Consider the following 119,146-nt stretch of genomic DNA (forward strand, 5'->3'; position numbering starts at 1 on the left):
GTTCTTGTTATTGCTTTATAATGAACACCCACAGCTCGACGATTCTAAAGACATGTTTTTTTTTTATTATTTCACTACAGTTCCAAATCAAAGCACTTCATTCACTACGAGCTCGCGGCTTCAATCTTTATTCTATACATTTACGTGCGGTTTGCACCAAACTGAAAGTGTGGGAATCGCCCTAAGGTGTCACGTCGGTGGGCGCAATGAAGCAAAAAAATGAGCTAAAATAGCAACACTTGAAGATAAATGAGTCGGGGCATGACAGTGCCGCGTCTGATGAATTGGTGAGTGGTGTCATTAGCGAATATATTGTGTTTACAGCATTCTTCACAAGGGTGTGTAAATTGCTGACAAAAAATAGGACATGGCTCGAGGTGGCATGTTCCGTATTTAATATATTCTCAATTACTGTAGAACACCGCAGACAATAAGACATTTGTGTTCACACTTTAGAGAGAAAACTGAGATGTGAAGGTAGAAAGAAATCCACACCATAAACATTATTTGCTCAAAAATGTAATCTACAGAGAACAAGGAATTTGATACTTTTTATATCACAAACGCTGGAGGAAAACATCATTTCACCAATGCGATAAAAGGACTACCTCCAGACATCTAGCGGACAATGAAGAATCATTACAGTACAATAGTTATTCTAATCATTATCTTAGTGGGAGTTTTGATGTCTCTATACAATCAAGTTTGTCGTATGAGTTATACGTTAATAACTAAGACTGCTTTGAAAATATTAATCGTATATTTAAAACAAATATCATGCTCATTGCATGTGTTAGGCATTCATGAGGAAAAGACAACACGACAATTTCGTATCGTACAATCATCTTATGCGCGATCCAATCAATTAGTTGATAATAACGACGGAAGTTCGCAATACTAAGAACCCAAGACTGTTATTCCGGGAGAATGCAAACAAGCATCGCTGAAAGTTCTGGGAGTAATCACCGCAGAGTCTTATATGATCTTGTGTGCAGAGGCTGATCATTTTTATTACATGTAGAGTGATCTGACAAGTTAATCGGGACGGCACAAAGAGCATGTCTGACGTGAAATAGCATGAACATCGCTGCGACATTCGCTTCGATAAAAGTGGTTAAAGTACGCAGCGACGTTCTATATATAAAATATAAATTGTCAATTATCGCATTTAATGATATGAGTAGTGGAATGGCCTGTCGATATATAATGGGATTGTATGTATGAGGTGGCGTAATTGATTTGAGTGTAATTGAACTTCATTGCTTCCTGTCCGTTTCTAAATCGAGATGTCCTAATCCCTGTTTCCGGTTATGTACCATTTTAACATTCATATTAACGTATTTCATGTGATTAAGTAAGATGAATACTTTGACAATTGGATGTTATTGTAATGACTTTGTTTTTGCGTGTTAGCCATCGTTTTGTCTCTTGGTATTTTAAAAAAAATAATTTATTCTGAAGTTGCTAAGTCTTTTATACAAATCTACATTTTCCCCACTGCTGATTCCAAGAACGTGGGTAATATCAGTCGTCTCCGTCAGTTGTGACTATCGTTCAACTATTGAAAATTTACACAACCGAAACATATAAAAAACTTATCACTGTAGCACATTGGCAGTAAAATCGTATTTATAATCGGCAAATATCATGATGAGTGCATCGCCGACTCCTTGGGAGGTCAAAGTTGTGGCCCGGATCCATTCACTGACATATGCAACTTTGGTTTCGGAGAAGAGGAGGGGGGTTTCGGTCTACAAGTGCTTGCATTCGACTTGCCCTAATTTCTGTGGTAATATTCAATACATATAACTTTAAAACATTTATTTATCATCACAACTATCTTTCAACCAATCGTCGTCTGTTTCTAATAAATTAAGACAAATATGCAGTGACAGTAAGACATAACATATCCACGACCATCTTTATGTTTAGATTATTTTGATCTCCGCTACTTTGTGTTGCAATTGTAGACGTCACGGAAATGAAGTTTAAGATGCCTATTTGCAGATTCGGAAACAAGTAGAGGATTTCTTTCAATCAAAATGCAACTAACAAATCCAGATTTTCAAGCTTAAAGATAATGCATTTTCTTCAAGCTTGGAAATCTAGATTTGTTAGACATGTCATGTCAAAGAGAGAAATGCGGTGCTCTGAAGAATGCAAAGCAATATAACATTCGACATTTCCATTCCGATCAGCAGTTCAGAGATTTGCCACGACTTTGATTTTTTTTTTCAAATTTGTGCGTTTATTATTCTCAATCAATCAACCTTGGGCGCATCCAAGTCTAGTCACCGTACTAATTGCAATCGTCTGACAAAAAAGACGTGACCTTTAAATGCTTCCCAATCCGCCGGGACACGGTCCAAATCAAGGCCCCACTCATAATCACAAGACGGTTTGTTAAACAAATCATACCCTGGATATTGCGTGTGTAAGCCGTCAACATTAGGCAGATGAAACGCGACAAACAACGTGGTTAGAAAATGTGTATTGGTTAACTCAATGTATATGCCTGCAATTTGTTCACTGTTGTAGCTTTTACACTTCGTTTAAGATTGCGAAGAATTTCTATAGCGAGTCGACATGACTAATACTAATATGTTACAATCGATGTGATTAACTCATCGATCGTTAGGCCTCCAGTAGCATGTCAAACGACATATGCTTGAGATTTCAAGAGAAATACACCCGTTACATACACCCCAATGATTATCTTCGATCGGTACGGTTCAAAGATGCTAATTTCGTTCGTTTGTCAGTGCTTTCGAATTACCTTCATGCCCTTCTGCGCATGAAGCACTAACATGGCTATCATTTTCCCTCGAGCCTGTGAAATGAAACCAATATTTGCACAACTGCTGCTTAGGGTTACTCTGTGGTTTTACTGAAAGAAACACTTGATATCGTATTCATCATAAGTAAATGCTCGAAGCAATAATTGTAAATAAATTAAAGGAAGGTTTCATCTTGTCTAAATGAACAGTATACATTCAATACCGGTGATATGGGAAAACAACTGCCACTGACGTAGAGAGAGGGGTGTGTGTAACATAACTGAGCCGCCATTAGATTGTCACATACAAATGGCCACGAATTTGGGCAGCTGCTTTTATCCAAAGATGGTTTAGATAGGAAATCGACAAATAAAGTACATGATTGACAGGGCAATTATCTTTTCCCCATTATTATCGACAAGCTTCCATGTGTCGATATTTGCATAATTCTCCCTTCGTCACGTACAACGAAATGAAAGCATCGAGTCACATAGACTCCTATTGCATACCGAATAAAGTTGTGTAATTCTAGAAGAGATGTATCAGTTCAAACATTGGGCTTCCATCTACTTTTGAATTTGGCAAAGAGAATTGAATATAGGTTAATCGATATGCGTGCATGCAATGGTAACTGGAAAAAATCTTCTTCTATGACATTACATTGCAAACTGTTTCACCGATTAATATTCAGAAATTGTATTATTTTTTAAATGATTGAAATGTGCATTTTGAGAGAATTATAGTTGCACTTGTTTATAGTGGTTGAATAACCATTTTTTTTTTATATATCTTTTTTTTTCGATAAGCAAGCTCTCAAAATAATGAAACAAACCCTAAACAAAGAGCAGCAGTGGCAGCTACATCACGCAACAACAAAAATCAGATTCGATTTGCCATCTTTACTTCCGATGTTTTTCTGCTTGACCTGGCGTGATTTGTTCTGGCTTCTGAAATCAAACGAAAATTGTAATGATGGAGAGACAATTATTTGCACTGTTAACTACCCTTTTATGATTATTGCCCATCACAATGGCGACATTCAATTCAGAAGCCATTCGACAGTAATTGTGCACTCATCAATGACGACTGGTGAAATTGATCAGTATCGGATCCAAAAGCATTTCAGTATATTAGTTCACATGACTAACGGATGAAACTGATCGTCACTGGCGCCCTTTTTCTGTCTGATTGGGGTTATTTTCCAGCCATGGCTCATTCACGCCTCTGTGCACATGATTTGACCATTATTGGGGTCAGCGTTTGATGACCAAATTAATCCCTTCACCGTCAATGTCACCTTCAACAAAATAATTTGTTCAAAATCTGTTAATTTAGCAAATATTAACATTTCAAAACCATTGATTATATACTAGTATTAAGTATAAAATATCACACATCATTTTAGTTCAATACAGTCATTGATTTCAGTGAATATTACAGAAATGGTTCTGTACCCAATGATCCCTAAATAAGCTAAGACTACTTTAACAAATGATTACAATTGATATGTCGTAGCTAATCGTACAATTCAATGTTAATACTGATGTCTGTATGACCACTGAAGCGCATGTAAATTGCTGCCACTGTGCGTAGAATAATAGCACATATATTATAATTATATTCGAGAATAACAAATATCGATCTACATAGAAACGTGCTTGGTAATTCTATCACCAGTGTCATTTATACACGCCATAGTTATTGTTCGGTAAATACATACATGATGACAGTTATCTTACTTAGTTGAAACAGTTCACTATACCTACAAGAGCTACTCCTTGAATGAAGATGAAATGAAATTCCAAAACACAATTATTAGTAATCAATTGAGAAAGAACTCTTCAGCATGTTCTTAATTATTATACATCTGTCACCATAACGCCATAAGTTACAGCGTGGCGTGATTTTGCGGTATTTTACGGGGTATTTTCATCCTACCATGTATGAGAATGGAATGATTACGCGCGTCGCGTCGGTCGATAATCCCGCTGTACTGTCTACTGCATAATTTGATGTATCCTCGTAATAACCACATATTATTGCCTCTTGTCACAGATAAAATATTCAACAACCTATATACATAAATATATACACACCTAAAAATGATATTCAACACAGTAAATAGAACTGGTTGTTTTCATATATTGTTTGAGTAATAATCATACAATATAGAAAATGATGCGAATCCATATCCGAGGTAATCAACAAGTTTTTATTTGTGTTTATACACGCAGGCCTCGCCACAGCAAGTTATATGGGTTATTGGATAACAGTAAAGAGATCACGTTATCATTGATATTGCAATCATTACTGATCTGAAGTTCACTCCATCTGACTGCAATCCATATTGTATTTGGGAAATTTGTATTTCATATACACACAGGAATGCGTAACGAAATATGAATATTTTAGTATTCCTAATGGACACTGTGGGATCCAGATTTATGCACGAAATTGAAAGATAAACAAATCATAGTGTGGTATTTTGTGGGTATTCCCGCGATTAATATATTGTGCTATATAAATCTTATGATGCAATATCCCTCATCTGAAAGATTTTGATATTGAACTATAAATAAAACAAGTTCGAGATCAAAATCAAATCATTTGATGTTTTGGCGACAGACGTTCGATCAGCGCTTTTCATGCGTTACGTGAACAGTAAATCTCCAATCGTCCTGAGGTCGATTTATCACTTCATGGACCATTCATCCTTAATTTATGTTTCAAATCATAAAATATTCCATATGTAAGCAGACAATGAGTGGATTTGTACACAATGGAACAAAGCCAGTCATATTTTGTTAATAAAGTCGCTTCTTCTGTCAATTCCAATTCTATTAAAAATGTGAGGTGTATTCTAGTACTAACTCACGACTACATGCTGGTCCTAAGTGCATCACCTGCCTACAGCAAGACTCCCTTAGTTACTGAGTACGTAGTGATCGTATGCAAAATAGTTCTATCCAAATAGCATATAATACTAGTAGTTGTAGCTGATGGTGGTGGTTGTAAATCATGAGTCTATTATACCGGAGAATGGACACATGGAAAAGGAGGAACCAACACAATGTAAGACACGCGACACATTAAAGATAATTGGGAAAAGTTACCGTATTTATCCATTAATGAATATGACTTTATTAATAAGAAGTAAGAATCAATGGCTGAAACATCCTTGCTCAAAGACGAACGACTTTCGACGCTTTAAGAAGAACGATAATGATTGCCTATTGTCAGTTTCAGATCTGAGAGTTCCACCCACAAGTGAAACATTTGAGTTGGAAACAAAATCACTAAATGGTCACCAAACAATTTCTGAATATGAATCTGTACACACTGAGTTTTCACTGATGCCATTTTCCGGGTGAATAATATGCGACTACGAATTTGTGAAAAAAATGACGAAACCACAAAATGAAATAGCATTAATTAAAACAATCCACGTGAAGAAAGAATTCTGATAATACAGATTAAAAAGTTATTACAAATTGTCTTCTAATGAGAGATAGAATAAAACGTGGTGTATAAATAGATGCGTATCTAATTACTTATATAGCCGCCAAGCAGACGCTTTCGGTGGAACAATTTCTGCTCTCTGTATAGAATTTCAAGCATTTACAGCTAATTAGTAAAGACATGCTTATCTACGAACCTAAAAACTACACTAATGGTTAAGTCGAAATATCTGTTTCAGTCTGACTGCTAATGAAGATAATTGTTCTCTTCGTCGACTCGTTGTGATGACAGTCACATTATATATGGATATATATCATGTACCTTAATTATTCAAAGACGAAATGAACACTGACAATTTGTATGTAACTAATATTCTATCAGTTTAATTAACTTTGGTTAGTTGTTCATTTCAAAGATGTCATTTGTTGAGGATGCATATGTATACAATTTGAAACAGTATTGAAACAATTTACAATGGCATGGTTGATTGGCACTTGTACTGATACAATTTTTTCAGCATTGTGTCCCATTGTATGCATGGCGCCTCAAAATTAAAAAAAGCTTCGTCGACCTTTGTATACTAGATTCAAATATGGTCAACTGCTTCACAATTCTCCTATGTATTCATCAAATTGTGTGGTTTCTTTCAAACAACAATAAAACGGCATCCAGGGTATCATAGGAATTTACGACTCTGGGCAATAAGGTAAATTATTTTCACAGTTGTGTTCAATGCGCTGTGATTGCATTCCGGTCATCTGAAGTTAGTTAGCAAAGCATGGGCATATAGACAAGAACGAAATGAAGTTTCAGTATATGCAAAACACTTCCCACCGACGCGATCACTATGCAAAAATATCAGTTGGTTTGACAACAAAACCCAGAAACACTGCAGCATTGTTATTGGTAGTTTAGTAAACAGTGTTAAATCTCCCAAAGACACTTTACTTTACTTTACAAAATTTCAAAATTGCTAAGATCAATAATTATTTAGTGTTCAGTCTAGAATCATTAATGTACTAGGTACGGTTTATTATGTGCAACTTCTAGAAAACCTATCTTTTTATGATTTATGCAAAAATAACAAAAATACGTTAGTTTGTTAAAATCTTAAACAACACATAAAGATAAATTGACAATATCTTGAGTTCAAATAACAAGGTTTTTTTTCAATATCTCCATTTGATTCATCATAAAGAACCCAACAGACAGCATGGATTCAGCTTCATATACTTTGATCTCTTCCTCTAAATTTAACCTAAAGTTTTACACATTAAGCTTTATGATAAGTGGGATGATTACAATTTTGAAATTACCAATTTTCCGTAAAATTTTCTCACCTTCTACTTAACGTGTATACATGTCTCAACTTCTAAGAGCGTGTAGGTCATATGACGATTTTCGAGTTTCACATGGCTCACTAACTGCAAAACAAGTTAAGCAAGGTTACTCGAGGAGACATAAACAGATAATTACTAAATTACGACTCTATGTAGATTACTTATGACTTGTAATGAACAGATATTTGCTACTCGACATGTGTTATGACGTGAGACAAATCATGATGAGTGTGATTAGTCAGCAAGGTATACTCGTTGATAATGGTCATCAGTTTTCTATTTTGTTAACAGGGAATTACGTCTCGTGTGTTGCTTTGTGAGGTATCAAACACCCCTCCCTCCCGTGAGAGAAACTGTTATTTATATACACATAATACATCTTTATGTTTAAAATAAAAATGATGAAATAGTTATAATGAATGAAATTATAATGAAGATGCCTAGTTAATAGATATTAGTATCATTTAAATTCGTTGCACATACATGTTGAATACTCATATTACTCGTTTTGTATACTACCTAATCAGTGAGTCACATCCTGGGGTTAACTAGCTGGTGTAGTATGAATAACTACCTAAACTGACAGCCGAGAAAATACGGCACGCTCCTCCTTCATATGGAGTGTGTATATATTATATCATTAAAACGAATCCGAATTCGCTGACTTTCAAGAATATTTATTTGATTCCTAATCGACACTCAATCGACACGGGGGCATTACTCGACATGAGTATATCACCATATGATATATGACGGGCTTATGGATGTACCCCGCATGAATTGATTGTCGATCATCATTAATTCATAAAACAATGCCACATTTACATACGATGTACACTAAGATTTATATACATGCAATCCCATACAAAATAAAACTTATATTAGATAATTCAAGAGGAACGCATCATAATATTTCCAAAAATATAAATAACGTCAACAAGCTTTGAGTTTGTTGAAACATAATTATTCTGAAAGGTTTATTGTAAAGTGAAAACCAGACACAGTGGTAACTATAATGTGAGAAGTATGTAAGTATGCAAAAGCCTGTTCATCAGTAACAACTATATTATTCCCACACGTTACGATGATATGGAAACCGTGTTACTCATAGTGCTCTCGTGAGACTTGATCGTCACGCAATAGCTGATCATCGACGCGAGACTTGTATCATGTTTCGAAGCACATGCACATTACATATAATACTTGTTATGTGTGATGCAACATCATGAAGTGAAAATCATAAATGAACGTGACAAATGAGTATAGTGAAAAAAATGAAATAATAGGATATTTATCCCTGGCACAAATTAGCCAGGTTAGGTACATGTGATTCTAGTTTATATTTCCGTGTTCGCGTATCCCAGGATGATGAGATATTTATTTAAATTTGATGACGTTGAGTGATTTAAAAATCGAAGTCAACAATGTTTTGATATATGATTTAAAGATTTAACTAAATGAATTCATGAAATCAACAAAATATCAAGTATGTAAATCGTAGCACCTTACTCAATCAATTATCAAATGCATGTCAAAGAATACAAAAACCGATGTTCAAGTGAGTGAGTGAGTGAGTGAGTGAGTGAGTGAGTGAGCGAGTGAGCGAGTGAGCGAGTGAGCGAGTGAGTGAGTGAAATGATACATACAGCCAATAAATGATGTCAAGTGTTTGGTAAACTAATGATATCGGGACATAATATAACAATTATAATATGACACGGAAGATAGAAGCTAACTAAATATGAAATGTAAACAAAGCAATTCGTTAATGTTATAAAACTGAATAAACCAACTCTAAAACTACCAAGGAGGATTCCATGCTTAAAAAATAGTTGTTTCGATTAATAACTATAAATTGAAGTCAGTTTTATTAATTAAGTTTTCGGTTTTCTCTCAAGAAAAAGTTTTCGTGTGAATATCTGTTGTTAGTTGTAGTGCCGACACGTTTAAAACCTCAAACCTGACAGCACAGATAATTTTGTAGCTACAAAAGAACAAATCAATACACAATCAGACACAACGTGTATTCAATATCGCAAAGTTGAGAGTGGAATGAAACGTAATGGAACATGAAAAGCAATGAGAATGAGATAGAAAATTGTTGTTTTAATGTCTATGTTGGAATCCGAACATTACTAATATAATTCAAGATTCCAATTTTACCATCCACAAAAATGCAATTGCATTTCAAGCAATTCCCATTACTCGCGGGCATGAAAACGTAATATCTCCCACGTGGCGAGTATATTCACGGCAATAAATCCGTCTCGATTACGCCGATACCTTCCGCGATGTTTGGGCTAGTTCTCGTAAAATTGTAATCCCCTCTCGTAAAAAATAATCTCGATTTGTTTTGGGATTTATATGCACATATATCTGATTCTCCTCTGAGACTTTTTATCTCAAACTGGAGAATTATCACCCAGAGTTGAGCAAAAGTCATAGTTCATTTCCATTGCTCATCGAGCTACCAATTCATCCGAAGAATTCGGTGGTTTCACAACAGGAATTTCACATTCAAACATTATCACGTACAATGCGGGTGATTAGGGCCATAGTATCGACGTGATTCAAAGGCCCAGAAAGCCAGGAGTGTCTGCATTTTATAATGAGCGTACTGATGGAAACCAGGTGTCTCACACTATAAGTAGCGTCCAAATCCCCCAACAATCACCAAATTACGTAAGTAAATTATTAATTAAGGCAGCAACAAGAGAAACTTACTAGTAACTGAGGTTCTGGAAACTTTTAAAATCTAGTGAGTTATCATAATCAAGTACGTATATTTGTGCGTGTATCGCCATTATGAATGACATGCACACAGCATAATGGTGAGCATGGGATCTACGTCCCGGGAGACAATTACCGACCACTGCCCAGAATTATCAAGAGAACGGAAACAGACAGTGATCGTGAGTGCTCAGTTGATAAGAACTTGGTCTGTGGGGACAAGTGTCTGGGGATCGTTTTGTACTTTATAATCTTAAGAAAAAATTGCCAGTGCCCTGACAGTATTGTGCAATATTGCTCTGGCTACTTAAACAGATTTATCACTTTTTTTTTAGCAAACGTGGAAATAATCAATGCCCTGACAATATTACTCTGGCTGCTTAAAAACATGTCATCTTTTATTTTATTTTATTAAATGTAGGATTGGTCAGTGTTGTGGGGCATATTACCCCGGGTACTGAGTAATCTCTATTATGCTTTATATTACAAATATAAATCAAAGACAAAAGTCTGAAGAATAATTAGTGTTATGTCACTATTACTACTCACACAAATATATAACTCTTGTTGACAACTGTATGAAAAGTGTTCTTAAAGTGTTTTTGTAACATTACCCTGGGTAACCATACAGATAATTTATGCTTGTAATATTGTCCTGGTTACTTACAAAGACGGATTGCTTGTGTTTTGCCAATGTGTTATGGTGGTACACCGTGGCTGCTCATACACAGGTGAATTGCCATGTTAAAATATTGTATGCATGGTCAGTGTATTAGTGAAATTTCTATGACTGTTTACACGGATAACTTGTGTTAAACAACATAATGAATGTCAGTTTTCTTGTTTTACAAATCGGATATATAAATAATTGTGGGTTATGTGTTTTACAATCACGTGTTTTCAGAGATAAATACATACAAACTACACGAAAACAGTATGAATGCTTAAGAACTAAACGGTGAGCAGAATGTTGTAATTTTGAGGTAAGACTTAGCAAACAAATACATATTTCCACTATCTTTTGAACGACGAGGGTGGCTACCATGGCAGCCAATTGTAAATTCTAAAAAAAAAGTAGCTTCAATAACGTATTTATCCCCATGATGCATTGCGCTAACATACACGAGTACTGTGTACTCGCGTTATTCCGACTCGGTAGCAGGATACTCAATTCGGAGCCTTGCTTGCGGGATGGCAAGTGGGCGTGATGAAATACCTGCACGACGACCTTTTTAGTGGTTGGGGCTGAAGGAATAATATAATCGCTTTACTGAGTTGTCATTACTTATAAAGAAACGAAATTTGGAAAACCACTACAGTATATAATCAAGCAGATTACCAGATGCTATGATCTTCGTTTTAAGGCAGTACACTACTGATTAATGCAGGGTTAAAATCAAACTAGCCATTTCTGATATTAAGGAGTATCGGGTCGAATTGAAGATTATATGTTATTTTCCCGTGCTTTCGGTAATATGGGTTCATGCCATTCGGATATAACACATTTAAAACAAATTGTGGTCTCCGGAAAGTCATGAAGAATTGACATAATTTGCTTTTTTGCACTAATTTCTATAGTGAGCTGAAAAGCCATATATTATTATTGTTTATCAATCCCAATATTGTTGAAACATTTCAAAAACAATTATATTCAATTGAGTGAGCTTTCAGTGTGATGACATGTTTTCATTATAGGGAGTGAAAAGTTCTCTCCCATAATGCATTGTACAAATGCATAGTAACATGCTCCGTAGTAAAAGTTTGAGTTCGGCTAATAACTTCACTCATATTTTCAATGGAAACAGAGACTTTGACGAACATTTCTCATTGCAAAAAAATAGATAATTACGACACCCTAATTAAAAATCTTCTTCATTCCCGATATTCCATCTGACATAGAGGAAAGTACTCAAAGATTATTTGTAAGATTGATATATGACCCCGTAAAGGTCCTACATCCTGGTACTGCCTAGAGTTAGAGTTAACAAATTTATCAATCATTCTAAAAATGCAAGCAATTGTCATTGAAGTTTAAATACAGTTTAGAATGGCAAAAATTGATAATATAAGAATAATAGTGGAAGATGTTGTTATTATAGCACAAATGTGCCCAGTCTGTATCGTGCGTTTTCAGGTCTTCGTTGACCATGACATTGTAACGTGTGTATATCGCATAATAGTACTTATGATTCGTAGAACACCGATGTGTTTTCAACCCTTCTACGCGCACGGATATTAATTACACGAGTAAATATATTGAATTGTAGTTTTAGTATGTTTGCTCTTCTTTTTGCACATTTATTTCATTAGTCTCAACGGGAATGTTCGTAGTTATGCATTTAATGATTTCACCTTTAATGAGTTTGACATTATGCCAATATTTTATTTTTATTTTCAAGCCGTACCAGGCGACACCGTGCGATTCGGCGTCGTTATTTTGAGTGAAAAAAGACATACTGAGCACTGAAACGTAAGCGTATGCACATTAGTAATCCGCCACGTATGTAAATTAGTTATTCGCCATGTATGCAAATTAGTATTTTGCGGTGTATGCAAATTACTTATCCGCCGTATATGTTAATTGGTTTGTTTATAAGCATTTGGCTACGACGATCAAAGATAGCATGCGTGACACAATAAACACAACTTTTTTTCAAAGCTTGACATCAGAAGTGCATTATTATGACTTAAAATGTCTCTCCTCTCGTGGAATCCACATACATGTGAACACATCACAGCGGCATACGCGTCCGGAATCGCCGAGGGACGCACTATACCTAGACGCGATGATATCGTTTACATGACTTCCTACATGTACCCACGGAAATAACACAGTCGTTCGGGGAATTACGGAGATACGGTCCATGGATTTGCGTCGAGGCCAAGAAAATCAGACAGTCAGTGGCCACGAACAATGTATGCCGTCACTGTGAATCGCATCTGGCTTTTGTTGGTTAATGAACTGATTGTCATGCTTATACAGCATTAATGGGCCAAAGAACAGCAGCGGTTACTTTTACCGATTCCTCTTCCCCTTTCAATTATCCGCAGTATACAAAATCCCATGAGACGACGCCCTCAGGTGGGTAAAGAAGGACGACATGATTTAAATTTCAATGCAGTTGAACGATAAAAAGAACTGTATTAAATTAAGCCGGAAGTTACACTTAAAAAAATGTCTTCTGTTGTTTGATTTCTGAATCACGTTATATTTTGCACTTGAAAGTTTGTTTCTAAATAATTGTTTTCATTTTCAAAACACGCCGGATCAAAAGTGATAACTTAGATTTCAGAAACACTCTGACATATATTCCTAAAAGTTCCTCGCGCAGTTTGGAAAAATAGCAGGCACGTAATTTATTTTTTAATTAATGAGTTGGCCTCAAATCGAAAAAATCGCTGCTATTGCTATTGCTATTGCTATAACAATAGCAGCGATTTTTTTTTATTTTTAGCGGGGAAAAGGTGACTGAAACAGCCATTGGGTAAAAAGGAACTGAGTGGAAATTAAATCAAAAGATAATATTTCCCGCGGTAATGATTTAAAATAGGAAAAACAAATCTAACCTTACTCACCTCGCATCCCCGCAGTTCCCAAACTAGCTTCTTCGGGAATTCTCCTGTGTCAAACTACAGATAATACAAAAAAAATATGACAGGTACAATAATCAGGACGGAATCAAATTTTCCTGTTCGTGAACTAAATTTGTAACTGCATGCTAGAGGTTAAGTTAGATGAGATTGTTATAGCGAGCGAACAACTCAGCCGGCGGGATAACTGCCAGATATTAATAAAGGAGAAGAGGTCACGACAATCATCGGTGCAACGCAGAGCATCATGGGAGTAATTAACTGGAGAAACGACTCAGCGCACACACAATCAGTGATAACGAGTCACAATTTAGTCGCAAGCTGCTGACCCTATTAAATAGAAGTGTTGAACGAATTCCCAGCTACTCGACGTCTGTCAATTTGTTGAAATACGTAATAATTACAAGATTTATTTTATTATTTTTTTTTGCGCAGGAATTGTGGTGACGACTTGTCAAACACTGCAGCTGTAGCTTTGTTTATCATTAAAGTACGGTGGTCGTCGCACCGCGTCCTGTTCGATATGGGACTCATAGCGACGTGCACAACGCGTGTAAAATACATTGTTTATTTACATGGAATTCGAACACGCGCTGCGCGACGACCACCGCGCTTTAATATTTATACAATGTCTTTAATTGTGAATCCAAAATATTAACATATAACAGCATGCATGACTGCTACATTACACGGGGGTTTCCGGCCATTTTAAACACTGCAATTTGTGTGTGTTTTCTAAATTGCGTAAGACCGTTATCATGTCCACGCCACGTGATTCACTCTCCGTGGGGCACTTGCCTGGTCGAGGGGTGTGCATGTGCGTTCTGAATTTCGTCCGGTGGAGAAAGAGATTTAGTGTTTAAAATTCTCATGTCCGCGAAAGAAACAAAAAATAAGTTATTTTTAAAAAACTGACATCAAATTATAAGCCAAGTAGAAGAACAAGAAAACAAGAATGTGTTTGGGCAGTAGAGGTCTTTTCGTCTGAACAGAACGAGAAGACAGCATATCTTCTTGGTTCTTCTCTAAAAATAAAGGTCTTTTGTTTTTCCAAAACGTCGTCATTTTATTTAAAAATCAAAGGAAAAGTTTTTTTTTTATTATTTTGCAGAACACTTATATTGTCCTATGCCAGTCCAGTGCCCCCCCCCCCCCATCCTTCCCGGAATTCGGAGAACCGAATCATGACGCTAGGTGAACATTTCCTGGGTTTACCGTTGAGGGAAAAACACATATACAATTATGTAAACATGTACTACTTTTTACTCCGATACTTCTTTCTGATTTGCAAATCTCGCGGTTTCGTCTTAAATCTAGTGTCCACAATTTAATAAAAACGACCACGAATCAATCAGACAGTGAACATGCTGTGATTCTGGTAACCCTCTCCTGTATTAATCCATGAGGGCGGTAAATTAACACAAATCATTGCCCTCGGCGATGACAACTGAACAGACGCTGAAAGACTAGTGGTTGGTAATAGAAAAAAAATGTTTGCCGTAGTTCTAAGACGAGGTGCTGGTCACGCTATTGATCAGAATAATGTAGATCGAATGATGTGTCTGGATGTGTCAATACGCACGCGTCGTTTTTACTATTTTATCAAAATCAAAACAAATACTGCTATGTTTTCCCGCCTAAACATCGTTTCAATTAAACTATAAATTATACTCTATTGTTCCTATCGAGATATCAAATTATTTAAACATGCTCAAAATGCTCAAAGTTATACCGTGGCAAATAACAAATATATTGTCATCTGATTACGTCATGTCCGGGAGTGTTACGTGGTGCGGGGTGGTAAATCCGTGGTGGCGACGTGTCTGCCCTCTAAATGCAATACATTGATCTTACTGTGTCGGGGATTTATTATTGCATGCTTCGAAATCAGCCTCAAAACTCAAAATTGTCAACAAAGATTGGCCTAACGACTTCAAGGCAATTTTCTCCGTCAATTTTGAAATTGTCAAACATTGAGCCAAAAATATGTCTCGTGATTTTTCAAGTGTTCGTCAAAAAGTAGGAAGATTATTTGAACGTGTTGTATTTTCGCTGATTTATTTATACATGAAAAGTATTCGATGCGGGACACAAATAACCCAGTGTTATTGGGGAACCAGAATTGTAATTGCATATTACAGAGTATGACATGGTAGGAGAGTGTACAACTATTTTGCTGAGCAGTCGCTGGGTTGGTGTGGCTTGTTAGCTTGTGTATATTTCTGGTAGCGTCGCTTATGTATGGGCGTCGAATACAAACACAACGTTCAGCACCATCAATGAGGTTTGATTGACAAACCACATTGACGGTGCTGAACGTCACTTACATAAAACTTAAAGTGAGATTGACCTCACTGTGATCTCACTGCGTACACAGTATGCTAATAACCTTCAACGAGGTTATGACAAAGACATATCTCATGAATATTATTTGAAAGTGCAATTACTTATAGAAAGCATTAATTATGAAACGCCGGAATCACGTATATACGGTCTTGACCCCTCCTCCCCCCCCCCCCTGTCAATTGTGGTAATTTGAAAACTGTACACGCTTTTTATCATACTAAACTGGTCACCAAACTCAACAACTGTTTCTGGCCTTTACACTGTAGTCTACATTAGCGTGGGCAAGCCTAAATAGGTTTCGATTGTATACAGCGCAACCAGTGGCTGTTGCCAGCTACTAGTACATGCGTCTAGCCCGCCCAGGCCAGCACGACTCTGCAGCAAATTAATATGTTAGCCCGCATCTAATCTGGTTCCTGCTCAAATTCACACATACTGGGACGCATTTTTGGATAAAAACCAGGCAAGAATCTGTACATCCCCACACTAAATGAACAACTCGTGCAATCGGTACACTCACTAAAACAGAAACTGAATTCTGGGCACACTGAGAACAGGAAGTGAACACTCGGAGCACTGAGAAATGAAACGGAGAACTATGTACATCGAGAACAAGAACAGAACAGTGAGAACATGAACGGAACACTCGGTACACTGAGAACAGGAACTGAACACTCGGTACACTGAGAACAGGAACTGAATATTCGGTACATTGAGAACATGAACTGAACACTCGGTACATTGAGAAAATGAACGGAACACTCGGTACACTGAGAACAGGAACTGAACACTCGGTACATTGAGAACAGGAACTGAACACTCGGTACACTGAGAACTGGAACTGAACACTCGGTACATTGAGAACATGAACTGAACACTCGGTACACTGAGAACAGGAACTGAACACTCGGTACATTGAGAACATGAACTGAACACTCGGTACACTGAGAACATGAACTGAACACTCGGTACATTGAGAACATGAACTGAACACTCGGTACACTGAGAACATGAACTGAACACTCGGTACATTGAGAACATGAACTAAACACTCGGTACACTGAGAACAGAAACTGAACAATCGGTACATTGAGAACATGAACTAAACACTCGGAACAGTTGGACGAGAATGGCAAATTCAGAATACTGAAAACATGAAACGTCAAAAAAATGAAACGGAACGCCCAGAACACAGGGGAACAGTGACGGCATACTCAAGACACTTAAGAACTGCACATTTAACCGGCTATTGCCATCCTTCTCATCCAACATAGCATTATTCTTCACAGGTTAATTGGTATTGTTGTTTGGACAGCAGTATTATAGTACCTACCATAACAAGCAACAAGGTGCATTGATTCGCAATAATCTTTATCGGTAACCTGAAACCACCATCTGTAATTCTATCAAGGCTTTGTAAACAACTATAATTGCATTATATTTAATTGGAAACCAAACTTTGTGCTAACCATGATATATCTTGACATCTAGTGGGCCTTTAAAATACTTCATGTTAACGTCAATATCCACAATCTTGTAGTCAGGTTTACCTTGACAACAACATGAAAAGATCATGTCCCCATAGCAACGGATATTAGAACAACACAAATCTCTCCCCATTCCTCCCCGTTTCCTGACTTATCAGCTTTGCGTCATTGAGTGTCTCTTTACGCGCACAAAAGTGACATGGATGAGAGATTTGTCAAACAAATTGTGATTCAATCTCGCTCTTCTTTGCAAATATAATGTCTTACAGTAATTAATATTTTTGCACAGCAAGATTTATTTTTAAAAATACTAAACTAAATGAATAGTGTTAAATATCAGCCTTTTTGTCTCCAAAAACCTGGATAGATAGTGAGTCCACGTTCGGGCGGTGAGCCCCCTCAGTCGACTGATTACAAGGCAGTGCATGCAGTACTGTATTGCAGTACATTTTCTGGGGACGTGTCTTCTGTTTATGTTCAACAACCCATACATTCTTGTCGTGAACTGTGGCGTATTGTCGTTGTTTTCTTTCATGTACAATTCTTGTAACAAGACTGGGGCATTTATTCTGTGTCTGTTGAACTCGGTAGCAATTCAATACATAAAACATGGGAAACACTTGTTTCAGGCCAACAGTTGGACTTCGTCACTAATTGTGCAAACTGGGACTAATACATGGAAAGTCAAAACCACGTCTTATATCAAATACCTACCAACCATATATTTCTCTATATTTACAATTATAGCGTACTATCATTTATTTTCAAAAATTGTTTAGTTTTGTATTGTTATGTTAGGCTTTATTTGTTAATTATGTACTTGACAAATTAATCGTTATATAATTTATCTTATGCTGTCCAAGTGGTCTGAACCAGTGGATCGCTTGTTAATTGTCATTGATTGGTAATAACGTTCTCTTATAAATTAAGACGACCATCATCTTTCCCTCGTTGAGCCCCCATTTCTAACTTTAAATAGACTGTTTTAAAACGTGACTCATGTGTAAAACTACGTACGAAGTAAAGTGTAACCAATACAAATCCGTCAGGTGTATTGTTGCCATGACACCGCGATATCAACTACTACCTCAAATACTGAATGCCGCACTGGGAGTAATTTGTCTTTGATTTTCACCTTTTCGGGTCACGTGACGGTTGTAAACTTCATTTCTACTCCCAATTTGAATAGTGATGTCTATATTTAGTTTCAGAGCCAATTATTCCATGTATGATATTATTATGGGATAGTAAGACGCCAAGGTGCCCATTCCAAGCTAAAAATTGCCACACTTATCTGCGTATCCATAGCTGCGATTCTCGATATTATTTTTGCAAAAGTTCGCATTTCGTATCAATTTTCAGTGATTGCATTTGTTAGTGGGGAAAAATCAAATTGTTATTTCAGATTTAAATAATCTAGATGTCAAATTATCCGGCCTCGACACATGCCCTCCGGGGAAAAGCTGCTTATGGTATCAGACTACTCGTATTTTTTGAGGAAATTAGTAAAAATCTCATGGCAATTTAATTTATTAAATAAATAAACTGTGAGCGCACTTATATTATATATATATATATATATATATATATATATATATATATATTGTGTACTGCGGTGTTTCGATTGAATAAAATGATGCTACAGCATTGGGTTTTTTAAATATCCAAAATAAAAATAAAATAAAATAAAGATTCAATTCCAGTCGCGAAATATAATGTGTTTATCCTATTGTTTCCACATGATGATTACAAGGACTGTTGTTACCATGGAAACCAATGATGAAAACCGCGAGGTCATAAAATTGATAAAATTAGGTTGAATTTATAAAGCAAGTTTTTCTTGTTAAGTATCATGGTGACCAAGGCCCTGTTTGACGTCATCATATACTCGTACTACTTATATGAATATTTTGATACATTCTGCGAATTTTCATTCTTGGTAGATAAATACCGGGAATTGAGTCCCAGGCGACTATAACAACGCACGCTATAAACGCAAAGGCTCATGGGTAGACGCTATGGTCGTCTGTCGCTTGCGTATGTAACGACTCCCCCGCTTTGATAAAAATATAGTATATTGCATGAAAGTAACGTGTAGCGTTTAACCATGGTGTGGTACTCTCAGTGCCTGCATGAGATAAAAAAAAACGTTGTTGCTATTACACACTGTGACATTATTGATGTGATTTTCATATTTCATTATTCCCGACCTCCGACTGATTCACACCAGCTGGCACTAGGCGGGGAGGGGTCTATGATGGTGGGCGATGTGCGTGCCGGTATAAAGCAATATGTGTGGTCTGCGTGGCTAATTGACTTTACTCTGCGCTTGTATTAACTTTGTATATTAAAGGAAACTACAATCCATACAAGCTAATGACCCCTAAAGAAAAAGCTTCACAAATGTAGGAGAATGCAATTTACAGTTTTTTATATCAGTTTTCATTTTCTAGATATTCAACTTTTCATTAGTATTATGTAGTTAGCCATTTGATTTTCAAGCAAAGGATTATGAGTAAAAGATGACATCATATAATCTGTTGTCAGAAATTGAGAAAATGATTTCATCTATAACTTCAAAAGTTGAACTTCCAATTGGCTGAAAGTTTAGAAATTGGTAGCATACATGTACTGTTACCATTCATGTTTATAAAATAGTTGTCATGGAAACAGAACTGACAATATTTATTTTTATGTTTTTCTACCAAATGCTCAAATTTCCTTATATTATATTGTATAAAATTTACAAATGTGAGTAGGTTATATAGGTGATATATTATGATATATTATGTTGGCCACAAAAAGGGGACAAAAAAGTGTCATTCCATATTTCACGACCAAAATATCCATTTTTATTTTTTTAACGTTTTTAGCAATATCTTGTGTATTTGTAATATTCTAATTTTCATTACTACAATTATATACACGAGTAATATGCACAACGAAAATTTGAACTAATTTGCATCAGTATTTCTCATGTTATAGATGAAATAATGTTTTCATTTTCTGACAACAGATTGAGAATCAAGATGGCTGACTACATAATACTGATATAAAGTTGAATATCTAGAGAATGAAAAGTGATATAAAAAAAACTCTAAATTGCATTCTCCTGCATTTGTGGAGCTTTTTCTTTTTCTTTATGTTGTTTGGATTGATGTTTCCTTCAAAGCGGAGGAGTCGTCACCTGCGCATGCGTCAGATGGCCATAGCGTGTCATTGTTTACAAGCGTCTACCCATGAGCCTTTTGGAACAGAGACAGAAATATTTGTTGGGATCTGAAATAAACATGATTTAGGTGAGAATGTCGTCATATTTCGTTGTTTAGTACCCGGATGTCTCCCGAACTATTTAGTTCACACTACATCATACTCCATATTGTTACCCAGCATGCATTATCAATTAACAATTCAACCTATATCGTATTCTTAATAATAAGAAATAACTTACGAAATCGAAATTTATTCTATATTACGGGGTGCTTTAGCACTAAAAATCAAAATAGTATAAATTTTTATTTATACATGTATTCGTTTTACGTTTAATATTGAACAGAAAAGGCGATAGTAATACAAGAATAACTAATCATAGTGTTGGTTTGAATTAATTAATAATTGATAATTCTGTTGTACATGAAAAATACACATAGCCATTCTACTTACAAAAACTACAAAATTGAATAATCCACTCGGACGCGCGGCGTAAAGAAATACTAGTATGGATAAAAAAAAGCGGTGAAAAAAAGGACTGGTATATCTACCCTTATAATTTCACCTATTCTATTTTCTACTGGTGTTATATTCAAATCGATCAGAAAACGATCGAAACCACTCATATTTTGACGATATTTCAGAAAATTACTAAAAAAAGAACAACGAACTGACATTTGATACGAGAAACCATTACAGTTCATTAATGACCCGCACCGACAGTGTACGTAGTAAAGCAAACATTCGTATGAAATGGTACACACGGAAAAGGTCAAAACGTTTAGACGAGTGCATTTCTGTACAATTCACAACAAATCTATTCCGTGTCGTCAAGAAAACGTGTATCTTGTGTGGTGCATGTACGCAATGTCACCGGCCAACGAGGCCAATCAGAACGGCGGTCTGTAATGGTGCTCTGTCATTCTTATCTGACCTTGACACGAAGAAAGATGAAATAAAAACGCAAATCAATGTTTATTTTCTATATTCCGAAAGTGTGCAACATTGATAGAAAAATGCACAAATACGTCACTTAATTTTCACATTCAGTTGATTCCAGGCCGAAAAGGGAAGAGCATATAAAACGTCACGATGTGTCAAGGACTTATCAAAAAAAGGAAAAAAAAATCACATAATTTGGTTACGCCAGAATCTTGATCAACTTTATGTTCAGTAAATTTATGCTCGCGTACCTGAGTCTTTCCACCGCATGTGTACGTGTATATGTATGTGCCGCTAGACTATACACTGTGTACCATTACGAATAAACAGCGACAAGCAAATCAACCATGCTAAATCCCCTAGGAGAAATATATATATTCAAAATTTCGTAAAAATTGATATTTATAAGTGTTAAAATATGTACCAAAATGTAGGGTCAAGCCTGGGGTTAATTTTAAGCCACCTACGAAACACACAGGTTGGCCAGATATCGACTGTGTACACTAAAACTAAGTGCGTCGCACAGATCATGAATGACCTACTTGACTTAGAAGTACCTGGGACATATGTGCGCAAATGTGTTGCCTCCTGCGGCAATGATATGTTCACAGACTAATTGGTTAAGCCTGGCGTCTCATTCTAATTATATTATATAATAGCGCCGTAATGTTATTTCTTGGAATGTGATTTTCTAGTTTTGCTATGTGTCACTCACAAGTTTTTGTGCTTAACAAAATGAAAATAGATAAGTAAATAAGTAAATATGTTTTTTTTCAAGCGAAATCAGCTGAAAATAAAGCCGTCGAACATCACTTTCTATTCACCCAAATTAATGGGAGCAAATTCGGCCTTTTATAATATTAAAAACGATAAATCATTTTTTTAATTTGGTGTGAGACAGGAGAAGAGCTTACTCTGTTTAAGAAAGCACCACAGACGGCGCGCAGCGAGTGTTCGCATTTCATATAAATGATATCGATGTGTTTTACACACGACGCACCGAGACGATCGTGGCGCTACGAACGTCTAGAAACAGGAATCGATTTTTTAACGTGATTCAAAGGGGGATTTATTCACTTCAACCATTTGAAAATGTGTTTTTACTTCGAAGTCATGAAATGTACTTGCGTGTTACTCTAGTGGCAAAGAAAACCTAAATTGGAGTAGCGTTTATCATAAATTTCTGGTATATTACAAAACACTGTTACAGCTAAGTAGAAGCAAAATCACTTCAAATCGTCGCGTTAATGATAACTTGTACTGCGTGGTATCTCCAATGAGGGCAACCGCTCGGGGTGTTCTAGTACAGAAGCAGTTCATTTGCATATTGAGAGTAAAAAAAAAAGATAACATTATTACGCGGCGGTCGATATGTAAATAAAGACAAAATGATTCATTTCTGTTTGCCTGAGGACTACGTATTCTAATGATCCAGATGTCGTACAACGAACAATTAAACAACGAATTGTCAATGATAATAACATTTCCAAATAATGTAAACAAATATTCGCGTCCCTCTTCTAAAATGTCTATACATATCGGTACCGCAGACTAAATACTTAATCCAATTTCACCCGTATGTTTCGCTGCGCTTTTTGTCGCGAAGTTGAAAAGTGAGACGTCAGTCTTCGGAAAGGAATCGAACAGCACTGCCCTCTTGCGGTAAGTTACTAACTTAAAAATACGTCGTAAGAGGGCAGTATATACCTAGGATTCGGTATACAGCTTTAGGGATTTTACATGACGTAATTGCTATCGAGGAGGCAAACGGTACCAGGATGTGTGACCATTAGGCGGTTCAGTGGGGTACTCGCATTTATTTGGGGTTAGAGTGCTCAGCAGCCAGTTGAAAACCGGACCCAAAGTAATCGATGCTCAAAAATTGCCCTAAGACGGGTCAAATAGATCGGGAGTGCTTTAAAAATAAGAGCCAATACCACAGCAAATACATACACACTTTTCAATGAGATATGTATACATACATGATGTATATGTGATATAGATAAACAACAACTCCAGAATGCAAAACAATGTAACTTTTAACTTTAATAGTTTCGCTGATAAGTAAAATCTGTTAAATTAAATCTACGTGAACATGGAAAATAACAATAAAACTCATGGTTTTCTTGACAAATTCGTGCTCAATACATCAAAATGGTGAAATTAAATGTTAGTAAAAATAATTGGTTTTTACAGTATGTCTACGTGTTTACAATTCCAAATTGACTAGGTGCGCTAGTATTTTTTTGTATAAATCAAAAATTAATTCATGTAAATAAAAAAAAAAAAGAATCTCGCACTTTGAAGGGGTACCTACAAATTTCATGTGTGGCCACTCACCAACACAATTCCATGTGTTCAGGGGTGCTAAAATAGTGGGTTCAGTGCAAGCACAATTATTAACTGTACCTAAATACAGCATACTAGTATTTTATAACATTGTACTTTCAGGTAATATTTATTTTTTTGACTATTGCATGATTGTACTATTATTATTGCACCCTGAATGATTTTCAGTTTAATGTACTCAATATTCAATGAATTTTTGGAAGGTTTTTGTGCATATGACTTTCGAAAAACACCCCCCAATTTTTTCCGGTCCCTAAGACCTGTGAAGAGAAACGGGATTGAAATCAAGTGAGAGCGTCTAAACTTCTGAGTGTGTACCAGTCTACAAGCTTAATGACGTAATTTTCTTGCAATTGCACATACGTGATAATTAAACTGTTTTGTTATTATTTAATTTTTGGACAACGTTATGACTGCTTAGTCGATACCAACTGAGGCTGTAATACAAAAACGCATCGATCTCAATGACCCAATGACCCCTGGATCTATTTATAGAGAACTGACTTGGAACCCACAATCCTTTGCGGAGGAACGTCGAAAGAAGGATCTAAAATGGCGTCAATGCAGGTGAGTGCTATTTGTTTTCGTTTTCATTTATTTCCGTATTCAACTCATTCGATGTATTTCTGGTGTTTTCGCCTAGCGAATACGTGTGCATAATTACCCTGGCTGTACTCTCCGTTTAATTGTCTGTGTCGGTCACTGTCCCTTCGAGATACCCGTCTTTCCTGGTCCGTTGCCTGGCCGGCTGTAGAGCCAGACAGCCACAGACTGACGACCAGCTGTTCGCGGAGGGGAATCGCGTCAACCAAAACTACTTTCCTGCCTCCAATATTTGGAGAGGGATCCACGTCTCCGAGCAATAATAAGTGCTATTTGAGATTCAGATACGCCAAATTCACTCCAAATCGGTACTTTCTCCGTTATTGGGTAGAGTCCGAGACTCGGAGTCTTTTCTCGGTGATGTAATGCTAACGCAATCATTTGACCTTGGGATGCTTATAGAGTTACAGTTGTTTTTAAATCGATATCTGTATTGACTCCAAACCTAATTACAGTTTTATTAACACACTTTGTTCACAGACTTTTGTGCACAATATAATGAGTTTTGTTTTGGATTTTTTTTATACTGTACCCAGGGGGGAGGGTGCCATGCAATGCCATGCGATCTGAATGGAACTTTTCGAAGTCAGTCTTACCGCATCGTCAAAAGAACAACGTCTCTTTTACGAACATATGAAATAATTTCAGCAAATTCTTTACAGGATAATCCTCAACAAAACTTATAAACATTTCATAGAAAAATGCAGGTGCTAAAATTATGTCTGTTGCAATACAATTTAAATGACAGCCAGTTTGATGTCGCAGTATTTTGCTGGAGCTCGAGTGATACATGTCATTTTATTGCATTCAAAATTGTTCCATTTCAAACTGCGCATGCCCACACACTGTGGTTTCTCGAAATGCATACTAATTAGGTAACTTGTCACTGTCAAAAGTCGCTGAAAACATTTTGAGCAATAGTACTAGCCTAGTGAAATATAAATGTGCCTCTGCATTCTCCATAAATTTCGTAACTTGCTATGATCATGGTAAAGAAAAAACCTGTGCTTACTTTCAACAGTTTGCTGCTGGAGTCTGATCAAAATTGTCTCTGAAAAAATATCTTTACATCAGTTTTTCGTTTATTATTTCAGCTCGTAACGATAGAATCAGTCAATTAAAACTATCATGTATTATGTATGCTATCGGAAAGCTTTTTGGCACAATTTTACTGAAAAGTTTTTCATTGCTCATGAATATTAATCAAGTCTATATATATGTAAAAATACAAGTACAAGGGGCTAGCACATGCCAAGTATTACCACAAAATTAAAAGGTTAATTAAAAATCAATATTTTTTGCATTGCTCAAATGTAGGAATGCATAAATATTTGAAAATTATTTGAACGTGGACTGAAACTAATTCCCATGTTACACTATGGTATGGTATTAAACTTGTATAATATTTGTCTAGGAATATTATTACCTACTGAAAGCAACTATATTATAAAATTAATATGTAAATTGGATAATACCGTAAGTATTTTGATATTGGCATCTAAAATAAGCATTATTTATTACATAATAACTACCAAGTTTGGATGAATTTTCTAAATTTCATGTATATTCATTCTGTGTTTATTATGTATGATTCAAGGTGTTTTATTAATTGCAACTATTTAATTACACTTTGAACACAGAAACGACTGCAGAAGGAGTTGATGCAGCTATTAAAAGACCCACCTCCTGGCATCAAGATAGATCCTGACAGTGCATCATCAACTCTCAATCAGTAAGTGTTGTCTGTATGTAAAGGTCAAGATCAATAACAAAAATAGCTCTGAAAACAATGGAAATTACAGCGTTCTGTAAAAAGCCATATTTTCCCTTATTCTAACGTTAAAATCTTTCCCTTATATGGGATGAACTATGTCACGATTATTGAGTACATTCTAGGTTATTTACTTTACAATTGAACACTTTCGAATGTTTACATTACAGAAGCGCTTCATTGAGTGAATGAAATCATAAAATATAAATCTCATCACTCTATGCAAGCACTGCAAAACATTTATTTGTAATTTTTGCATTTCTTAAATTATTACTACAAACAAAAAAAAGATGCATAATATTACACACTGGTCAATGTGTTCCTGTACTGCCTGAGTTAAAGCGCGGTAGTCGTCGCGCAGCACGTGTTTGAATTTCATGTAAATAAACAATGTACTTTACACGCGTTGTATATGTCGCTACGAGTTCCATGTCAAACAGGACGCGACACGACGACTGTCGCCCTTTAATGATAACCTTATTATTATACATACATTTAGTGACATATAACTGCCCGAAATTCCAGCGTAAATCATTTTACGAGTTTCGTTATATTCTGTGATTCTATTTCCATCATGTTCTACGTTACTGCGTCTGATGTAACCGAAGAAAATTTTTTGAATATGCTACTAACTCTGTCTTGTACTGACTGTTATTTTAGGTGGTTAATTGACTTAGAAGGAGCTCCAGGGTCATTGTATGAAGGCGAAAAATACCAGTTACGATTCAAATTTGGTTCAAGATATCCATTTGATTCGCCGGAGGTAAGTTTATGCGAAGGGCACTTAATTTTGTTTAGACAAAGCTGTGAGAAATCCTTGCGTGTGATAGGAATACAACCATGGACACTGAAGCATTAATGTTGTTGGTATGTGGTGATTGACAAATCAATCATGGGAGAAGGGACACACAGTGACAACAACAAGAGCAGTGCAATCTAATTCTAAAAGTATGTCACTTCACTAGATACTTGCCTGTCACCACTGTACTGTTACATGTTGATACATTGGTCAGTGCATTAAAGTGCATTAATTTACCACTATGTTTGAAAATTAATACCTGTACAACAAGACATTGAGGTCCACCATGTCCGACACTTCTGATGTAACAAATCTGCATACCAAATAAGAGGAAGCTTTTGGTCGGCCTAAATAATGATGTTTTGACTGTGTGAAGTAAACCAAATTTTATTCTTGTTTGAACAGGCCTTAGACATGAATGTCTTCAAACATCCAAGGTTTGGCAGATATTTTAAGTCTATTATGGTATATTTACTTCTTCTACACCTTGATACTGAGAAATTCAAGATAACAGAAAGTAATTCTTTAAAATGGAATTCTTATTTAATAAATGGTGTTATTTTGCATTCTTGCATTCCCTGGTATGTATAGGTATGAGCAGATCCAGACTTACCGCATGATCTAAATGATGAGTCAGTTTGTGTTTAATCACAATCAATTAACTTTTGTCTGGTCAAGTCTACATGTATGTAAAAATACAAGTACAAGGGGCTAGCAGGATAAGGGTTATTCACATACCAAGTATTACCACAAAATTAAGAGGTTAATTTGAAATCAATATTTATTGCATTGCTCAAATGTAGAAATGCATAAATATTTGAAAATTATTTGAATGTGGACTGAAACTATTTCCCATGTTGCACTATGGTATTAAACTTGTATAATATTTGTCTGGGAATATTATTACCTACTGAAAGCAACTAAATTGTAATTCTGGGTAGTGAGAGTAGTATCTAGTTAGGCAACTCATGTCAGAAATTATGTTATCACTGCGCATCATTTAGCGACTTTTGTTTTATTAGTCCCTGTTTCAGGCGCAGACTATTAATTCTTATTTCAATTTTTCGTCTGTGATGTCTGTAACATTTTCTCAGAAATTCAGCAGTAGATATTGATGAAACTTGGCAGGTTGATGAACAACTTAATTATGCACGTAATTTTTTTTTCCAGATCTGAAAATCCTAAGTGGGTCTTTTTCATGATTTTCATACAAAACTATCTATCCCAACACCACTGAGAGAGCAACTGAGCATGCTCAGAATAAATAATTAGCTTAGATTGTAATGCTAGGGTTTTTAGTGATGTCATGACCTGGTCATGATCTGAATCAGTGACATACCATTACCAATCTCTGTGGAAACTATAGAGGGATGTCAGGGCTAAAGTTTGATGGGAATTATAGTGGTGATACTGAAACAAACCCAGTCCTGGTACCGGTAATATACAAATACCTGAATTAACAAAGAAGTCAAGTTGTTATTAAAGGTACATCAAGGTTTACTCAGATTTATAAAAGTAGTTTCTTGAGCATATATAAGACATAGTTTTGTTGCACTTGTGTACTCTTAGATTTTGGAGACGGGTCAATGAAAGTTTTCAATTATCAGATTAATGGAAATCACTTTATAACGAGTTGTACCCACATAGAGTACATATTAATTCAATTGTTTGCAGATGTTCCATGTATTATTTTAACATGAGTATTTTATAATTAAATAATGGGTACTGTGACATTCATATTCTGTCTGTCTTTAATACTGAAGTGTGTGTAATCAAGTAGAGTATGGTCCTGAATTGTTCCATGAATTTTATCTGTGTATATTTTTCAATGTGCTGATTACGTGCCAGTGTTTAATTTGGGATTGTTGATGAAAGTATGGAGGAATTGACTATTTATTCTGTGTGTTTTCATATTGATGAGACGTGATTGTGCAGGCCATTGATCTAAGAGAAGCAACGTTTGGTACAAGATGACTATGAAACCAGTTCTTGAATAAAAATTGCATCATCCATGCATTCCCTAAAGACATGTAAACTACTGGTAAATTGTCCGCGTTGACGTGATGAAAGCAGCAAGGTTTCAAACTTCTGCCGATGATGCATTGCAGTGATGCGTTGTTTATTTTGTTTGTGTTCGGTGGATTGTTCACCATTGCTTGTGACTTTGACGGCAGCATCTTCCAAAATAAACCAGCTTTGTCGCAATTGTAAACTTGTTCATTTGAATAAACCACCTTCATGGATAGTTTCTCTCATTTTTTTCGAGAAAAGTTCGCAGCATCCATGTCCTGAGTTTTACATTGAATCAAGACTTTGTATGTAGCATGTATTGTTTGCCAAGGCCAGATTCACCCTGTACTGCCCTCATATTTAAAGTAGTCACCTCTGAGTTGCTTGGCGAGGATGCATGCTTTGCATTGGATGGTGGGACCAGAGAGCGGAATTCCTGCAGACCGTTCTTGAAGATTCATTACGACTAATAGTGAGGGGTCATTGAGTTTGTCCATTCGAAAGAAGGTTATTCAAAGTCAGAGGCACTATCGTCTGAAGCATTTGATTTGTTGTTGTTGTTGTTGATTCACAGGCAAGGTTCACGCTCAAATTGGCGGCTGCTGAGCTCTTAACTTCCCGTTGCAATTTGATGCATGTGTATAGGTTGTATTTACTGCCATATAACACACTGGTTATTTCGCTTACTTTCAAAGATTTTTTCACCATGTCTGTTTTGTCCTGGTTGTCGTTTTTGAGAAACTGATGTGACGGCTCGATGTGATGTTTTGGCTTGAAGTAGGGCAGTTGCATCTTTGTGTAAATGACCACAGAATAAATCAAACACCAAAAGTGACTCAACTCGTTCTTTCCTAGTGCTTCCAATATGGTTGTTAGCAGCAAACCAAAATATATTGTTGTCTCGTCCATGTTATCTATCAATGCCAAGCGGAAGTCATACTTCTGATACTAGGGACTATGAACTCGTGGAGCGCTGTTATTTTTTGCCTCGTTGAATGCTACCCACAGAATTTGTAACTGGAAATAGTTTTTCTTCTTCGGATTTTTTCTTCTTCATATTCTCATGATTACTATTGGCTGGTTGTTCAACAAAATAATTACTAATGAAATTTATTGTAGAGCTAGATGCAGTCTATTAATAACATGAACAAGAGTGACGAAACCATGAAAATTAACTCATCTAAACTGTTTAACTAATCTTACCCAATTAGTTGTATGTTCACGTGTCACTGTTCACCTTTGACAATGTACCACACATTGTCAAAGGTGAACCAAGGTTAAAATTAACATGATCACAGATATTTATATTTATTTGCTAATAATGTGCATGAATTAAATAAATATAATATCGTGTGTTTTGTAACGAGGAAAACCTCTGTGGCCAAAGAATACCAATATTCCCATGAAAAAACATCTGTGGCTGAAAAATTCGCCTTTGAAAAAACCCCAAGGCTGAAGTGTCTGTCGCTGAAATGTCCTATATTACATACAGCTCATCAGCATACTGTAAAGTGACTAATTTTCACTGGATTTAAATTTCGCTGATTTACCATTTCAGGCATATTCAGTGGGTTTTAAATTCACGGTTTTATAATTTAGATAATGTGTTCTATACTAAATATTACATATTCACTGGGTTTTAAATTAGCGCATTTTCCAGTCAGCGAAGTAAGCTAAATTAAAACCCAGTGAATAATTAATCCCTTTACAGTATTAGTAAAATATTGAAAGTTCATAATTTGTAGATTGATCTTATCACAGTCCTGGGGATTATGAAGTAAATAATTTACAGTGATGTATTCATTATGAATTTGTACAATGTATTTTACATTGTGAGAAAATCCAACATTTTGAAGCCCAGACAATCTTCTATTGTACTCTGCCTTTGTGTTTCGTGTGTGGTTTTTAAACAGGGTTTCGATATAAGATTTATAAATTTTCTAAAAGTTTCTTTACCTGCTTTGAGTCAGTGAACATTTTCAGCAATTAAAAACGATTTCCTCACTTGGCAATTTGATCTTACTTTTTTTACATTGTCTTTTACTTTAGGGTTTGAAATAGAAAACAGTACTAGCATACATGTATGCCAAATACTATTAATAGACATTGTACAGGAAATGTGTTTATCTTCATTACAATTAACATGCAGCATCATATGTTTGTTTTACTGCGACCATATGGTCTTGTGTAGAGTTTCCTACATGTGATTAAAATACAATCCACTAGCGACTATTGTGACTTTACTGACTTCAGTCTCTGACTTTTTATTTTTCCAAATTTGTGGATTAAATTTATGAAATTTCCAGGCTATTTTAAGAGATTTAAGCTTTGCTCAGCTGCAGTCAAATGACAGTAACTTTAGTTATGACAGTGTTGTCATTTCGTGCCTACACTATGCAGATTATACCACTTTTGGTTTGCAAGGCATCACCATCACTGCAAGTGAAACAGACTAGCAACTGCTATTTATCATTTTGATGAAGTCTTTTAGACAGGCACTTTAAGTTTTCGTGCTATATAACTCTGAATTAGGATACTGAAAAAAAATATAAATTCGGGTCACAGGAATCCAAAATGTCATGAAAAATAATTTTGCATCTTTGCTTTGGTTTCCATGGTGAAATTATTTCTTCATATCTAAAAATTGTAATCTGGGACAGAGAATGAACAAGTCTTATGATTATTGATACATGTATAAATCCTAATATTGGAAATATTTTAAAAAAATGACATTTAATTTGGCCAGTTTTCATTGTGGTTAATAGTTTTCCATTGTATACAACGCTAAATTCTCTCCCATTACGAGCATGTCTTTTTAATGAAGATAGCAAGAGAACTAATTCGCTAATTTATGATGACTTCATTATAAATTCAAAATGGCGGCCAAACAATGTTTTATTTCTCCACACACACACTTTGTAAACAACACTTAAAACGTAATAATCTGGACTGCTTCCTTATTGCACTTGACAGTTTTGTTTTTATGGAGGTGATAACTGCACATTTGTTTTGGCAGGCGACAGACAAGTATTGTGAAAACAGGAAATCAACAAAGACAAGAGAGATTCGTTAAATCAACATTTCGCTATTACGTCATTTTACCACAATTCACTAAAATTGTATGTTGCTTTTTCAACATGTTTTACAGTATATGCAGTATCATGCTCATAGTGTGAAATTGTATCTACCTTAAAGATGGCTGTCTGACAACCATCTTTTGTCTCTTCACTGTCATCTTGAGTCTTTGCACCAAGGCTATACTTCTCAATACATAATAAGCTTGGTTATTAGGCATATTTATTTGGGATGACTGATAACCAAGGGAAAGTTGTGCTTTCAAATTGATGTATAGTTTGGTGATTTGGTTCCATATGTCGCTTACATGTTGGTTTGAGTCATACGCATAGTACATGTCTTTGATTTCACATATTTATCTTAATTGCCTTATATTCAGTGTTTGTACACTGTAAAATATTTTTTATTTTTGCTTGGAATAAATTTTTGCTATTTTTGCTGAAGAAATGATTCAGTGAAAATAAAATCCAGCAAATATACCTTTTTTTCCCATATTTCACATTCAACCTTGCCAAGAATAAAAAAACACCAAAAAAGCCTTTTCAGTGAAAATTATTTTACAGTTTTTTTCTTTATTGGATTTTAGGTTGTGTTTATGGGTACCACCATTCCAGTTCATCCCCATGTTTACAGTAATGGGCATATCTGTTTATCAATACTTACAGAAGATTGGTCACCAGCGTTATCTGTACAGTCTGTGTGCCTTAGCATAGTTAGTATGCTTAGTAGCTGTAAAGAAAAGGTAGGTAAAACAGTATGTCATAATCATCTGATACAATTTTTTTTTTTTTTTGTGGTTATGTCTAACCAATAGTATTTTGTGGGTTTTTTTTTTGTAGAAACGTCCACCAGATAATACATTTTATGTGAGGACCTGTAGTAAAAACCCAAAGAAAACAAAATGGTGGTACCATGGTAAGTCAACTTGCTGTAAGGACCTAGTTGGTTAACACAGTTTATAGTTTAATAACTTTTTTTCTTTTTTAATTTTCAATCAATAATTTTGTACCAGATTCTGCCATAAATTCGCCCACCCGGAAAATCGCCCTTATTTGGGGTTCAAAATTTCAAAAAATGATCAGCATTTTATTTGGGGACTTATATTTTCATTGAAAAATCCACCTACGCCGACTTTCAATGCTGGCAATTGGACCACCCAAAACGAAAGAAACTGTTGCAGAAGCTAATCTAAAATTGTATACATTTTTTTCTTGCTGGATTAAAAAGTAGACCATCTAAACTTTCATTACAATGTCACTCAGTGCATCTTTCTCCAAAAAAAATCCATTAACGATCCTCCTGCACCAAATACAATTATTATTTTTTTCATTTAATTAGTAACGAAAGTACTGTGGAATATTTTATTTTTGCTGGAATTAATTTTCGCTGAAAAGGCTTTTTGGGCCTTTTGCTTGGAATTTATTTTCACTGATTTTTCATGAGTTTAATGTGAAATATAGGGAAAAAAAGTATATTCGCTGGATTTTATTTTCACAGAATCAGCCCTTCAGCCAAAATAGCGAAAATAAATTCCAAGCGAAAATAAAGTATTCTACAGTAGTCCCGTTTTATAGTCTGCTCTTTCCTTCAGAAGATTGGTACAAAAATAGACAATTTTTTTTAGTAAACTGAAAATTTACTCAAATTTTGTCTGTAGGCTCCAAAGTTAGATAGGGTACATTTCCAGAAATATTGAAAAATATACAAGAAAGAGTTTAGAAAAATTTGGGTGAGAAAGTCTGGTGGTGTAAAGGTTAATACAACAATATGTCTATGATTCTAAGATTTTGTGAGAATCAATGTTTATGCTGTATTTATTTCTGTCTTTGCAGATGACAAAGTATGAAGACACCTTCAAGAGAACCAAAGTATTATATATTGAAATAAATTACAAAGTACTTCCTAATACACATGTACAGAACTGCAATGGCTGCAGACAGTGTTGATATACATAACAAAGGAGCAATTATCTTATTTTAACCAGCATATTATGTAGTTTGCTGACTGTCTGTTTGCTGTCTGCCTGCTGGCTGTCTGCTGGGTATCTTCAGGCTTTCCACTGGCTGTTCGCTGGCTTTCTGCTGGTACACTGCTGGCTGTTCGCTGGCACTCCGCTGGCTTTCCATTGACCGTCTACAGGCATTCCACTGGATGTTCACTAGCTGTCTGCTGGATGTCCTCAGGCTGTCTGCTGGATGTCCTCAGGCTGTCTGCTTGATGTCCTCAGGCTGTCCACTGGCTGTCTTCTATCAGTTTGCAATATGGCGCTCTGATCTGTGACTGTGTTGTAGTAATGGATGGTGGTTTGACATGCTACAAAAACAACTATGTAGTGTTTCAACAGACACACTTGAATTTCAAGCTCTACACTATAGTTATGTTGATTAAATCATCACTTGAAGAAGATGGTCACATAGTTACCATAGAAACAACTTATCTATATATAGATGTTTTTAAATTATGCATTAAATTTGAATTAAGTTCACAGAAAAACAAAATTTGAGATCAAATTTTTTCTTTACAATATTTCTTTCAATGCACAAAAACATTAACACAAAAAAAATTATTTAAAAAAAAAAAAGAATATTTCAGCATAGTTTTACAATTAAATGTTGTCAATATTGAGAAATTTATGCTGATGCTAGTTACCGTCAGGGCAACAGCTGTCAAGCCAAATTGCCAAAGATTTGAGAAAATACAGTTACTGCATGTGGATCTTATGGATCTGTCTTTTAACCCTTGCAGAAGTCATGAAATATATGTTGTGCATATCTTTTTTCCACACAAAGAAAAATTCATGGCATTCAAAAAGGGTTAACAGCAATTAATCAAATACCATATTTGTTCTATAAGAAAACAACATGGTGGTGTTTATTCTTTTCATATACAGCAAACTGTATCTAATTTACTGGTAATGCTTAAATTTTTAGGACATTTACATTTAAGTACATGTTATTCTGGTAGAGCAAATATGGTACTTTCAATAGTGTCAGACATGCTCCTTGTGTACAATAGTAATAGTTTCAAGTTATCTTAACTGCCATGTGTGCAAAAGTGTGGTTTTATCAACTTTGGTACACTTCCATTCAACACAAATATGCAACTTTAGGCAGATATTTGAGTAGCTTCTGTTTTCATACTAATCATGTAGATTTACTATTGTATGTATTCTACATAATCATTGGAAAATGAGAAAAACACATTTTTCACTCGTGCGCTCAATGTAGCAGGAAGTGTTATTTATAATGACTTGGTATCCTGGAACTGGATTAGGTAGTCTCAAAAGAATAATGTATGCGCAACCTGTGTATATAAAACCTATGTCTTACCGTTATGTGACCACCCAAGTTGGTGGTCCATAAAAAAAGTAATCCAACCTACTGTAAAATACTTTATTTTAGCTGGAATAAATTTTCGCTGAAAAGACTTTTTAGGTTTTTTGTATCGAATTTATTTTCACTGATTTTTGACGAGGTGAATGTAAAATATAGGAAAATGGGTATATTCGCTGGATTTTATTTTCATTGAATCATTCCTCTAGCGAAAATAGTGAAAATTAATTCAAAGTATTTTACAGTATGTAAAAGCCTCCAAGTCGTATTGCATGAGCAACCTATATATGAAGACAACCTGTCTTACCAGTATGTGACATCTGCATTGGTGATTAAAAAAAAAAAAATAATAATTCAATCTACAAATTAAGACTACCTGTCTATAAAGACACTTTAATAAAGTTCCTTGGGTGGTCACTATACACAGGTTTCACTGAGAAGTCTCTTGGGTGGTCACTATACACAGGTTTCACTGAGAACTCCCTTGTGTGGTCACTATACACAGGTTTTGACTGTATTACCAGGAATCTAAAACTTGAGCTTTCTTGCGACAAGAGCTTTGTAAATTTGAGGATTAGGGGCCAGTTTTCATACGTATTTTCAACTTTTGCCATGACTTGCTAGCATATTGCACTGCTATCTGTGATTATAATGGTAATATTTGTACTAATATTTACATAAATTTTTCTAGTTTTTAATAGTGATACTAGATATGATTATGTGTTTTTAGATTTTTGAGCAGTGACTTGAAATTGTCACTGTAGTATTGCTTAGCTGTATTTTGAAGCAATAGTTTTCAACCATTTGACCGCTGAAGTCAACTTTTTTCACCGTTCACAAAATATTCACATTTTTAACCCAAAAAATGTCAACAACCAGTAGCTATGGAGTATTATGTCTATTTGCTCCAAAATTAATGAAAAAATTATAGAAAAAAAAACTAAAAATTTCAAAATATTACACCAAATTCTTGGTGGGACAAATGATGGCATTCAATAGGTTGCAGGTTTGCAGTGTACTGCAAAATAATTGAAATATTATTTGTGTTCAGTAGAAACAAATTTGTTTAGTCTGTGCAGTATTCTGAATTTGTGTCATAGTATGACTGTAGTACCAGATTTAAAATAATCAGGAAAATATTTGATTAATTATATTATTCTCGATATTATCTTGGTCTAATTTTTAGCTTTCTCAGTGGCAAAGCTACATCACAGAACATTCTACATTGCTAAGACACACCACTGTATTTCTGTGAGCTCTGCCCAAGCTTCTGCGGAACGCTGGTGAACAGCTATAAAAGTTGAGGAAAAAACACAAACTCAACTTTCAAAAAATCCTGAACAACCAAATTTATATACATTGCACATGTAGGGGTAATGCATATTTTTACCACTTGAATGATCAGAGCGTGTAAACATGTGGGCATACCAGAACTGCTTATTTTCTGTCATTGATCGAAAGTTGGCTAATTTTTCATTAAAAGCCTTTTCAAAGATCTTCTCTTTCCCTTCTGAGATAGCTGTTTATTGGCACTTGATGGATGGCAAGTTTCCACTGTCCAAATATAAATATTCTTACAGTGTACAAGATTTTTGCTTTTATTCTCTCATCTGCAGTATCAGGTTCATCATAGTATACAGTACCATTCAAATATGCGGTTACCATGACAGTCGCCATTCTTCCTGGCCAGATAAGACACCAATTTTGATATCGGTAATATTTTAGAGTGTTCATGTATGCAAAAGAATTGCCTACATGATATTCAAATGCTAGCTGCACAGGGATTGTTGAATGACAGTCATTGTGTAGCGTGTTTGAATTTTGTGTAATTCAATAAATACACATGTTTTTACGCAGCTGTGGGACCCACATCAACGACAATGTGGTGTGGTGTGATGACGCCGCCCTCTAATGCTTACATTTTAGCAGGGATTTTATCGAATCACAAATATCGTATATGCCATATTTAGGATACAGATTGTAGTCTAGTAAATAGATATTTGTAATGTATTAGTAGATCAAGTATTATGATTAAAATTGAATTTCATCGGCACACTAATGCGTGTTAAATACAAGGGAGGTTTTTTGAATGGAGACATTTTTTTTATATTATATTACTAGTATGCTGCAAAGTATGCTCAAAGGCAGTATAGCGATCGTATCGTCAGACATGTAGCCCCGACTTAAAGAATGATCTGGTACGTATGTCTGTGAAAGAAAACGTGTTAAAAGGGTGTTTTTTAAAAGAAAAACGCGCTACGCGTTTAGGGTTACCATTTCAGTCAAAATAGGCAAAAAGTGTGTCTCTACTGCCAACGTGATAAGGGTGGTTATTTTTTAAATGAGATTATCGTTTTTTTTTATTGCTTTAAGGAATTCAATGATTGCGAAAACGCCCGGCCCCCTGGTTAACGACCCTCGATCACGGCATATGACCAAATGATGCTTACACTGAAGGGTTAGAAAGCTCAAATATCGCGAGATCAGGCGCGAGTTCAAGGTGTGTAATCTTTTAGCTTTTTAACAGTAAAAGGGTACGAAATTTTGACATTTTAAAACGTGTTTAGGGTCATTTTGAAAACCCCTATCACAGACATGGGTTCCAGGTATTTCCACAAGGCGGACCCCCAGGCATGTAGCATAGGTCTGTGCAATCCTGTACTGCTTGATTTGCGGTATTCTCGTGATAATCTTATTGTTGCACATCACGAGTCAGATATAACTAGCAAAAATTATTAGTGTCTGCGCGTTCGCTTGCGTTCTATTTCGGTCATGCACGACATTGTTGCAGTCTCTGATGTTGAAAGGTTTGAATGTGATGTAAATAGGACGCACATTTTCTAAATTCAAATGCATCTACAACACAAACACATCTGTATAGTGTTTTATGGACAGATGGTTTCTATATTCACTCCCAGATAATAGAAGCGTTAAACCTTGTTAAAACAGATGACAGCATCAATCAAGCGATTCAAAAAGATCATTTGTATAGGGAAACCTTCCTAAATTGAACACCAGTTTTCTGTGTACAGAAGTGTTCAGTTTATAGAGATAATTTATATATATATTTCAGCTAAACAGGTTTCTGATTCATACAAGATAAATTCTTATCACATGTAGACCAAGTATATGTTGCAGGTCGCATAGATCTACTGTGATGTAACTGTATGCTGACATGGATTTTCAAATAAAACTGAATTTATACTTGTTGAGAACTAATATCAAATGTCTTCTCATTTATTTCAGACCCCCTAGGTGAAGGATTTTGGTGCTAGAATCTTTAGGAAATGTGTGGAATTCTGCCACAAGATCCCCTACAAAAATTTGGTAAATGTGTGTGGAATTCTGGCACAAGACCCCCTAGAAATTCGGTAATATGTGGGATTCAGCCACGTGACCCCTTAGAACATTTGGTAAATGTGGGTGATTCTAGATCTGCACTAGTACATTCATGGAATTCTAAAGACCCCCTAGAAGATTTGGTAAAAGTGGGGGAATCGGGCACAAGACCCCCGAGAACAATTGGTAAATTTGTGGAATTGCGACAAATGCCATAGTTTTTATGGGATTCTAGAAGCAGAACCCCTAGAATGTGTCAATTTGTGTAATTCAGACACAAGACTCCCTGAACAGAGTTTTTATGGGATTCTAGCAGAACCCCTAGAATGTGTCAATTTGTGTAATTCAGACACAAGACTCCCTGAACAGAGTTTTTATGGGATTCTAGCAGAACCCCTAGAATGTGTCAATTTGTGTAATTCAGACCCAAGACTTCCTAGAACAGTTTTATGTACTAAATACACAGTGAAAATACTATAATCAAACAGTTTCTCATGTGCATACACACACACACACATACACACAGTAAAAGAGCCATAACATTACTTGTTAAAATGGAAAATGGTTTTATTTATTCATTTATTTATTGTCATGGTAATATGAACAATGTTATTAATTTACACTTGAAAGATAAAAACAAAGATGGAAATGGAAAAAGAGAATTAAGTTGGATTTCTGAGAGGAAAGAAGTTTTTAATTTTATCTAAATTAATTTTTAGGGCTCCAGAAGTTTGGAAAGTTGCTTTTTAATTTTTTATGAGATTTTTTATATGAGATTTTCAATTTTTCTAGTAGAAAATTTCAAACAGAATTCCTCAATCATGTTATGAATTGTCTTATATTTATATATACACATTTTTGGAAATAAACGTAAAAACAGCACATGATGATAAAAAGCAAGTATTAGTGAAAGAAAATGTGCAAGATATGTAAGATTCTTTATGATTGGCTGAGATATGTACACAGTGCAGGCAAATCAGATTTACAACCCATGAAAAGCTTCGTCTTTTAGATTCTTTTCAACATTGCTGTCATACAATTTATAGTTCAAGTAATACTCTATAATAATATGCTTTAAAGGGTGGTGCGTGTCTCACAGCGCATGTTAAATTTTTTGTGTAACCAAACAATGTATCCTATACACATTGTACACGTTGCTATGGAACCCATATGGTGCAACAACCACTGCCCAATAATTTTGAGAGAATAACATTTTGTCAGTGAAAATTGCAGAATTTTGTAACAGTTGGACAGATAACTTTAAATTTTGCTGCTCGTAATTTCCATCATTTGAGAATTTCATGACATTCAAGAAGACAAAATTTTGCGAAAAGTCACTGGCACTTCAGGTCGTAAAACCTTAACGAAATTGTCATTGCTAGGATATCCATTCATGATTTGAGAAAATTAATCTCTCACAATATTAAAGCGATTTACAGTTTATTTCATTCTTTGGATAGAATTTGATTGATATTCTTGAAATTAAGCCCTTATGAATATCCTTCAATCCTAAAGAGGACCACGTCGGTTGTAGCAAAAATCTAGCAATTCACATTTCAAGTAATTCTGTTTAGTATAGCATGCACTCCAGTGAATCATTTACATACTGCATACAAAACTGTCTGCTAACACTTTTTCCAATACTTTTGGTAAATAAAATTAAAAGGACATCACATATTATGCAAATCAGCTAGGTCATAGGTCACTGACTCCCTGAGTGATGGCTGCATAAAGAGGTTAGCAGTAATTTTCTCAATTAACCAAGAATTTGTTTCTTTTTTATATCGCGGGCCTAATAGACTTTAGATGTTAGTTACTTCTGGAATTAGCAGAAATGCATTTTACTGTAAAATACTTCACTTTAACATTGAAATGATTTTCGCTGACGGAGTGAATAGGTGAAAATAAAATCCAGTGAATAAAACTTTCCTATATTTTATATACAACTCATCAAAAATCAGTGAAAATAAACTCTAAAACCCAAAAATCTTTTCAGTGAAATTTAATTCCAGCTAAAATAAAGTATTTTACAGTAGGTAATTTAGCTATGAATGCAAGATTGACATGGTTTGCTGCCACCTAGTGGCAAATAATACATTGGCTTTTGTTTTCAACCAAGTTCTTTGGCAGAGCACAAAATCGGATTTATTGGATTTCCTTCCCCTTTGAACTCTACAGTATGATTTGAAAAACAAATTGGCAACAGCAAAACTTAAGAATAACACATGATATCATAACCCTGTTCCTATGGTAATAAATATACAATATAACAACAAAAATGATGTTCCAATAGTTAGCCCCCCCCCCCCCCTGGCAGAATGACGATGGACTGAGCTGTGGAATACTATTTACGGATGGAAGGAGGAACTCGTATGTACATACAGAGGGAGGGTGTTTTGAAAATGGAACACCTAAAAAATAAATATACAGTTCAACTTATAAGTACAAATATTGACATTGCAGTGCAATACATCAAGAATGAGCTCTTTCTTCAAGTTTCCCTACCCTAAATGCGTAAGTCTTTGTCTCATTTTGAAATAACATTTAAATAATGCGTGACAGTTACCATGTAAATTATATTCATAATTTTAAGAGGCCATTTTTATTATGCCAATTAAACAAGAGTAACAAAGTCAGCTTTTGTTACATAATATCTGCAAATGAATGCAAGATATGAATATGCAAATCCATCTTACTGTCATGACAACAATAATGCAACAGTTTTATTAAAATGCTTACACAGTTTGTTTTTTTATTTACAAATTATCCACTAGTTTTTCTGAAATTTTAATTTGCATAAGTTTCATTTCTAAAAAATTTTCAATTCTGCACTGGGCATATATTTATACGTGTCTTTGTACCTAACCTACCTATACACAACTGTACTTTATGAAGACAACCACTATTGTTTTACAATAAAAAATGTTGGTTTAAAAATTTATTCCATTTTAGTATTTTTCAGTTGTTTTCACATTCCTTGGACATCAATGACAATTCTTTTTTCTCTTGATCAAAAGTTTTCCATTTTTTGAAAACAATTGTGGTTGTCGACGACACCACACAAACAAAAGACAGACAACTCAATTGACATAACACATATTTCATATAAACTTGGATCATTCCATTAAGAAGAATAGGGGGAGTTAATGTAACAGCACACTTAAAGATAGTTCTATTGCTATGGATAATTTTCTACATAAAAGACTGAGAGAGATAAAGATTTTGTTATATAACTTAATTACCATCTTTAGACTAGAGTATTTACAGTTTTACAATTGCGGCACACTTCATGGAAATAAGCTGCCACAGTTTTCATTGGATGAGGTAATATTTAATTTCTCACGATTTTATTGGTGGAAATGGAAAAACGATGGAAACAGTTCAAAAAGTCACATGATTTAATTGCACAGTATTGACAAATTGAAAAACGGGGGTGTTGAAACAGTTACCCGATCATGCACATGATTTAATTACAAAGCAACAAAACTGAAAACTGGGATCTTGAAACAGTTTGGTTGCCATGCTGATGAAGAACAGAGCTCTTATCTGAATTATGTTATTTGCTAACAACAAATCACGTGTTTGAAGTTCACATCTATATACTTAATTCTATTCACACATCCATATAGGTCAAGTTTAAAGTCATTTAGAAAGTATACAAAATGGAGAGAAGAAAAATGTCACACATTTGAGAAATTCTCTCCCAAAATGCAACATTTAAAATATTAAAAAGACGCAAGCTTTCAGTGCAAAATATTGAAAATGCTGGCTGGAAATGTTACACTACTGAGATGAGTTTGAACCAACAGACTACTAACGATACGTTAATGAATAAATAAACCAACCAGATCCAGTCTGGGGGTGGGGGTACCTGATGCAAATAGCCTAAATGTAAATATTCAACAGGATTGTAGCTTAAAATAAAAAAAAAAACTTGTGTGCATGCTACAAAACATCATCTGCACATTATCTAAATACATTGTTTGGTAACCTTCCTACAAGCTTGAGTGCCAGAAATTGAACAGCACCCCTAGTGACATAGTCGCTTTAAGTTGTGCCCTCTAGTGGCATATTAGCATTTAATAGACCACTTTACTGGAAGTTAAAGATACAGCATTTTGCATACTGTTTTTTGGTGTCACATTATTGTAACGAAATTGTGCTTCCGGGAGGTTACAAAAATAAATAAATTCTTTTCTATCGACTAATAGCAAACTGACATGTTTGTATTTCTCGCCATGATAAAGCATGAGTATTTTTGCACCACAGTCTCGCTACTTCCGGGAAAGTGGTTTATTGGGCCCTTTAGTACCATAAGGCCTTTTTTTGTATACAAAAATACAACAAAAACATGTGTATGCACGAGTTATTATGATGACTTTTGAGGACAAAAAATATTTTTCTTGTGACATTTAAGTGTTGAATCAGGATTCAGCAATACTATGGGAAGGTTACCAGGACAACAAGCACCAATAAACATTGCCTCACCACAGCAATAGCATTCAACAGTGTCTCTTGAAACACTTGAAAATAAAAAATCACTTAAGTTAACAATACACGTATGAAAAAACCACTGTCAAACAAAACAACGATTAATAGTAATCCTCTCTAAATTCGGGAAATCATTTTCCAGAAATGTTTTATCCCAAATTTTTTTTTCTTCTTTTCAGTTTTTGTTCAAATAAATACTATTGCTTTAATGTTTAAAGACACTGAATTAATTATCCAGAAACTTTAGGAAATGTACACAGAAAGAGTTGAAAAATAAGGTTGACAAGTTACATAACTTTTCTTTTGTTTGTTTTTAGCACATTTCAATTTTCCAGTGACATCAAGACATTCAGACATGCTGAATTCCAAATGTCTTCTCCGAATATTGTTTATTTTCTCAATTCGTTGACTCGACCAGATTTCTACAGGAGCACATGTTGCATGCATACTTGTGCACAATTTCCATTTATGCAACACCACTGTTACTATAACAACACTGTATATTATTATTACATTATACATTGTCGTTGACTGCGAGACGAATGCATTGTAACGAAAATCACTTCTCTTGTGATTGTCATATTAAAAACAAAATATATATCCTAAAATAAAATATCCTAAACAAAAAGTCTGTACCTGATGTTTTTGGCAGAATTTCTGATTTCAACTTGCAGTAACCCCTCAGTAATATAGAGATTTAAAATTAAGTTCAACTGCAATGCGCTGGATGCATCAGCAAGTAGAACAGCGCCCTCAAGAGTTCAGCAAAGCAATAAATTACAAAAATAATTGAAAGTGGTTTTTCACTACCGGTATGTCTTATCAAATCTGTATGATGGTAGCAAGTGAAATTAATGTACAAATACAAAAAAATAATGTTTCAAGGACTGTGTTACAAGATCAAGTCATAACAATTTGTGTGTGGTTGCATTATTTTTTTTAAACTCACCAGTCGTTTTATTGTCAGTTACATCTTCTAAACCGTGACCAATCAGAAATGAGAATGATGAATTGGAGTGGTATATATATTTAATATATATATTTAAACCAATTTTCACAATTAATTCATAGAGAGCGCCAAGTAGTTTTCAATAACTGATCCACTTCATAATAATTATTTTGTATAAATTCTAGATTGTGAAACTAAAGATTGAATCAGAGTATATATTTATTAGTGTCAACACACTTTTCATGAGTAAAATTTTGAATGAATGCAGCTATGAGAGTTGACGAACAGTTGTTAGATAGCAAAACAAACTTCTTTTAGGATGTAGACGTGACACAGAACAAAATGACAATCACTTGTTTACTGTCATCTTGAATATTTTTAAACAAGCATTGTGGACATAGAAACTGGATGGCAGCAAAATAGACACTTTGGGGAATTCTCAGCTAATTTTTATAAGTTACTTTTTACAATAATCACATATTAGCTTCCGTTCTCTTAATACCAATAATTTTAACCACAGTGCAGAGAAAAAAAAAGCATAACTTTTGGCAGAATTAAATAAAAAATTCACCAAATAAATAAATAAATCTAATTAAAGTACTTTTTTAGAAAAAAATAGGATTTTTAGCTTTTAGACCCAAAACATATAATAAATGAATAAATAAATAAATAAATATAAAATAAATTAATAAATACTCACTGTATAAAAAAAGACAGGGCTACAAATTTGATATATAAGTTCCCGAGAAAGATAGTAGGATTTGTGAAGAAGTAAAAACACTAATGGTGCTGTGTATTCAAATTTAGTATTTTACATATCTTGTATATGTCATAGGAGAGACCATGATGCAACACTGCGACAGCGAGACTTTAAGGTTATAGGAATTTCTTTAAACTTACTTTTAAATTGTTTAAATTTGAATCTGAATAAATTATTACTGAAAGACGTCAGACGTCGCAGATGTTCTCATTTGCAACTTGCACCTGTGTTATCTCTGTTTCCTCGGTAACGTTATCTCCATTTTGTGTGGATTTTACTGCTAAATCATTAAGTTCAACCTCTTCATCTGAATGAACAGTTTTCGGTTCATCTTCCACCGAGTCTTGTGAATCAATACCTACAAATTTAATGGACTGAGCCTGTGGTTTGGGGCCAATTTTAGGTCCTATTGCCTTTAAAGGCTGCTTTGGCCCTGAGTCTTGTTTTGTTACTGGCTTGTGAATGTCATGAGCTTCAATCGTGGGCTGAGGTTCATCTTTAACATGACTGTTATTTGCTTGATCATTCTTTTTTTGTTTCGGAGATTCACATCCACTGTCACTGGACTGTGAGTCATTCCTTTCTAGGGGGTTATTTTTGTTCCCCCTAAAATTTGACAAAAGCGATGGAAGTTTCGGTCTTTTAAATCTCCCTTTTAAAAATGTCTTTTTACCTGTTTTTTTTTCTGATTTCCCCCCACCCTCTGAGTCAGTGGATGACACACTTTTTTCATCGTCGTCCTTATCAGACAAATCTTTCTCTGCAGACATCAGAGGTTCGACCTCTGCCTCCGATCCAGTTTCAGATTTGTCCCTGGCATGCCGTTTTTCTGGTGGCGATGCTCGTTTCCATTTCGTTGTAAATCCATCATCCAGTTGTTGCACAATGATGTCGTCTTCTTTTTTCGGTTCATTAGTTTCACTTGATTCATTTTCAGGCGGGTTTTCGCTGTTTTCAACCTCAGCTGGTTGAGCTTCAGTCCCAAGGGATAGTTCGTCCTCGTCGGTTATTGTAATATCGGGCATATCAACTATTGCGGTGCCCATAGGCTTTTTAACTGTACACTTTGAATCGGCCTCTGTACTGAAGCTTGCATAGCTATCACCGCTTCGGTGACTTTCGGTGTCTTCGCCTGATCTATTCCGAACACTCTGCGGTTCATTCTGATTTGCTGCCAGCCCTGACTGTGTAGCCAAAACACCGATTCGGCCAATAGCTCGGTGAATTTTTGGCAACTCCACATGTTCAAGCGAGTCAAGGTATACTTCTGACGCTAAGCTATTATGACTCTGGGGTTGGGAAGTATGATCAATGTAATTAACTGATCCACAACGATCTCGGTGGGAGTTCTGTGACGTTAACCGTTCCGCTGATCTATAGTGACTGGAGCCGCAGTCAGCGGGTGAGCTATGAAACCGATTTGCAGTCGTGTGTGGATTTTCAATAGAAATCGATGGATTGCTTGCATGGCAGATATTCGACAAACTCTGATGATGATAATCCAGTTGCGGTGAGCTTCTTTTATCGACTAAAACGTCAATCATTTCGATGCATGCATCGCGTAGATTTAAGCTGATAAGACTTCCTTCGCGTTTAGCTTTCTCTAGTGCTTCACGGCGTTTCATGGACTTTTCATGTCGTTTCTGCTCCCGGTAATATTCTGAAAAGTTATTGACGATGATGGGAATTGGTAACGCGATCACCAATACACCGCACACACAACATACAGCACCAATCAGCTTACCGAGAAGAGTAGTGGGGACAACATCTCCATAACCCACAGTTGTCATAGTGATGGCTGCCCACCAGAAAGACTCAGGTATACTAATAAATTTTGTATTTGGATCGTCCTTCTCAGCAAAGTATGCTAAACTGGAAAATAACATGACCCCAATTGCAATAAAAAGTGTCAATAAACCGAGTTCTTTGTAACTTCTCTGCAACGTATATCCCAGGGCCTGGAGGCCCGTTGAATGTCTCGCTAGTTTTAGAATTCGCAGAATTCTCATGATACGAAATATCTGTACCACACGTCGAACATTCTGAAACTGCATATAGCTTTCGTTGGACTCGGTGAGAAACAATGTTATATAAAACGGCAAAATTGCTATGAGATCAATGACATTCAGGGGAGCTTTGAAAAATTTCCACTTGTACGGTGCCGAGATGAGTCGGAGGACATACTCTAGCGTGAACCATGCGATGCACACCATTTCCACTAACGCCAGACTGTAGTTATCCCCAGGCTGACCATACTTGTCCGGTTCTTGTAATTCTGGAAGTGTGTTGAGAGACAGCGCTATTGTTGATAATACGATAAATAAGATGGAGAAAATAGCAACCACCTGTAAAATATTTAACAAAATTTGAGTTATTTCTACAAGCATTAAATTAGAAAAACCAGATTGATTGTTTCAAAAAAATACATGACATGAATAAATTAATACATAATAATTTTTGGTCATAATTGAGAAAACAAGCAGCCTCTCGGCTGAGATAGCGCCGCTGTTAGCAATGCACATTTCAATTGAAGAACTGAAGATATCATTAGAAGATGAACAAATCTAAAAGGACTTGGTCTACCTGAGGTCCCTATATGTATAGAATCAAAGCAATCAGACTTGCGGTTTTCAACAAGAATTCAAAAACATCACTTTTACCAAAAATATTCATCAAAATTAGATAATTGAAGATATCATCATGAAATTTTAATTGAATCATTTCTTCAGTGAAAATAGTGAAAATTAGTTGCAGGGGAAAGTGAAGTACTGTGGAATACTTTATTTTCGCTGGAATTAATTTTCGCTGAAAAGGCTTTTTGGGCGTTTTGTATGGAACTTATTTTTACTGATTTTTGATGAATTTAATGTGAAATATAGGAAAAAGAGTATATTCGCTGGATTTTATTTTCACGGAATCATCCATTCAGCGAAAATAGCGAAAATAAATTCCAAGCGAAAATAAAGTATTCTACAGTATTTAACAGTACATAGTGATTTTTCAAGGGAGTACTATAAAGACTAGATTTTCGCCCCCACCATCTCAATAAAATACACTACATTCTACTTATTCTGGGAAATCCCGATGTCACCTGGTCCTTCATTTGTTCATTCCTGTCACTCATCAAAAGTTAACATGAACTTACAATGTAGCACATGTTCAAATGATATGACTGATTGTGACAGTTGCCAGATTACAGAGTTCACAGTAACTATCACGGCATCATACTTCGATCAAATCAATTAATATATCCATGCATTCCAATCTCATTCTTTTCATTTTCATTAATTTAGAAAAATCAGTTCAAGTCAGAACTCATAGTGCATGCCATTATGCACTGTGAAAGCCGAAATGCAACACACAAAGAACAGGCCAGATATTTTTATGACGTTGGACAATTCCAAATTTCCCAACGCTCAGATTTGCAGAATGTAAGTAGATTTACCCCAGATTCAATTACTTTGCAATTAGCCGACAGAAGATTATCGCATAACTCTATATAAGAAGGGCACCATCATGATCACATCAGCGCTGATAAATACAGTTCATTCCACAAAACTGTAGACTAGAGTTTGATAATTTGTTTTACAAATGACAAACAATTGTTGAAAACTATTTGATCAATCAGAATGACTGTACATTTGACATCAGTGTGTTGCCAGTCATCATTTCGTATGTAAGCTGTGCGAAAAAAACAGTACTCAGATCAGAGCTTTGATTTTGATTGGAATGCAACTCTCTTATAAATGTAAACTTATATAAATTCACACTAAATATTCATAAATACATTTATATTAATTCAAAAAACAACTTGGTTTTGCAAACTAGTACGCACAACGAGCACACATATTTGTTGACAAGTGACGTTAAATGCAAAACTATTTTGTTTGTTGTTTAACTACACACATTCATAAAAATAGGCTGCAAATTTCACCCCATGAAAACAGTAGTTGTTGTCATAGAAACACAGGATCTCCAAATTTAGACCCAAATTTCCTGTGTGTAACATTTTCTTCATCTGAGTGAAAAATTTGTGACAGAGAGCAAAAATGGTTAATGTAAAAACAGGAAATAAAAACTCACAGAGTTCGTCAACCGTCTCATATGGAAGAAACCTTACCATACAACCTACTAGCAAATTGATGAATCAGATTATTAACGATGTGGCCAAATTTTTTTTCAGACATATATACATGTACAAGAGAATCTTTGGCAAAATTGTCCTGGGAAATCCAACAGTCAAAAGAATGTACTGTGACTAATTGCATATTCATGACCTGGCAAAAAATAAATTGCTTTTCAGAATCTGCATAATCACGAGATCTCAGGGAAAAATCTAAAAAATGAATTATATATCATTATCAGCCTAATTCCAGACATTGTTGTCATAATTATGAAGAATTTTATTCAAATCATAATATTACAACAATTTCTAATTTCATTTCCTGAAAATGTTGATCAAAAGTCTGAATTAAATTGAGAAAAAACATTTTGAACTATGAAACAGAAACATTAACAAATCTTATTATTATTGCTATTGGGGAAATAAAGAATCTTTGCATTTTTGGGGGTTTTGCAATTTTTTGGCAAACAGCCAAACTTGGTGACAGCCATTGTAACTGCCTGGTAAAAGCAAATTAAGTATGCTGATGATGGTGCATGGAAAATAAATATTTTAATACGATGTTCAATGCATTTATTATAACTATTACCATATACGTATGGGCATTTACGAGGTATGATTAGTCTGTGATGCTATAACCATGGCAACACTACCAACCCATGTATGCATTGAAGGCAAATCTGATGATAAATCTCAAATTCCAATAAAATGCTGCATTATAATATAATTTTACTAATATTGGTAAACTTTATTTTATAAAAAAATTATTTTAAAATTGTCATAATAATTGTGCTTATATTCTATTATTCTATATTAAAATTAGATTTTTTCTTTTGTTTATTTGAAAAATTTAGACAAAAAACTGACGTACAGTGTTACAAACACATGAATATTCAAAAATGTAAGATTTGATATGTTGGCATGGAAACACAGCATGGTTTTCGATATGGGTCCCATGCAACATGAACAGCGTTTGTAAAATCCATTGTTTATTAAGACAAAATTTGAACTTTATTACATGAAGATTATATCTCGTCAACAAAAACTATTCATGATATTGTGCGATTGTGAAAGAAATGATTGCCGATTACAAGAAGACTCGAGAGACAATTATTAATGAGTTAGCAGTAAATAATTAAATAGAATGTAGAACATTTATCAAAGATGTATTAGCTGTGTAGTTTGAAGGAAATTAATAAATAAAGCCATAAATTGAGTCTTTCTAGTGCTAGGGCTTTTTCAACAAAATATATAAATATGGGGATGATATTATGCAAGCATTCTACATCGCGAGTATATCAACTATATCTGTATATCAAATATCAAAGAGATGGTACTCTGACATGATCCACAACCGCCATATTAGAAATATTATGTCATTATTCCTTATAAGGAAAGTGGAATTCCTAATAAGGGTAAGGTTGCAGATATCTCTCTGTTTACATGTATGGAAATTGAAATAAAATCTAGAATTTTGTTTATTTTTTTATGGTAATGAATTTGATAAAATCACAGTACACATTTCTATCATAAAATAGATGTGTTTTTTTTCTTCCTTATACGCAATAGCCTACATCACCACTACCATGACAATGGTTACCATGGAACCATGCATGCCAAATTATGCCTACATCATCCATGACCTTTACATATGTCACCATGGCAATGAGATTTCAGGTATGACATACAGAGTACACAGAAGCAGATAGAGGAAAGGATACGCCCTTGAACCTCTTGAGATTTTCTCATTGGGGGGGAGGGGGGTCTTAAAATGAAAAAAATCCAGTTTATATTTGTAGAGGCTAATATAGAAGGGGGGGGGGTAGTTTAGCAGAATAACTATCCTGAGATTTCCAAACCTATTAATGAAAGTGTAGGAATGAAAGAAAAACAATTCCAATCGATTTCTATTATTGAATGCTATAATTTTCCTCGCCATAATTGTGGTACATAGATTTTACACATTTATTACATGTATTTTTTTATTATTCCTTCATTAATTTTAGCGATCAGTTTTGATCAAAATATTTGGAAAGAATGAAAAAAAAAACAATTTGTGAATAGTGAAAAAATTCAAAAGATTAAAACTGTCAGCCATTTTGAAAAATAAAAATAGTCTTTCTGTCAACATTATGGCAATATCATTTTAATTGCATTTTTAGTTTAGATGTCAGCACTCATATTATCACCACTTGAGGGGGCTATCACATCATTAGTTACAGTGTCACCGTCATGCATTAATGCTCACAACGTGGTGTATATAAATATATATAGATATATGTAACGAGTTATCCTTTTATAGATTAATTATAATTTTGAAATTACAAGGAATGTCAAATCAATTTCTGTTCTTATCAGCCGACCAGAGACATTAAATTCTAGTTTTTACTTAATCAGTCTGAACATACATGCAGTATAAAAACTGTAAGATGATTGGTTGTCACAATGTGACAGTGTAAGTGTATGTGGGTCACTTATATATGTCAATTTTGTCATTTCAAAACCTAAAAATTATAATAATAATTAGTGTGACCTCAATATTATTTCAACAAAGACATTCTGTCATTCAACAATTAAAGATGATCACCATCCGTCGCCGGATTTGAGTCAGTTTTGAATCAAATTTGAAAATGGAATGATTTTGCATTAGAAAAACTCAAAGATGATTAATAATTATATTCATAATGATTAATAATAGATAATTTTATTTTTTGTTTCCAAATTCTAAACATTGCAGTTGAAGCACAATCTCAACCTACGTGTATTTAAACATGTATTTACGCATATTTACTATTTTTATCCCAGTATGCACCACTGGACAGAATTTGTAGGCATCAGGCTTCAATTGGACCTTGCTTAAAATATAACTTGCTACGCAGTTTCAGTGTTTGTTAATTAAATTACCAAATGTGTTCATCTTCATTTCAGAGATTTTTCCCAAAAAGTAATTCCTCACTGCCTTCTTGATTTTATCCTAAAAAGTCCAGGGAACAAGTGTGTTTTTTTAATTCAGCATCTCTACCACGGAGCGTTATCGCGATCTCTGTGATATGTACATACAAGCTTAAACAATGTTTAGAATTCTTTCAGCATACGGGCACCATGTATGAATGGATGGGGATCATTATGTAGTCAACGCACAGGAATTCGATCATGGTTTTAGTAGTACAGATAACATCTAATATATGGCCCATATATCTGTGGAACGAGACCTGATTCTCAGATAAATATAACATTGCAGCATGTTAGCGACAGTACAGATTATACATATTCCATTCACTTAAGTAAGTGTAATCCTCGTACGTATGTACGTATTGAATATAAATTTATCTCACAACCCTCTTCCATAATAAGTTATTGTCAAAGGAAGACGTCATCACTACAGCAGAAGACTTCTAAATGTGAATTGAATTTGAGTTACTGAAATATTGCACCTGGTTGGCAACACAACCGGAACCTGTGTAGCCAATCAAAGAGCACCTGGCTTGTTGAGTTAGAATTTGAAAGACTCCTGATTGGCTATCTATAACCCTATTAAACTATGTAGCCAATCCAAGAACACCTTGTGTCTAAAATTAGTTGAGTTAGAGTTTGAAATGTATAAGATTTCTCTTGATCTATATCCCTAACTGCATGTCTAGCCAATCAAATAACACCTTACTTCATCACTGGCTCAATTAAGTTAAGGATTTGCTAGATTGACTCTGATTGGCTATGTAACCCAATCTTGCATAGCCAATCAGATAACACTACATTTGTTTAATCAGTTTTAAAATCCAATCAAATTCTAGTTGATCTAAGCTTACTCTTCATTAAGTTAATTGAAAGAACAAAGAAAAAAATAACAGAAAATATAGATTTATGTAGATGCAGCACAAAAAAATAAAAAATCCAGTTTATACACAATGTGATTCAAACTGTACTAAACATGAGGCCAATTAAAATAAATAAGTGTGTTTCTGGTAACATTGAAAACAAAAGTAGGGTGGGTAGGTAGGCAGGAATAACTTTTTATTTTATCATAATTTTTTTATTTTATATATGATTTATTCTCATAAAAAAATACAGGGTCTGCTTGAAAAATCTAGTCAGTTTTTATATTGGACATCCATTTTTTTTTCCTGGTGATTCTTGAGTAACCAATTTCTACTCAAATCTGTTCTTGTATTAAATGATATTTCTGTGGTCATCAATATATCAGAATCATGCATGGATACTCTAATGTAATTTAGACCACTTTCAGTGGACTTAATTTGGGTGATTATTACATTTTAAAATCAAATTGCTACCACCCACTGATTTTAGTTTATACGCATGGGTAACTTTCTCATCTCATCGCAAGCCAATGGAGGTAACTTTAATTTCTCTTTATGCGGGGGTGGAAGTATGTATGAACTGAGAATACTTTTTGATGATTTTAAATACGTGGGAATACAATGCTTATACCTATGTATAAGAGTAATATATGTGGTTTGCTGTATGTTTAAAATGTATCAAGTAATCTGCAGAAATATATTGAATATTTATTTATCATAGATATAGTATAATAATACTACTAGTGTAATTTTGTTAACTGAACACAATTACAGTACTTTATTTTTATGTGTATTTATTTTTTTATGTTCGATCTTTTGCATTTGAAAAATCCAAAAAAAAGCCACCATATTGCTTCCTTCTCACACATACATTGAGTCAGCTTTTAATAATATTGTTTTAAAAAAAATTGTAAAGGAATTCAAATTACTATCTTGACTTAAAAGGTGGTTTGTACTATGCTATACTACGAATAACATCTTACATATACATGCAGGGTATATTCGAACACCAGCAGCATTTATTAGCCAGTGATCTTCACCATAGCTGCAAAAAACACTATTGCTCGTCATAAGCAATGAATTTGTTTTTAGTTTATCTATTGGAATTTAAATTCTAGGTCTATTTGTTAGGTTTTTAATTAAATAAATTACGTGAGTAATTATGTATTTAAAATTATTTGGAATCATTACAAATTATGAGGAAATAATTCTGATGATTTTGCTAATCAATACAGCTGAAAATGGTGATTTTGCTAGACAAATTTTTGTGAGTCAGTCAGTAAATATAAAAATTTTGTATCAGCAAAAATGTTCATTTTAACTTTTAAGCAGCAGCGGTTTACATAATTTTAAATGCACGGTATTTGGGATGAAATCTTGACACTAACGTGCCTGACACTGTAGTTACACTAGTGATTCGTTGTACATGTAATAACACAGGGATGTACTAATGCATACATATAGTTGACAATCGTTGCTTCTTAAGCCAATTACATTTCAAAGTTGTTAACACTAAAGCAACAGAAATAATGAATACTAATGTTATTTTATCACTAGTAATCTCGGCTTTTAACACTTGCAAGCCTACTGCTGAATACAAGCACGTACATTACTGTATACTTAATAGCTTCCCTGAAAATGCAAATACACTGATTTGGCTTAAAGGGCGGTGGTCACGGCGCAGCGCGTGTTTGAATTTCATGTAAATAAACAATGTATTTTAAACGCGTTGTATAGGTCGCTATGAGTCCCATATTGAACAGGAAGTGATTATTTTCATTGTGTTTCATTTCCACCTCTGCCAAAAATTAATTCAAACATTAAACTTTATTAATCACCAGGGTTCTTAATTTTTGTTCATGTTTTAATAAGGTTCAGACTGACTTAAAAATTATATCTTCTTCATGCATCCACTTCCAGAACATTTTTCGAGAACAAAGATTCAGAAACATCAAATGTGAAAAAATTTTGCATTTTTGCAATGGTTTCTGTAGTGAGATTATTTCTTTATATATATTTTAAAATTACTCAGAATACACAGAATATAGTCAGTAATTATATTGATAAAATCTTAAGTACATCAAACAAGTAGCCTGTCAGCTGAGATAGCTCCGCTGTTAGCAATGCACATTTCAATTAAAGAACTGAAGATATCATTAGAAAATAAACAATATGTATAGTATCAAAACAATCAGACTTGCGGTTTTCAACAAGAAGTGGAAAATATCACTTTTCGCCAAAAATGACAAAAATATTCACCAAAATTAGAGAATTGAAGATATCATCATGAAATGAACAAATCTAAGAGAGATCTACCCAAGGTACATATACACCAAGTATCAAAGCATTCAGGCTTGTAGTTTTCAAGAAGAAGTCGAAAAAATAAAACATTGACATGAATGACGGACGACAGACGACAATCACTCATATGATAAGCTCCGCTCGACAAAGTGGACAGCAGAGCTAAATAGTGAAATTATCTCAATCATATTTTCTTTTCTTTTTCAGCAACTTCGTCAAAGGTGTTATCAGGAGTAACCATAGTAAGTGTTAATTTAATTATGGCTAATTTACTGGAATTCAACAAAATACCTGAACTGCAGAAAGTAGTGCCTGCTTCTTCACTTGTTTACTCTATGTTACATAACTGTTACAAGAATAGCAACAAATGGCCAATTCTTGATATTTTTATAGATGATCTTGATATCAAGAAAATAACCAGTGTGGTCTGTCATGCATATGTATATAACGACAAGCAGCCTATCGGCTGAGATAGCTCCGCTGTTAGCAATGCACATTGTAATTGAAGAACAGAACTATGTATAAAGCAATCAAACTTCAAAAATATCACTTTTCACCAAAAATCATCAACATTAGATAATTGAAGATATCACCATGAAATGAACAAATCTGAGAGAGATCCACATGTAGTACATAAATGTATAATATCAAAGCAATTGGACTTGCAGTTTTTAACAAGAAATCAAAAATATCATATTTTACCAAAAATTACAAAAATATTCATCAAAATTAGAGAATTGAACATATCATCATGAAATGAACAAATCTGAGAGAGGTCCACTTTTAGTACCTATATATTTAATATCAAAGCAATCGGACTTGTGGTTTTTAATAAGAAGTCAAAAATATCGCTTTTTACCCAAAATTACAAAAATATTCACCAAAATCAGAGAATTAAAGATATCATCACGAAATGAACAAATCTGAGCGAGGTCCACATATAGTACCTATATATGTAATATCAAAGTAATCAGACCTTTGTTTTTTTCACAAGAAGTCGAAAATATCACTTTTTACCAAAAATGACAAAAAATATTCACCAAAAATAGAGAATTTGGGATTTTGACATGATATGAACAAATCTGAGAAAAACCATACTTGCACATCAAATTTGAAAACATTCTGACTTGCGGTTTCGAAGTAATTGTTGTAATTGTAAATTTGACACCGTCGGCGACAACGACGGACGACGACGATGACGGACAATCAGTAATATGAACAGCTCTGCTGTGTCGACTTTGTCGGCAGCGGAGCTAAAAATTGACACTTAATTTTGATAGTTTCCATTAATATGGGAAGTTCTCTCCCATATACATGTACATATATGTGCAGTAACATGCCCAGTAGTCCAAAATTTGAAGTTCTTTCCCATAATGCATTGCATACATGTGCAGTAACATGCTCAGTAGTTCAAAATATGAAGTTCTTTCCCATAATGCATTGCATATATGTGCAGTAACATGCTCAGTAGTCAAAAATTTGAAGTTCTTTACCATAATGCATTGCATATATGTGCAGTAACATGCTCAGTAGTCAAAAATTTGAAGTTCTTTCCCATAATGCATTGCATATATGTGCAGTAACATGCTCAGTAGTCAAAAAATTGAAGTTCTTTCCCATAATGCATTGCATACATGTGCAGTAACATGCTCAGTAGTCAAAAATTTGAAGTTCTTTCCCATAATGCATTGCATACATGTGCAGTAACATGCTCAGTTGTTCAAAATTTGAAGTTCTTTCCCATAATGCATTGCATATATGTGCAGTAACATGCTCAGTAGTCAAAAATTTGAAGTTCTTTACCATAATGCATTGCATATATGTGCAGTTAAATGCTCAGTAGTCAAAAATTTGAAGTTCTTTCCCATAATGCATTGCATACTTGTGCAGTAACATGCTCATTAGTCCAAAATTTGAAGTTCTTTCCCATAATGCATTGCATATATGTGTAGTAACATGCTCAGTAGTCCAAAATTTGAAGTTCTTTCCCATAATGCATTGCATACATGTGCAGTAACATGCTCAGTAGTCAAAAATTTGAAGTTCTTTACCATAATGCATTGCATATATGTGCAGTTAAATGCTCAGTAGTCAAAAATTTGAAGTTATTTCCCATAATGCATTGTATATATGTGCAGTAACATGCTCAGTAGTCCAAAATTTGAAGTTCTTTCCCATAATGCATTGCATACATGTGCAGTAACATGCTCATTAGTCCAAAATTTGAAGTTCTTTCCCATAATACATTGCATAAATGTGCAGTAACATGCCCAGTAGTCCAAAATTTGAAGTTCTTTCCCATAATGCATTGCATATATATGCAGTAACATGCTCAGTAGTCCAAAATTTGAAGTTCTATCCCATAATGCATTGCATATATATGCAGTAACATGCTCAGTAGTCAAAAAAATGAAGTTCTTTCCCATAATGCATTGCATACTTGTGCAGTAACATGCTCAGTAGTCCAAAATTTGAAGTTCTTTCCCATAATGCATTGCATATATATGCAGTAACATGCTCAGTAGTCCAAAATTTGAAGTTCTTTACCATAATGCATTGCATATATGTGCAGTTAAATGCTCTGTAGTCAAAAATTTGAAGTTCTTTCCCATAATGCATTGCATACTTGTGCAGTAACATGCTCATTAGTCCAAAATTTGAAGTTCTTTCCCATAATGCATTGCATATATGTGTAGTAACATGCTCAGTAGTCCAAAATTTGAAGTTCTTTCCCATAATGCATTGCATACATGTGCAGTAACATGCTCAGTAGTCAAAAATTTGAAGTTCTTTACCATAATGCATTGCATATATGTGCAGTTAAATGCTCAGTAGTCAAAAATTTGAAGTTATTTCCCATAATGCATTGTATATATGTGCAGTAACATGCTCAGTAGTCCAAAATTTGAAGTTCTTTCCCATAATGCATTGCATACATGTGCAGTAACATGCTCATTAGTCCAAAATTTGAAGTTCTTTCCCATAATGCATTGCATAAATGTGCAGTAACATGCCCAGTAGTTCAAAATTTGAAGTTCTTTCCCATAATGCATTGCATATATATGCAGTAACATGCTCAGTAGTCCAAAATTTGAAGTTCTTTCCCATAATGCATTGCATAAATGTGCAGTAACATGCCCAGTAGTCCAAAATTTTAAGTTCTATCCCATAATGCATTGCATATATGTGCAGTTAAATGCTCAGTAGTCAAAAATTTGAAGTTATTTCCCATAATGCATTGCATATATGTGCAGTAACATGCTCAGTAATCCAAAATTTTAATTTGACTCAAACTGCTTTAAAATAGTTTAAAATACTTTATTTCCACTTGGAACTAATTTTCGCTATTTTCGCTGAAGGAATGATTCAGTGAAAATAAAACAGCGAATATATATTCTTTCCTATGTTTTACATTCAACTCATCAAAAATCAGTGAAAATAAATTCCATACAAAACACCAAAAAAGTCTTTTCAGCAAAAATTAAGTCTGGCTAAAACAAATTATTTTACAGTAGTATAATCCTTTATAATCCTTGATCTCACAGCAAATGTAATTAACAAATTAAAATTGCAAAAACATAAATAAAAGTAGAGCAATGATATCCCATGATTCTATGTTGTAAACCCAGGGACTGATATCTACCCCTTTAATTTTATTTTATTTTCAATATTCATAATTATCAAAACCTAAACATAATTCTTGGTCGAGATTACATAGGAATACAGAATTACCAGCATGTTCTGCAAGTGAAAACATTTTCTTCATGAAGACTGCGCATACATTAAGATGCAGAAGATAACCAGTACGCATATCATTATCTGAACTCCCAGTGGAGTGAAGAAACAACATCTTTCATTACAAACTGACTGGCATCATGATGAAGATATCAATGATACAATGAAATAGCAGCCATTTTTTACCAGGGTTGTAAATCTTTCTCTATTCATAGTAATTCGAGAGACATGAATGAGTAAGACTTACTGCCGTCATAGCAGTTGTATTTATGTAAGAGATAATAAATTTCCCTCGGGTGAGAATTGCATTTTGATGAATGCGTTTTTGTTCACTCAATCACAATGGCTTCTAAGCCTGCTATCAGTGAGCTGGTTACCTTCTGGAATTATTGCTTAAATATTGCTTAAAAAACTTGAGTACATGTATGTAATATTGCTTCTAGTTTTGATAAAAAAAAATTAAATTTGATGTAAAAAGAGCAGACTATAAATTGAACTATATTGTGGATGGTACTGGAAGTTTACTTTGGTGCTCAAAGAGGTTAAAATGGCAGGAATAGATGACAGATTTATTAATATCAAGATAATTGATGCTACATAATTATGTGACTCAATAATTAATAAATCACATGGAGACAAATAATGCAGTAAGGAATTTACACACACAGAAACACGTGATGAATTGAAACAAAAAGCCATTTTAATCTTTCAAGTTCAAAAGCAAGCACGTATTATTTCGCAAGTTAAGCTTCACATCATAGTTGTAAGTAATTTGTAAGTAATGTTTTTTATGAATTTTTAATGAATAAATAATTTATGTTTATGATTAATATTTCAGTTCATATTTAGGTGTGATTATTAATACATCAATTACTTATGAAGACTGAACCTTTTGCTTATACAAGCTTCACTAATTTATTCCTCAATCTCACACATCAGCAGAATTACAGACTTTTTTTGCAAATGCTTTAAAACTTTTTTTTTCTATCAAATTCACAAAACATAATATAAATCGAAGCAGTAAATAAACATCTTTCTCTTAGGTTTACAAATATTCTTGAAATCAATAGAAGCCAGAATATACATTTAATCCTTTTTATTAAAATTAATAAAAATAAAAATATGAAATCTGTATTGGATGTTGTATATTGATCTACTAAAACATGTGCATCTGGCATTTGTATGGATTTATATTTCAAAAGGACCACTGCAGATCAACACCATAAGCAATTTTTCACATCAAATTGGGTCAACAGATTTCTCTCACATTCCATGTTCCTTCTCTTCTTTCTTATTTAGTGGTTGACATAGCAACAACTGAAAGGTACCACCAGATGATCTTGTTGAAAGTGATACCCTGTGATGCCCATCAAAAACTACACCACAAAGCATAATTAAGTGACACTACCTACTCAGACCTCTATAGTTTATATCCTCCCAAGTTTGCCATCATCTCAGTTGTCATGGCAATCATCCAGGGTTGCCAAGTCAACCAATGTTAGTGATCTCTCACCTGTATAATACTCTGACAAGGGCCTGAAATGATGGAAGCTTCTTTTCTATTTTGCATCACTGGCCACTGCCATGGCAACCGTCTTCTCCCCATTCTCTGATGTAAGAGAATCTTTCATTCCCGATTTGATATAGAGCATTAAAGTTATCTTTTATTCACTACGCTGATGAAACTCTTAGAAAGGATTTCTGAACATCTTTTTTATAGCTCAGCTGGAAATTGTAGAAAAGAGGCACTTAGTCTTAGTTTTGTTTGAAAATGTTTTCCTTTAAGCTGAATTGCAGTGCTCCCTCTTGCAGTTTTTTTCTAGAAAAAACCCTGATCAGAAGATATATGTAAATGTATGTAAATATATGTAAATATATGTACATATATTTGCAATTTAGTCATTACTCATAGAATTAAGGCCTCAAATAAAATATTCAGTTGCACATAAGTTAATGTGTTCATTAGGCCAGGTTTTGAGAGAGTAAAAAAATATGAAAAATCATAAATTTCAGAATAAAAACTATACACTGCTGTACCCAGAATTCCTAGCAGCACTAATGACTTTTTTTTTTTTTTTAAATAGACGGTTATTGTATAGACCAATATGACAAGGGGCTAGAAAGCCAAGATAGCACATTTATAATTGGCTATGAAATATGTGTTAATCGGCATTGACCTTTGACCTTTAGTAGTACTATTACACTAGGTTATGGTAGTCTGGTATGGGAAGGACTGGTTGATAGTTTGATATCACAACTAATACTGAATAAATCATTAACTGTATTAATCAGTCATTGCCTTAGTGTTCAGTATTTAGTTCTATAGCACTTTGTTAATACTATAGTTAAGTATTATTACACTATTTAAGTTATGGTAGTCTGGTATGAGAATGATTGGTTAATATTAGTCTAATATAATAAATCATTAACCATATTAATCATCCATGGTCTGTGTTGTGTAGATTTGGTTGCTTATTTAATTAGACAGCACTTTGTTTACACTAGCAGTACTTTTACACAGCATGTGGTGTGATATATGGATATTCTGGTATGATGAGAATTGTTGAGGGTATGTTATGGCATGTACTACTGGTACACATGGTATTATGATAACCCAATTAATGGCTTTATTAAAAAGTATGTATGTTATTTTTTAAGATATGTGAGGCAACAATTCAACATAAAGTCATTATTATATAATTTGGCCCAGAATTTAATATTAACATGTTTTGACCAAAACAAACAAAATTTATTATCAGTTTGACTTTCAATACAGGGTAGAATAGTTGTTTGATTTTGTAGCGCCTAAGTTTTCCTGCTAAAATGTTTCAGCCCTATTTTTGACAAAAAAAATCATAATATATATTGCTGACAATTCTTATTTTTTGTCATAAAATTTGCTATCAGCAAGGATAATTATGCATACTGTAAACCACTTAATTTTTGCTGCTAGAAATGTTTGCGATATCATATTTTTGTGGCATTTGTTAATTCACAGAAAGTTACTGACAGTCCATGTAGTATGTATGCATGACTCCACAGAAATGCTCACAGCTCCAACGAAATTTAATATAGGAATTAACAATATTTCATTTTAATACTTATATAGGGTTTTACAATGGACCCTGAATAGTGGAGATTATTTCCTAGTCTAGTTGGTGTACATATCTCCCACTAAGTTCGGATCAAATAATTTTTTGTTAACTTTCAGTCCCTACATTGCCCTACAGTAAATATTACAGCAGTGGTTTTATCCAGATTGAAAATACATGAATTGGTAAACATCTCTCCAATGAACAAGTATTAACTTGTAGCCATGGGGATTCTAAACAAAATATAAAAATAATTTTTGTATTCAATATTTATTTCAATAACAAATTATGTGTACAATGGTCCTAAATAGTGGAGATTAGTTCCTGGGCTGTGCAAGCCATCTCTCTGGTGTCAACCAGGCTCGGTCGAACACAAGCACCTGTGGACCTTAACCAAGGTTCCCCCAAATTCGCATTCGTTAGTGAATGAATCTCGGCCAATGGAATTGGCCTTCCCATTGAGTCTGTGGCACACTCATCCAGGGTAGGGGCTGACCCCTTGATCTACCGATCATGAGTTTGATGCGCCAACCACTATGCTACCAGTGACCAGTTTAATAATTAATAATTTTTTGTAAATTTTTCAGTCCCTACATTGCCCCACAGTAGATACATAATTAAATTTTATCCAGGTTCAAAATATATGAACTGGAATACATCTCTCCATTGAACAAGTATTAAATTGTAGCAATGGGGATCATAAACAAAATAAAGTCATTTTTGTAATGTGAACTTTTCAACAAAAACTAATTTCAATATTTTTTTCAATTAACAAATTATATCAAAACTATAGCCTGCTCAAAGTTCAAAATATTTCTGTTTTGAACAAAATGATTGTTTTTTCAGAGAACATCACCATGGGATGAAATTAAAACCCCTGTCTCCATGGAAACAAAATGAATATCCTGTCTTTTTTTTCTCTAGAACTGAAATTTTTTTCAATAATACTGAGCGCAATATTTCTTTTTCCCAAAAACTATTTAGACTATTTTTCACAGTATGTACTTTTTTTTGTTTGTAATTTCTTTGTTTTTGACCAAATGATCTTAATCAACATTATAAAAAACAGCATGAAATGGATCATTATTTTTTCAGTATTATAATAAATACATGTTCCACATCCATTGAATATGTGAATAATCTGTCTTGTTCAACATGCTTCAGAAATATTTAGAAAAAATTACATACAATACAAATAGTGTTAACTAAGGCTAAAAGGAATTTTTGTTTTTATTTTTACAATATTTTGACAGACAGTTTTCAAAAATGTGTATATTGACAAGAAACAAATCTTGTTTTTTGGCCTAATTTAGAATAAATGTGAAAGTAGGGAGTGCCCTCAATAAAAGTCTGTTTATTAACTGCACATTCTGGTTGACAAAAACGCAAACAAATGATGTCATAGTAGGATAGTTTAACCTTTTCACCACCAGTTCCCTCTTTTCATCACAAATTCACAAAATAGTTCCGTTTATAGTCTGCACTTTCCTCCAGAAGATCAGGACAAAAATAGTCAAATTTTTTGAGTAAAAACTGAAAATTGACTGAAATTTTGTTTGTAAGCTTTAAAATTAGGGTTCATTTCTAGAAATATTGAAGAATATAAGAAAAAAGTGCAGACAAATTTGGACGAGAAAGTCTGGCTATGAAAAGGTTAAAACAAATGTACTATACAAACATGAACTGCTATATCTTTAAACCAAGCATGCCTGAAAAAACAACAGTGTGACCGTATAATTGGAGTAAAGTATGTGTGTTAGCTGACTGTATTGAAGAGAAGTTGTTTTTAACCGAACAGGTATTCCCAAGGAATTCAAAACTCAGCCATGCACTTATAATTGGCAGGTCCCTTGATTTGCAGTTTATCAGTGGGGAAAATAAACCTACAAATCAATACCATGAGTTGCAGACGTCATTTGGTTTAGTGTATGTACAACGTAAAATTCCCGCAGAAGCTCAAAAAAGGAAAAAAATAAGAGTACTGTAAAATCTGTAATATAAACTACATGGTTACTATTAAAATGGTACAATGCAACAGAGGGGATGCGGTTTCTATTAGCGCATCTACACATATGAGAAATGGTGAATTTTTGGTTCTCGATTGTTCAAAAAAGAATGGGCGCGATCGACTTCTATTAGGGATGCAACTTCTAATTTTAGATTTAAGATTTAAAGATAGGCCCAGTCTTTCCTTTAAGTTGATGTATTAAAGTCAAAAGTGGAAAAAAAAAAGTGGAAATCACAATAATTTATGACATCAGGAACTGACGAATGTAAAAAAATGGCTCTAAATGGATGAATGAACAAACAGTTGGACTGATGGATAAGAATCCTTATTTAAACACAAATTTATTAAACAAGCACAGTGATGAGATCTTATTTTCCCACCATGATGACACAATCATTGGCACAAATTAAACATAGAATAGACAATTAGCACTACCGTATATATTGATGTTTCTACACGTATCGTTCACAGCTATATGCTTCAAGCATTGCCATTTCTGTCATTTTCTAGTACTGTAGAATACTTTATTTTCGCTTGGAATTTATTTTCGCTATTTTCGCTGAAGGGATGATTCCGTGAAAATAAAATCCAGCGAATATACTTTTCTTCCTATATTTCACAGTAAACTCATCAGAAATCAGTGAAAATAAATTTATACGAAACGCCCCTAAAAGCCTTTTCAGCGAAAATTAATTCCAGCGAAAATAAAGTATTTCACAGTATTTGATTCTCGTTTCTTTATCCTGAAACAATAAATCTGATTGGATTAGGTGTATATAGAAAGACAATTTCCATTTCGAAATTTTAGTTTTAAATTAAGTCAACTGTGCTGATAATTAAGGTTTTACTAACAAGCGTACATGACTAGGTTACACAAATTAAACATGAATTTGTACAAACATTATTGCCATAATATAGATGAGAACATGTCTGATGCATTGTGGGAAATCAAGCAAAACATTGTGGGCCAGAAGATGGCTTCTACAGTCAACATACAACATTATTTGTCGTCAATGTAACTATAATACCAACAATGAAACACAGCTGTTCGTCAGTCAGGTGCATTATATGAATAAGAAACAGATCGATACATATCTGACGTTTTTAAGATTATTACATACCATAAACTTTTGCGAGAGACATTTTTTCTAATTAAAAATTTATAGTGTACTGGAAAATTTCATCTTAAGAAAAGCATGACCAGGAAATTATGTCCAGTTATTTCCAAGACCTACATATAAATTTATGTTATAAATTTTTATGAATGGCCCACTGAAAATAAACAAATAAATTTACATAGACAAGTACAAAAAAAAAAAAAAAAAAAACGGGCGACGCTGTATGCCAACAGCCACATATAAAAATATAAACTAAGCCACTAAATATTGCGTTAGGGGTCCCTACTTTTAGATAAATAAAATTAAATACAAATATTTTATATTACTAAGTACAAAAATGTAAATCTGTTGTCAACTGTCACAAAATGAAACTTAAATATTTTTTTCCACCATTCTGATCAAAACCTATGAAATTATGGGTATGTGGTCCACAATTTTGGAAAATTCATGAAAATTGGCAAAATAGTGCGCAAACATTTTGGCGGGAAAAATTATGGCGCTACAAAATCAAACAACTTCTTGGTGAACATTTTACCCTGTGCTAAAAGTCAAACTGATAATAAATTTTATTCTTTTTGGTCAAAATTACCAGAGAAAATACGAAAATGTGCATACTAGTATTTTTGAAGGAATTTATCTATGAGAATACTGTGTATGTACCATGTTATTTGTGAAAAATAAATTTAGCATGTAGAAAACATTCCATTAATATTAGTTCCACCATGGTATGCAAGGTATTTGACAGATGCAATTGATTCCCCTAAGAGAGTTGTTTGACAGGTATAACAACGTCATTCCACTGTGAAAATATTTTCATTCATCATAATACCATTATTTTGGCATAAAATGTATTTGTTTAGAATCACTATTAATTATGTCAGGGATGCATCATCATTTTACGCTGACATGATACAATGTATATTCTGAAGAATGAAATCAAATTTAATACATTTTAATAAACAAACGGCTTTTAAGGAAACTTGTATAAAATTGATCCTGAAGACCCTCATGCTTTTTTCAAAAGAATATCGAAAGAAGCAGTTTTCATTGGCTACTGAGTCTTTGCAGGTTTTGCTTCCTATAATCATTGGTCGATTTACTGCTACGGATCAGCTAAGATGCTGTGATTTTATTATATTAAAAAACAGTCACGCTTTTATGAAATGGAATGTGCTGGTACACTATCATCGTCCAATTCTCACTACTGTATTGAAGCCGGCCATGCATGGCTGTCCTTACAGACCCTTGCATGATCATGTTAGAAAAAAGCTTTTATTTGAGTGTTTTGATTGGGTATGCCAAGAAGCGGATCCACCAATCAGCGTCAAGAAAACAGTTAACATTTGTTCATAGAAAATCTCACATATATACATGTATTTCACATTTATAATATTTCTTACATTTACAAGAACAAGCAGCCTCTTGGCTGAGATAAATGTAGCGCCGCTGTTAGCAATGCACATTTCAATTAAAAAACAGAAGATATCATTAGAAAATGAACAATATGCATAGTATCAATGCAATGGGACTTGCTGTTTTCAACAAGAATTCAAAAATATCATTTTTCACCATAAATGATTGTGGTTTTTAACAAGAAAAAAATATCACTTTTTACCAAAAATGACAAAAATATTCACCAAAATTAGAGAATTGACGATATCATTACAAAATGAACAAATTTGAGAGTAGTCCACATGTAGTACCTATATATGTAATATCAAAGCAATTGAACTTGTGGTTTTTAACAAGAAGTCGAAAATATCACTTTTTACCAAAAATGACAAAAATATTCACCAAAATTAGAGAACTAAAGATATCATTACAAAATGAACAAATCTGAGAGAGATCCACATGTAGTACCTATATATGTAATATCAAAGCAATTGGACTTGCGGTTTTTAACAAGAAGTCGAAAATATCACTTTTTACCAAAAATATTCACCAAAATTAGAGAATTGAAGATATGATCATGAAATGAACAAATTTGAGAGAGGTCTGCCCAAGGTACATATACACCAAGTATCAAAGCATTCAGGCTTGTAGTTTTCAAGAAGAAGTCGAAAAAGTAAAACATTGACACGGACGACGACGGACGACGACGGACAATCACTCATATGATAAGCTCTGTTCGACAAAGTCGACAGCGGAGCTAATCAACTTACTTTGTTTATGATAACAGTGTAATCACCAATATTCGGGGGTTATTTTTCATGTATTATTTTCAAAGCGAAATTTTTGCCATACTCCTATATGAAATGAGAATTTCATGTTTTCTAAAGCTTATTTCTCTATAAATTTGATATTTGTGAACTACCCTTTTCTGATATGAAGTATTTTAACTATTACTATCAAATTACTTTGTATAAATAATTAAAGCAGCAGAGCAGGTTTGTCAGCCCAAGCTCAAAATCTGACACAGTATTTCCAAAATGATGGATGTGTTATTTAGCGAAAATACATAATTATATAATGAGGTTGAGAAGAGGATTAGAATAATCTCATATTATAAAATATAAAACTATTAAAAAAAAGATAAATAATATATTGGTTGTATTTATTGCATACATTTATGATGTAATCTCCATCAATAATTTGTATCTAATAAATTATATAGCAGAAATTCATTATAAATGATTTAGTCATGTTCTAGAATAATACAATCCTTTTCTCTACCTGCATTTTTTTTTAATTAATGAACTTCCAAACTGATTGATCAGGAATAAATTTTTAAATATTGTTGAATTATTACTTTAATTATAATGTATTTGCTCCTTTAGTAGCAGATGTGTTTATGTAAAAGACGGGGGTGGTGTATAATGACGATAAAAATAATCAATTGTTTTTAATAATCTAGAATATTAAAGATAAATGCATTTTTTGTTTTGTTATGTGCCTTCAGATAGATCAGTGACAGTATCTGTAGTACATGATTCAGATGAAAGTGGCAGTATTTGTAGTACAAGATTCATAAGAATATATCTCTGCCACCACGCGATCTTATGCTCATCGTTCATTGGTCGATGCGTCGAGTGATACTACTTTCAAAGACGCCCACCAAAACGCAGGTGTTCGATTTTCGAACCCGCCGAAAGTGTATGCGTTGCTTGTAGATTTTGGCTGTTTTCAAACTGAGAAGCTCATTTTTTTTACTTTTCTTTGTACAACTGGTGTGGCAGTTGGATGATTTAGTTGTCAATACTATGAAGTGCTTATGTTTGTTTATATTCGTTATTCTGGCAAACGACAGGGCTGTCAGTTTGATGCATCAAGTAAAATCTTATTAACAGTTATTCCGAGATGAAATTATTTTCTTCTGCCAATTATAATTATTCTACTGTTTTCATTGCATTTACGAAAAAAATCCGGCTATCGATAAAATATTTTAAAACTTGTTTATCAGTAGGAATAAATCAACACGAGATTCCTCTAATAACAAAAATACGCAAATAATTGGCGTAGTAAAAGTCTTGTGGTGTTTCACCACAAAATGGCAGTGTGTGGCGGCAGAGATACTTTCAGTGATCTAATCGCAAGGAACTCTGGGAAGGAGAATGAGTATTTGTATTCAGAAGTTAGTGACAGTATTTGTAGTACAGAATTAAAAAAATACCAAATAATGAAAAATAAAGGGAAAATAAGGTGCAATACATGTATAAGAAAAAAATAAATACATATCGTAAAATAGATCAGATTTTAATCAGATTGCAAAGTGACTTGATCTGTTTTCTTAAGTTGGTCTGTTGTCTAGCCAGGTCACTCAATAAATCTATAAAAGTACTATATAATAACTTTGAACATTCAAAAAAATGTTCATTTCATCAGATGTTTTTAATGTTTGACTCGGCTTATGTGAGCTCTTTCTAGTCACAAATGGCAAATTATTTTTTTTTTTTTTTTTACGGGATTCAGAGGAAAGTGACAACATTTGTAGTACAAGATTCAGTCAATGTCAATGTAGCATAAATTACATGAACGAAAAGTCATAATTCAAATGAAGATTGATAACAATACACCAAGGGTTATTTATATTCAGTTTTATAATCATAATATAATGATACAGTATGATAAGCATGACCAGATACGCCAGGCTGTCAGCGTTACTCTCATGACAGAGGTGATGAAGTAGCTAATTGTAAACACAATGAATTACGTTCATCATTCACACATGTGTACATATAGGTACTGTCACAACAGTTTTATCGTGTTTGGGGGAAGCTTTTCAATTTATGTTGATGCATGCTGGGATACCTCTACTTCGGTATGATGCATGATGGGATACATCTACTTCAGTATGATGCATGATGGGATACATCTACTTCAGTATGATACATGATGGGATACATCTACTTCAGTATGATGTATGATGGGATACATTTCCTTCAGTATGATGCATGATGGGATACATTTACTTCAGTATGATGCATGATGGGATACATTCACTTTAGTATGATGCATGATGGGATACATCTACTTTAGTATGATGCATGATGGGATACATCTACTTCAGTATGATGCATGATGGGATACATCTACTTCAGTATGATGCATGATGAGATACATCTACTTCAGTATGATGCATGATGGGATACATCTACTTCGGTATGATGCATGATGGGATACATTTACTTCGGTATGATGCATGATGAGATACATCTAATTCAGTATGATGCATGATGAGATACATTTACTTCGGTATGATGCATGATGAGATACATCTACTTCGGTATGATGCATGATGAGATACATCTAATTCAGTATGAAGCATGATGGGATACATTTACTTCGGTATGATGCATGATGGGATACATCTAATTTAGTATGATGCATGATGGAATACATCTACTTCGGTATGATGCATGATGAGATACATCCACTTCGGTATGATGCATGATGGGATACATCTACTTCGGTATGATGCATGATGGGATACATCAAATTTAGTATGATGCATGATGGGATACATTTAATTCAGTATGATGCATGATGGGATACATCTAATTTAGTATGATGCATGATGAGATACATTTACTTCAGTATGATGCATGATGAGATACATCTACTTCGGTATGATGCATGATGGGATACATCAAATTTAGTATGATGCATGATGGGATACATTTAATTCAGTATGATGCATGATGGGATACAGCTACTTCGGTATGATGCATGATGGGATACATCTAATTTAGTATGATGCATGATGGGATACATCTAATTTAGTATGATGCATGATGAGATACATCTACTTCAGTATGATGCATGATGAGATACATCTACTTCGGTATGATGCATGATGGGATACATCTAATTTAGTATGATGCATGATGGGATACATTTACTTCAGTATGATGCATGATGAAATACATTTACTTTGGTATGATGCATGATGGGATACATATAATTCAGTATGATGCATGATGGGATACATTTAATTCAGTATGATGCATGATGGGATACATCTACTTCAGTATGATGCATGATGGGATATATCTAATTTAGTATGATGCATGATGAGATACATTTACTTCAGTATGATGCATGATGAGATACATCTACTTCGGTATGATGCATGATGAAATACATTTACTTCGGTATGATGCATGATGGGATACATATAATTTAGTATGATGCATGATGGGATACATTTAATTCAGTATGATGCATGATGAGATACATCTACTTCAGTATGATGCATGATGAGATACATCTACTTCGGTATGATGCATGATGGGATACATCTAATTTAGTATGATGCATGATGGGATACATTTACTTCAGTATGATGCATGATGAAATACATTTACTTCGGTATGATGCATGATGGGATACATATAATTCAGTATGATGCATGATGGGATACATTTAATTCAGTATGATGCATGATGGGATACATCTACTTCAGTATGATGCATGATGGGATACATCTAATTTAGTATGATGCATGATGGGATACATTTACTTCAGTATGATGCATGATGAAATACATCTACTTCGGTATGATGCATGATGGGATATATCTAATTTAGTATGATGCATGATGAGATACATTTACTTCAGTATGATGCATGATGAGATACATCTACTTCGGTATGATGCATGATGGGATACATCGAATTCAGTATGATGCATGATGGGATACATTTAATTCAGTATGATGCATGATGGGATACATCTACTTCGGTATGATGCATGATGGGATACATCTAATTTAGTATGATGTATGATGAGATACATTTACTTCAGTATGATGCATGATGTGATACATCTACTTCAGTATGATGCATGATGGGATACATCTACTTCGGTATGATGCATGATGGGATACATCTAATTTAGTATGATGAATGATGGAATACATCTACTTCGGTATGATGCATGATGAGATACATCCACTTCGGTATGATGCATGATGGGATACATCTAATTTAGTATGATGCATGATGGGATACATTTACTTCAGTATGATGCATGATGAAATACATCTACTTCGGTATGATGCATGATGGGATACATCGAATTCAGTATGATGCATGATGGGATACATTTAATTCAGTATGATGCATGATGGGATACATCACTTCGGTATGATGCATGATGGGATACATCTAATTTAGTATGATGTATGATGAGATACATTTACTTCAGTATGATGCATGATGAGATACATCTACTTCAGTATGATGCATGATGAGATACATCTACTTCGGTATGATGCATGATGAGATACATCTAATTCAGTATGATGCATGATGGGATACATTTACTTCGGTATGATGCATGATGGGATACATCTAATTTAGTATGATGAATGATGGAATACATCTACTTCGGTATGATGCATGATGAGATACATCCACTTCGGTATGATGCATGATGGGATACATCTAATTTAGTATGATGCATGATGGGATACATTTACTTCAGTATGATGCATGATGAAATACATCTACTTCGGTATGATGCATGATGGGATACATATAATTCAGTATGATGCATGATGGGATACATTTAATTCAGTATGATGCATGATGGGATACATCTACTTCAGTATGATGCATGAAGGGATACATTTACTTTACCACGGTGCATAATAGGGTATATTTATTTCCCAGTGAAACATATTTCATATTTGTTATTTTTGCAATCCAAATCAGTCTAAATCTTGATGCATCATCATAAGTGTGTGACTTTGCTGATCTCTCAAGCAGTAACTGTCTACTTACATTATTATCCTTACAAATCACTGACACAGAATCAAAAGATATCGCAGGTGTCTTCCTATTAATGCCTTTCTAAATACTTTATGAAGCACTAGCTTCCACATGAAGAAAAATGCTAAATTAATTCACCAGTGAGTTAATAGGTTTGTTTCAAACTCAACATTTTTCGAGCCACCCATGACTTAATTGATTCAAAATATAGAGTGTGTTTTTTTTTAATTAATTGAGCAGGTTAATGATTTTATTCTTGGTGCAGACCTTATGTTAGACATTGACATTCTTCCTAAAGAATGTGTTCCTGTCATTGTTAAAATCTAATTCATGTAATTACTGCTTTGACTTGAAAATATCCTGAATTTTAATTGATCCAACCTATGATGAAGTACCATGCATGTGTAAGACATTTGACATGCTCGGTACGGGACTCATAACGAAATATACAACGCATGTAAAATACATTGTTCACTTGAAATTCAAACACGCACTGCATGACGAACACTGCCTTTTAACAGTTATCTACAAAGCACTATTTTAATAGTGTGAGCCACTTTAATATTATGTTTTGATGTAGTGCCCTCAGTGTTGATATTGCAGCTATTGACCTCATATACAGACCATTGATAAAAGAATTAATTAAATACATAAAAACATCCTATACGACAAGAAAACAATGTTATCAATGTTAAACAAAAACTCATAGAAATGTAATATTTTAATTTTTATCTTCAAGTACCAGTAATATTTCTTTACTGTATCTTTATGTTAAGTATAGTTTTAGTTTGTAGAATAGTTTGTTATACCTTTATTATGTTTGTATTCACTTAAATTGAATTTCTTTCAATATGGTTGTATTAAAGAATTATTTTATCTTATCTTATTTAGGGACAGCACCCTCAGTGTTAATAATAGTGTAGGTGTCATGGTGATAAACTATGACATCATATTTGAAAAAAAGTGCCTTCAGAGATGACCTTGTTCACTGCATATGACATCATATTGGAAAGTGCCCCCTCAGTGTCAATAGTGTAGCCACTGTGGTATTTAAAGTATGACATCATATTCAAGGACAGAACACTCAGTGATTGACGGAAAGTCAAGTGCAACTTTCAACTGCATAAAAATCAATGTAACGTATGGTATGGTAAACTGAGTTACACAAATTTGTTTAATTTCCAAAACTTAACAATTTCTGCTTCATTTTTCAGTATTGCTTACAATTACACATACTATCTTAGCACAATTAAACCTATAAAAATAAACAAATATTTATTTTATATAACTGATTTATGTTTTGTTGTTACTTTCTGTCCCTCTGTATCAACCTATACACCCCCCAAAAAATAGAATGATTGATTGACCTAAATTTCACCACTGAATTAATTAATATTCATAGGATTCTTTTGTTTACCAATGAAAAGATTTTATAAATATGAAAATATATGTTAGTTTTATGAGTCATTTCCATATGGAAAAAAATTACTATTTTTAGAATTTTAATAAATATACATTGTATTATCAAATATTTTCAAACAAATTAAAAAGTTTTTGGCAATGTATTCCTACTAGTACGTAGTGTAACGTGTAAAATTAGCCCAAATGTGACAACCAAAAAGTGTATAATTTTATAAATATTGACAGTTACCGATACGCTCCATTCTTGAATACATTTGGGTGTCAAAGTAAATTTTGGTCACATGGCATTTACAAAATAAAACCTACATAATTTGTTCATCCAAAATTATCATTTAGATCCACGGCCAATAAGAAATTATGTTTTTTTTGCGCAAAATTATAAAATATATAAAACATAAAATTATCAAAAATAAATAAAACGCTCAAACGACCAATTTGTCACTACATGTACTTGAATATTCAAAATTTGAGTGTATTCATAAAAATAATATTAATATTACATCTTATACTTAATATGCACTTAAAAAATGTCAGAGAGACAACAGTGACAAGACAATATTGGGAACTGTCGTCTGCCGCATAAAATATTTAAATACATGCAGTAACATTTTCACTACTACATAATTTACTCATTTTTTTTTTCGACTAAAAGTTGTTTGTCACAAACTGTCTGATATGACTGACTAAATTAAAATATTAATGAGTAGTTTGAGACAAATATGCAAATGAGCTTGTTGAACCTGCAAATACTATTTTACTCTTCAATTTTTTTTTTTTTATTTTTGATCGAGACCTGTAGCCGAAGGAGAATTATGACCATTTGGTCCAAAATTAATGAAGAAATTATGAAAAATACATTAAAATGTGTAAAATGTTGTACCAGCATTTTAGCGGGCAAAATGACAAAAAGCTGAAACTCTGTGTTATATGGTCATAAATATGTATAGCCAAATACTGTAAAATAATTTATTTTAGCTGGAATTAATTTTGGCTGAAAAGATGTTTTGGGTGTTTTGTATGGAATTTATTTTCACTGATTTTTGATAAGTTGAATGTAAAATATAGGAAAAAAAGGTATATTTGCTGAATCTGATTTGCACTGAATCATTCCTTCAGTCAAAATAGCGAAAAATTGTAATAGTCAAAATTTCACTGAGGTCCAGAAGACACAGCGTTAAAGTGACTTCCGTGAAATTGTGCGTCATGAATGTCAGTAAAGCGCAAATATTCCAAATATGCAAATTAAAAGTGTTTAAAGTGTACTGTGTCATAAAGTTAATATACAATCCACTACATATACAATCCTAAACTAGCTTAACCTTTTCACCACCAGTTCCCCCTTTTCATCACAATTCACAAAATAGTCTCGTTTATAGTCCCGGGAGATATTTCAGAGACGCTGGCGCTGGCTGGGACATACCCTACGAAAACCAGACCAAAACATCACAAGGACAGCACTGAAAAGGAACCCACAGGGAAAAAGAAAACGACCCGTTCAACAAACACCTGGTGACGGGACCTAGAGGCTGATTTCTGGAAGCTTGGCTATACCTGGGGAGAAGTGGAAAAACTGGCACAGGACCAGCCTGGCTAGAGGAATCTTGTTGGTGACCTATGTCCAGAGAAGGATGATAGGTATAACTAACTATTAAACTTTCCTGCAAAAGATTGGAACAAAAATAGTAAGTAAAAACTGAAAATTTAATCAAATTTTTGGGTCCAAAATTAGGATTCATTTTCAGAAATATTGAAGAATTATAATAAAAACAAGTCATTGTCAATGACACGTCCCCGTTCCGTTCATATTTGAGTGACATATACATTCAAAGCAGATCATGACCGAAATCTCAGACCACTTTCAGTGGTCTGATCCGATATGCACCTGCATATGTACAACACATTGTATGATGTGTGTGAAGTGTGGTCTTGATCTGTCCAGGCATGTCCGAGATATGGATCAAAAACTAAACTTTTTAAAACAAAATGGTCGCCAGTCGGCCATTTTGAACTTGATCTGAAGAAAAATTGGTATGCATCAAGCTTATATTGTGTTTAATATATGCACTAAATCTGAACCAAATCCATCCATGCATGACTGAGATCCGGTTCCGGAATTGTGAAAATACATGATTTTGATGCATTTTCGACCTTAAAATGGCCATCATGAAACAAATGCACATACATATTTGTGACATGATGTACCTTGTGTGTGTGAAGTTTGAACTTGATCAATCCAGGCATGTCTCAGATACGGATCCAGAACTGAATTCTTTAAAACAAAATTGCCGCCAGTCGGCCATTTCAAACCCGATCCATGCATAACTGAGATCCGGGTCCGGAATGGTGAAAATGTGCGATTTTGGTGCATTTTCTGCCTTAAAATGGCCGCTATGCGCCTATCGTTAATCGAATCATGAAAAAAATGCATGTGCATATGTCCCATATTATGGTGATGTATGAGTGAAGTTTGAACTTAATCGGTCCATGCATGTTCGAGATACAGGTGATCACGGACACACAGACACACGGACGCACACAGGGCAAACTATAAGTCCCCGTTTTTGGACTACGTCCAAACGAGGACTAAAAAGCAGAAAAATGTGGGTGAGAAAGTCCAGTGGTGAAAAGGTTGAACATTTGCTAATTATTCAAATTAGTTAATTGATATGCACACATTAGAATGTGTCAAGGTATCAGCCAGATACATGCAGCGTGATTGGCGCCCTCACCAGACGAACGGCATCAGACCCCACTATCGCCTGACAGAATAGTGTATGTCTCATTGGCAAGATCAATACTGCGAATTCGCAAAGTTTACACCTTCTTCAATAAATATTCATTTTGGTGCACATGTCACCGCACAGAAGGCGCAACTCACATTATGTCAACAAATAAACACTGCCGTGAATGGTTACATTTGATGGCTGTCACTGTAATTTGATTGGTACTGACAAAAAATTGTCGAAGGCAATGAAAAACTACATCGTTCTGTCAGGCGTGTGTTGGGTTTGGAGCACCACGGAGGGCGCAACTCACGCAACCTTGTCAGGCTACCAGATACACACACACTTTCAGTTGGCAATGACTATTTCTCTTGGCATCAATTAACAATTCAATTAATATACATGTAATATAGATAATAATACTCAACTTAGGAGGACTTCTTAACACGTGAAAACATTTTTACCATTCATTTTCTCAATCAATGGACGCTTCCAGGAGGCAATGTGTTAATTTTTTTTTTTAAAGTGTACATTGTAATTATATAGCTCTATTAAACTTAGAATTTGATTGAATTTGAATAGAAGTTATGATAACATTGAACACAAGGCATGCAGGTGAGTACAATACTGGGTCAAAGGTTGTGTAGGATTACATTGTTTTTAATGTAACCAGTGAATTCCTTTGTAAAAACAATTTACAATGGTTAAACATTCTTTTGCAGAAAATCTTTGCAAAGAGCATTTAGATGCTCAGAGACATCATGGCTGTTTGCTCCCTGGGGCTAAGAGGTATAATTTGAAGTTTGAATGACTATATAACCAATTAACCAGGGTGATAATGCACAGCACTCTAGAGCATGGCGTTGTCATGGATTTAAGCTATCTAAAAATTATAATTACATTTTTAATGTATTCCCAGTAGGTCTATTGTTGAACCAGATCATTCTGTGCATATTAATGTATAAGCTGAAAATTTAATATAAAATGCCGTCCTATTTGTTGAATAATTATTGAGTATCAAAAAACAGTAAGAAGCAATGGAACACCTTGCAGCCCTGGAACATGTATGAAACACAATGCAGCCCTGGAACGTGTATGGAGCACCATGCTGCCCTGGAACATGTATGGAGCACCATGCTGCCCTGGGACATGTATGGAGCACCATGCTGTCCTGGAACATGTATGGAGCACCATGCTGCCCTGGAACATGTATTGAATACTGTGCAGCCCAGAAACATGTATGGAACACCATACAGCCCTGGAACATGAATTGAACACCATACAGCTTCGGAACATGTATGGAAGTCAATATTTTTTTTTTCTATCACATGACCATAGTGCATATTGTTTACAGTTGTGATGTTCAATGTGAAATATTTCAGTTGTGACATTTAATGTGAAATATCACTTGCCTAATTTGCATAAAATAAAAGTTCAAATTTCACTAAAAATATATCATACGTAGGGTTATGAGGAACACAATAATTTGTTTCCTTGGCCTTAATTAGCAAAATTACAAGGTAGCTACATTTGTAAATTGACATTGATCATTGAATGTATTGCTAACAACGGAAAAGAACATCATTTTCACTGTAATATTTTATCAGACCATGTTATTTTTTACCTAAAATACCTCTAAATGTATGTACCTCTCAATACACTAAATTATTTGTTCAAAACAAAATTGTTCAAATCAGATCATTCATTTCAGATTTAAGTGACACAAATCAAATCCATACCCTCATCCCAAATGCCATGAGACAGGGGTTAACAGTGTACTGTAAGTTTTTCACACCAATGGGATGTATTTGGATCAAAACATGCTATGGTCTATGTTCTATGTAATTCTATGTTGTCCATGAGATGAAAAATACACTTGAAATTGAACCAAGAGTATTTTAGGTATAATAATAATAATAATAATAATAATAATAATAATAATAATAACGGTATTATAAATTTCATTTATTACACCATAATGAAAGTTAACAAATCATATTAAGCTGGTATGTAATAAATGTTAAAAAACAGTAACAAAAATAAAAGTTAAAGAAAATTAAGATTGTTTTAAGGGATTACCAACTCCAAGAATATTACCTAAATTAAAAGTTACGAAATTCTGTAACGATACCTTATCATTTCGGTGGCCATTTAAATTTCAAAATTAATACAAATGCTCTATCAATTAAAATGTCATGTACGATGTATACATGACCACTAAAGCACACACACATGTCTTGGTACTTTCAAGGGGTATTATTATCATATAACAGTGATAATCTCAAATGCATACATCAATTTTTGCCATGTTTAACTGTCTTTTACTAATGTGTTTGTTTTTGGGTTTTTTTCAAAACAAATTGTGGCAAACCAATGCCATATTGAAAATTAATTACAGGTAGTTTTTAGCATTAAATGCTAAACATGAAATCACTGATCAGTTGCACTGTGTCGTCTAGCTACAATATTATTTATTCAATGAGGTAACTGAACCATGAAATAAGAACATCAAAGTTTGGTGTTGACTTTTCTGAATGCAATCAGTCACCAGAAACTATTCTATAAAACCTACATATGCAGGTTCATTATTCATACAGTGGTGACCCCAGCTTGACCTCTCCAAACTTAATTAAATTTAATTATTCAAAATATATTTTGACTACTTTACCTGCTGAAGTTTATGTTGAGCACAATTTGACTACTTAACCTGTTGAACATTATACACTTCACTTTTCAACCACCTAACCTGTTGAATATTATGCACTTCACCTTTCAACCACTTAACCTGTTGAATATTAAGTACAGCACATTTTGTCTGCTTAGCATGTTGAACATTATATACATTATATTTTGACTACTTAAAGCACCAGTCAAGGCATGCATGCATGTTCAAATTTTGTGTTGTTAATCATATGTCACATGGGACCCACATGTGTTGAAGATGATCTTAATGATCGAATGCCCTCATAACGCAAAAGTTCCTAGTAGCGAAACACTAAGTACCGATATGTGAAATTATGTCATAGTTGAAAATGAACAAAAGACTTGTAAGCTGACAGACGAATTAATCTATAAAATGTTCACCTGGAAAAAAACTAATGAGAGTGAAAAGTTTAAATAGTAAAAAATTTGATTCTCTGCAATTGTAAAACTGAACCATGTTCTATACACATAATAAAATATGCATAGCAGAACACTTACATGTTAGCTCAATTATGTACACTACAGAACAGGAAAAACCACTCTAACCACACACTTAATGAGAATCAGTAAATCAGACTTGACACAGACAAGCAGTGATGTAGCTAAACTACCATCCTACAAGATGAACCATGACTTCATATTGTAATCAATACTATGTGTTTAAAACTTAACACTTTCACCACCATGCAGTTCCCTCTTTTCATCACAAGATAGTCCCGTTTATAGTCTGCATTTTCCTTTAGAAGATTGAGACAAAATAGCCAAATCTTTTGAGTAAAAACTGAAAATTGACTCAAATTTTGTCTGTTGGCTCCAAAATTACGATTTCTTTCCAGAAATATTGAAAAATATAAGAAAAAAGACCAGATAAATTTGGGCGATAAAGTCTGGTGGTGAAAAGGTTAGGCTGCCAGTGTCTCAGGTGCTCATTCAAATCTTTGTAAGAGTCGGAGGCCATTACGTGTAATGGGGCTTGTCTTTTTATTACATCTTCAGTCTGTTTTATTTCTATGAATAATTACTGCATGTACTGTAAAATACTTTATTTTCACTGGAATTTATTTTCGCTGAAAAGACTTTTTAGCTTTGTTATATGGAATTTATTTTCACTGATTTTTAGCGGGTTGAATGTAAAAGATGGGAAAACAGGTATATTCGCTGGATTTTATTTTCACTGAATCATTCCTTTAGCGAAAATAGCGAAAATTAATTCCAAGCGAAAATAAAGTATTCCACAGTATTTGTCAAAGTGTAGCTGGGTCAGCATCAAGATATATTTATTTATTTTATTTATATTCCTATAAGTAGTTAGTACTTATTTTCAAGAAGGCCTGAGGTGAGAGAAACTTTCAACTATCCCACAGTGATTCTTGTTATATAGATATTGATGTCCATGCATTGAAGACAAAAACAGCACTCAGGATTGACAGCTTTATACGTTCCTCACGACTGGATGCCACTTTTCACACTATGAATTACATAAATCTTTTTTTTCATTGCCAAGTAGGCAAATAATAATGAATGTCAAGCCAAATTATTTGTGGATATGCGAATGTTATATTACAACATATATTCGCTAAAAATAGAAAATTGATATACAAAATGATTGAAAGGGAAGTTAGTCGGAATTGAAATTTTATTTATTTTTATTTTTACTGCTATTCATTTTTTGGATTTGTTAATTTGAGGGCATTTTGTGAAAGTCACTATGACTCCCTAAGACCCCAGTGTAAGTCACTATGACTCCCTAAGACCCCAGTGTAAGTCACTATGACTCCCTAAGACCCCAGTGAAAGTCACTATGACTCCCTAAGACCCCAGTGTAAGTCACTGTAATTCCCAAGAACACCAGTGAAAGTTACTGTGACTCCATGGTACCTAAGTAGGATAGTCACTAACTCTCTAGGAAACCAGTGAAAGTCACTGTGACTCCCTAGGACCACAGTGAAAGTCAGTGTGACTCCTTATGATGCCAGCAGAAGTCAGTGAATCCCCAGGACTCCAGTGACTCATGGTGACTCAAAATGTTCACGAATATTCGTCTTTTAAGCAATCATAGTGGTTTACAATTTACGAATAAACCTTAATAGATGCAAATGGCTGCCAACATTTTTGTTGTTCAGAGTGAAAAAGACATGATCAGGTTCCACTGAAATCATATGAAAAAACCCTGCCAGTTTTATTCAAACAAAGTAAATTTCTGGAACGTACTGTAAAATCTTTAATATCACAACAAATTTTCATAATTTCTATGCATCAGTGAAAATATGGTAACCATAACAACATTCGACCACACCCAGTAGTACGTCACACATTTCAACACAGTTCTTCAACTTCAATGTAATACAGCCTAGAGAGAGCCTTTTCTTTAAATTTTCCACAATGTCTCAATTCTTATTCTTTTTTGGCACTTTTCACAAAATATTTTTTTTTCCATAGCAAAAGATTAAATTATGCCCAAATTAAGTATATAAAAAATATGTAAAAAAATTGCAAATGTTGAGAATGCACGATTGCATTTTGATAGGTGACAGTAAAAGATTGAAATTCCTATTATTATATAGCAGTTAGTTTGACAGATCAGCAGTGACAGATTGCGATTACAAGGCCTTCAACTTTTCTCACCTTTCACAGCATAATTTGGTTTATATCTTTTATTGAATTTTAATAAGATCTGTAACCAAGTAAAAATTATATCCATTTGGACCAAAATTATCACAAAAATTATAGAAAAATACATAAAAATAGTCAAGATTGTTGCACTGAAATTTTGGCGTGAAAAAGTATGGTGCTCAAGAAGTTGAAGTAATTTTTGGAGAATTATACTAAACAGTGGTTATTTCATGATTCAATCTACTTGGGATTTAATATTGACCAATAGTTTAATTTTATCTTTATTAAAGTCATCATTTTTCCTACAACAATCTTTGCAAATTTTATATAATATTTTTGATTCACTATTTGGTCTTGTGTTACTGAAAAATACTTTATTTTTGCTGGAATTAATTTTTGCTGAAAATTTTTTTTGGCTGTTTTGTATGGAATTTATTTTCACTGATTTTTGGTGAGTTGAATGTAGAATATAGGAAAAAAGGTATATTCGCTGGATTTTATTTTCACTGAATCACTTATTCAGCGAAAATAGCGATAATAAAGTATTTTACAGTATGTTTTTGGTATTTACCATTCTAAACCTTCAGTCAGTTTAAGTTGTTGAATACAATTTCTCTAATTTTGGAACATATTAACATAATTTCCCACTGGCTGCAGGTCTCAATGTTGTTGTTTTTCTGTATTTTATTTTGTGAAGAACAACACAAGTGAAAGGTTAAAGGTCATCATTAAAGCATTATCCAAAATCTTTTTAAAGAAAAAGCTGTCACAAGTGAGATCAGTGTCACTGCTCCAGTCTTTATATTACCTTTGATGTAAAAGTATCACTTGTCATTACGTCTGTCTGTTGCGTCAGTCGCTTTGTTAGATAAAATATAACACTGAATGTAATATACATGTACCGGTGTGTCACGTTTGATTTCTGACGAACATGTTATTCAATGGATCAATATTTTAACAGGTACGATTCAGGTGCAGAGATCAGAGCGTAGGTTGTTGATTTGTCTGTATTTGTTTGTACACTATGCACGGGTTGCAAGCTGACAGTTAGTGGAATAAAGAACGACATGCTGCCCATTACTGCCTCGTAACAGGGCAAGGACGTGAGCAATAACTGGTGATGTGATCAAACCCATTATTTAAGCGTACATTCCCATCCAAGCCATATTGTTTAAACAATAATGTAACCCCCACTGCGCCATATTTGATGAGGAGAAGGGTCTATGATGAGATAATGTGTGAGGGGAAGCAGATCACAATATCGCGTCTAAACCCTTCTCCGAATACAATATCACGCTGTGGGAGATTCAATATTGTTCTCATAAATCACTGCCATCAGAATTAAGCAATTTAAGTTAAATTTGGGGTCTTTTTGTTGACATGAATTCACTTGCGAATTGAGGTTTACATTAATGTGTGGTAATGTAAAGCTATGACATCATAAAAACCTTTAATTGCGACAGTGGTGATTTATAACACATAATAATGAACAGTGTTCAGGGCTGTATGTGATACCGAACTACCAATAAGAATGCAGCGTTTCATTAAGTGGAAGTGCACATAAATGATATTATTATCCATCTGTCACCGTAACGCCATAAGTTACAGCGTGTCGTAATTTTGCGGTATTTTACAGGGTATTTTCATCCTACCATATAAGGAAATGCAATTTCCAACTATGGAATGATTACGTGCATAAGAGACCTAGTAACAATAAAAACAAACATGGCTGCCACCAGAGTTTGACCGGACTCTACACATGGAAGTTCGCTGGTTCTGTTCTAAACTTTTTTGATTTCGGCATTCCCATGATGTATCCTTGGAAGGAAAAGATGTATAATAATAAGGTTATTATGAGGATACTTCAAAGTATGCACTCAGACAGTACACTGTCGCATCGACCTGCGCATCAGTCAATACATACGCTGTACTCTCTTCGTGCATACTTTGAGGTATCCTTGTAATAACCTCATATTATAGTATCACACAATACCAGGGTAATCAGATTTACAAAACTATGTTTTTTTGTGAAACAATTATATGGATAGATAAATCAATCAATCAATAAATAGAATCAATGAGTAAATAAATGACAGATTTATGAATGGATAATTAAATTATCAAATGTTGGCAAATGAACAAAAAAAGGATGAATACATTGATTAAATTATTGGATGGCTGGCTGGCTTGATGAATGAATGAATATGAACGGACAAGGAGTGAACAAAAGAATGGACAGACGAATGAATGAATAAATGATGGAATGAATGAATGAATGAATGAATGAATGAATGAATGAATGAATGAATGAATGAATGAATGAATGAATGAATGATTATTATTATAATTATTATATAATTTAACAATTAAAAAATACTTCAACTTCAGAATCAAGTGATTAAATTTCTGCAGCAGACGTTCAAAATTGCCATTCCCACATCACATGAGAGAACTTTCAGTAAATGAAAAACAGTTTAAGGTAGCGAGAAGGGAAATTTTCACTTTTTTCTTGATTTTTCACAAATTGATAAAATGGTTACTTTAGACCTTGATACATCACCCCAGGTTTACAAAAGATCGAAATTGCGAAATAACGTTGCTCAAATTAGTGTTTTAAAACACTAGCAGAAAAGATTACAACAGGCGTTTCGTGGATATTTGCATAATGTTTATCTTTGAAAGGGTTTAAATGATAACATCTTATCTGTATACTCTGTTGTTGACGATTCTGATATAACGGGTGATAAGCTTCCAGTTGCAAACAATGCGTGTTTATCTAACGTCCATTGTCAGCATTATTGTCAGTCGAGACTTCGACCGAGAAACATGGTCATACAGTACTCATTTCGCCCAACCTTCCGCTTTTACAACGACCGCTTAACGCTTAATTTCCGACTACGCGGTCTTGTCCGACCGGAAACCGACCGCATTTTAATCACGTTTTTTTTTCGCTCGCTGGCTCGCTCATTGAAAACATTGACCGCTCGCCCAAACACTGATCACTGGCACATGGGTGGTCGAAATGGTGGTTTTGATAGTAAAGTGTGAACATACAACTAGTATTAACTATTATTACATTCTGAACGACACTTCAAATCTAATAGTTGTATTACACTTGTATCGTGAAAGCAACTGAACTGGGACCTCTTGTTACATGTTTTGGGCGCTTGTTCTAGATGTAATATTTTTTTTTAATGAGACAGTTACGTGTAAAAAGCCTAGGTAACTCCTTTTGACAGAGCAGAGAAACGAGGAAATGTTAGTGAATAATTCCAAAAATAACGATACCGAATCCACATCGGTCCACGTCTGGTAAAATTTGACATTGAATTTTTAAAATTAAGTCACGATCATTGAACGAGTTCAGTCTATACCGTATACGTACCATAAAAGTGTTCCCACAACAAATATTTTCGACTAAAAACGGCCATATGCCCTGAAAGAATCGAACAGAGCTTGACATGTATGAATAATTTATTGGGCTTAAAAGAAAAACGCGTCAAATTTAGTTACAGCCATAACTTTTTTAGCGCGGAAGTTGCCAACAACTGTAAACAAAAATCGTGAATTTCCTAGATTCGAATAAAATAAAGCAAGCGATTGATAAGGATGATTATTAATATTTTCCCCGATGCTCTTCGATTTTTTTTTTTTTTTATTTCAAGGTAAGAAATGGCTAGTTGAAGTTGCATTGTCTTCAATGCGGTTGTTTCACCGCGAACAACTCTAGCTCTGTTTTTGCATGGTTTAGTTTTGCGATGTAAAATAAAATATATATTAAAATAATAATACTTGTTTAATTATTTGGGGTTTCAGCCCACAAATTACGGACATGATCCCCATGAATTACGGTCAATGTTTGTCTTCTCTCGGCTGATTGTCACGGTGTTGATCGACGCTCTTCCTAAACTCAGCCTGAGTATGGAGAAACCAACAGGGATCGACATTCCAAACAAACAATCGAAATTATCAACGAAAGACGAGATTTTTCTAGATATTTACAAACATACTGTCATGACAAACATATGTAAAATTAACAAATACACAAAGAGGTGTATTATTAGGTTTTATTTTAGGCTTAGAAATATTTTCTTTCACTCAGCCCATGCATGTAACTGCCATTTAGATTTACGGTCCTTCAGCATCGGGGGAAACAACAATAGTTATATAAAACACATTGCAAAGACTCAACAATCGGGAAAGAAACCTCAGACAACCATGTCGTACTTGTGTTGAAAAACATTTTGTATTTCACGTCAGAATATTGTTTAAAATAAAATATTCAGTCCAGGCCAAATCGAGGTCAAAGGGTCAGGTTGCATGCATATAATTATAGATAGTTAAAACAAAAAGTATTTGAACTTTTGTCAGCTGTTCAACATCTATAAAAAACAGAAAGACAATTATAAGACAATGTGAACCTCGGAAATTATTCTGTTAGTCTGAATTTTAAATGCGCGCGAGCAAGCAGGTGGGCGGTGATATTTCAGGGTTTGCGCGGTCGAAACTAAAACGGAAATTGTCCGGTCAAATTCAACAAGCGATCGCAAAAGCGAGAGAAAAGGGTGATTGGAAAGCGGAAGCGGGCGGGAGGTTGTGCGAAAGGAGTACTGTAACTTTGCACAACTTTCTTTTAAATCGTTTTATTTTCCAAGTCAATATTCTATTTTACTAATACATTTTTTTTCTAACGCAATGGGGAAGAAAAGAAAGAAAGCGTTGACAGACGAGGCAAAGAAAAATCTGCCACTCAGTGTCGCACTCTGACACAGCAATTTTTTTCAAACATCGGCCATTTTGTTTCACCATGAAAACCGTTTTATTAGATGTCTTATCAGAGACACTTGAAGGATTTGCTTGTTTGTAAACTGTCAGCATGTATAGTGGGACAGTAATGTTTGTCAGAGGATTATCCTTCGTTGTTCGTTTGCATAACAATGGAAAACCCGAACGTTCCTGAGTACGGACTCAAATGCCAGCAGTTTTCTTCATTTTTCACGCTCGAGCTTGAAATTATTCATTATCTGACACTCTTTATGAGTTCTATGATATCAGTGGTTAATATGTTTGGCCATTTTTAGTGTATATTTATAATAATGCAGCAAATCTACAGTGTTTTATTAACCAAAACTGTTTTTCGCGTTTTTCTCGAGTTGAAGTTTTGATCGAGTACGACTCATTGGGACCGCCGCTAAATCATGTGCGTTCGGACTAGGACATTCAAACTCGCAGTTATCGTTCAAAAGATAATGATGGTGCGAAATATGTCTGGGTTTTTAAAGAAAATGCTTTGTCACAGAATGATAGTCTGTTAAAGGTGCCAAGTATGAAATAATTTAAGGACAAAAAAACAAACCTGCATAGAAATCGGAATAATAGCTCTTTTGATTATCGGAGACGCATTTCAATGGGCTTGATTACGGACAATGCATGACGTAAATTTCACCAGGAAATTCCGCAGTGTGCTCTCGCAATCGCGTACTTAGTCATTTTTACAAGGTTCGCCATTTTTGATGTCACGTGATAATTATGTAAACAATGACTGTCCAGTTTGTGCGAACTTGTACCTCTATACTTAGTCTTTTGATATATATAACCTAAATTACTGTTCTCAACGAGACAACAGACAGAGAATGTTTTATTTAAAAACGTCACAAAACCCTTGTTAGTAAAATATAAACTCAGTGCAAATGTAAATTGATTTATGGGCTGTGACCTTGATTCTAAATATAACCCAATCCAATTTGTAACATATGTTGATAATCAATGCAATATCTATCATTATCAGTTTATGAAAATAAAATAAATGATCTGCTAATAAGATTTATTAGTCAACCATATCATCGTTCCTCACGGTTACATCAAACCTAATTTACATGTATAGGTAGTTTCACATTAGAAAATAAGGCTGGCCTTAGGCTTAGCCAAATAATAGGCTTATATGAATTTTGTATCTGAACAAGAAACCTGAATATTAAGGCAGACATAATGTCTCTTTCCATTTAAATAAAAGGTGAACTTTTGTTCAAATATAAACAATATGTATGTTCTCTTGCTTTTGTTTATTGTACGCATCCTTTGTAAATACGTTAAGGTTTATGTATAATAGATTCTTGGATGTCTCAATTATTATTAACTTAAGCCAGGTTTAAAGAGGATGTATGATGTTCAAAGATTAATAAAAGGAAGTTTTTAATATCACAACTTCACAAAATATACACAGTATAAGTGCTTTCTCAAGGATGACAGTTTGGCTTGATAATGAAACTTGAAAATATCTAACAGACACATTGATCAATGCTGACAACTGGCAATTTACGTCAATTGCCTATCGGGTATTGAATATCGAACACTGCATAAAAACCTAAGAACTGAACTGTCAAAATATACATTACTGGTTTGCTAGTTTCACTTGAGATTAATATACACTGTATAATTTGAGTATACTGTAAAACATGTTGAAAAAGCGACATGCAATTTTAGTGAATTGTGGTAAAATGATGTAATAGCGAAATGTTGATTTAGCAAATCTCTCTTTTCATTGTTGATTTCCTGTTTTCATGATACTTGTCTGTTTCATGCCAAAACAAATGCACAGTTATCACCTCCATAAAAACAAAGAAAAATTGTCAAGTGTAATTAGGAAGCGCCCCAGACTTTTATGTTCCAGATTACTGTATACTAATCCCCAAGCCTTGGCCATTTTGAATTTATAAATATAATTCCCTCTATCACAGTTTGTTTCAATATAAATATGCATTGTCATAATTAATTTTGAATACAAACAAGTTTTGGGGTTGAACCAACAGTGGGGAATCAGTCTACCGAATGTCCTTAAAAGATGTAAATATCTTACAAAAACATTGGTGCCTTATTTGTTTAATTATTTTAAGGGACATAATTTCCAGTTTTATTCAAAGTAATTCAGATATTTTATTATAAAAATAAATGCCTCATCGCAAAAAAAAAGTTCTGCATTTAGACGTGAATAGATTCATAAAACATGCAAGATAACAGAAAATCTTAGCTGGCTTTTGTCCAAGTATTTTGTATTACATGAAAAGTAAAAAAAAAAACACCCTTTATGAATAGCTATCATGTTGCAAGCTCTGCTTTGTATGCAAATCAACTTAAATAGTTAGTTGGTGTCCAGTGGAGGGAGAAGTCAACAGTACTGTTGCCTCCTGAGAATCTACATCTTCAAACACTGCAATCTTCGAAGTGTGTTTTTAAACTAGTATTATGAAAACTCTATCATTCTGTTTTAATAGCTGAAACATATTCCTGCGAGTTTTCATTTGTCGAATGAACCGTTTTTCAAATACAGAATACATATATTTTAGAACAATTTTCTTTTTAAAATATGGATGAAATGTTTTGCTTTTTATGTATTTTTTATGTATTGTTTTTGATTTGATAACTTTGAACTAAACAGATTTTCTATTAGCTTCAGATCTTGATCAAAGTTTAGCACCCACCAGTTCATAGGAGTGCTTATATTGATTTTCTGACATCTTGTTTTCTGTAAAGATTATTTTGGTAGGTTTGTAAATGTGTATCAGACTGTGCAATCTCTCCATGAGTTGGTTTTGAAACCCAGTATGGGATTCTGGTATACATTACCAAGGATATTATTACAAGATAAATCATTTGCTTCATTGAACACATACAACAATGCATATTTCCACTGAGATCAGTGACCTTTGATGTGTATCACCAGTGATCAGTCAAGTAGAAACAGTCAAAATATTTTATCAGAGTTTCTCAATTTTTGCATGATATTTTCATACAGGACATCTGTTGTTCAAACTCAGGGAAGACATTATACTGATGAATAAGGTGACCAAGTTTGATGAAGTTTATAATAGAATTAGTAAAGTTATTATGCACACAATAACAATTATTAACGACGACAACGACAACGACGACGACGACAACGACAACGACAACGCCGGACAAAATCTTTCCCTAATATACCTTTCCCTTTCATCTTTGATGGTACGGGCAAGGTAATAAAGTCATTAGCGACAACTTGAATTAGCGAATCAGTTCTCTCGCTAAAAAGATATGCTCGCGAAAAAGACATGCTTTACAGTATAACAGTAAAAATAAAAATATAACTAAGTAAAAAAAAATGTTCATTGTGTAATTTAAAAACCATTGATGCTATTCAGAATAAACTGAAGTGTACAAAAAACTACAGTGACATTTTCACTGTCAAAAATTTATCAATCAGTGAAATAAAATCTGTTTACAGTATTTCACCATAAATCATCCATGTATAAAAAATACAAATTGGACATTTTCAAAAAATATAAACATTCAATTCACTTCTGATTAGCCAGTCAAATTATAATTACCAGATTAATGAACTGAAAACAGAAATCCAAAATTATTAATTCTTTTTAATTATAAAATTAATAATTTTTTATTTTTCTTAGTATTTATACCAAAATTTACATTTTATTGACTACAGTATTTCACCAATAATCAATCAAAAAAACAGGCTTTAATCCATATTCAATGATGAATGGCAGCCATCCTGCACAAGCTCTTCTTGTTTATGACAGCAATAAATTGAAATCATAAAATAATTGGTATGTATAAAAGAAAATATGTCATCTCCTCAATAGGTCAGACCCACAATGCCTTGCTCCACTTATTTTATTTTTTTTTTATAATAATAGTAATATTTTTTTTACAAAATGAGTAACAAATAATTAGTGTTTACGTCTGAACAGATCAGGAATACTTTTTAAAAAAAAACTTTCCTGAAACATTTGCATACTGTAAAAACTTTTTTCTTATATTCTTCAATATTTCTGTGAATGAACCCTAATTTTGGAACCAACAGACAAGATTTGAGTCAATTTTTAGTTTTTACTCAAAAAAATTTGCTATTTTTGTCCCAGTGTTCTGAAGGTAAAAGCAGACTATCAACAGGACTATTTTGTGAATTTGTGACGAATTGAGTAAACTGGTGGTGAAAAGGTTAACTCTAAAAACTATTCGCTATAGTAAAAAAAAAAATTTTTTCAGAGTGAGCGAATTGTTGGATACAAAATGAAATTTATTTTTTTCAGGTGAGCGAATTTATAGGATACTTTTTGATTGGCTCAATTTGAAGCTATTTTCACCAATTTATTAGTGATCAATATGTTCTTTCTTCTTTTTAGGCAGTTTAGAAATCATGGTGAACAAGAACCATTGTAGATGAAATTTTAGGGTTCTTCAGTTCGGGTGTATAACAGTGACATTAAATTGTCACCACTGTGAGTATAGCTCTTGTCATCAAAGTACAAAAACAGTAAAAATTAATGGGTACATCTCGTCCTATTCCATAATATCCTAACAATGCTTTATTGTTGTACAGCTACATCTGCCATATGGTATTAAGTCCCAGAGTGATGTTGTTTATTGCACTCATGGCATGCAGACTGTTATAGAACACTGTAATCTCATCAATACCTTATTAGGAAGTAGAATTTCCATATAAGGAGTGTACAAATGAGTTTGCGCATATATAATGCATAAATCTCAGGGGAGTTTCCACCGAGAGCCCAATCACATTGACTGTAATTTTAGTTTATTTTCTTCTCATAGTGCTATATATTCATTGAATTTGGGCCAAAAAGATGTGAATTATTAAGGTTATTATGAGATATCCACACAAGAATGGTTTAAACACAATTGATTGAAATTCAATTTGATAAATAATTTAATAATTGAAATCAATGTTGAATGTTTTCACTATAACATCTAGGGACTGCAATATTTATTTTAATCATTTTAGCATGACTTTAAAATCTAGCGTTGTCACGAAATTTCAATTTTGTTTGAAGTGCGCCTTGTATAGCGCAAATACTGAACATATGCGATAGTAGGTCACACAGCGCCCTCAAGGAAATACAGTCATATCATTTGTAAACCATATAATATCTGACACTCAAGAATCAAGATTTGATAAGAGCATTAAAGTCTTTTCACTACTAAAATGTTATTGTTAACAGAGTGCCATTTTTTTGGCAATGGCTATATCGCTTAATTTTGATAAACTGTAAAACGTACTACCTAAAAAATAATTCCAACTACAAATGTCTAATGTTTATCCACTTTCAATAGTCAAATATAGAGAAATATATATTTCCGAATGATTTTTTTTGAATGTCACATAAATGGTTATGTATACAATCCACCAAGTTGCCTTAATTGGGGTCAAAGGTCAATGTGTGAACTTAGATTAAAGGTCAAAGGTTATTTGTAATTTTACATTCCCAGTGAGAAGAAATTGAAGGTGTGGCTCTAACACATATGTCAAGTCAATAATTGATAATCAAACAATTCATATTCTACAGCAGCATACGTTGAGTGTCATTATGTGAGTTTCATTCTCCAACCTTGGCGAGTGACAACGACAAAAGCCAATCTAATCTGGACAAGAATGCCAAGAAAAGTGACAGCAGATATTCAGGTTTTGTTTTGATTAAATGTGAGAATGTGATTGAATTTTAACAAAAAATTAATTTATACTACCGGTACTCTAGCTGTACTAAATACCTCATGCTTGTAGGGGGGGGGGGGGTATCCATTTAAAAACTCAGGTGGGGGAGCGAGGATACTGGTTGTGCAATTTTGATTTCCAAATAACAAGAATAAAACCCTTTTTTTTTTCCTATTTTCATCAATTGTTTTACATTATTCATTAGTCATTCATTTTGCCCTTCTGCTTTTCTCATCAACCCCCCCACTAACATTTTTCAAATGTCCACTTATTACAAAACTCATGAATGTTAATTACCGGTAGTTAAAAATGAAAAATTATAATTAATTTTTTCACAAAACATTGACATTTTGCACCTTTATATTTTCACAGTTTTGAAAAAATACTAAATACATTTTACAGGTTTTCTTTGTTAAAGGTTGAGTTCAAATAGCATTGGCATTCAAATAGATAAACAATTAAAATACAATTAAATTATAAATTATATACAATTAAAAACAATTTTATTTAATTCTCAATATTGGATATAAGAAATTATAAGTAAAAATATTTCACAAAAATTGTCAAAAATTCAAATGCACTGAAAATTTGAATATCATACTTATAAAGAGAATTTAGAGTACTAAAATGAGGGGGACTGAAGTCAGTTTCCATGGCAACTTAATCATTTTCCATTAGTGATTTTTTTAATTTTGTTTAAATGTTAATGTCTCACACAACACATTATGTTAAATATGGGTCCCATGCTATGAATACAATGTGGGTAACTTATGGTATTTGTATACAAGGTATTCACACACGTAAGCGGCATTTATATTATATTATATTATTATAACTTTTGTCATGGAAACTCCTGAAGTTGAAACTTAAATTGTGACAGAAGTATTATGTTACATGTAATACATGTAATAATTTCATCGCAGCCAGTGAATTGATACAAACACCTACATGCATATGCCATTAATAGGTGTTTACAAAACCACAAAGCATTATTGAAAGTAATTATTCAATCAGAAATAATATTCACACAATAAAGTGACTGATTTTGTGGCAGTAAAATATTTTTCAATAATGAAATATTACGCAGTGATTATTTGTGATGCATATTGTACTTGTAAAATTATTAATTTAAATTATTGTATTGTAAAATTATTAATTCTAATTTATTATACAACTGAAACATAATCACAATATTGAGTTTGAGATTAAATAAATTGTAATATTATATTCAAATCATTGTTAAAAGATAGTGATTGTTATGCAGCATGTGTCCAAATTCCATGTAAGCAAATATATACTTATCTGTAGTGGAGGTCATTATTTAGTATTAATGACCCTATGAGGAAGTAATTGACTGAGGCACAGCCAAAGTATATATTTCCTCTCAGGGTCATTATAACAGTATATTGACTAACACTGAAGTAACAATATTTGTTTTATTGTACCGAATAATAAACCGAATATAACCCAAATGTTGGAAGACTACATTTTTATTTTTTATTTTCTAAACAACTGCATATTGGCAATAATAAAATCGTGAATAAAATAATAAACTGTTGTTTTTTTTCTGAAAGAGTTCTATTCTTCACCACCTGACCACGACTGTCCAATCAGTGCACGATCTTGAACATGGGGTATAATAATTTATTTCATGTACGTTGTGTATCTTGTAAATTTCACTGTTTATTTACAAGAAATTTGAGCACGTATGATGTCTGTGGTCCTTAACAACTTTAATTGCATGCTCAAATTGCTTAAATGTTTTGAAGAATTTCATGAAAAGTTTGTGAATGTTTTGAAAAGTATATACCATAATAGATAATAGGGTATGCGGATTTTTAATCGCACAAGCTGTGATGAGAATGCAGCGACATCCCTGACACAGCAGGCGACAATTCCGACATTACGTAACTTCAGACAAATATCCACCCACCTAGAAACGATCTTAAAATAAATATCTGCGGTTATACGAAGCATAAGGTCAATGAAAGGTTATTCGAAAGCATTTGTGGTTGGTTTTTTTATAACAAGCAGGTCAGTACGATTTCACACCAGAGGTCATATGACAAAAAGCCACCTGTGATTATCAGATGATGCGGTAAAACGTATAGCCACCTGATGTTTCTTCAAACAAGCGAGGTGAATAAATAAAATCAAAAACTAGCGAGGTGAATAAATAAAATCAAAAACTAGCGACGTGAATAAATAAATTCAAAAACTACAACAGAATGTATGATGTCTACTGATAGCAGTGCGATAGCACTGTACATACGAGCGTGTATATAACAAAAGGACAGACCTGCCGATGAAAGAATATTATCATTTGCAAAATGAAGGCAGCCCTTATGTTCAATAGAATTAGGTGACTCTGTACAATTTAAATCATGTAGTGGAGTATATAATTACATGCACGCGATGAAATTAGCATTATATATGGTGTGTGCAGAAATAAACATTGTTTTCTCAACCTTGATCTTGTAATGATACTGTTTTCCTGCTTTTATATGGTTTGATACAGCAGATAAAATGTCGTGCATTGTCACACAGCAATGACCCTTTTGTAAGAAAAAAAATTAACAATAGGGCTGCACCAAATATGGTGGGGGTGGTAGGTGCTTATAGCAGGGTGGTGGGATCTTTGTTTTGTTTATTCCATTGTAATAATGGGATAAATATATAGTAGGATAGAAAATCCTCATAACAAGAATCATGTACTGAATTGTTTGCACAGTTAAAGGTGCATGTATTTACATAAAATGACTTCTTGAACAATTCCTGTTTAAAATAAAGATGTGATTGTTTTCATTGAATTTTTTTATCATGGTTTAATTTTGATTTTCATGGTTGTTGGTATGCACCATATTTAATACAGGTCCTATACGACATAAACAACACATGTATATGTTTGTTTACAGGAAATACTCTTTTATGAATAAAATAAATATAAAAATTTACATATACAAAATAATAGTGTTATCGAATGGACAGCAGCAGAAATACCAATAAAAATAATTAATTTCTGAATTTTGTTTCGATTGGAGATGTGTTAAAAAAAAAAATTTAATTTTATTTTTCGTGAATCAGATACATTTTAAATGTTTGAGCGAGAATGAGTGGGAGTTGAGTTCATGACCAGACTTGCAAATAACAGTCAATAAAAGTCGTTTCAATTTCATGCCATTACCATTACTATGGAAACACTAGGCACCTTTTACCAAAAAAACTGCATAATGTATGAATGTTGGTTCTCACGAACTCTGTTCAAAATGCATGAGCACTGATGTGACTTCTGATTACAATTAGAAGAAAGAAATTTCCCAAAACAACATTTTTAAGTCAGTTTTTGTGACTGATGAATATAGTGCAATACCTTTGTATGGAAGAGTGGCATTTAATTAAAGATGTGGAACAATTAAAAAATTAAAATCTGATTTAATAAACCACTCACCCATACATGTATGCTAGTTAGTACCCTGTAACTTTGTTATAATGAATGCTTCATTATAGTGAACACTTCACTATAACAAACCCAATGTATTATGTGCTTCATTATAATGAACACTTCACTATATCAAACCCAATGCATTATGTGCTTCATTATAGTGAACACTTCACTATAACAAATCCAATGTATTATGTGCTTCATTATAGTGAACACTTCACTATAACAAACCCAATGTATTATGTGTTTCATTATAGTGAACACTTCACTATAACAAACCCAATGTAGTGTGTGCTTCATTATAGTGAACACTTCACTATAACAAACCCAATTTATTATGTGTTTCATTATAGTGAACACTTCATTATAACAAACCCAATGTATTATGTGCTATATTATAGTGAACACTTCACTATAACAAGCCCAATGTATTATGTGCTTCATTATAGTGAACACTTCACTATAACAACCCAATTTATTATGTGTTTCATTATAGTGAACACTTCACTATAACAAATCCAATGTATTATGTGCTATATTATAGTGAACACTTCACTATAACAAACCCAATGTATTATGTGCTTCATTATAGTGAACACTTAACTATAACAAACCCAATGTATTTTGTGCTTCATTATAGTGAACACTTCACTATAACAAATCCAATGTATTATGTGCTTCATTATAGTGAACACTTCACTATAACAAACCCAATGTATTATGTGCTTCATTATAGTGAACACTTCACTATAACAACCCAATTTATTATGTTTCATTATAGTGAACACTTCACTATAACAAATCCAATGTATTATGTGCTATATTATAGTGAACACTTCACTATAACAAACCCAATGTATTATGTGCTTCATTGTAGTGAACACTTCACTATAACAAACCCAATGTATTATGTGTTTCATTATAGTGAACACTTCACTATAACAAATCCAATGTATTATGTGCTTCATTATAGTGAACACTTCACTATAACAAACCCAATGTATTATGTGCTATATTATAGTGAACACTTCACTATAACAAACCCAATGTATTATGTGCTTCATTATAGTGAACACTTCACTATAACAAACCCAATGCATTATGTGCTTCATTATAGTGAACACTTCACTATAACAAACCCAATGTATTATGTGTTTCATTATAGTGAACACTTCACTATAACAAACCCAATGTATTATGTGCTTCAGTATAATGAACACTTCACTATAACAAACCCAATGTATTATGTGCTTCAGTATAGTGAACACTTCACTATAACAAACCCAATGTATTATGTGTTTCATTATAGTGAACACTTCACTATAACAAACCCAATGTATTATGTGCTTCATTATAGTGAACACTTCACTATAACAAACCCAATGTATTATGTGTTTCATTATAGTGAACACTTCACTATAACAAACCCAATGTATTATGTGCTTCAGTATAATGAACACTTCACTATAACAAACCCAATGTATTATGTGCTTCATTATAGTGAACACTTCATTATAACAAATCCAATGTATTATGTGCTATATTATAGTGAACACTTCACTATAACAAGCCCAATGTATTATGTGCTTCATTATAGTGAACACTTCACTATAACAACCCAATTTATTATGTGTTTCATTATAGTGAACACTTCACTATAACAAATCCAATGTATTATGTGCTATATTATAGTGAACACTTCACTATAACAAACCCAATGTATTATGTGCTTCATTGTAGTGAACACTTAACTATAACAAATCCAATGTATTATGTGCTTCATTATAGTGAACACTTCACTATAACAAACCCAATGTATTATGTGCTTCATTACAGTGAACACTTCACTATAACAAACCCAATGTATTATGTGCTTCATTATAGTGAACACTTCACTATAACAAACCCAATGCATTATGTGCTTCATTTTAGTGAACACTTCACTATAACAAACCCAATGCATTATGTGCTTCATTATAGTGAACACTTCACTATAACAAACCCAATGTATTATGTGCTTCAGTATAATGAACACATCACTATAACAAACCCAATGTATTATGTGCTTCATTATAGTGAATACTTCACTATAACAAACCCAATGTATTATGTGCTTCAGTATAGTGAACACTTCACTATAACAAACCCAATGTGTTATGTGTTTCATTATAGTGAACACTTCACTATAACAAACCCAATGTATTATGTGCTTCAGTATAATGAACACTTCACTATAACAAACCCAATGTATTATGTGCTTCATTATAGTGAACACTTCACTATAACAAATCCAATGTATTATGTGCTATATTATAGTGAACACTTCACTATAACAAACCCAATGTATTATGTGCTTCATTATAGTGAACACTTCACTATAACAAACCCAATGTATTATGTGCTTCAGTATAGTGAACACTCCACTATAACAAACTAAAATGTCATTGCAACAAGGTTACTGTATATTATGTAAAATGAAACCTATTACAAGTAATCAAAAAAATGTTGCCTGTTAATTAGGGTCTTCAAGTAAGAGAATTTAGTTCTCATCAAATGGCAAGTGGCGGAAATTCAAAGTACATCGTGATGGATTGATGCCAGAAAAGGTCAGTTTTATGTGTACTTTAAGCAAGTGACAGAAAGACCTACATGCAGTGTGCAGTGTCTAATGGTTGGACTTCTGTTTTACACTGAATTCTATTCTAAATTTGCTCCTTTTTCAATTTGCAGCATATGTAATGCTAGCTAACTGTTACTAATCCTGATTCTTCAGATGTTAAAACACCATTATTTCTGCATATATTTACATATTTTTCATTGTCTCATCGTTAATTTTAGACTGAATAAACATAACTCCCCATTAGCTACAGGAATCAACATTTATGAAAAAAAAAATTGTGGAATTGTAGGATTCACCAGTTAAAATCAACTTCCTGTCATCATGGAGATTGTGAGTTTTGTAAACCCTGTGTATGTCTTTCATCAACAAGATAGTGAGATAGAATCCTATGGGTGGTTATCTGCACATGTACTCAGCAAAGTGTATGAGTAAAATTCTGCTCACTCGCAGGGATTTCAGTCTGAGAGAAAACGTAGCTGGTTATATACCACTTCTGTTCTCGTAAACCAACACGTGATCACCATTGTTAAGATCGAGCAGTATGATAAGGCCAAAAAAAAAAAAAACTTATGTTGCCCTCAAGTCGGAAAATTGAAAAATTGGGTTGGCCGGTTGGATATATTTTTTTTTTTTTTTTTAAACTTTTTTTTAAGGGTATCGTAAATAGCCGAGGTATATGAGGAAAAAAAAACGTGACCCGATATTTCATATTTTTCGGTCGGTCGCTGAGGACAACAAAACAATTTTTTTTTGGCCTTATGACTGGAACTTTCTGAATCAACGAGCATATACATATAGATCAATTTTCAATAATACAAATAAAAAAATTTGTGAAGTTCGCACTGAAAAATAAAGTATTCAGGAAATATTTATTTCTTCATTTATTCAATGAATATATTATTTCTTATATTTTTAAAAATATTTTCCTTGAATTTAAATAGTTTATGCAATTTTTAGTTAGATTGCTCTCTAGGTGTACCTACCTCTACAATGCTAAAAGAATGTTTCACACAAAAAACATGAAAATGCTAAAGTGTTAATTACTATTATTTTGTTAATATAAACAAATATCAAATATTAAAAATACATGAGTAGTAAATATAATATTTAATAACTATTAAATGTTCAGTCATTATTTGTTTTAAAAATTTATGCACATTCATGTACGAGTATCTAAAGTTTTGAGGCTGTATTTAGAACGTACAGCAATACTGCATATGAACTACATACATCATGCAGTACGATGTAAGTAAAGACCAATCAGAAAAAAGAGAACGGAACTTAATCGAAACATTGGCTGTTCTGATGACAATGGCTTTATAAGTAGTTCACTGCAACATGACGTATATACTAACTGAGTCATTTATCAAAAAGGTTCTTGATGCCGATTGTGAATGTTGATAAAACGAGATATTAGTCCCTGGTTTTTGATGAAATGTAAGACTTTGTGATTTCCCCAAAGAGATTACAATTGGCTAGTGGCCATTTTGAATTAGAAATTAACAAAATATAAAGTTATATTCCTACTTAGGCATTTTTGGCACGTATTTATATTTTAGAAAACATAAAACAACAAGACAATTAATTCAATGTAAATTTCAGTTGAATAATTAAGTATTTACACATCAGTCATTACATTTGGGGGGGGGGGGTATTGAAAAATTATACATTAATTTTTAACTTTACAGCAGCTTAATGCACTCAAATTAAGGTCAAATTTGAAATAAATCATAATTAGGGCATCAACTAATACTTTTATAAGCCACTATCAATTGATTTTGACCATCCAATATCACAAACAAAACTTGCTCTTTTAGCTCAACACAAATGTTCTCATAAGTTCATGGTGACCTATTTTGTATTTAGTTTCCTCATCCTTGAAAGTGAAAAGTCACATTATGTAAAAATAACATAAAATATATCATTTTAATTATTTAGCAAGGGAGACTGTTAACTACATTTTTTGTACTCGGAATATTGAGACAAATTTAAGTACTGTATTTGTTCTATTAGAAGCACATAAATATTGTTGACTGAATCATTAAAATCATGGCTTATTTTAAATATGGAAATGTATTATTAATATACACAGAAAATATTTGATTCGTGTTACATTCGGCACAATGTACATTCCTACTAATTTTTTCACGGAAATTTTTAGTTTTTACCAGTATCGCTGCTTCTACCTCTAAAACTATCTCTACCAATTAATCCTTGTTCATGTAGGACTACAGTTACACTGTTTTTTTTTTACCTTAGTTGCAGTCACGCTGTTTCTACCAGCATCTAATTCTAACAATATCATTTGAGATGGAGTTTATAGTATAGTACTTTTGAACAGTTTCAGTTAAATATTGATTTCACATTTCAACTGTTTTATTCTGTTTAGTTCAGCTTAGGTGGGACACTTTGAGCTCCCATTTATATATGCCAATAAAATATTTTTGAACTGAAACTTGTATTGTATGTATTATTAATGTCATTATGTCATTATTACCTTAAACCATAAAAATAAATTTATCTAATTAAATAAATTAGAATTTTGCTCAGGTAAAATTACAAACTCACCCAAACACTCCTGATTACATATATAATCAGTCCATTTTTTCATCAAGGTCAAGTTTACATGGACTGAACTTGATGGTTTATTGTTGTTGTTGTTTGTGTATTACTTGTTTCACAACAAATTATTTGAGCTTGCAAATCGATTATCGATTTGTTGAGGGGCGGTGGTCATAGTGCCACGCATGCGTGAGATATGGGACTCATATGAACAAAGATATAGCGACTTTGACTATTGCGCAGACCAAGTGCATCAAACTGAGACATTACCAAACTTTAACTAGATATTTTCTTTGGTGATTGGAAGGTATCAAAGGAGTCCCCAATGGTAATTAGTGCAAGTTACACCCAGGTCAAAACTCGTACTTCATTAGAAGATCGCATTGGATTGCGGGAAAATCAATGTTTTATCATTGACAAATGTCGTACATGCATGGTGCAACAAACACCGCCTTTTAATATAGTAGTTGCGTCATCTAACTGTCATGATGGCTGACCCTACATGTACCTTGATAAATTTCAAATAAACTTGCAATCTAGAATTAAAATAAAGCTATATTTCTCACAATAGACCACTAATTGTATTTGACCATGAAACAAAAAGATGTGCATCTGCAACAGTTACCTGAGTAACTGCTTAGTGAGGGATCATCTGTGGTATGAAGACTGTGTCACTTTAAGGAAGTTGTAGTCGTTACACTTTGTATATAAAATAGGTTCACTGCAAGATCACACATAATGTGCAAAATATAGATAATGTGAGATTTTTAATTTTTTTTTTTTTTTTTTTACAGTTGAATGTCAAAATTTCTATTTTTAGACAAGAATATAACATTGAGATATATTCATTGAAAGTGTATAAAACAAATTATTAGCATGGAAGCGTCCTGTTTTTATGTTCTATTTCTCGCAAAATGCGAAATATCGCAGTGAACATAAAATGGAAAATCTCCTAAATAATTAATAAATTACAACGCAGAGAACTGAAATATTTAATATACATTGATTCATATTATAGAGATTCTCATGCCTAGTTTTCCTGACATTTTTTCTGGGGCAACAAAATTTGATCCAGAAATGGTAAAAATGGTAAATATTTGCAATTTTGCACTGGTTTCCATGGTAAAATTACTTCTTCAAATCTTGAAATTTCAGCATGGTGACATGGGATTAAAACATTATATATTATTATTGATAAAACAGTATTGTTAAAACATTCAAACATAGTTGAACTCTGGTGACCTTGCCCTTTGTTAAATAATATAATTCCCTTTATCATAGTTTGTTTCAATATAAATATGCATTGTCATAATTAATTTTGAATACAAACAAGTTTTGGGGTTGAACCAACAGTGGGGAATCAGTCTACCGAATGTCCTTAAAAGATGTAAATATCTTACAAAAACATTGGTGCCTTATTTGTTTAATTATTTTAAGGGACATAATTTCCAGCTTTATTCAAAGTAATTCAGATATTTTAGTATAAAAACAAATGCCTCATCACAAAATCACAAGAAAAAAGTGCTGCATTTAGACGTGAATAAATTCATAAAACATGCAAGATAACAGAAAATCTTAGCTGGCTTTTGTCCAAGTATTTTGTACAGGTGTCTGTCAAAAATTAATGATTCACTGAGACAAATATGAACTGCCTCATTGTGTGACTACTGTATTATATGAAAAGTAAAAAAAAAAAACACCCTTTATGAATAGCTATCATGTTGCAAGCTCTGCTTTGTATGCAAATCAACTTAAATAGTTGGTGTCCAGTGGAGGGAGAAGTCAACAGTACTGTTGCCTCCTGAGAATCTACATCTTCAAACACTGCAATCTTTGAAGTGCGTTTTTTAACCAGTATTATAAAAACTATATCATTCTGTTCTAATAGCTGAAACATATTCCTGTGAGTTTTCATTTGTCGAATGAACTGTTTGTCAAATACAGAATACATATATTTTAGAACAATTTTCTTTTTAAAATGTGGATGAAATGTTTTGCTTTTAATGTATTTTTTATGTATTGTTTTTGATTTGATAACTTTGAACTAAACAGATTTTCTATTAGCTTCAAAGCTTGGCACCCAGTTCATAGGAGTGCTTATATTGATTTTCTGACATCTTGTTTTCTGTAAAGAATTTATTGGTAGGTTTGCAAATGTGTATCAGACTGTTCAATCTCTCCATGAGTTGGTTTTGAAATCCAGTATGGGATTCTGAGATACATTACCAAGGATATTATTACAAGATAAATCATTTGCTTCATTGAACACATACAACAATGCATATTTCCACTGAGATCAGTGACCTTTGATGGGTATCACCAGTGATCAGTCAAGTAGAAACAGTCAAAATATTTTATCAGATTTTCTCAATTTTTGCATGATATTTTCATACAGGACATCTGTTGTTCAAACTCAGGGAAGAATTTATACTGATGAATAAGGTGACTAAGTTTGATGATGTTTGGAATAGAATTAGTAAAGTTATTATGCACACAATAACAACTATTAACGACGACGACAATGACAACAACGACAACGCCGGACAAAATTTTTCCCTTAATATACCTTAATTTCCCTTCCATCTTTGATGGTACGGGCAAGGTAAAAATTCATATTTAATTTTGTCATTTTGCAGTGTACCGGGGTGATAACAGTTTTCCTTCACATACCTTTTTATTACAATGGGAATTTAAGTTAGTTCCCAGAATTTTGCACTAGTTTCCATGGTAGAAATAATTCTTGAAATCTTGAAATTTTAGCATGGTGACATGGGATTCAAACGTTATATACTATTATTGATAAAACGGTTTTGTTAAGACATTCAAAAATTCATATTTAATTTTGTCAATTTCCAGTGTGATAACAGTTTTCCTTCACATACCTTTTTATTACAATGGAAATTTAGGTTAGCTCCCAGAATGCAATGCATGTATGGGTTGTAACCTTATACTCAGTAGGGCAAAATTTGTATTCAGTTAAAACTGTCTTAATGCAGACCAGGAAATGTGCAGTCATTTATTATGACCGCATGCTTGTACCAGCATACTTTACTTGGTCAGAATCACAGCCACAGGGAGAAGTAATTCCAGCTTTCAACAATTATTTCGAGCTAGCCTTATAAAGTACAGTGTAGTTATTAAAAGTTGCAGAATGTAATTCTAATTCTGTCTTGATCTGCACTAATGCCAAAAGAGACTCTACTAAACTCCAGAATGAACAGATAAAATTAATTGCAATATGTATGTATGTCTGCAGCAGTCAATACATTTACAAATGTAAGTCAGAGCATTAGGTCTCGACTAATCGCTGGGTAGATGGACTGACTGAATCACTCAGGTAATAACTTTTGTTCAGAACAATTCGATGTCTAGTGTTAATGTAATTCTACCGATGACATGCACACAAATTGCATTTTATCCTTATTTTCTTACAATTATAATAACCTTTTGCATGAAATGAATAATTCTGTCAAAATCGTGATGCAATATTTCGCACACTTTTTATGTATTTTTTTTTCTACATTTCTTTCTCAATTTTGGAGCAAATGAACTAAATTTTTTAATGGCGACAGATGATGATCAAAAGTTTTGAATACAAATTAGGTTTATTTTGTGAAAGGTAGCAAATGTTCACCTAGGCGTTCTTGCTTACCGGTATAATAAGTTTCAGACTTCATCAATTTACAGTGATATGTGATGCCACTGAAGAAATGCAAAGAAATGGAATTTTATTGTTGCTTTTTATTATTCCTCCCAGTGCACTAAAAATATATACTATATATCGCTTTAATTTTGCAAGAGAAAACAATTTGAGAAATAGAATTTTTAGGTGAAAAATGCAAACATTGGTAGTGGTTACAATTTTCCATGGAGTCTCAGTGATATTTACAAAATTTTGTTTTTCATGAATGCTGTATAGTCTTGAGAGAAAGAAAATCACTAGTAGTGAAAATTAAATGGCTTACAACAGGGACCAACTGTAGCCATCCATTGATGAGGCAGTGAGCTGAGCACCTTGATAGCAGATGTCACTAATGAACTTGCCAAGAATCAAAAGCGTGACAAATCTGGAAAAATAAGCTAAGCATGAAAAGGCACAGTTCAGGGATGAATAATTAATTGAAGTGAGAGAGAAAAACAACATCTCTTTTTAACCATTTCAAAGATCATCTGTCAAAGTCAGTTTTTTTTCAAAAACACTTAACAAATTTGTGTGTATTTGTCGAAAATTTCTTTTATAATTTTTTTTTCATTTCGGGACAAATGAATATAATTATAAATTAATATAATCCTCCATATTTTCACCCAAATTTGTTGAAATATACAGAAAATTATTGTGACAGTTGAAAAAAGTAGATTTGGGATATCAAAGCTGCATGGCTGCTGATACAGAGTGATATAATTTAGAAGTTTTTTTTCTTTACAACAATTTTATATTTTCCTTGAGTACTGAAAATATTATGAAAGCAAAGGTCAAAAGTCAAAGCAGACTAGTATTTATGAAAGCTGTTTCAATTAAATCATGAATGTGAGTATGTACCATCCACTCTCCTCCTCCATAACTAAGTGATAATGCAGATATACCCCGTACTAATAACACTATCGCAAGATTGACCTATCGTTAAAATGCAAATACAAACGATAATACAGCCATACCCCCGCACTAATAACACTATCGCAAGATTGACCTATCGTTAATATGCAAATACAAACGATAATGCAGCCATACCCCCGTACTAATAACACTATTGCAACATTGACCTATCGTTAATATGCAAATACAAACGATAATGCAGATATACACCCCATACTAATAACACTATCGCGAGATTGACCTATCGTTAATATCCAAATACAAACGATAATGCAGATATACCCCGTACTAATAACACTATCGCAAGATTGACCTATCGTTAATATCCAAATACAAACGATAATGCAGCCATACCCCCGCACTAATAACACTATCGCAAGATTGACCTATCGTTAATATGCAAATACAAACGATAATGCAGCCATACCCCCGTACTAATAACACTATTGCAACATTGACCTATCGTTAATATGCAAATACAAACGATAATGCAGATATACACCCCATACTAATAACACTATCGTAAGATTGACCTATCGTTAATATCCAAATACAAACGATAATGCAGATATACCCCGTACTAATAACACTATCGCAAGATTGACCTATCGTTAATATGCAAATACAAACGATAATGCAGATAAACCCCGTTCTAATAACACTATCGCAAGATTGACCTATCCTTAATATGCAAATACAAACGATAATGCAGATACACATGTATACCCCATACTAATAACACTATCGCAACATTGACCTATCGTTAATATGCAAATACAAACGATAATGCAGCCATATCCCATACTAATAACACTACCCAAACATTGACCTATCGTTAATATGCAAATACAAACGAGAATGCAGATATACCCCATACTAATAACACTATCGCAACATTGACCTATCGTTAATATGCAAATACAAACGATAATGCAGATATACACCCCATACTAATAACACTATCGCAACATTGACCTATCGTTAATATCCAAATACAAACGATAATGCAGATATACCCCGTACTAATAACACTATCGCAACATTGACCTATCGTTAATATGCAAATACAAACGATAATGCAGATATACCCCGTTCTAATAACACTATCGCAAGATTGACCTATCATTAATATGCAAATACAAACGATAATGCAGATATACCCCATACTAATAACACTATCGCAACATTGACCTATCGTTAATATGCAAATACAAACGATAATGCAGCCATATCCCATACTAATAACACTACCCAAAGATTGACCTATCGTTAATATGCAAATACAAACGAGAATGCAGATATACCCCATACTAATAACACTATCGCAACATTGACCTATCGTTAATATGCAAATACAAATGATAATGCAGCCATACCCCATACTAATAACACTACCCAAAGATTGACCTATCGTTAATATGCAAATACAAACGATAATGCAGATATACCCCGTACTAATAACACTATCGCAACATTGACCTATCATTAATATTCAAATACAAACGATAATGCAGATATACCCCACTCTAATAACACTATCGCAACATTGACCTATCGTTAATATACAAATACAAACGATAATGCAGCCATATCCCATACTAATAACACTACCCAAAGATTGACCTATCGTTAATATGCAACTAAACGATAATGCAGATATACCCCGTTCTAATAACACTATCGCAAGATTGACCTATCATTAATATGCAAATATAAACGATAATGCAGATATACCTCGTTCTAATATCACTACCCAAAGATTGACCTATCGTTAATATGCAAATACAAATGAGAATGCAGATATACACCTCATACTAATAACACTATCGCAAGATTGACCTATCGTTAATATCCAAATACAAACGATAATGCAGATATACCCCGTACTAATAACACTATCGCAAGATTGACCTATCGTTAATATGCAAATACAAACGATAATGCAGATATACCCCGTTCTAACAACACTATCGCAAGATTGACCTATCATTAATATGCAAATACAAACGATAATGCAGATATACCCCATACTAATAACACTATCACAACATTGACCTATCGTTAATATGCAAATACAAACGATAATGCAGCCATACCCCATACTAATAACACTACCCAAAGATTGACCTATCGTTAATATGCAACTACAAACGATAATGCAGATATACCTCGTTCTAATAACACTATCGCAAGATTGACCTATCATTAATATGCAAATACAAACGATAATGCAAATATACCCCGTACTAATAACACTATCACAACATTGACCTATCGTTAATATGCAAATACAAACGATAATGCAGCCATACCCCATACTAATAACACTACCCAAAGATTGACCTATCATTAATATGCAAATACAAACGATAATGCAGCCATACCCCCGTACTAATAACACTACCCCATGATTGACCTATCGTTAATATGCAAATACAAACGATAATGCAGCCATACCCCCGTACTAATAACTCTACCCCAAGATTGAGCTATCGTTAATATGCAAATATAAACGATAATGCAGCCATATCCCGTACTACCGGTAATAACAATTTCCCAAGATTGACATATGCAATTATAATGCTGTATTGTAAAATACATTAAAATAGCTGCATAAAATTTCAGCGAATTTGACCTAATGCATGAATTAACAGAATCCTAATTTAGCTAAAGTGATAATATACTTTCTGATAAATCAGCGAAATTACAGATTAGCTAAATTAGCTAAAATAACATGCTAGCTGTTTTACAGCATATATGGACAGTTTTGCTTTTTGCATCAGTTTGTTTGTTAAATATAGCATTGGGAACCTCTCAGTATGAATAAATTTTAATAGTGAATATTGATTGTAATAATAGAACGTATACCAATGTTGTCATGGAACCCAGCCAGCTAAATATGGTTTTCAGCTCATTGTATGCAGCTTTTTACTTAATTTCTATAATGCGATTATATGTTGCCTTTTGGTTTGTTTTGAGTGTTCGGTTGTTGGGTGAGTATTCCAGCAACAACAACATACAGTTTTGCTACTGTTCAGATTACAGGTTAACCAATCATTGGATCAATGGAAACAAATTCATTGGTAGCCTGGTCAAATGTACTATACGGGCACTTAATAATACAGTACGTTTTGGAAGGCGATCCATGTGTACATGCAATATAGTACATTTTTGAGAGCAGTATATGAGTACACGTAATGTATTGCGTTTTTGAAGGCAGTATATGAGTACACGTAATGTAATGCGTTTTGGAGGGCAGTATATGAGTACACGTAATGTAATGCGTTTTTAAGGGCAGTATATGAGTACACGTAATGTAATGCGTTTTTAAGGGCAGTATATGAGTACACATAATGTAGTGCGTTTTGGAGGGCAGTACTGTAAAAGGGTTAATTATACACTGGGTTTTAATTTTGCTTGTTTCGCTGAATGGAAAATGCACTAAATTAAAACCCAGCAAATATGTAAAATTTAGCATAGAACACATTATCTAAATGATAAAGCCGTGAATTTAAAACCCACTGAATATGCCTGAAATGGTAAATCAGCGAAATTTAAACCCAGTGAAAATTAGCCATTTTACATTATATGGATACACGTAATGTAGTACGTTTTTGAGGGCAGTATATGAGTACACGTAATGTAGTGCATTTTGGAGGGCAGAATATGAGTACACGTAATGTAATGCATTTTTGAAGGCAGTATATGAGTACACATAATGTAGTGCATTTTGGAGGGCAATATATGAGTACACGTAATGTAGTATGTTTTTGAGGGCAGTATATGAGTACACATAATGTAGTGCGTTTTGGATGGGCAGTATATGAGTACACGTAATGTAGTGGCAGGTAATAATAATAATCATCTTTATTGTTATCGTATCCTCTATGGGACTTTGATTGAAGAATACAATAAAGGTATAGCAATGAAAAAAAAAATTAAATGAGATTAGAAATGAGAGTATAAAACAAAGGTATTAATAAAATATAATAAATGAAAGTAAATGTTTTAGTGTGTTTTGGAGGGCAGGATATGAGTACACATAATGTAATGCGTTTTGGAGGGCAGGATATGAGTACACATAATGTAATGCGTTTTGGAGGGCAGGATATGAGTACACATAATGTAATGCGTTTTGGAGGGCAGTATATGAGTACACATAATGTAATGCGTTTTGGAGGGCAGTATATGAGTACACGTAATGTAATGCGTTTTGGAGGGCAGTATATGAGTACACATAATGTAGTGCGTTTTGGAGGGCAGTATATGAGTACACATAATGTAATGCGTTTTGGAGGGCAGTATATGAGTACACATAATGTAATGCGTTTTGGAGGGCAGTATATGAGTACACATAATGTAGTGCGTTTTGGAGGGCAGTATATGAGTACACATAATGTAGTGCGTTTTGGAGGGCAGTATATGAGTACACATAATGTAATGCGTTTTGGAGGGCAGTATATGAGTACACATAATGTAGTGCATTTTGGAGGGCAGTATATGAGTACACATAATGTAGTGCATTTTGGAGGGCGGTATATGAGTACACATAATGTAGTGCATTTTGGAGGGCAGTATATGAGTACACATAATGTAGTGCATTTTGAAGGGCAGTATAGGAGTACATGTAATGTAGTGTGTTTTGGAGGGCAGTATATGAGTACACATAATGTAGTGCATTTTGGAGGGCGGTATATGAGTACACATAATGTAGTGCATTTTGGAGGGCAGTATATGAGTACACATAATGTAGTGCATTTTGGAGGGCAGTATAGGAGTACATGTAATGTAGTGCATTTTGGAGGGCGGTATATGAGTACACATAATGTAGTGCATTTTGGAGGGCAGTATATGAGTACACATAATGTAGTGCATTTTGGAGGGCAGTATAGGAGTACATGTAATGTAGTGCGTTTTGGAGGGCAGTATATGAGTACACATAATGTAGTGCATTTTGGAGGGCAGTATATGGGTATATACACGTAATGTAGTGCGTTTTGGAGGGCAGTATATGAGTACCGGGGTACATGTAATTTAGTGCGTTATGGAGGGCAGTATATGAGTACACGTAATGTAATGCGTTTTTGAGGGCAGTATATGAGTACACGTAATGTAGTACGTTTTTGAGGGCAGTATATGAGTACGCGTAATGTAATGCATTTTTGAAGGCAGTATATGAGTACATGTAATGTAATGCGTTTTGGAGGGCAGTATATGAGTACACATAATGTAGTGCATTTTTGAGAGCAGTATATGAGTACACGTAATGTAGTGCATTTTGGAGGGCAGTATATGAGTACACGTAATGTAGTGCATTTTGGAGGGCAGTATATGAGTACACGTAATGTAGTACGTTTTTGAGAGTAGTATATGAGTACACGTAATGTAGTACGTTTTGGAGGGCAGTATATGAGTACACATAATGTAGTGCATTTTGGAGGGCAGGTTATGGGTATATACACGTAATGTAGTGCGTTTTGGAGGGCAGTATATGAGTACCGGGGTACATGTAATTTAGTGCGTTATGGAGGGCAGTATATGAGTACACGTAATGTAGTACGTTTTTGAGGGCAGTATATGAATACACGTAATGTAGTGCGTTTTGGAGGGCAGTATATGAGTACACGTAATGTAGTACATTTTTGAGGGCAGTATATGAGTACGCGTAATGTAATGCATTTTTGAAGGCAGTATATGAATACACGTAATGAAATGCGTTTTTGAGGGCAGTATATGAGTACGCGTAATGTAGTACGTTTTTGAGGGCAGTATATGAGTACACATAATGTAGTGTGTTTTGGAGGGCAGTATATGAGTACACGTAATGTAGTGCGTTTTGGAGAGTGGTATTTGCAGAAGTACCATAGATATAATTGCAATAAATTTCAATAAATATTAAAGAATTCTGAGTAATGTACATATAAGCTGGTACCAGCTACATGTACATTGTATGGCTTTGTGGATATTTATAGGATTATTTATGATAAAACAACTTACAAGTACCGGTCTACTATTTTTAGGGTCACCATTAATTAAGATAATTATCCACATTAAAAATTATCTGGTTTCATTAGAGTATTATCGATTGATACATGATCAGTACTGTCAAATTTATTTTTTATTCAACAATGAGCTCCTAAAATGTTTTACACATTGCCTGTTGCCGTAAATTTTCAAATAATTTTTAAAAAGTTTTTATCAAGTTCTATAACAAATTGAAAATGATGTCAATTTGATCCAAAAACTAACAAGAAATTATAAAAAATATACATATAAATTATTTGAAAGTTGAAATTATAGCACTAAAAAGCGTTTAAAAAGCCTAGTAAAACTTTCAATACATTTTTCCCTCACCTGGAAAACTCACAAATACATTTGTGATGTCTCTTGCGAGAATAAAGCGGTTTAGAGTCCACGATTTATTATCAGTGAACAGTGGCTATGCTGAGATTGCAACTAGATTCTTTGAAACTAGTGCTCTGAAAACTGACATTTATTTTTATTGTACTGAAAGCCTGCAACCAATTATCATTCAGGTTTCATACATTTATAATTTTTGTAAAAATGTTGATCAACAACCAATGAACATCTAAATTCTGAAAATTTGATGCAGATTTGACAATTTCTACATGACCACAAACACGTTCGCTTTTTTTTTTCATGAATTTTTATAAATTTCAATTCAAACTGAAATGAAAAATGTCTATTGACCAATGAAAAGCCTTCATTAATGCCCATGTGACATAAAGCCATCAATGTAATTGATTCAGCTCACACGTTAGATTTAAAAAGTGTGGTCGTGTTAATAATATTTTTATTAATGTTGAAAAATACTACTATAAGGGGGTAGGAAATCAGAGAAAAATCTAATCTTCAATTAAAAGTACAATATCGTGAATACGGTTGGACCCACGCAAGCATAGACATTTGAACAAACAACCATTCAACCTTGATGTACTTATATATGTTTCTACAGAAGAATTGACACCAGATTGAATGTACATGGTCGCGATGACCACCACTTTTTACAGTTAAATCATACTATTAAAGAAATTTATTCACTATATTCTAAGAGGATTTGATCTTGTACATGAAAATTGTAAAGCGTTTAAATTTCGCGACTTCGGGATTTTATGACATTCGTGAAGACAAACTTATGTGAAAGTCACTAAAGCGGTGGCCCAGGACTCAAAAGAAATTTTGACTGTTCATATTTGTCTGTCGTCAAATTCCAATGCTTTACAGTAGGGGTTTTCAAACGAAAAATTTGAATGCTTTAAATTTTGGCATATTTAACTATCAGTTAAATACTGTAAAATACTTTATTTTCGCTTGGAATTAATTTTTGCTATTTTCGCTGAAGTAAAAAATAAAATCCAGTGAATAAACTTTTTTTCCTATATTTTACATTCAACTTGTCAAAAATCAGTGAAAGTAAATTCCACACAAAACACCCAAAATGTCTTTTCAGCTAATATTAATTCCAGCTGAAATAAAGTATTCTACAGTATGTGACACTAAAACCCAGGTGATAATAATTAAAGGCCTGCACAAAGCCCATGCAAAAATTTTGTGCAAACAAATAATTGTATTGAACATTCCATTGTTGGACCCAATTTGAACAAGACATGGGGCAACAGCCATCGCCTTTTAAACTTAATACAGTGAATATAATAACAGTATCCAAATATAGGTTTTATATTTCCATAAATTCACATCCTATTAATGAATAAATTGGGTTTATAATGTTAATAATTATATTCATAATTAGGAAGTAATGATCTATAATGAAGATGGACACCAAGTACAATATTGTGACGTATATACAATAGTTGTGTTTCCTGTGAGACATAATTAGGTATTTTTATGCTATACACTGATCACAGTAATTAAACAGGAACGACCAACGAAAAATACATCATTTTAGAATTATTAAATCCATTATCCAAACTTTAAGTTATAAATATTTCATTAAATGGTGTGATTGGGCGTGAAGAGATCATCACTGTAATAATACTTGCATTACCAAATATACATATATTAAACAAGAATCTTTTTACGTTTTTACTGGTTCATGAATAATCATATTTTACACTAAGAATTCTAAAATCAACTTTTAATTGTTATCTTTTAAACAAAAAAGGCATAATTTGACATTATTTTCAAAAATATTGATTAAAACATATGCTATGACCATTTGTTTCAAAATAATGATAAAGAGATATGAAAAAAATTATAGAAAATTACATTAAAATATGCAGATGTTGACACAACTATTTCAGCAAGAAAAATGATGGTGTTCGAAGGTTTAAATAAATGTGGGGATGTCTTTGCAGTGATCTGGATTCAAGAAGTAAGAAACTAATGAGAGAGGTTTATTTATATCACTGTAATTTATCAAAAAAAAAAAAAAACGATGGATGCACTCATAAGTGATGCAGAAATTCAGCTCAATCATTTGCTTCACTGTTTAAATATGGTCATTACTTATGTAAATTACTCCACAGGGGTCAAGTAAATGACCCCTGTAGTACGTCAGATGCAGAACCGACCATGGAAAATCGAGAACGGCACTTGAAACATCAGATTCTCATCTTTACCATGACATGAAATATTTCTATTGTTAAAACTGGTAAACAAATCAGCGTGGCAGGCATTGTTAAAATGACAATGACTTTCATCAGAGATTCGGGGCTCCCTAAGATGGGGATTTTTTTTGTCCCAGATTTAATTGATTTGAAGTCATGAATTTTAATTCAAGCGCAGTAAATAATGAAATAAAATGCATAAGACAGTCCTTGTTTCTTAAGCAGTTACGTGAATACACGTGTATGGGGCACAAAATAGGGGATGCGCCGAAACGCTCTACGCCTGTCTTCGTCTGTTTATTTTCCTATCTACTGCACTTACCCTTGCGGCCGAAGATGAATTCGGCTTTTCCATGAGACTCCATATTTTTCTTCTTTGATCAGAAAAACACCCCGTTCCAAAGTTTTCCTCTGCTCTCTGTTGTAGAGACTCATGTATCCGTCTCTCCTCCTCTGCCAGTTGTTCCTTCTTGGCGTGGTATTTATGCTGACAGCAGGTCTCTAAATAAAGTTCATCAATCCCCCAGAACTCGAGCTCGTCGCTAAATGAAACTGGGCACATTTCGTCTATCAAATGTAATTTCCCGGTTCGGTAAAAATTTAAAATTGATGTGAAAGATCCAGGGTGGCGATCGAAGAAGTATTCGTTGTCTGAGAGGACGTAATCGTCACATATTGCCATGATCATTTCGTGCGTTGTGCACTCTTTCAATCGACCGAGTCGAGATCGCGGAAGCCGTCCTAATGTTCGCCACAAGACTTCGTGTCGCACACCGCCGACGTTAATCATAACCCGCTTATTGACAGCCTTACTTCGCATGATCGTACACGGGTCCGGCGGTAGCGATGTCATCGATCGCGAACAGCGGTTGTTTGGCTGCATCGTGATGGAGGCGATCGCGCTGTCGTCGCGACCTCTCGCCCTGCTTTGCTGTTGTTCCCGTTGTGGCAGCGACGAATTAGAATGAGCTGGCTGTGCGTTAGGGCTTAGACTGAACAACTGTTCCAAATTTGATAGGGAGGGACTCAGTGCTGCTGTGAGGGCCGCCATGCTGTTATCGTAACAAACACGCGATGAAGATTATATTTTAAAGTTCAAAAATATGAATGCTTTTAAAGTTTAAAAAAACAAATCTTTGTGCAAAACGATCAAAACAATATTTCCCTTTTTAGTCTCTTTCCCCCTGCAATGTATGATCACGCCCTCGTCGGCAACGCCGTATTTCTGTGTTGATTTCTCGCGTATTCTGTGTGCGTTTGGCTTGTAAATGTCATCTTGTACTCTGTGTATATATCAGTTCAAATATAATTTACGTTTTCGCGCCTTTTCTTCATGAAAAGTCCACTAAAAACGTGAAATGTAATCGATAAAAGTTGATATAAATACATACATAAGCACCTTAATATCAATGCTCGAGATCCAACATTTTCAATCTATGTATCAGATAGTCGCCGTCGGTGTGTTTACGCCGAGTGTCAGCGCTGTCTTTCGAAGCCACACGGTCGCCTGGTGGGCATTTCACCTCCTTGTAATTGCGACTCTCAGATCCTTGAAAATGGCTGCCCCTTGCGTAGAACAACGGTGGGACAGCAAAGCAAAAATGTTTTTTAGCGACAAAACAACGATCTATATACACGGAGTGTGGAGTGTTAGATCTTAGATGGTTTCCACTAGCTTGTCGTCAAATGAATAATTTAAGGACAGTGGGAACATTTGCATATTATAAAGTGAGACTGTTATTTTGTTTTCTTTTATTCGCTGACTTGACAGCAACCCGTATGTTTTAGCGTCAGGATATTGTTATATATTTGTGGTTTAATACTACAGATGAATTTCGCAATTGTCCGTTCAGTTGGCGTTATATAACATACGCACAATAAATAGAAAACTAATCGTGAATGAATGAATGAATGAATGAATAAATAGATAAATAATACAGCACCGTCACTTTGACCAGTATTCAATTTCAATAACAATCATTGTTCATAGTTATTTCTTGTAAACAAATTTTGAAAAATTATATTAATATTAAAAAATTATTGACTAAATTTTAACAAATATTCAATTTCCAGTGTTGTGCGTCCACCGATTATTAACGCTAGATAAAACGACAATTTGGGTCAGAAAAACGGTCATTTTTAGGTACTAGTAGTGATTATAAAATAACAGCGGAACATTCACATCAGTTCCGATGGATGTGGCCTATTTCCTACAACACCATCGCTGTCGCTAGCTCTGTATTGTTTGAGGTTACCGACACGGTGACATGGCGTGGCTAGCAACTGATACTCCCTGACTAGTAGAAGACACAGAAATCGTTGTCCATTTCGTCCCACTTCTTCGTGTTTACAATTCATATGTATTCGGCTCCCCGGTGTTATTGATGTTGAATCAACGGACTTGGTAACGCCTTCCGAATTAAAAATCAGCGTCAGCAAAAAACATCGCAAATGAGAATTGACATCTTGGACGTGCCGTGCCGAACAAACAAGGAAGCTACACTGACATGATTACGTTCCCGCGATGTGACACTTCTATAAGATCCCTCGCAATAAAAACAAGCTGCTAGTATGCGCAAATGCAGGCACGGATCGCCTATATTTTTCCTACTGTGATATAAGTCTATTTCAAACCCTGGGCACGTGCGGGAGGTATGACGTCATTGTGTCATCAGCATCTATAACTAGCTTCTGTCAAAAGATGAAAAAATGGCACAATTTCGCGAAATCGTAGCGTCAAGGTTACGACTCATTCCCGGACGGTTCTTTGTTAGCATTTGCAAAATAATCGTTTTTTATGACTAATATTGTTAATTTTAAACGCGTGTTTTTTTTGTTTTTTTTTGTTTTTTTTTTACTGTCAGAAATGACGATGCAGTAAATATGCTCATTAAAGTAATGATATGTCGATTGATGATGCGAATTGTTCGGAAACACAACGCACGAGGGCGCTCTATAAGTTTGGGTCACCGTCTTTAACCGATAAATCATACATATCGTCGCAATCAACGTTGTTTTATCAGTGACTAGTTGTGGTCGAGCCCCGTTCACAGAAAATAGTCATCTGTGCTAATTCATTTCTCAAACATGATATTCTTTGGCAATTAACTTTTTCACTACCAGTTCCCTTTTTTCATCAGAAACTCACAAAATAGTCCCGTTTATAGTCTGCACTTTCCTTCAGAAGAACATTTTTTTGAGTAAAAATTAGGGTTCATTTCTAGAAATATTGAAGAATGTCAGAAAAAAAGTGGTAATTTCAACGAGAAAGTCTGGTAATGAAAAGGTTAATGATATTCTTTATTCAAGTTTGTAGATAAAGTATTAAAATAGTGTTTGCATCTTAGAGCGTGGATTTTAATGACAACTTCGGGAAACCTGGTAATTGGTAATTCATGTGCCGATTTTTTAAATTTGGTTGCACTAAATCAGTATTTTTTGTTTAGTTCAAACTCGTGGTCCGATTATAAGTTTTATTTCTACGCCATTTATTATTATTATTTCAAAAACGGTTGTTAGATTAATACTGTTTCCGTTAAATCTTTAGCAGCTTTCAAGTGAAAGTTATCCAAGAAATAATGTTGTTACGAATGCGCCATAAAATAACGGATTGGATTAATTATTAAATAATTTGTGAACGACTGATTCATCAGCGATGTTAGTATTTAATGGTTTATCAAGTTTTACCAAGAAAGCTACCAATACCTCATGAATCATGAACATCTATTTTAATTAGTTTATATAAGTTAGAGTCACCGATACCCTCTGCGTTTTTTTTTTAAATAATTCATTGCTACTCTGAAATGTCCACCATTCACAGGACGTTCCACGTTGCTATAAAGGCGCACACCACTGTACCACGTATTTCTATGGGCTCTGCGCACGCTGCTGAGGAACGCGGAACGCCGAGCGAAGAGCCGGTGAAAATACGAGAAAACAACAGGAACTCAACTTTGAAGTAATCCTGAACAATCAAATTTATATGCGTTACACATGTAGGGTTAATTTTGTTATACTGTTCAGGGAAGTCTCAACAACCATACCAGTACCGTTTTCTGAGAGTTTTCGGCCTTTGTTTTCACCGTGCTGGCATGCAGCAAAAATCCCCGGACGTCCGCCACGAGAATAGTAGGATGGAGCTACTTTTCCAGTTTGATCGCCTATTAAATAAAATAATAATTTAGATCAATATTTAATTTTCAATTCTAACAGTAAGCTACTGAATGCACCAGGCTGGAGAGTTGAATGGTATATCATTACATGTCGTTATCATATTTAAAGAGTGGTGGGTGTCACTCAGCCCGACTGATGAAAACATTGTCTTCTATGGAGAGTGTATTTATTTTCCAACCGTAAAACATGTATGTTTTAATGTAATTTACCGAACAGTTATTTCAGATTAAGGACGTAAAACGTTTTATTAAAGTGATTGAAGTATCACGGTGGATTAAGCGTAACTGTGTTAACCGACGGGGTCTTGTAGTTCGAACACATTCGAATATGCAAATGAGTTCTATGCTAAGCTGATATATTGAAGATAATATTTGGTAATCGTAGTCCTAAATAACTATTAAAAGTAGCTAGACGTTTCGAGCAATGGCTCTTTATCGATAGC

The 119,146-nt window shown here is 33.8% G+C and overlaps 2 protein-coding genes across 2 annotated transcripts; one reads left to right on the forward strand and one right to left on the reverse strand.

The window, feature by feature from the left end:
- The first annotated feature begins 24,753 nt into the window (after positions 1–24,753).
- LOC100371975 (ubiquitin-conjugating enzyme E2 W) lies at positions 24,754–39,047 on the forward strand. The gene is made up of 6 exons (XM_085493217.1): positions 24,754–24,798; positions 26,475–26,566; positions 27,266–27,368; positions 33,076–33,231; positions 33,329–33,404; positions 34,322–39,047. The coding sequence occupies exons 1-6, from the start codon at positions 24,784–24,786 to the stop codon at positions 34,333–34,335; spliced, it is 456 nt and encodes a 151-aa protein (XP_085349343.1). The 5' UTR covers positions 24,754–24,783; the 3' UTR covers positions 34,336–39,047.
- A 6,501-nt stretch (positions 39,048–45,548) lies between these two features.
- Positions 45,549–115,425, reverse strand: LOC100368777 (potassium voltage-gated channel subfamily B member 2-like). Its single transcript, XM_078008196.2, has 2 exons — positions 114,854–115,425; positions 45,549–47,705 (listed from the first exon to the last, which is right to left on the reverse strand). Exons 1-2 carry the CDS (start codon positions 115,412–115,414, stop codon positions 45,549–45,551), a joined length of 2,718 nt encoding a protein of 905 aa, XP_077864322.2. The 5' UTR covers positions 115,415–115,425.
- Between the last annotated feature and the right edge of the window lie 3,721 nt (positions 115,426–119,146).

This window comes from Saccoglossus kowalevskii, chromosome 18, assembly GCF_978046115.1.
Source record: "Saccoglossus kowalevskii chromosome 18, keSacKowa6.1, whole genome shotgun sequence".
Lineage (NCBI taxonomy): Eukaryota > Metazoa > Hemichordata > Enteropneusta > Harrimaniidae > Saccoglossus > Saccoglossus kowalevskii.

Excerpts from the sequence above, each read along its gene's own strand:
- LOC100368777 (XM_078008196.2), bottom strand. The coding sequence starts at position 115,414 with ATGCAGCCAAACAACCGCTGTTCGCGATCGATGACATCGCTACCGCCG. Across the intron at positions 47,706-114,853 it reads ATTCATCTTCGGCCGCAAGG|GTGGTTGCTATTTTCTCCAT; the intron begins GTAAGTGCAGTA and ends AATATTTTACAG.
- LOC100371975 (XM_085493217.1), top strand. Across the intron at positions 27,369-33,075 it reads ATCCATTTGATTCGCCGGAG|GTTGTGTTTATGGGTACCAC; the intron begins GTAAGTTTATGC and ends ATTGGATTTTAG. Across the intron at positions 33,232-33,328 it reads TTAGTAGCTGTAAAGAAAAG|AAACGTCCACCAGATAATAC; the intron begins GTAGGTAAAACA and ends TTTTTTTTGTAG.